The sequence below is a fragment of the Nuphar pumila genome, chromosome 7, assembly GCF_984573655.1.
Source record: "Nuphar pumila chromosome 7, dmNupPumi1.hap1.1, whole genome shotgun sequence".
Classification (NCBI taxonomy): Eukaryota; Viridiplantae; Streptophyta; class Magnoliopsida; order Nymphaeales; family Nymphaeaceae; genus Nuphar; species Nuphar pumila.
This window is the reverse complement of record NC_143255.1, coordinates 129849811-129971706: the sequence shown is the minus strand read 5'-3', so window position 1 is coordinate 129971706 and position 121896 is coordinate 129849811. Positions and strand designations below refer to the sequence as shown.

Sequence of the window (121896 nt, the reverse complement as noted above, 5' to 3'; positions counted from 1 at the left end):
TGCCTTAGATACCTAATCGCCTTCCATCAGGTCATGGGCCCCACACCTGACAGGCACTATCCCCAAAATGGAGGCTGACCAGGTGCCTAAGGCACAAAAAATTGTGCCATGTGATGGCACTTAATCCAAACTCGTATCGGACGGACTGGGTTCTAAGATCCGACCCATTTGCGTTCCTGTCCAGTGTTTACTGCGTAGCAACATCGAGAAGGGAATCCCAATTCCCCCACCTCACGTTTGGGTAGTGGAGTCACGACAATGAAGACAGGAGAAAGTAATGAAGAAAAAACATCTCTCTCTCTCTCTCTCTAGCGCAGGGAAAATGAACACCGCAGCTCGCGCTCGAGTCTGACGACCGTCGGAATGGGGTCGGGCGGGAACGGGCGGAGCCGGGCGAGGGGCCTCGTCCTGAAGGCGCTTGCCCTCCTCGGCGGCGCCTTCCTTCTCAGGAAGCTCACCAAGTCCGCCACCCGTTGGGACCACTCTCGCGTCGTCACTGGCGCCCTCTCCGGCGAGAAGGTTTCGTGCTTCCCATCCCTCTTCGTCCTTTTTCTTTTTTCGGGTATGGGTCGTTCTGATTTCGTCTCTTGGGTACAGTTTTCTCACGAGCAAGCCTGTAGAGATTCCGCGAATTACTTCAATCTGAGGTATCGTTCGTTTTAGTTTTTTTTTTTCGATGGATTTTGCTTCTTTTTGTTGAGAATAGTGGTGATTGCGGTGGTTTGTGTCTTGTTTTGAGAGTATTTGCTTGTGGCGTGTGCTTATTTTTGGGGTTCTGTCTGTAGGTGCACTGAAAATTTGAGTTTAGAGTCACAATTTGTTTTTTATGGTTGTGGGTTTTTGTGAACAAAGGTGATCTCAATGACTTGTAGTTTGGTTTGCCTCTTGTTTTGAGGGTGTTTTTTTTCGGTTTCTGTTTGTGGGTTTATCGAAGTTCCGAGTTTGGATTCAGAACTTCGCTTTTTCTAGTTGTGGGTGTCATGGACAAAGGTGATTGTCAGCATTCTTTGTCACTAGATCTTCAGAAGTGTAGCTTATCTAGTTTGTTGATCAAGTGGGATTAGGGGATTCTAGTTATCATTGGAAACGATGAGCTTAAGGAAGTCTTGCCCTTATTGTTGCCCCTCATTCCATGTTAGGATCCTACTATGGTCGGTGATGTAGACAATTGACTTCTGTGAGATTCTATCGAGTGGGAGAGAACACCGTAACTAACAGCAATTGATAAGGTAATCAATCGGATTATATTATCAAAGGAGGGATGTAAGGTACTATAGTAGGTTAGTATGTTTCAGTATGATGTTAGTGCTCAGCCCGTGCTATTAGGCGTGTACATAAAGTGCTCATTCCATAGTCAAGTTACTTATGCAGTCATGATACATAACTCTTCTTATAGTCTATCTTAGTGGTGCCGGAAGCACCATACTGGAGTTGGAAGGACACTTGCAAGGAAGCATACTTTAGAAGTGTAAAACTCCTTGCTTCTGAAGCATTGTTGAAAGCGATGGGCATTGCAATTACCAATTTGTGAATCTTACACATGAAAATCTCAATTCCCTGACAGAAATTTGGTGATTATGTTCTCCATTCTCTTTCTGCTTCTTGCTTCAATCTTCTCACTTTCTGCTTCTCATTTCTTGCAGAATCTAAAATGCCTTTATTTCTTGCTTTTGCTATTTGCATCACTTCCTCATTATGCTTCCTGGACTGGCAAATTTAGTATATCTCATACTCATCTTCTAGAAGACTTTATCATTCTTCCAAATTTTGTGGAGAACTACTAAGAGAGGGGTAGGCATTCCATGAGAGGCTGAAGGGACCACATTCTTCAGTATGATAGGCAAAACCCTGTCTCTTTTCCTCTAGTTTTACATTTTTTTTTTCAAACTCTCAGCTAAAACGTGATTTGGAATTTGTAAGGCCCTTACCACAAGATAAATATGCTAGAATGTAGAATCTTTGGAACCCATTCTCTTTAGCAAGGAGAACAAAAGGTGCATATTCCTACAAAAGCCTCAAGAGTCAATGGATTTGCTGACTGATTGAAAATGAAAATGGAGCCTGATAAGCTCACATAACAGCCCCACTAAGAAAAGTCGAGACTGAGAATGTGTGTGTGCACGCGCACGAGAGAGAGAGAGAGAGAGAGAGAGAGAGAGAGAGAGAGAGAGAGAGAGAGAGAGAGAGAGAGAGAGAGAGAGAGAGAGAGAGAGAGAGAGGTGTCTCTTACCCTGTAGGCTGCCCCCCTTTCAATGAATGAAAAAAAATCACGCTTATGCTTCTAGTGGAGTGCATTTTTTCTTTGTTCATTAGTAATGTCTCTTTTAATGGATCACAAATTCACAATACATTTGACAAAAGGCAAAAGCATCTCCACCTCTCCAAGAGTCTTGTTCATGGCCTCAAAGATTACCATTGGAGAGTAGCAATCCCTTGTTTAAAGTTTGAAGGGACTAGAACAATGGAGTTGTATTTGATAGTAGCGGTCACTGCTTGTTTGAGTTGACTTGCTTATCTTTCTTCACAGTCCTACAATCAAGAAAGGACAATAAGGGTTTTGCTTCGAGAATTAAGATACCTTATTCAACCTTTTATTTAATTCATTTTTTAGTCAGGCACAGATCGACAGAAAGGAAAAATCTCTTCAAGCAATCCTCGCCCCTCTTTATCGTTTATACAAAAAATGACAAAACAACGTAAGAGATCCTTGACTATTTACTTGCCTCTCTAGCTTAATCACCTTGTGTTTCCTTATTAATTTTTTTAGTATAGGTTTTTTCTTTTGACTTAGTAGGTTGGGAACATAGCAATAAAGATGTCTTACTCCTCTATTTGTGTTACTATATGGAAGGGGAGTCTACCCACCTTCATCTCCAGATGGGGGAGCGCCCCTTGACCCCCCCTACATATGGATCCCACATGTTGGACGTGCAAACATGCATGAAAGAAAGGGATGACTAGAGGATTCCTCTTGAAACAAGCACAAAGGACACCAGCTTACCAAGTAGTGAGTGGCGAAGCTTCCTTAGCCTATCCTAGGTAGTAGCTTTTCATTGATAACCAGACACTTTTTAGTAGGTCAGCATTGGGAGAGTGCCCTGGCAGCCAAGTAGGAAGAGCATCAATGAAATTGTACCTAAATTCTTCATTCTAATAAGGTCTTTTTAAGTTTAGGTATCTGATGAATGTATTTTTGCAATTTATTTCTCGCAGAATGCTGACATGCCCAGCAGCGGTGATGCTGGATGGATCGAAGGTTTTGTATTTTGAGCAGGTAAGGATGAAGAGAGATTTTAAGGAATAAACATTTACTTATTCTAAGTAATTGTTCAAGTTTTACTTTTTCCTTTTATTTTTTGGTGTGGCAGGCATTTTGGAGAACTCCTGAGAAGCCTTTTCGGCAGGCATGACAAACTTCTCTTCATTTTCAGTACTTATATTTTAGCACGTGACTGTTTGAGCTGTCATGTTTTGCTAGAGATTGTACACTTTCCTCAATGTTGTGAATGCTAGGGATTTTTGTTGTTTCATTTGGAATTTTGAATTTCACTCCAATTACTTTCAGAACTCATGTTGGAATTGATGGAATATTGGTAGGCGATGAAAGAGCGCTATACAATCGCATACTGTCCCAATTGTCTATTCTAGTGTATGCGGAGGTTTAAACATTTATTTTTCATTCCTAGTCTTTAGTTGATAACAAAAAAATTGTGGAAGCTTTTGTTCAAATCGGCTTTTATAATGTTAAGTAGACAAGGAATCTTCCATCTGTTTGAATCTTATGATGGACTTGTGTAGTCAAGCACTTATTTTGAAAATAGACTCCCAAAGGTTGATATCTATTCTATCATCAGAATGTAATCATTGTATTATTCTGGGGGACATTTACTGGATTTTGCTCAATTAATAAAGCAGATATATGGTTGGAAGCAGTTTACCAAAATTAATTCAACTGGATCCTCATGAGTCATGGGGTTGGCCTGTAAAGTCAACTCTGGCAAGATAGTAGAATTCGCAAAAATAAGAATGACTTGGCCCGAGTTTGGGTAGCATGCAGCACTTGAACATGGCTGATTGCCTGATTCTAAATGGCCATACAAGTTAGTGATGAATCAAGTGAGTCCCATGTCAAAACTGACTCCTGATTCATGGATTCATTTGGGTTGACTCAGTGGATGGTTAGTCTCTCTAAGTTGTGCTTCAATATGACATGGAAGTCTATATGTTATAATTTTAGTTCTTTTGCTCTTATTCCATAAATGCACAAATTATCAGGTTCTGATCAAAGCATGTTTATTTGCAATCCATCTGCTCCCTTTGTGATTTAACTAGGAAATGCACTTGCAAACATTTTGATCAGTAGATGTTACTGTTATGTTATAAAGTGATATCTAAATATGTGAGTGGCATTGACATGTAAGATATTCATGATATGCAGCAACTTGCATACATAAAACAAGATTACCTGTAAGAAAATATCACTATATACTGACAAAAACTTATGTGGGGATTATTTAGTTGGAATCTTTTTTTCTATATGTATTCTTTGTCCTGTCCATGACCAACATGACCCTGTACTGTAGTATTAGCTCACTGCATTTGTAACTTGGTTATTTTCAACTTGTAAGATTATGCTATTGTTTTTCTTGATGTTTTTTTGGTGCAAAAAAAAGTCTTAAAATGTTTCCTTTTCCAGAGGTTTAATATGGTGAAGCCTTGTTCGAAAGAGATGAAGTGTGATGTTGAGGTGAGCCGCACTGAGTTTTACATCTTCATAATTCAGAACCTTGAGATCACGTTGCTCTTGGTTTATATTATTTATTTGGTTTTATTTTGACTGGCATTTATCATGTGCTCATGCGCATAATCAACCTTTTTAACATTGAAATTCAATTTCAAATATCGCCCAGTTACAACTAATTTAGTATCCTACTCTGCATAGTAAATAAAATATATTTACATAAAATTGATTTGGAAGATGCATGGATGGTTCTGGTTCTTTCTGATACAAAGTGATGTTCTCAATACATCTTGTCTGAATGTTATCATCTTCACCTAGGTTATCAACTTCTAGATTTGTTTGGCATATTTGAAGGCTGTAACTTTACATGGACTTTTACCATGAATTGAACTTGTGATTTGCAACTTGCAAATGATGGAATTTATTTCATCTCTCTTCATCTGGAGCAATTTAGTTTGCAATCACCAATTTAATGTCTTATTCTTGTGTGCTGTGCATGTAAGAGTTTTATATGTGTGTTGCATTGCAATATGCTTGAATTTGAAATGGTAGAACAACAGAACCCACTAGGGAAGTTTTAAGTTTTTCAGGAACAGTCTAGATGGCCTATATGATAAGGAGTACGACTGGGAAACAAGCCGAGCAGATCGTGGTTCGGCTTGCCATGAACTCGTTCTTGTTCAGTTCATGCAGCTGGCGAGTTGAGCCACGAGCAGCTTGTTAATAAAGAACGAGTTGAGCATGAACAAAGGGTGCTTGGCTCGGTTGGGCTTGTGTAAGCTTGTACGAACATAAGATATATAATTTAAGTCAACATATGTCATTAAAATCATTTTTGTTCAGCTGGTTAGTTTATATGGCATTTGACAGAGAGGTTTCCGGTTCAAATCCCATCATTGTCAGCATTAACTTTATGTAAATTTTTTTGCACAATTCAGCTGACTCGAGAGCTGAGTTAAATGGTAAAAAAACGAGCTTGAACAAGGTGGGCTCAGCTCGTTTACCAGTTTTAATAGGGAGTATGAAAATGTTACTGCAACCTGATGCATTTATTGCATCCTACTCAGATATGAAGCAGATGACTGGGATGCTGGCCTCTTATGATTTCATTTCAGTAAAAAACCATATCTTCTAATCTGTTTTTTGGAAATCTTTTTTGTTTAGCAGTGGATAAATAAGTTCATACCAGGACCATTCTGGGCTGAATAGCCAGTAGTTTTCACAGTTTGGTAATAGTCAGTCACATGGACACGGCATGCAGGAAACGTGCAGCTTGGCGATAGTGGGATGGGGTGAAGTCACTTTTATGAAAAGTAGGATATTGTTAGAAAGTGACTTTGAATACTTGAGGTTCGATAATGAACCCATACACATGCACATTAAGTTTGAATATACCCACTCAAGGGGAACAACACAAGCACATCATGTGCTAATACATAAACCCATAAAAGGGGTAAATATGACATAAAGTCATAAGTTGAATATTATTGAAGAAAGAGGGTAAAAATCCTATACAATGGAGCATAAGCTCCTCCAAGGAGTAAGAAAATACAAGGGGGAGACCCCTATTTATAACACAAGAGAGGAGCCACAAAGGGGGCTCCCAAAGGAGTCGTTGGGAGCCCCCAACGGTCACATTTGTGACCGTTGGGGGCTCCCCAACGACTCTTTGGGGAGCTTCCCTAGGTGGCGCAAACCCAAAAAAGGAGAAAAATAAAAAAGAAAAAAATAAAATTAAATTACAAACATATTCCGAATGGAATATGCGTAAAACTGTGAAATGTCTAAACTACCCCTATGCCTATAAATAGCGAAATATATATTTTATATATATAATTAGGATAATACATATGCATATATACAATATATGAATATGTATTATCCTTTATATATATAAAATATATATAATATTACAAAGGTCGAATGATACATTTTAACACCCCCCTTCAAACTTTGCGTGGGGGAACGAAAAGATTGAAGAAAGCAAGAGGAAGAATCTCAAGGCTTCAAGAGCCTTCAATCCGAATGCCATTGAAAATGCAAATGTCTTCCTCCAACGTCTTTAACGATGAGCACCTTCCATGATCTATCCAAGGTACTTCCTTTTCCACTTATCTTCAAGATCCTGTGGAACAACAACAAAGAACAAGTAAAAAATATCTTTGCACTTTACTCAAATGGAACATTTCTAACAAGGTGCAAAATTATATTTATGCAAGATCACATGATAAAATAATTACTTTAGCACGAGGAAAATTTAGAAAAATCAAGATTTCAAAATCATATATCATGTTAAATGGTGAGCGGAAGCAAATTATGCGGAAATGAATTGCAAGAATGCATAATGCATTCATAAGGTCCAACATTGGACAAACATAACCCCATAATGGGGAATAACACAATGGTTCCCTAAGGGACACCACAGTAAGCCTACGAAGAGGCATAAGTTACATATGCTTTATTGAATGAGATCCTAAAAGGCCATAAAGAGCATATGCATATATTATCATGAAATGAATTAATACTTAAAGGAATCATTAATGAACATGATTCAAACCTGTAATGAAGTGCCAAACAAGAGAAACAAAGTCTTCAAACATACTTTAGACACAAGAGTTTACAAGGTTTTAAATCCATTTACGAGGCAAAACGAAGAGTGTTATTTGAGTAGAGAATCTTACCCATTTAGGAAAATCTCACTCAATTGACAAAAAACACATTTTGCATACAAAAGTGGCCAAAAAATCATAAGCACTTAATATATAGATTAAATGCCAAAAAATCAACTTGATTTTAAAATATGCATATCAAAAATATGATTCACTTGAATATCTTAAAACACAAGTCATGAATGAAATTTTGCAAATTTCAACAATAGTTCATCCATTATAAACAACTACCTTATTAGTCCTCCAAAACCCATAAATCAAGTGTATAAGCTACTAGATCAAGAATATAAATATAATGCCATTAAAGGCCAAAGACACACACAAAGGTGTGCAAAAGAATCTCTTGTCTACATATAATAATACTTGAAATGAGTGCATCTACGACAAGAACAAGAGAATACACGCCAACATGGACCAAAAGCATCTCTTGTCTACGTAAAAATACACTCAAAACCAAGTATGTTCAGCTACTAGAACAAGAGTAACAAGCCAACCATGGGCTAAAACACAATACATCTCTTGTCTACATAAGATGGCACTTGAAATGAGTGAAATAAGCCAACCATGGGCATACATCTCAGCGACAAGAACAATGACACAAACGCCAACATGGACTAAAATCACACACCATGGTGTGAATCAACGTGCCTTGTCTACATAAAATAACACTCAAGACAAGTGTGTTCAGCTACTAGACCAAGAGAGCAAAAGCCAACAAAGGGCTACCAACACACGAAGGTGTAATAAAATTCTTGTCTACATATGATGACACTTAGATAAGGGGCATAAAAGGAGAAGACTTTTGAGGCAATAAAACTTGTAATGACAAACATATAAATAAAGCCTTGAAACAATATTCTTCAAAAAAAGAATACCCATAACAATATCATTTTGAAATAAAATGTGTGAATATACCATGTGAAAGTATCTTCAACAAGATACTTTAGTCGATAGCGCAATAACCTTGAGAATAAATGTGTGAACATACACACCCAAGAACACTTGTGCACAACAAGCACAACACACAGAATCACAAATGTGCAAATGCACTCATAAGATTCATAAACAACTAAAAAGGTTGGGCTATAATCCCCAAAAAATTGATTTTAATATACCTTAAAACATTTAAGGTTTTAAACATCATATATCCATCACATTTATATATAAATAAGAACATCCATAAGATCAATGGCCAACATTAAACTAGTGACACACTCATATACCAAATCATTCTAGAGTCCCAAGGTGCCCATAACTCACCTCAATCACCATCTATAATGTGGTAAGTGGACAAACTAAAATGACATAACAATGAGTGACACACTCATAATTAGAGATAATATACCAAATCATTCTAGAGTCCCAAGGTGCCCATAACTCACCTCAATCATCATCTATAATATGGCAAGTGGACAATCTAGAATGATATAACACGAGGTGCCCATAACTCACCTCAACAAACATCTCTAATAAAACAATAATAAGGCCAAACAAATGATGCATTAAATAACATGTGATGGACAAATATAAATGCCACAAAAAGGCAATAAATACTTTAGGAATCATTTTTCAAAGAAAAGAGGACCGATTAAAAATTGAATCAAAGGTCCAATATAATCAATCACAATAATATGTTTTATAACAACAATTTTGCATAAATCCGAATCATGCTTAATCTTCAAAAGAAGTCATTTATACAAAAAAGACTTATTATGCAACTAACACAATTTATGAAATATTAAGCAACATCATGCGTAAAAACCGGTTTAGAATAATCAAAAAGTCAAAAACAAGCCTCAACTATGATAGATATAAAGTGCAATTAAATGCACACCAAATGATAATAGATACACTTTTATGTAATGCAAGATTTTTAAATGACAATAATCTTGAATGAGCAAATAACAAACTTAGGCCAATATAGGCATTCATAAAGATGGTGAAGTTTGAAAATCTTATGAAATCCACTAATGTAACTTAAAAAATGATGCTCACAACCAATCTTCTCACAACAACCATGAAATCTTCATAAAATAGTATATACTCACAAGAAGATTATAAGGACCGAAAGGCTCCTTAAAGAGAGCTCAAAACACACACAAAATTCCCAAAGAAGGGGGAAACTCCACTAAAGTGGGAGAAATCCCAACAAAGAACAATAATAGATTTATTAAAAAACCTTATGATAAAGTAAGATTGTACTATGGCATAAATCTATCAAATTAAACATTTATCGAGGAAAAATTCAAAACTCTTAAGTTTTATAAAAAAAAACATGACATAATAGATTATTACCAACTCCTAATGCAATAAGTACGCAACAAACATTAGTGAAGACCATAAATTTTATAATGAGACAAGCGCTTTAAATCAAATTGAAAACTCTTTTAAGCTATGTCACACGGACTCGGCTAAAGGGTTGCCGCACCCGCGTCGACACGCACGGACTCGGGTGCGGACTCGGGTGCGGCTTTGGACTCGGCCCGGACTCGGTCAACTCCGAGTCGGACTCGGTCAACGAGTCCGGGCCGAGTCCGACCACATTTTGGACTCGGTCAACTTTGACCAAGTCCAAAATTGTCCAATTCGAGTTTTAAATTTTGTTTTGGATCCGGGTCGGGTCGGGTCCAAACTCGACCCAGATCCAAATTTTTTTTGGCAGCCGAACCCTAAAAGGGGTTTATCGACAGGGAGAGGGGCTTACCCTCTCGATTTTGCCTCTCCCCCTCAGCCCCTGCAGCTTTCTCCTGCAACCACGCCGGCGATCCGAACTCCGGCGACAGGCAGCCACCGTCTCCCCCTCCGTCAGGTATGTCGACCCTGCTCGTAGCCTCCCTCCCTGCACCCTCTGCTCGCAGAGGAGGGGCTCGGCCCCCCTCCCTGCACCCTCTGCTCGCAGGGGAGGGGCTCGGCCCCTCCCTGCACCCTCTGCTCGCAGGGGAGGGGCTCGCCCCCCTCCCTGCACCCTCTGCTCGCAGGGGAGGGGCTCGTCCCCTCCCTGCACCCTCTGCTCGCAGGGGAGGGGCTTGGCCCCTCCCTGCACCCTCTGCTGGCAGAGGAGGGGCTCGGCCCCCCTCCCTGCACCCTTTGCACGCAGAAGAGGGGCTCGGCCCCCCTTCCTGCACCCTCTGCTCGCAGGGGAGGGGCTCGGCCCCTCCCTGCACCCTCTGCTGGCAGAGGAGGGGCTCGGCCCCTCTCCCTGCACCCTTTGCACGCAGAAGAAGGGCTCGGCCCCCCTCCCTGCACCCTTTGCACGCAGAAGAGGGGCTCGGCCCCCCTTCCTGCACCCTCTGCTCGCAGGGGAGGGGCTCGGCCCCTCCCTGCACCCTCTGCTCGCAGAGGAGGGGCTCGACCCCCCTCCCTGCACCCTCGGTTCGCAGGGGAGGGGCTCGGGCCCCCTCCCTGCACCCTCTGCTCGCAGAGGAGGGGCTTGGCCCCCCTCCCTGCACCCTCTGCTCGCAGGGGAGGGGCTCGGCCCCCCTCCCTGCACCCTCTGCTGGCAGAGGAGGGGCTCGGCCCCCCTCCCTGCACCCTCTGCTCGCAGGGGAGGGGCTCGGCCCCTCCCTGCACCCTCTGCTCGCAGGGGAGGGGCTCGGCCCCTCCCTGCACCCTCTGCTCGCAGAGGAGGGGCTCGGCCCCCCTCTTTGCACCCTCTGCTCGCAGGGGAGGGGCTCGGCCCCTCCCTGCACCCTCTGCTCACAGAGGAGGGGCTCGGCCCCCCTCCCTGCACCCTCTGCTCGCAGAAGAGGGGCTCGGCCCCTCCAATATTCCCTGTTTTATTAACTTTATTTTATTTACTTATTTAATTATTTTCTTTTCAGTTTTCACTTTTCAGATATAATGGCGAGTTCTAGCGGTAGTGTCAATACATTTGGTTCAAGTTCTAACCCTGAATTAGATGTTTCTCAACCACTTTGGAGGCTTGTGACAAAAGGGATAAAAGCTAGTAGTGGTGGTGGTGGGAATGTGCAGTTTCATTGTAATCTATGTAAGACTGTTTTCACAGGTTCTTATACGCGTGTGAAAGCACATCTTTTGCATATTCGTGGTCAAGGAATTAGGGCATGTTCTGGGGTTGACAAAGACATGTTAAAGCAATTAAAAAAAGAACAAGAGGAAGCTGAAAAGAAGAAAATTGCAGAGATGAAAAGCGATTCGATTAATTTGTCTTTTCCTACTGCTAGTGATAAACAAGAAGAGCTTTTAAAGAAAAGAAAGATGGAAAGCAATAAAACAATACAAGCGTCATTCAAAAACATGGCAAGAGCAGAAATTGATAAAAAGATTGGTCGATTCTTTTACTCAAGCTCAATGCCTTTTAATGTAGCTAGAAGTCCATACTGGAAAGATATGATTACATCTTTGGCTAATTGCAATTTGAGTGGTTATGTGCCTCCTAGTTCAGAAAAACTAAGAACAGTCATTCTTGAAGAGGAAAAAAATAGAATTGAAGACTTGCTAGAGACCCAAAAATTTGCATGGAAACGACATGGAGTGTCGATTGTTTCTGATGGGTGGACTGATATATAAAGGCGACCACTGATAAACTTCATTGCTTACTCACTAAATGGGCCAATCTTTTTGAAGATTGTTGATGCATCTGGAGAGTATAAAGATGCTGAATATTTAAAGAGATTATTTGTTGAAGTGATAAAAGAAGTGGGTGAAGAAAGTGTAGTGCAAATCATTACTGACAATGCTCCAGTTTGCAGTCGTGCAGGAATGAATTTGGCAAGTGAAGATACATATTCACATATTTTTTGGACTCCTTGTGCAGCACACAGTTTAAATTTGGCACTTAAGAGTATATGCAATCCATCAAAAGATGATGCACATGCACATGAAATGTGCTTATGGATTGAGGAAATAGAGCATGATGTTCGAAATATTAGAAATTTTGTTGTAAACCATCATCATGCCCTTTCTATATTTAATAGGCATTCTGATCTCAAGTTACTGAAAGTTGCTGAAACTCGTTTTGCTTCTCTAATTGTTATGATAAAAAGAATTAAGCAACTCAAGAATGCATTGATGATGATGGTGGCTGATCAAGATTGGGATTTTTATCGTACTGAAGATGATGTCAAGGCTCAAGCTATCAAAAATGCATTTGTGATGATTTTTGGTGGGATAAAATTACATATTTTGTTGAATTTACAGAGCCTATTTGGGAAATGCTGAGAGAAGTTGACAGAGATGTACCCATGCTTCATAGAATTTATGAAATATGGGACAATATGATTGAAAAAGTTCAAAGTATCATTTTTAAACATGAGAAGAACGATATTGCACTTGATGATTCAGAATTTTACAATCATGTACATTCAGTTTTAGTGAGAAGATGGGATAAAAGCAATACACCTTTGCATTGCATGGCACACTCTCTCAATCCAAAATACTATGCAAAAAAATGGTTGACAGCAGGTGTTGGTCGTGTTTCTCCAAATGAAGATCCTGAGATATCAAGAAATAGAATGATATATTTGGGAAGAGTTTTTAATGATCCTCACATGTTTAAGGTTGTAAATAGTGAGTTTGGCAAGTTTTCTACTGGAAGATTTGATTCTTTAGCAGCACTTGTGGCAATGGACGATGAAGATCCCCTTAATTGGTGGGCAACATATGGATCAGAGACACCAAATCTGCAACGTCTTGCAATGAAGTTGTTATCTCAACCTGCTACATCATCTTGTTGTGAAAGAAATTGGAGTACATATGCTCAAATTCACAACATTAAAAGAAACAAACTCACTAGTAAAAGAGCAGAGGATTTGGTATATGTTCACTCAAATCTACGATTAATTTCTCGCCGCACCAAAGAAGAGTATAGGTACTTTTTTTTCTTTGTATTCAAAGTTTGTATTTAAATATTTCATATTTGTATTCAAAGTTTTAAGTTAGATACTAATATAGTGATTTTTTGATGCAGTTGTGGACCATCCAAGAATTGGGATGTAAATCCAGAAGATTTTGACTTGGAGGGAGAACATAATTTACATACTCTCAACATGGACTACATCGATCATGTTCTTCCTTCTAATTCAGACGATGAGGCAGATTTATGATAAGTTTTGTTGTTTATCACACTCACAAGCTTCTTTATGTGTTATATTTTGGTAAGTTTGTGTTGTTAAGAATTGCTTTTTTTTGCTTTAAAAATTACAATCTTTATGTGTTAATTTATTGTTATATATATATAATTATAATATTTAAAATATATATATTTATAATATATATTTTTTAATATATATATATAGCCGAGTCCCCGTGTCCAAATTTTTTGGAATTGCACCGCACCCGTGTCGCACCCGCACCCATGTGACATAGCTTTTAAGAGTATAAAGATGCAAAGAAAATCACCATATTCCATAAGACCATTTTAAAACTTAATTCAACCGAAAAAAAAACTTTCTTAATTAAATGTTGCTCATATAAAAATGACACGTTAGGAAAGTGAATCAAAACTTATTAAGGAATTTTTCATATATGTCAAACATTTTTTCAAAAAAACTACACCTCACAAACATTTTAATCTTAACATACCTTTCTTTAAAGACTTAACATTCATATAAAAGGTATTCTTATAAACAAAGTTAGGTTTAAAATATAAATTCAAAGCTCCAATGGTCATAAATTTTACCGACTCATTAAAGCAAGTTTTGAGCAATCATATATCTACTTTTTCGCCAAACAAGTTATCATTTAAAAATTTTCAAAGAAAAACATACGAAAAAGTATGTATACGAAAAAGATTCAATAGAGTATCAAGTAACTCAAATTTTTATAAAAAGACATAATGACAAAGAGTACACATAAAAAAAGAACATATTAAATTCTTCATACAATACTTAAAGAAATAGAATGCATACCGAATAACTTTAAGAAAGAAAAGAGAGAGAAATGAATACTTCACCATTTTTCTTTAAAAATTTCTTGAATACCACGCTTCCCGATGCACCAAAGAGCAACTCGATCTCAACCGAGCTCTGATACCATGTTAGAAAGTGACTTTGAATACTTTAGGTTCGATAATGAACCCATACACATGCACATTAAGTGCGGATATACCCACTCAAGGGAACAACACAAGCACATCATGTGCTAATACATAAACCCATAAGAGGGGTAAATATGACATAAAGTCATAAGTTGAATATTATTGAAGAAAGAGGGTAAAAACCCTATACAATGGAGCATAAGCTCCTCCAAGGAGTAAGGAAATACAAGGGGGAGACCCCTATTTATAACACAAGAGAGGAGCCACAAAGGGGGCTCCCAAAGGAGTCGTTGGGAGCCCCCAACGGTCACATTTGTGACCGTTGGGGGCTCCCCAACGACTCTTTGGGGAGCCTCCCTAGGTGGCGCAAACCCAAAAAAGGAGAAAAATAAAAAATAAAAAAATAAAATTAAATTACAAACATATTTCGAATGGAATATGCGTAAAACTATGAAATGTCTAAACTACCCCTATGCCTATAAATAGAGAAATATATATTTTATATATATAATTAGGACAATACATATGCATATATACAATATATGAATATGTATTATCCTTTATATATATAAAATATATATAATATTACAAAGGTCGAATGATACATTTTAACAGATATATGGATGTATTATCTAATATATATTAAAATGAGCACAAATTCCTAAATAACAGATGTGTGTATTATGTGTATATATATACATAACTATATTTATTTATCATTTATTTTATATATATTTATATTTGTAAGAATGTAAGTATTCATGTATGTATAAAAGCTACCAAGTAAAGACTGAAGATCATGGGAGGGGTGTAGCCGTGGGGTGGGAGGGAAAAAGAAAGGATTAGCCATGAATATGGCATTTTATGAGCAATAGGATATATGTATATACACATATTCATAGCACATAATGTATCCTCTGTTGATTTTGATTTTATAGAAAAGACACACACACACACACACACACATATATATATATATAATTGAATCGGATCCCTTCACAATCTATGGTTTCATCACCTTCTTGCTCCTCGTCTACTATCTTTTGTCAATTTTAATTGACTGGTTCCTAATTTTTTATCCTTTGTATCAACTCTAACCATATTGAGTGGAAATTTCAAGTATCATACTTGATTTTCTTGTTGAATATATTTTTCCCCTCCTCCAAGGACAAATTGTTTGAAACAAGTTCTTGATCCCTCAGCTTCTTCTATGAGTTCACCAATTGATAATAATGAATTCGCAGTACCTATAGATGATGATTTTGCATCAAGGTGCAAGAGTATCAGATCAATATGAATATTAGCTACCTGATTGGTCCACTTTTATTTTATTGATATTAATTGTTACTATTGGAATGATGGATTTTACCTATGGTGATAGTTGTATGTCTCATGATTGAGAATGTTTGAGCTTATCTACTTATAGGAGTTTCTATACTTCTGGGCTTGGTTATAGTTGCTAGTTCCAGTTGATATAAGTCTGTTTTTTGTGGGGAAGTAGTATGAATGTGTTCCTATCTGTTATTAGGTGTTGGTTTTCTTGGGCCACTTGCAACAGATTTTTCTTAGAAGCATTTGTAAGACTAACCATGTGAGGGTGGTGCTAGATGAATCATCGTTGCATGCATGAAATGGTGTTTTTTTAAGATTAGATTTTGATGTTAATAGGCATTATGTGCATGATATGAAGGCCTTCATGTTGTCATAATCATGGTTGTACGTATCGTACGATACAATACGATACGATACACACCCGTATCATGTACAATACACTCATGTATCGTGTTGTATCGTACGATACAATACCGGCACACTTAAAAAAGACCGAAAGTTGTATTTTTTTCATTTTAGGTTTAAAAGGCCTCTTGAGGATCGAATTTTTCATATGTCTAGACTCTCTTAGAAGGGAACCCACGAACCCTACGTTCCATGAGATTGATTTGGGGACCGATTCGTGCACAAGGGAGAGAGATTTTGCAATTTTATCAAAAGTGCATTTCCACAATTTTTTCACTCAAAGAAGTAGGTCAAGGTACAAAATCCCTATTCTTTGCTTCTTATTGAATGTTTTTGGTAAAATGTGTGTTTGGTGCTTCTTATTCTTTGCTTCTTATTGAGTTTTTTGATTGGTTGTGTTTTATTTTAGATCCTTCGATGTCGTCTTCGTGTTCATGTCATATTAGAGATAATCCTGCATGGCAATACTGCATAAGCATTGATGATGTACCACAACTAGGGTTACCATTGAATTTGAGATGTCTGTTTTGTGATGCTATTATTATAGGTGGACTGCATAGATTTAAGTAACATATTGTAGGTTAAGATCAAAATGTACGTTCATGTGATTATCCATCTATTCCTTCAACTTTTCGTGCTAATATTATTACTGAAATAGAAAAAATTCAAAGATGAAGAATTTTGCAAAAATTCAAAGATGAAGGACTTCCAACCATTGTTCTAAATTCTGAAGAAGATGACCCACTTGCCAAAAAAATGGCCCAACATAAAGAGATCATCGAGCAGCAATTGGATGCAAAAATGAAAAAATATTATCCTGATGTTTAGCAAATAGGCTCTAGAAGATAGTTTAGTTTTAGGATCTTTATAGTTTAGAACTTTAGAGATGAAGATTGGCATGACGGTTAAATGTAATGTGTTTTTAGTTATCATAAACTCTTTGTAGTTTAGTTATGACTTATGACATTTTAGTTTGACTTGGATGTGAATTTAATATTGTTAGTTAGTTGGTTAAATGTAAGGCTCTAATTGTGTTTAAAATTTAAATTATATAGTTGTCTTTTATTTATATTGTCAGTTATCTGTTGCATTGTTTGTTATTAATTTAAATTATGTAGTTGCCTTCATATGTGATTTTATGGTTGTATTTTGTGCAATTCATCATTGTTTTATGTGATGATTTTTTTAGAATTTATGCTAATTTTTTTTTATTTTTCTAGATTTTTTTGGAATGTTTGGAATTTTTATTAAAAATTTACGAAACGGTGTTACTTTTGGCCCGACCGGGTATCAATACAATACTTACAACCTTGGTCATAATACAGGAACCAAATTTTTTCTTAGCAGTGGCTACAAGTACAACCTCCTTTTTTCTATCATTATGTTTGTAAAGGTCCTTTTCGAGATATTGCTTTCTGTTTCGTGACAAATTTAATTTCAGTAAAGAATCTTTTATTAGATGATTTTGGACAGATCTGCTGAAATATCAGCATGTCTGGGTTTGCATATGTTCATAGTAAATTCTAAAGTTGGATGATGTGATTGAATACCTTCCTTCATTGCTTATGGATACTGTAACTCCTTCAATTTACTGATATACAATTTAAATGGACAGCTGAGTTCCTATGCTATTAGGGATGTAGAGGAGTACAGAAATTTCTGTGATAGGCCAAAGAATCAGCGTCCTCAAGCTGAAGAAGTTATTGGGGTAAGCCTAGATGATGAGACGAATAATTTTGTGCTTTTCCCTTTTGATTGATGCAAATGTTGTGTTTTTTACCTCTCCTAATATGCTGTTGCAAAACGGAGTATACAATCATTTCAATATTGGTGCTCCATTTAAATGGATTAGTTTTTCTCTTCTATAGCCAAGCTGATAGCCCCCTGGTGAGGTTCGAATTCAGGACCCCTCAATTGTGATGGAGCAATTCCTACTGGTCCAGCCAGCTCACTAGAACCAGAGAGCAAATTTACTGCCAAGAATTGCATTCCAGAAATATAGAGATGGCACTGCCATGTTTAGTGCTGTTTTGCTTGGTCATGAATTAGTGTTAGGAGTCAGGTCAGTGCGTTATCTGGGTTGGTAGAAAGCAGTATATTACCTCGAACACAGATGCAAGCACGCACATGGACTAGTTAGGTTCATTAGCTGATTTATGTTTGTTCTGGTCAGTGCTAATGTTACAGTCAGGGTGTCTCTACCCAATGGATTTCACATGAATCATCAGTGTCATTGCTGTTTTACGATCTGATTGATTTTGGGCATGTTTGCAATGCCCTGTGATTGTAAATCACAATCACCAGACTTTCTCAAGGTTAGTGGAACATGAAAAAAAAAAACAGAAGTTGTGATTGTGATTGTCAGCTATGATTGTCTTTGCATCTTTTTACTTTGAAACTTGTGAAAATAGATAACAAGGTTGACCTTGTGATCCACTTTCTCACCTGTGACCAAAACAAATGTGCCCTAAATCTTTTATATGTAGGATATTGCAGAGCACTTGACAACTGTTTATCTTTCACGCTGTGAACGTGGGAAGCGCTGCTTATATAAAGGTTCTACTCCACCTGGTGGTTTTCCTAATTCATGGGTATATTTCCTATTGATCTCCTTGTATCGCTAAGCGTCTGTACTTTTTGGCCTTTTCTTCTATAAAAAATGAAAATCTAGTTCCGAAGTTTGGTGAGGAAACCAACTAACTCGGAGTTGGATTGCTTCTAATATGTTGGTCTGTTGGTACATGGTTTTGATGAACATTGATTACAGAATGGCGCTTCATACTGCACCTCGGAACTCTCTATCCTGAGAAATGGTGAAGTGCATACTTGGGACAGAGGATATGATGATGAAGGCACCCAGGTACTTCAACGCATTGAAATTTTTTGCCACTTTATGTAGCCTAAGATAACTGATGGTCTAACATGTCGAGAGTTTCATGGCTAACAGGTTTGGGGAGTAAAAGATGGTCCATATGAATTTAAACCAGCACCTCCTTCCAGTTTCAATGACATGTATTCTCCTTTAAATTTTGCCCCCATTATGTCCTTGGAAAATAAGATAGATGATTCGTTTGTTATGCAAGACTGATAAATGTTGTAATATTTGCCCTGTTAATGTAAATTTTAATATGTTTGGTCTCTCTCTCGCTAGCCAGTTTGTTGGTCTCTTTTTATATGTGATCGTGTACCCCAACATACCAGAACTCCAAACTGAAGGAACCTCAAGTATGGCCTAGACGATAATTGGTACGGCAATTGGAAACTCTGAACTCAGGCAACAGTAGAAATCCCAGCGTTAAAATCTTGGAATAATGCAGTGGCTCTGCCTGGCAACATTCTGAACCCTCAACTGCGTAACATTAGAACTAAACGTTGATTTTTTTCTTTTCCATCGGAAAAAAAACTAAATGTTCACTTGATTGTTTGATAGGCAAATACAATGACTGAACAGATTCAGTGATCGGGCCTGGGTACTTAATGAAGTACTTGGGCCACACAAAACACAAAAAATCACTACGCGTTTTACAATTTTCTGTCTTTTGTGTTTTACACACAAAATCGCTATGCGTCTAAACAATTCTGTGGTGTGTTTTACACAGAAAATCGCTAAGCAATTTCCTGTATTTGTATTCCTCATAGAAAATCGCTGCATGCATTAGCAATTTTCTGTGTTTTGTGTGGCCTGAGTACTTTATAAAGTGGTCAGCCTGATTACCTAACCACGCCTCATACAACGATCATGCTCAACATGATCATGCTAGACCACCAGGTTGAAGGTTGTCTTCAGAGTTCCAAAATTAGTCTTTGGATTTCCAAATCGCTTTGGATCCGCTTGAAGTTTCCAATAGGAATGTCTTTGGCGTTACAAATTGATGAAGACCAAATATTTTCTAGATCACCCGAAGATTGGATCCTCCAAGGACAAACAGCCTGTGTTGGTAACATTTTCTCACAAAGTTGCAGAAAATTATTATAAATTCTCAAATCTCGTCCAATATCTACTTCTGGTTTACACAGCCTGTGTTGGTAACTAGTCTTCATTCCCTTTAATCAACTGCTGTATGTATCATTTCACGGACAATCATTCTGTGAAGATTTTACATTCACTAATAAGGAATTCACAGAGATAAAAAGAATGTATTACAATTCCAACCAGTTACAGAAAACACAAAAATGGAACATATATAATGTTCCATTACTATCAGGAAAGAATCACTGAAAGGCATTGTTGAGATAAAAGTAGAGACCAGCAAGACCTGCAACTCCAACTACAATTGCAATAGGTAAGGCGTTCCTGCACAATATGAATAACAGCGTTAAAATCAGAAAATTTGAAGCAATGATTCAAGAAGATTCACCTAGTCCACTTGTGCGTAATTGAAGTCTAGAACAAGTAATATTTCCCCGGACTCACGTTGTGTTCAGAATTCAAGTAAAGGCCGAAAAAATGCATACCCAATTGCTTCATCTCTCTTCATCTGCTCTTTTCGAGCTTTACGAACATCCGTAGCATTGGCGTCCTTTGTTGCAGCCGGTTGGTAAGGCTTAAACCTCCTCTTTGGTGCACCACAAACTGAAGCAGCAATGTAATGAATCAGGATTTTGTTGATGGTAGTGCAGCTTGCCATGAAAAGAGGATGTGTGAATAAAGTCTGAACTAGCTTGTTTGGATAAGTGAATTCCACATTATCTAACTAATATTCAAATCTGAACTTTTTGGAGAGGAACTATAATGCCATTGAGAGTTTGTTTGGGTGCACCCACTTAGCCAGATAAACAGGATAAGATGGGATATTGCACTGTGGAGCATCACTCAAACTCAGCTTAACTCGTTCTTCCCTAGATACACATCCATACAGATCCTTAGGTTGCTAAATTATACATTTTTCTGCTACGTTATCTACCTAGAATTCAGATCTGAAATTTTTGAAAAGGAACTACTGTACCATTAATAATTTGTTTGGAATTTAGATGCACCCATTTACTCATAAATGGAATAAGCTGGGATATTACATTCTGGAACACAATGCCAACTCTCAGCTTATCTCATTTTTTTCTAGATAAAGAAGGTGCATCCACGTAGTCTTTTAAATTGCTAAGGCATACATAATTTTCTGCAACAACCAAAGTTCTGAAGGAAAGGGAAAATCTAGAGCCCCAAATTCCAATGTACTGGATGAGAAGAGAATATGCAGAATTACCTGGGCAGAAGAACTTGTCAGGAAGTTTCTCAAATGGGGTTCTCTCATTGTAAATGTACCTACAAGCAGAGGCCAAATGAGTTTGAATTCTCACAATGATGAAAAAGAGAGGGGTTTTCTTTATTTATGGAGAGGAGTGGGTGAGATGAGAATTATACCCACAATCTCTGCATATATATGCCTGTTTGGATGCAACCCTCATGGTGAATCTTGGTGGTGCGGATGCAAGCTGTGGGGAAGCAGCAGCAAAGAGTTGAAGCGATGTGGCTCCATTGAAAAAGGCAGACTTGAGAGCGAACCGGTCAGGGTGCAGCCTGAGGCCCGGCTGAGTGAGGCCGAATAGTCTAACAGGTGAGGAAGCCTGGCAGGGCCTCACTGTAGTCTGCGCGGCCATCTCTCTCTCTCTCTCTCTCTCTCTCTCTCTCTTGTGGCCAAATCCGTTGGCTTTTGAAGATAGGACGAGCAATATGATAAGTCAGGAAATGCTCAGCGTGGCAACCAAACGCCCCACACACGTCTTAAAACCCCCACCTGTTCTAAATCCTTATCCTCTCTCTCTCTCTCTCTAAAAAAAGGCACCCACCTCCATAGAATTTACTCTCTTGTCCACCTACTCTAGTAAATCTCTAATAAACCCCACATATCACAACCAATACCCATAATGGAATAGCTCTCTCTCTCTCTCTCTCTCTCTCTCTCTCTCTTCCATGGCTCTTCTTTCTTCCTCTACTCTTCTTCTTTCTTCACAATTTACCACAAGCAGCACGACAAGTACTGGTTTTTGCGCTCTTCCTCTCTTCTTCCACCGTCGGTTAAACGGTATCAGTGTCCCTTCGTCCACCACCAAATACAGAGGACTCTCTGTTCGTGTCTCTCTAGACCTTCCTTCCACATCTCTGTCTGCAATTCCCTGTTTCTCTCTAGCTGAAAATGCGGGGTACTCTTTGGCTAGCTACTACACCTCTTTAGGCCTTTTTGTTATCTCGGTTCCTGGTGTTTGGTCGCTCATCAAACGCTCTGTTAAATCCAAGGTTGGAATTTTCCTCTCTTTTTTTGGTTTCTCACTAGTTTTTCTTCAATTGGTGTTCCTTGGTTAATGATTTTTGGATGTGGGTTTTCACAGATTGTGCAGAAAACATTTGTGAGAGATGACGAAAAGATCAAGGCGCCGAGCCAGGTTGCAGGAGAGATACTCTCTTTCTTCACACGTAACAATTTCAGTGTTTCAGATAGAGGAGAGATAGTCACGTAATTCCCTTTCCCCTTTTCCTTTCTTGCATGTCTCTTTTCTTTCTTTTCTGTTGCTTTTCTTGAATCTTTTTTTTGCTTGAGTGGTGATCCTGTTTTTACTTCTGAATTCTGAATTTCTTACTAATACCATGCTCTCTCTCTCTCTCTCTCTGTGTGTGTAGGTTCGAAGGAACGATGGTTCCAAGCAGAGGGCAGGCAGCATTACTCACATTCTGTACATGCATAAGTTTCGCCAGCGTTGCTCTTGTGCTGACCATCACCGTCCCTGAAGTAGGAAATGGATGGTTCTGGCTAACAGCATTGAGCCCATTAGCGTAAGTCTGAAAAAAACTTTAGAAAAACCATTAGAATTTCTTCTGAGTTGCATTTATGATCGATTTCTGAAGTCAGATTCTTATCCACTATAGGCATGTGGAAACGGCACAATATGTTTTTAGTGATTTAAGTAAGAGCATCATTTGGAAACCAAAGATGACAACCTTTTTATTGTTGATGCAGAGGTGTGTACTATTGGACGCGAGCATCTCGAAAGGAGCAGATCAAGGTGAAGATGATAGTAGCAGATGATGGGAAGCTGTCAGAGGTAATAGTGCAAGGAGACGATGAACAGATTGAGAGGATGAGGAAGGAGATCAATTTGATGGAGAAAGGGATGGTGTAGGTAAAGGGCATCTTCGAACGATGAGGAATTATAGAGTTTTGTTCCTTATTGTTCTTTTTCTTTTTGGGGTCCCTTCCTTCGATATACATGGCACCACTAAGCCTTTTTTTTTCTGGTCAAATGCTTGATCCAAAAGGAATAAAAGATGCAATTTTATGACAGGATGATGATTTCATCTCTCTCTCTCTCTCTCTCACACACACACACACACACACACACACACTGGCTAAAATCTCAATCTTGCATCCATTCTGCTGGCAGTTGATAAAAAGCAGTTGGATAACTCGATTCCATTGAGAGCCATCTGAATGCACACACTTAATTCAAAAATGGGGTAATAAGAAACATAAACTTTCCATGATAATATACCCTTTGAAGAAAACATCAATACAAGCGAACGGAATGAATATACATCAACTTGAATAGGTTCTCCTTTTGTTGACAAATGTGGGACTAAGCCCTAGATCGCTTTACATCGAACACTAAGAATCTTGGTCAGCTTGGTATTATTTTGATAAGCTCTATGTCGAACAACGTCTTCTCAATAAGGCCTTGGTTCCTCGGCACAAAGTCCAGCGCTCATTGCCCCTGCAAACATAGAAGACAGAGTAGTTGCTTTGTGCACCATATTAAGGACTAATGGGACAATGGTTCACAAAAACAGATTCGACCAAGTATTAAAGCACCATCCACCTTTGACATGAGTATTGAGATATGTCACATGGATATTCCATTTTGACTACCGTTCTGTATGCCTTTATATACAAGTCATATTGGAAATTTCATAAAAATGGTCATATATCCGTAGCTGTATCCATGTGACATAGGTATTGAGCTGGGTGGCACAACAACCGAATACCCACATCCTCAAACGCATAGACGCACAGTCACAAATCCCATTCTTGGGATTTTCTCAGAGAAATAAAGAAAATATGAAACTATAACAATTGAAATAGCATTAAATCGCGTTGATAAACCATATTTTTCAAGATTTTACCAAGTTTTCAGACTGAAAAAGGGGAAATTTCAATATCTCGATGGTATTTGCGGGCATGCACAAAAGACCGTATTGCTTCTAAGACAGGGTGATAATCAACGTCTCCTAGCCACATCCAAATGCATTACAAAAACTGGACTCCTAAACTAATGCTACAAAGATCAGATAAAGCGCTAGTTCTTTTCCACTTACAGAGAAAGTAGGTCTTGGGGCTTTCTTGTTGTAGTCATTATCTGGATATCCCAGGTCCGGAGGGACTATGATCCTGTGACACCACAAGGAGCATGATCAGGTAACAAATTCCTTGCTGTTTTTGAGACTTTCCATATGACATCAAGGGCAGACCTACAATGCTAGAAACTATCCCATAAACATGTATAAGAAGTCTGCAGATAACAATGAACCCAATTTACTATACTGAATAGTCCATGAAGTACAAAGACATTTTTTAACAAACAAGCTTAATCCTATAATTTTATGTAATTAAAATAAAGCAAGTCACCTCCGTATGCCGCCCGGTGACATGCCTGCAATGGCCTCCTCAAAAGCTGGTATAACCTGAACTTCAAATCATGGTATCACTGTTTCTGATGTAAACCAATTTTTCAGCAAGTCGACATTTTTTCTTAATAACCAAGTTTGGAGATATCCTCTAGTGGAATTCAAACACAACACCCCATGGTCAAGATAGTACCAATCCATCCATTTTATTCAACACAACTTTATTTACAGAGTGATGCACCAAAAAGGACACCAAAATGAGCTTGGTGATAAAGGTTAACTTTACCACCTAAACTTAATTATCACATAACAATTGCCTGCAATAACTAATGAAAGGTTTAAAACATAAACAGGAATATCCATGCCTAGTCAATTTGATGGATGCACCTCTGTGTGTGTGTGTGAAAACTCAAAAGATCAAGAACAGATTATATGTTCACAAGGATTCACACCATTAGGTAGGAAGCAAGGGCAGGAATAAAAGTTTCCCCGGTGAAAAAGAATGCAGCTCTGGTTCCATGAAAATAGAAAACTCTTCTATTTCTTCAAGATTTAAATAAATATATCAGAGCTCCATCCACAAGCACAAAGTTTAGAGGTCAAACTAACCGAAATTCAAAGGATCTATAGTTTACAAACCTGCTGGTTTCCAACTACAAATTTGAAAAAATCTGTCATCACCCTGCAGAATCAAAGCGACTATCATAAATTTTTTAAAAGTGCCAAAATATAAATTTCTGATAAACAAGGCATTAACACAAACAAACACAAGTAAGAAATAAAAAACTGGTTCACCTTATTATTCAAATCAAACTGTTAACAGTTCATATTAGTGGCAAGCAAGTATGCTGTTTCATCAAGTTAAGGAGTCACTAGAATATGAGAATTGAAATATGCGAACCAAAAATATGGGCATTTCCAACACTTTTTTTGCAAATCAAACCATGTGGATGTGCTCGGCATGGTGAATTTGCTAGTAATCAACCATTGGATCATGTATTTTCGATGAAAAAAATGCAATGTTTGAATGCTTGAACATTTATAAAGATTATGAGCCATTGATTTTAAAGCCTTAAAAAATCCCATTTATGCATCAAAATCGGATGATTCAATAGTGGGTTCTTATAAAACCAAGCATGTAGATCACATCCGTACGGTTAGATTCAAGAGAAAAGAACAAATGATAATTGTCATTGCTTGGACTTATGCTTATGATGCACAGGAGACTTGGACATTATTCACACCATAAAATAGTCATTGCTTTATTCTTTTACTGCCTTCTATAGATAAATAAGTAGTGGAAGCTGGCATTACATAATGACAAGCTCAATAGAAGCCAAGGATAGCCCTAGCAAGAATGTCATGTTGACCCTTTTTTTTTCCTTTTCTGAAACGCAAAGAGAAGATAATTTTTGTTGACATTCAGAAAACAAATGATTATTGTCCATAGAAAGAAATGACCAACTAAAATGGGGTTAAAAAGCTAGCAGTCATCAATGAAAAAGGGGTATAGAACAAAAAAACAACAGCTTTTGATGACCGACAAATTATGTTTCCCTTTTGCTATCGAACTTTGGAAAATGAAATAGCATCTGCCTATGTCTTAGTCATCTGCCCATTAACATGAGACATCTAAAACGAGAAGGAAAAAGGATGCAACTCAGGGAAGAACATGAAAATTTTTCCCAATTTCAACAGCTGAAACAATGAGAAACTCACAGAACTGGAATTCATGGATGACCTTGCTCGTCTGAAGTAACCAATGATAAACAAATACTAGACACCAACAAATATAACAAGAAAAACAAAAGAAAAAACATTTTGAGCAATGGTATTGTTTTGCAGTACCTCAAAGGAACCACCCTTTGTCTTGTTACGAGATTAAAAAATGCAACCATAATAGCCTATGGTATAACCATCCCAGTCTACCTATAATAGTTTAAATCCATGAGCAATGCCAAAGTTGATGAGTGCAATACATAATCCAGGCAAACAGTTTGCCACAGTTCAAAGAATGCAAATTATACTAAAACCTCTGTTTAGATTAAAAACAAAACGGAAGATTTTGTCAGGGGTTTCCTAATATTTTCTCATTTTTTTCATGATACCTTCGAATTAACAAGTTTCAGAATATTTGGAGAATTTCATTTACTCATTATTTCACAAAAAATATCATGATATTTTCTCAATATTGACAATATGTATGAGTATATCTGTATATAAATCTAAGCATGTATATAAACCTAAGCATCCTTACCCCCGCGACCACCCTGCCCACCTCTGAAAGCTGCGGATACACCTGCGCGCCAGCGGGGTACCACTTGGATATCCCTTGGGTACTTGTTATATATTGTAATTTTCATTATCATAGGTTTAATTAGAACCATAAAATAAATTTTTTCTCTAAAATGCACACAGACTGCTGTTAGAAACTTAGAAATGGACATGTTCAACAAGCCACTGTTGAAGTTGATCTCTAATGGCATGTTTGATGCGCCGTTCCCAGCGGGATTAAGACGAAAATCCTGCTAGGAACAGCGTAACTGGACAAACGTTGGACGCGGCAGACGGCGTTCTCTGCGTCCCCCGCGTCCATAATTGTATGTAATTTTTGATCCACCTCCCCCCTGTTAAAAAAAAGAACAGGAACGGAGGGGACGAAAACGGAAAAAAAATGCATCGACGGGCGCGCCACGCCCGTCAATGCGTCTCTCTCTCTCTCTGTGTGTGTGTGTGTGCAAGGGCTCCGCCGGGTGGTGTCTCTATCCAGTGCAGCGATGGCCGACGGAGGGGGAAGCGAGGACGGCGAGATCTCGGCGGCTAGGAGAGAGGGGTGGTGGTGTCAGAGATGGGTTAGGAGAGGTGTCGGGAGGCCGTTGTCTGCTCTATCATCAGCAGATGGTCGGCACCGCTGCCCACCCTCAGTTCCACCACTGGCGAGTCCGTGAACCTCATCGTGCCGGAGACGAACACCGTTTAAGATTTGTTCAACGGAGATTTTCTTGGGTTTTCCTTATAAGAAAAGAGGTATATTCCTTCAGCTAGAAACCCCGGTTTTGAACTTCATTTGGGGAATCTTAACTTTTCCAAACAACCCATTTTTTCTGTGGGTTCTCCAGCACCGACAACTTGAAAATCCAATGTTTTCTTTGAAAACCCAATTCAAATGGGGTATTTGATTGTTTGTGGTGGCTGAAAAATCGTCCTCAAACCTACATGAATTTTTGCATTACTCGCTTGGAGAACCCAAATGATTTTCCTATATTAGTTGTCACACCACTGGTCTGAGTTTTCCAGCGCACCACAGATTTGCACGGGATGCCCGACTGGAGTGGATCGATTTTTCTCACCTTAGATCTCTCATTTTGAGAAATTCCTTGACCGATTTATTGAAGTTGTGTCTGCTATCTAAAAACTATTTATTTCTATCACACATCTTTCAGACATCATTTAAGCAGGAAAAAGAAAAGAAAAGATAATGGCGGGTTTGGGGGTGATTCGCATGGGTAGTCGATCGTTGGAGAGAGGTGGTGGCCATCATCATCAAACAACGGACACCTAGAACACATAATACTAGTACGGTTCAAACAAACGTTGGACTTAGAACAGTTGTTATAGAACGAACAGAACCAATGCTCTGTTCCATTCTTTTTGTTCATTTCGTCCAACCTTGGACAAACCATCAAACATGCCCTAAGGGTCACTAGAATGTGAGAATTAGAGTGTGAACCGAGATTTCCATGGTTTTTTTATATGTTTTTTTTTTCTTAAATCTGATCGTAAAGATGTGATCTACATGCTTGGTTTTAAAGAGACTGGCTCCTGAATCATCGATTGCGATGCATAAGTAAGATTCTTTAAGGATTGGAAATCGACAGCTCAGAATTTTCATAAATATTCAAGCATTCAAAAATCATGATCCAACAGTCTGATTCCTAGCAAATGAACCATGCTGAACACATCTGGACGGTCAAATGCGCAAAATAAACAAACAACAGAAATGCCTAGTTCACACTCTATTTCTCATATTTTAGTGGCCCTGTTCTCTCTTATTAATCTGAATCTACATGTGTTTAGTAGAGAAAGAGAGAGCATTCACCGTCTAGGCTGGACATCGCCAAGACTGGGCATCTTTCTGCTGTAGAGAGCAATCTTTTGACGTTCTTCTCTGCATTTCTCTGCAAAATCGATCAGAAAACAGAACCAAAACTGAAAAAACCCCGAGTCGAACGATTTCTGCGCGCATCTAATCTTCGATCAAGAACGATAGCAGAAACAGAAATCCCAGAGAGAAAATTCTAGCGCAGCCTCCTCTCCGTTTACCGACCGGAAAAAAACTAAAAACGAATGCATAACTAATCGGAAAACTCTGCAAGGCAAAGGGGGATTGAACGAACCTCAAAAGGAGGCCGCCGGACGGGGAAATTGAGGGACCGGTTGAGGAGGAATTGAACGCCGGAGGACAAGGACGCCATGGCCGCGCAGGGGGGCGAGCTTCCCGAGCAAGACGAAGAACGAGCGAAAGAAGGGTCTGATCGGTTGTCTTCCTGCCCGTTTTATAGTGGGGATGGGATGGGATGGGATGGGAGGGGAGGGAAGACTCTGGTGGATAACGGATTTTCGCGCGGGACACCCCTCGTGTGGTCGCACGTGCGATCGCCTGCTATCCACCGTTGGATTGGGATCTATGTCACAAAGATTCGTGGACACGAGGACGTGTGATACGGGTTGGTCTTGCAAGTTCAAATTTCTTCTCGGAAGATGGGATACAGGACAAGTCATTTTTTAAAATTTTAATTAATAAAAACTACTTTTTATATGTTAATATTAAAATAATAAAACATTAAATGATCAATGTCTATATCGTCGTGTCGGATCATGCCATGCACTACGTGTCCTTGTGACAGGTGAAGATGCCACCAATTCGCCAGTGGGCCATATTGACGCTTCAAGCTATCTTTTTATTTATTTATTTATAACTCGAAAAAAACGCACCCGACACGAAAAACGAAGACCAGACCAGCCTGCCATACCTACGGTGGTCGTGCCAGCAGCTCAATATCTATACAGAAAGTAGTGCTGAAGCTGATCCGGTTCAGTCAAACCTTCAAACCTTATATAGCACATTTTTTGCTGGATACAGACCTAAGAGGGGACCCATATCGGATCCTTCAATCCCACACCAGATACGAACCTCCCACTCTGGATCCAAAGATCATGAGATTAAGTGTAGACCCAAATCAATCACGATCCAACCCGATTCCCACCCCCTACAGGGCCCACAAGGGATGGTCTATGAACTTGGAAGGTGCTGCTGTATGGGTCCCACTTAAAAGGAACGTCTGCTTTTATCATATTTTGATAAATCGGTATTTTGTGGGGAGAAGTTTTCTTGAGTTTTTTTCTGTTTTTGAGTAAATTACAGAAAACCACCCAATTATCAGTTATTTATGAAAATCCTCAGTTTTCACAGTTGACTGCTTTTAGTTAACCACTGTTTAGTATAAAAAGAAAAAGCCTGTCATCTTTGTTGTTTTAAAATCACATGATATGATTTATTTTATCAACAACGTATAAAACGACATTTTTGTATTTTTCAGTAAACAACTCGTGTTCTTTTGTAGAGCAAAATTTTTAGTAATTTTGTTTATTTAAATAAAGTAAGTTGAATGATTTTTAGGACCAAGTGTATATTTGAGTAAGGCTGGAAAACGAGACGAGCAGCTCATCGTTCGGCTTGGCTCAAAAATTGAGCTCAATGAACCAATTCATTTAGGTAAACGAGCAGAGTACAAACATGGCGAGCATGCTCGGCTTGGCGTGTATAAGCTCATTTTACATATTATATATTTTATACATAAATTATATATAGTATATACATAATATGCATATTACATATATTTTATACATGTTTTATGTACATATTACATATACTATACTTATATTATGTACTTTTATATATTATCAAGTTTAAAAGACAATTTAAAATACAATTTGTTTAAAAAACAAAATAGCTTGTGATCAACTCAACTTGTAAAATACAAGCTCATGAGCCGAGCCCGAGCTGATGTACTAATGAGCCGAGCCCGAACAACCCAAGCTCTAGTTAGTTCGACTTGTTTACCAGCCTTATCTTTTAGAGAGAAACGAGAAAACAAATGGTAAAAGTTAGGCAGCTTAGCTGATAAGCTGTCATAAATGTTACTGTTTTTTTTTTTAAACATAAAACTCAGTGGCCGTTATTTTACTGAAAATAATGTGATATCTTAAACCACCAATTATATAAAAAATAACATGGTTTTAACATCACTTTAACCCAATAACAAACAGTTTTGTAATATTTTATAATAACTATATGTTTACCATATTCTTTGCATAGATTTTATATGTTGATATGGCGAGATTTCCTAAGAAAGCATGCACTTTTAAAAATGTTACGAGATTTTTCCAATAACAAGATATGTGGCTATGTTGACAAATGAGGCGACTGAATATGGAGTTATCCTTAATATTTTTTTTACTCTAAGAAACTGCTCCAGGTGCAGAGACCTAGTCGCACTGGTTCAGCTTGCCGCCGTTCATGAAGGCATAAAACTCCGAGACCGCCAAGCTTTGGCACGCAAGGGGGTGACACCCAATGGGATTTGAATTAGGCCCCCACCCCATCCCACTACCCCAAACCCCTTGGGTCTGGTAACCAAAAAGTTGAGCCGTTTTTTCTAAATAGTATTTAAGTGGGCGGGTGTTTATAATTTAATTTGTTGGGTTGTTTGTCGTTGGAGGTTGATTAACGATGGGAGATGACGACCGAGCAGCGCATCTTGAGATTGACCGCCCATCCAAACAGTGGCGATTTTACCTAAATGCCTAAGCAATATTGGTCAATGACACCATTGCTAGGGGTTGCCACTGGGTCAGGTACCTCGATGTGTTGACGCTAGTCGGGCTCCCACTGGGATCGCAGACTCGGCCTGATAGTACTTTGACGTAGCGTGGCCCAGCCCAACTACTAATCAAGAATTTCACCGGACCTGACCTAATTAAGTAGTGAAAGAGCACCAAGGGGGTTGAGCCTTGGCTATCAGCATGTGGTCAAGATTTGACTCTTGTGATTGTCACCTTCATATACGCAAGCAAGCCGATGCCTAACAAAGGCGAGGGGCTTAGCCTCGGAGTTTTATGCCTATGAGACGATGACTGTATGTATGGCAGGCTAAGCCAAAGCGACCAGATCTTTGATCTCAGATGCTAAGTCGCCAAAACTAGGTTTTGGTGCCTAAAAGCCACAACCGAGTTTTTGGCCTAAAACCACATTGTAAACCAGGTTTTGGGCATCATCCAAATGATACATTATCAGATTTAAGCCTTAAATGAGCACCACACTGATTTGGTCATACAAGTACTCAAACAACATCTTAGTTGTAGCCAGCTAGAATCTTGCTCTTAATTAGTATTGGTGCCATGCATGATCATAGCAATGCTTCGAGGCACTCAACGAGGGTTCAAAGTCCAGCATGTAACTAATACTTTTTTTGAAAGGCAAGCTAGGGTTAGGCAGACCCTGCCAGAAATTATTCAATGTACCACTGGGTTTTGAACCTGCAACGTCTCACCACAAGGAGAAGTGCACTGACAGCTCCTACCAACCACGCCCGTTGGTTGTATGTATGTAACAAATAGGGATGTATCATGACCTCATTAGTTGTAAATAAACACGATAGTGGTATTAAAAAATAAGAAACTACTATTGGTACTATGACCATAGCATCCCTTATACTAGCCATAATAACGAGGATGTTTTAAAAATATGATGATTTTATCACAATAATCTTAGGAGCTTGATGTTACACTAAAAAAATGTATCGTTCTCAAGTTGAAGACCCAAGATCGGATCATTGTCATCGTTGGGGTCCGGTATCAAGTTGAAGTCTAGGATCGAATCTGGATGGTGAATGGGGGGGGGGGTGTATTGTTGCTTTATCATGGTTGGGGCACACAAGGCTAGGTGGTTGTGTCTTCAATCCCGAGTTTTACCTTGCAAAGAGGTTGCACATTAGGCCATGCAATTATCGGTGAAGGTTTTACTTCTTTATCTTTTTATTTTAAAATATCAATTTTGTCATTGTATTTTTTATATATTTTCTAAAAAACTAGATTTTTTATAATATAGAACGATTTCTCTTTAAAAGAGATTTGTGACTATAACCACCAAGGCAATTCAATGAGGGACCTACTAAAGATAAGATTTTTTACTATAGCCACCATACCTAGATTAGGTCCAGTCTCATTATCATTGGTCAAGGGTAATAAGGTCATTTAAAATGTTATGGTTGTCATTGACCAATCATCGCGGCAAGCAAGATTCTCTCTCTCTCTCTCTCTCTCTCTCTCCTGACTCCTGATGTCTGAAAATCCCATTTCTTATTCACCCTGAAAAACCAAAACCTAAGTAAACTCCCCCAGCCTTCCAAGCTCCAACCACTACCTCTGCGACGTCCCAACGCACTCCCCTTTCCATTTTTATTTGTTAAATCTTGATACCCACCTCCCCATTTTCAGCCTTTCTCTTTTTCTCTCTCTTATTTCTGCTTCCCTCTCCCCGCAACTCAGGTGCTCAGGGCTTTCTGAGGAGGATGAAGGCCGAGTCTTTGTGCCTTTTGAGGCACACCCATCTTCATATAATAATCTTTCTGATGTTGGGTTTCTGCGTTTCTGCCCAGAAGCTTCACCACAGTCAGCAGCCGGAGCGCATCTCAGGTTCAATTCTTGAGTTTTTGTGGGGTTTCCTTTTTCCCATCTTTTTTGAAGGAACGTGATTTAGTCTATGGATCCTTTATTTTGAATGCCAATTATCTTAATAATGGTGTCGTGGTCGATTTCTGGTTCCATTTTTCTTCGCGAAAGCGTCCGATTTAGGCAGGATTTTGCCATTGGAATTGTGTTGTTATTGCTCTCTTTTTAGTCCGTTTGCATGTGAAGGAGACAGAGACCAATCAGGTTGTTATTTTTGTGATAATTGGTGTGTTATCCTAAGTTGGCGGTTGAAATTTTGGATTTGTCAGTGGATTCCGAATCGATCTGTTGTATTGGGTTGGAATAGAAATTTGGTTCAATCAAGAATCGTTTGGATGCAAGGAAGCACAGATAAGGGTGTGGGTTCCGAAAGTGACATGTCTAGGGATGGTTATGTGTCAGTCACAGTTTGATTTGATCTGGAAACATTTGTCCCTTATTTCTGGTCACCTGTTTTCTTTGCACATATGAGAGAAGGAAAAAAAAATATTATATGAAAATTCATTTTCTCTAATGCACTTCATAAGAACAAAATGGTATGAAAGCCCGGCCTTCATCAAGTTGGGAAACATGAATTTATTTCCTTAGTTTCAGCTTACCGGTCGTGGTTCTCACAATTAGGAAATGTTTCCTTCATTGAAGTTTTTTTTTTTCAGCATTCTCAATGTTGGCCTTAAGGCTTTGGTTTTCCATCATGCATATCCGGAACCTTTTATAGGCAAAAGTTTGTCTCGCTGTATGTGTTTCAGATAAATGTTGGTGGTGTAAAGTCATTTTGCCTAAAGGTTTATGAAGTCTGCGTTTCTACATGTAATATATGAAATGCGGTTCTACCCTTAGGATATGTTTACATTTTGAATCATAATAGCCTGATCCTTCAGTTGATGTGTCGTCCTCTTCCCTATGCAATATTATCAATGTTGATGCGTCTGATGCTCCCATCAATGACAACTCTGCTACAGCAAACTTGAATTTAGATTTTGCGTGCATCGACAAGCAATGATTTTTCTCTCCTGATGTGAATAGAATAGAAGCAAAACCTATTATTGGTGCTTTCTTTTTGGGGTCAATTTTTGTTGGCTATGATGATCAGGGCATGAAATGCTATGTTGCAAAATTTGTTGACATCTTACTGATTACCGCTGTATGACTATCACATTAGGGATTTCAGATTATTTATCTGCTATGCTGTAGCTGTGCAGTGATTGATCCTTAAATTGGAATATGATACAGGACTGTTATTTCCTCTGTCTTCTTTTATTTTTTGGGTTGTATGTTGCAATATGGTTCAAACTTTGTTTGAGATCAAGTTGACTATAAAATTAATATTTACCACTCTGAGCGTCTCTTGATTTTGGGATTTGATTGCAAATAGGGAGTGCTGGTGATGTGTTGGAGGATGATCCATTTGGAAGGCTGAAAGTTTTTGTTTATGAGCTGCCCAGCAAATATAACCGGAAGATCCTGCAGAAAGACCCTAGGTGTTTGACGCATATGTTTGCTGCGGAGATATTTATGCATAGGTTCCTATTGTCAAGTCCAGTTCGCACTCTCAACCCAGAGGAAGCTGACTGGTTTTACACGCCTGTATACACCACCTGTGATCTAACTCCTAATGGGCTTCCCCTGCCTTTCAAATCACCACGGATGATGAGGAGTGCAATTCAGCTTATTTCTACTAATTGGCCATTTTGGAACCGCACCGAAGGGGCAGACCATTTCTTTATTGCTCCACATGACTTTGGGGCTTGTTTTCACTACCAGGTGAAAACTGCCTAGTCAATTTTCTGTTTTCGCTCTTGTAATTTCTGCCTTATTTCGGAGGTTACAGTTTTCCATTAGGTATTATTACTGAAATGGCTCTATAAATCCATGAGTAGTTGGTGCTTTTATTATTTCCAAAGATTATGTATCATTTAATAGTAATCATACAAGATGCATGTCAAACAACACAGGTTGATTTAAAGTCTATGAATAGTTCGTGCTTTTATTGTTGCCAAAGATTATTCAGCATCTACTAGTAATCATTCAAGATGCATGTCAAACAATACCGAGGTTGATCTAAAGTGAAGAAAAGCTCTAGTACCTTGCAAGTTAGGGGGCTTTATCTGGCTCATGGGAATACAAGTATATCAGAATCTAATGTCGCATTATTTAGCATTTGTTGTGGTGAGAAATGGTGCTTATATGTTTTAAATTTGCTTAATGGGCTTTTGCTGTATTTCAGGAAGAGAAAGCTATTGAACGAGGAATTCTTCCATTGCTCCAGCGAGCTACTTTGGTTCAGACATTTGGTCAGCGGAATCACGTATGCTTAAATGAGGCTACTTCTATTGTCGTTCCTCCATATGCTCCTCCACAGAAAATGCAAGCTCACTTGATTCCACCAGACACCCCTCGATCTATATTTGTCTACTTTCGAGGGTTGTTTTATGATGTGGGTAATGACCCAGAAGGTGGCTATTATGCAAGGTAACAACATAATAGAATACAACCATCTACAATTATTTTGATATGCTTGTGCTCATATCTTTGCAGAATAATGGAACCATTAAGATGTTATCGATATCAGTTTGATTTATTATTTTTCTTTAATTGTGCAGAGGAGCACGTGCATCAGTGTGGGAGAACTTCAAGGATAACCCACTCTTTGACATCTCCACAGAGCATCCTGCAACTTACTATGAAGACATGCAGAGAGCTATTTTCTGCTTGTGTCCTTTGGGATGGGCTCCATGGAGTCCCAGATTAGTCGAGGGAGTGATATTTGGATGCATACCTGTGATTATAGCCGACGATATTGTACTGCCTTTTGGAGATGCTATTCCATGGGAAGAAATTGGTGTTTTTGTGAACGAGGAGGATGTCCCCAGGCTAGATACCATCCTCACTAACATGCCGGTAGAGGTTATATTGAGAAAACAGAGGTTGCTTGCAAATCCTGCAATGAAGCAGGCTATGCTTTTCCCACAGCCAGCTCAACCAGGTGATGCTTTTCATCAGATATTAAATGGCCTTGCCCGTAAGCTCCCACATGATAAGAGCATCTACTTGAAGCCCGGGCAGAAGATCTTGAACTGGACTGCTGGACCGGTTGGCGATTTGAAACCGTGGTAACAATGAGTGCCAAAGCTCATTTTTGCAGAACAAGCTTGGATGGCTTTGGTAAAACTTTCCAAAGGAAACTTGGACAGCATCATTAAGCTTCCAATGAGATGCATTGTTGTAATGAAGTCCCTGGCTACTGTTCTGAGTGTAAAGTTTCGTCACTTTGATCACACTGAAGAAATGTTTATCGTCTCTGATATATTTCATGATGTGCAACTCAGGTCTTTGTACCAAAGCATAAATCCTGTATTCTTGTCACTGGTCACCAATTGGCATCCTTATGCATATATTAGGTGTTTTGTGGTTGTTTTCTTCTTTTCCAGATCTGGGTGCGTTAAATAATGTTCTGAATTCTAGCTTGAACTTCTGAAAAACATTTAGAAGAACCACTAGAACTTTGCAACATTACTTTGGAGTCTGCTTCTAAAGCCTATGAGAATCAACGCAAACAACGCGTGAATATGTACATGATGATGACAAATCGCTACACAACCACTGGAATGTTCTAAGTGAAACTCGTTGATTCTTGGAAAATATGATGGCAATGCTTGTTATCATTGATTATGGGCTTAAGGTTTACGGGTTGGGCCAAAGATACATGGACCTATAATCATCGGATTTTGCAGATGGGAGTGGAGATGGCCTCCCATCTTGGATGTTTTACCCGCAGTAAAAAAGAGAGAAAGGTATGCCAGCTCAACAATTTCTCATGAAAGCTCCATCTTTGTTCTTGGCAGAAACCAATCGACACCGTACTCAAGGCAAGCACGGTAAGTAGATGCGGTTGAGAAAGTTCCATCTTTGTTGATTGTCCAGATGACACTCCAGTCCAGTCCCATACGTGGTTTCCGATTGCCCTAAAGGTAGGAGTGTCAACGGGTCGGGTTTAGTTCAGACCCAAGTGGAACCAGACCTGGCCCCAGTTTTTGGGTATGGTATCGGGTCCGGACCCAGGTCTGATTGGATCCACCATAAGAGAAATCATACCCGCACCTGATAAGAACTACATGAACAAGATCCGAGCCATACTCGGTAAAACCATATTTTTTTTTATCATTTTTACATTGAAAAATTGCGGGTCCAGACTGGGGTTTTCTTATTTATCACCATACCCGGACCCTATAGGGTTTGGTTCGGATCAGGTCTGGGTAAAGCCGGACTGTTGACACCTCTACCTAAAGGTGGTCTTCCTTCTCCCTGTGTATGCATACTCAAAAACGTGTTTGGCTTGAGGAATGGAGATCAGGAAAAAGCGTGTACATCTTCAGGAAGACCATTGACTACCGACCACTGTCGGTAATGGGACAGCCCAAATAGAACCATTTGACTAGGAATGATCTTCTCCCTGCTCATTTATAACGGCTGCAAAGTATTTGTTCGGATCTATGTAACAAATATGGGCGATGTACTGAACATATCGTGATTTTATCATGATATTTTTCCATATAATCCTGAAAATATTTGCGACGGTTTGCGTTAAGACTTTTTACACTTGAAGTGATAGAGCATAGATCGTGTCTAACCCAGTCAACTCACAATGCTGTCCATTGTGAATCTTTGGAGTTGATTTGGTGCAGACTTGGTCAATCGCGCCAAGTCTACTGAATAGTGAGCTTAGCCGATGGGGTCTCTGACCACTTGGTTGGACCCTATGCCCAAATCCTTCATCATTCTTGAGCCAGCCGTGATCTTAGGCTCGAACTTGACCACATTAGGTGGCTTGTGGACAGTGCCTTGTGTTAGGTGGATTTATGGAAGTTAGATACCTCTATACCTCACGTTTGGCAGGGTCCAGGAAATGGGCTATTCAAGGTTGGTGAAATTAGCATAGACACCAATGGGGCTCCGGGTGATTGGTAGGAGCTGTCAGTCAGTACACGTCTCTTTGTGATGGGACCTTGCAGGTTCAAAACCCAATGGTACGTTGAATAACTAATGGGGTCTGCCTAACCTCAGCTGGAATTTCAAAAAAGAAAAAGAAAAAGAAATTGGACTAGGCCTTGGGTAGGTAGTGTGCCCTATGAGAAGGGCTGGTAGATATTGCTTTCATGTTTGGTGGGTAGGGCTATGAGCTTACTCCAATCATGTGCATTGCCAATGATTGCGAGTCCTTTAAGGCTCTCACGTAAAAAAAAAGCAAACCAAATTTGTTTTAGTTCTTGGAGTCAAGGAATTCATATTAATAAACATAGTGGGGAATAGGTGCCTACCAAAGTTAGGAGCTTACCGTGGGTGAACAGGGGTTTTTCAGGGTGTTTTTTCGCAAATCTTACTCACATATACATTCGGTGTGGTTGTTTTGACAGAGAACGACATTTAGATTGTGTTTTCTCAATGAAAAAACATGATTTTTTCAACTCTAATATTTATGAAAACTGTACACCATTGATTTTTCCAACCTTTTAAAAATCTACCCACGTTTCAGAATTGGACAATTTAAGAGTTCATTCATATAAAATCAAGCATGTAGAACATATTTGTGCGATCAGATTTGAGAAAAACATGAAAAAAAAAACTCTTCAAAAGCAGCCTGGCCCCCACTCGGAGGCATTCAAGTAAACCGGACAGGGCCAGTTACCCGAAAGTCCGTCAAGACGAGAACCCGGATGTCCACCCCAAATATTAGGCTGCAATGTTCTATGTCGAAAAGAAATATTAGGCTGAGGTGTTATGTTTTCAATTGTCAAAAACAGGGAATTTGAGGAAGAAGCAAGGGATAGTGCACTATCTTGGAAAGAAATTGTTGTTGAGAGTTGACATTATTGACGATGATGCTTCCCTTAACTGCATTTTCAAGTCAAGTCTTGCCTTTCAAATTATTGAATTGATGATTCAAGCAAACTTTTTTTTTAATAATTAAGACTTGAAATGAAAAAAAATAACACTATATGTCAACTCTCAACAACAATTTCTCCTTCTTCCTTCTTGGAGATTTTGTGTTTGCTTGTCAGGGAAGAGGGCACCTTCCGCAAAAAAATGAATCGGACCACCCTCCACGGGAAATGAATCCGTGGAAAGGAAGGTTCAGCGTGTAAAATGAGGGGCAGCTTTCTGCGAGAAAATCAGCTCTCACGTTTGTGTTGCATTGTGGGGCTCGCAGAAAGGGCACCGGTGGCTATGCATTTTCACAGAAAACTCCCATTTTCCGTGGCATACAAACGAGTCCCAAAAAAAACTTTTGATGAATCGGGTTCATCAGGTGACAATGTGCCGCTGCAGCTGCCTTTATTTTTGAGTCTACCCTTATCTCACCAAACACATCTGTAAAAATGCAAACTTCCAGGGTTCTAAGGACACGTTTGTTGGATCACATGAGAATAACACTTTCATCCTCATGATTCTCACAAGGCCCCGAATCTTGGATGACGTGAGAAACTGAATCAAATATGATTAGTCTTTTTTTCAACTTTTAGATTTGAAATCTTACATTTATATTAAATATGTGATTTCAAATCAAATCACACCATCACAGTAAAAATGTGAACCTTGAGGTTAAAATGTGTACCCAACATCTCTTTATGTTTTTTTGAGATTTAATTTCTTGAGTTAAGCAAACAATTCTAAATCACATGATTTTGAATTCCATGAGTGATTTATTTTCACTTTTGAAAACGCAGTCCAACTTACCCTAGTCAACTTTAATCCCCAGCCCTGTTTACAACTTCGTGGGTGTCTCTGTATGGAAAGCAACACCCAGGAGGAGAAAAAATCTATAAATCAAGGCAGTATCACCACATAACCACACGTATAAAGTCAAGGAATGTCATGACAGTAAAAGAAAGAAGAAGAAAAAACAGAAAAAAGGAAAGAAAAAAACTCTCACACCACTTCAAAAAATATAAAAAAATATATATATATATATATATATATATATATAGGCTTAGGCCGTCGATGATTTATTGAAATAGTGTCACTGCATCGTCTTCATGCTTAGATTTTTTGATGAATATCAGAACCTTAGAAAGAATTTGAGAAACTTAGCTAAGTTACAAAAAAATTAATAAACTCGAGGTAGTTTATGTGGAAAAACAATGAGTTGCTAAATACATCATAGGAACTATGTTTCACACAACAATTTAGACTCTACGCAGACTAGGATATAGCATGAACCACGAACCTTGAGAAGTAGATATGACTCTCTAGTCTGACTCTCCGGCTTGATACCAGTGTGTGCTCTTTCACTACAATGCCTTGTGACTCTCATGAGATCACAAAAAGTGATTCATAGTTTGGCCAACACTGTAGAATTGAAGTATTTTACACGGGTTGCTATGCCTAAAGTATGTTATTACCGGTATAGTTAATCTAGTACAACAGTTAACATCGAGTGGGTACTAGTTTATGAGTTTTAAAAGGATTAATGAAGAAATTTAAAAGAAACAAACATATGTGTTATGTGGTGTAAAATTAAATTAAGACTAGGAGTTTAGAACCCGTTACATTTGTAAGTTTAAGTCTTCAGTTATTTATAAATATTTTTTACTGAGTTATAGACTCACCTTTCTTTTTATAATTACAACTGTAGGTTTTAGGTAATTGATCAGAGACTGAACAAAGTCGCCACATGTACCAATACGTTAGGCGGCTAGATGAAGATAAGACTTTATTTATGTTTTTATTTTATTGAACTTATGATAAGGATTGATGATGCAGCATGTGAGGGCTTTAGTTTATGAAACTATAATGTCAGTTTAGAAGAAAAAAAAATACCATGATTTTATTATGCTCACTTTGTACTTGTCTATTTGAGAATTAATACCCCAGATGAGGGTGTTACAAAAAGATACTTGTTTTTTTAAACCTTTTTAATCAAATGTATCATGACTTTCTTCTGCAATTTTTTAATTTTATCTTTGTGATGAATTTTTTTTCTTCTATAAGTTATTTTTTTATCATTACCTTTTAATTGACAGAATTAAAGGATTTATGCTTTTCAAAATCAGGTCCCCTTTGCTGATGTGGTAAGGGTGATTAGTGAATGCCACCAAGTTAACAGGACGTCATGAGTTCTACCGCTATGGGTGCACATCCTTTATTGTGAGTTTGAAACTGGGTGTAATCCCTCACGGGTAAGGGAAAGTTTCTACGCCAATGAACTGATGGAATTTCTTTGATTATCTGAAGAACAAAAAAAGGAGGGTCTTTGCACGTAAGAAAAAAAATAGCCATTTTCATGACAACGTGTTATTTTGTAATACTACAAAAGCAATGTTTTTCGTACCAGGATCGGTGCCGAATCCGCCTGATACGTATCGTATCATGAGAAAATTGATACGATTCACCCTTGAATTGGCTATTTTTAATATATATATATATAATACTTAAAGTTAATTTATTAATATTATTTTAATGGCTTTATAGAGTGTCACATTCTGATTGACACATAATATTTTTTAATTATTTTTTGACCGATTCAAAATGATCACTTGAGTATCCGTATCGGCCAATTCACCCGAATCATCGGCCAAACGATACAGGGCCACCAATACTGATATTGGCAACATTCTACAAAAGGCACGATTGTTTGATGGGAAAGGCTCACCCAATGAATAAGTATTGGTGCAAAATAAGATTCATGTTTTCCTATAAAAAAATAATGGTTTTTAGGAAAGGTTTTTGACTCGGGTGTCAACGAACCGACTCGAACCAGACCCTATATGGTCCGGGTATCGTGATATATAATAAGACCCGATTAAGAGCTGGGTCTGGATCAAAAGGTCAGATTAACCCAGATATAGTTTGTGAAATTTTATACCATACTCTGACCCTACCCGAGTTTTGATTAAGACCTGCAATTTTTTAACGTAAAAATGATAAAAAAAAAATATGGTTTACCTGGTTCATGTAGTTTTCATCGGGTTCTGGTATGATTTTTCTTATAGTGGACCTGATTATACCATACCCGAAAACTGAGTCCAAGTCTGGTACCACCTGAGTTGGAACCAAACCCGACCCGTTGACACCCCTAGTTTTGACACGAAAAGCCCACGTCTCACAGGAAAACGTTGGTCCCACATGAGTTCCATTGCAGGTCTCGCTTCATGTCCTGCAAGAAAACAAACAATTTTCATACAATAATGGACGTAATTCTCATGAAACAAACAGACACTAAGTTGACACTTGCTATTGCTTAAAAACAACACTCCATTTTTTTTTAGTGTGCATTTTGTTTGGTCTCTCCCTGACAAGTAAGGATTTAAACTAGTCAAACTAGGCTTAATCAGGTTCGACATAATCTGATTGATTCACATGAAAAAACAAACCTGGATCCGACTAGCTTAAAACTCTATATTTTACATTTAATCGGGTCGGGTTTCTAGCCTTATTCAGGTTCCGGTATGAATGCAAAGCTTAATACCAAACTCAGAATCGATTATTTATCAAATCCAGATTTGGCTACCAAACCACGCTAATGGACTCGGATTCGGGTCAGGTGTCGGGTTGCACTGACATCCTTAGGCTGACAAGCTCCTATTTTGAGTTATTTAGAAAATACAGGTAGTTAAAACGTAAAAGCGCCAGAACTTCAGCAACGACAGTGAACTTTCTCCCCAAAAAAGTCCATAACTGAAAATGGTGGGGACAGTTACGTAAATTCACGCATGTAAGAACTCCGATCCCGCGTCCGTGTGTTAGGTAGATGAGTCGTCCCACTTCGCGTATAAATTCTCCTCAGCAGTCCGTCCTCCTCCTCCTCTCTCTCAGATGGCGTCCATCTCCCACCCCGCTTCCTCTTCCTACCCTCTAGGGTTTCGATCTTCTGAATCAAAGGCCCCGACCTCTCTCCATCCCTCTCTCCATTTACAGAGATCACGTTCTTCGGTGAGACTCCTTTCTCTTCACAGAATCGGCGGGGGAAGAGCTCGCTTCAGGTAGTGGTTTTTCTTCAACTTTTCATTTCTTGTTCTTATTCTTTTTTTCTAGAGAATTATTTTGAACCTCATCGCTTTGCGGAGATTAGTTCGTGGTTGCATTTGTTCTGGATTTCGGTCTGTGGTTTTTGACGGCTAGATCTCTTTTGGTGAGGATTTTGATTGGCGTTTTTTTGTTTTCGTTTCTTGTTTTGTCTGGATTATGGATGTCCTATTTCCCTATGTTTCTGTAGATTTTAGGATCGGGGTGTACGCGGAAGATTTGAGGAGAAGGAGGGTTGAGGGTTGATTAACGGCTTGCACGAGGGGAGTCCTTGATTCTCTTGGGATAATCATGCAGATGCAGGGGGCTGGAGAATTTAACCTCCCCTAATAACCGTTATCAGCCTAACTGTCCCATTGGATTATTTTCAAACATGCTGGGAATCCAATGTAGAGTGGCCCCACCATGATCCTTGTGGTGTATATCTCAATGGCACACTAAGTGGGTCATTGGATCCCATGTGAGACCCATATGGTCACACTGGATCCATACCAAGATTCAACATCTCCCACTTGATCATATGGGAAGAACACCCATATTTTATCATAACCAGTGCATTGTGCATTATGTATGCACTCATGACATTATGAGGTTTACATATGCTAGTTGGAGTTTTCTTTTATGATATATCCCTATTATGAGGTTATTCACACACTAGATTGTTTTTCCATCATGTCATAATTTTCAAGTATTCACCATTCACTGCATATTAAGTCATGCAGTCCACAAATACATCATAATGTGGGTCTCATATAGTCATGGGGTTCTTTTGCTCTTTCATGACCTTACCATAGGCTTGCATTCTAGTAGAGTACTATGAAAATTCATAAATTCATGATTTGCCAAACATAGCAAATACTCTCACTTTCCATGTGCATTAACACATATGTTGATCACAACCTGATCATTTCAGATCAGTGTATCCGGATCCAAATAGATCAACATCATTTAATATTTCATGCAAAACTTTAAAACATAAAAGATATCCTTTCATGTATTCATATCAGCATTCTATAGGGAATATTATTATCATTATTACAGATAAATATCCTCACATGCATGTGCACAAATTATAATTCCGCTCTCACTTTTCCAATGCATTGCATTTAAGCAATATTTGCATTAAGCCATGACATCATGTGGTTTTACATACACTAGTTGGATTTTTCCTTCATGATATATCCATATCATAAGGTTATTCGCAAACTAGGTTGTTTTTCATCATGAATCTATATCCAAATTCAATTTGGATATGCATCATATTCATATCCAATGAGAGTTATCTCATTATCATTTGGATATGCTAAAATATGATAAAGCCAATTACCAGGCTTTAATCAAACTACTAGTTTGAACATTTAAGTTCAAAATCATTACCGGATCTACATATATATTCGATTTTATTAGATTTGCAGGATTCCATATCCAAATCTGACTTGAGATGTTATCTATCAAGTCCAACACGATCCATATTAAAATGGATCTCCATATAAGTTTAAATAAAATCATGGATCTTATAGGATTTGACTATAATCTAAATCCATATTCAAAATCATATATTTCAAATGTCAATGGATCCATATTACACATACAATATTCCACTTATCTGGATCTAACCGTGTAAATCTCGGATACATATAAATATATATCATTATTAGATCCAAATCTCTGGCCTGATACTATCCAGATTCAACATGGATCAAATCTAGATCCATACAAAAATATATATAGATTTGTCTATAGATCAATTATGGATCCACATACCATATCAAACACAACACTTATCCGGATCAATCACAATCTTGGATCAAATCTAGATCCATATCCTCTACCCGAGCGTGTCACTAACCTGGATTCAATTTAGATCAAACTAGATCCATATAACATATCCATACATAACACTCATTTGGATCCAATCACAAAATTGGATCTATATCCCATATCCGAGTATGACACTCATTCGGATCCAATCACAAAATTGAATCAAACTGGATCTATATCCCATATCCAAACATAATACTAAGCATAAGAACAATGCAATAACTCAAAAAACTTTCAGATCCAAAAATTTTTACCGGATCCAACCAGGTCTTTTACAAAATTACCTGTAACAACTGGATCCAAACCTGTCAGGTATTCCGCTAAATTGAAGCACTTTTCTGCAAAATCAGAAAAAAATCAAAACAATTCTAAGTAAAATCAATCCAGAACACCAAGACATAATTTTCTGAGTTAAACAGAAAATTGTAGGTACTTTTCTATAATTTTAGACACATAATTCTGTTTCGGATAATATCCAAGGAACAAGCCTCTTTCTGAAATTACCTAGAAAACAATGCTCTTGATTTGAAAATCAGAAGGACACATGCGTAATAAGCAAGAAAGAGCATGAACGATATTGTAAATATCTTTTTTTTCTTCACTCTTTTAGTAAAAGGAAAACTCTTAGGGTTTCCTTCTTAAAAAAAATAGAGAACAGGGGAGGCAACTGAGCCCCCTTTTCAAAAACCCTTTTTTTTTAAGTCACCTTTTCTTAAAAGTGGGACTTACGGTTTCCCTCTTGAAAAATGCGGCAGCAGAGCCACTTTTCAAAACCTTTTTTTGTTGAAGGGAAAAACTTAGGGTTTTGCCCTTTTAACAAAAGGGAAAAACATAGTGAGAAGAGGGACGGGGGTGACAGTTGTCGCTGCCTCTGCCTCCTTCTCCTGAAGATCCTGCAACCGTCGACGTGATCTCTATCCATTGCCCTGACTGGATCACTCAGTCGGTCGGCCGACAAAGTTTCTGACGAGCAGGTGGCGGTATAGGAGTACCCATCGACAGAGCCTTGGATCGTGCTTGAGCATGTCAACAGAATCTTCATCGACTCGTCGTTGTCGTCTCTCTATCGCATCCCTCCTGGCCATCATCGACGATTCGCAGCCTCTCCAGGGACCCAAGGACGGGCTTGAGTGCGCCGTCTGCCTGAACTGGTTCGATTCGGCAGAGATCCTCCACCTCCATTGCAAAGAACTGAACAAACAAAGGATTTGTACTGGCCGTGACATCGAAGTAATTAGCGATCCTGGCATCGGGAGCTCCCGACTTGTTCTTGAAAGCCTGCTCCAAGTAGGCCAGAGCTTTGCTGGAGATAGGGTTTCACCCCCTTTTTTTTCAAGAAGGGGAAACGGAAAAATGGGGGCGATGGCCGTAGCCATCGCTGCTGCTAGGGTTTGTAAGGATCGCCGCTAGGGGTGGCAAAACCTGACACGACCCACCAACCCGCCTCTTAGGCGGGTTCGGGTTTGGAAAAAACAAACCCGTTTAATAAACGGGTCGACCCGCCTAACCCGTTTATTAAACGGGTCGGGTTCGTGTTAGGGGTATGCCAACCCGCCAACCCGTCTGCCGACCCGTCAACCCGACCCGCGAACATGAGAACCCGTTTACCCGACCCAACCCATTTATTAAATGGGTTGGCGGGTCGTGTCAGGTTACCCGTTTATTAAACGAGTCGGGTTCGTGTTTGCCACAGCCGACCCGTTTAATAAGCGGGTCGGGTTCGGGTTGAGGTATGCTGACCCGCCAACCCGACACGATTGCCACCCCTAATCGGCGCCTTGCGATGATGAAGCAGTCCCGTCGGGTGGTCACCCGGTTTTGGCCTTGAACAAGGGGCTCCGACCATAGGACCCATCCGGCCGTTGCGGAGGAGGTTGTTGAGTGCGTTGATGCTGAAATTCCTCCGCCTTATCGGAAAGGGTGACAGTTCTGCTGGGGTGCGAGGCTTGCACCACCGTCTCTTCGCCATCTGTGCCACCAATGAGCTGCAGCGTCACTGCTCCGACTCGAGATTCAGGGCAGAGTTGCAGTCTCTCCTCAACGGCATCGCCGAGAGAGGATCCGAAATAACATGAGAAATTAGGGTTTTCGTGGTTGAGGTCGCCTTTTGCTTTCCACTTCGCCAACTCGCCGATCTCGATGCAACATTTGTCGATGAGCAAGTCGACGGATGGAAAGGGAACCAATGCCGGCCACAACGCATCCAGCTCACCCAGTGATCCCAGGATGAGCTTGCCGGGCTCCTCTGCATCGAGTCCACCGAAGAAGAGTTCGGACTCACCCCTCTTTAGAAGTCGAGGAATCCACCAGAAGAGGATGGCACATCGAGCGGGAAGGAATAGCAGGGCTTCCTCGAGGCTCCCAACTCAGAGAACAAGCGACGGAGCTCCGCTCAGTTGTAGGCATCCGGAACGCCAGAGGCGGCAGAGTCCGAAAGCACGTCGAGGCCCATAGGTCGCACGATGACGCTTGGCAATCACCGTTGCCGCTTGCTTTCTTCATACCCATTGCCGAAGCACTTCGGCTGGATGATGCTGGTGCGCATCTTCTAGGAAAAGATGTTGCTAGAGGGCCTCAAGGCCATCGCCGACTGTCAAGCGACAACCAGGGGCCTCACGGATGTGAACCCGTCCTTGATGTCCAGGAGCTTTGGGTTCTCTGGCGACGTCTCAGCCGCAGTCGGCTTCTCTGGCAACGTGGTGAGGATGTCGTGGCAGATTCGTTGGTTTGATCGACTCCGATGTCGAGGGCCCGGGTGCCCCGAACGAGTTGGCAGTAGAAAGAGCAGGACTGAAATTGGGCGAAGGGTCGGGAGACTTATCAGATCCCGATCTTGTTGGTGGCGGAGTCGTGGGTGCCCGACCACACAATGTCCTTGGTTCCTGCCTTTGCAAGCCGAGCGACAACATCCAGGTCTTGCAGTCAGCCAGTGTTGTGAAAAGCGTTGAGGCATAGTGAGGCGCTCCACCAAAATCTGAGGCGAGGCGTAAACCTCGAGGCGCAAAGCGTAAGCCTCAAAAAAAAATTTAACTTAAAAAAAACTATAAAAATTATCTAAAATTATACATAAATACGAAATGTTTTATTGATGAAGCGCCAACCAACACGAAATAAAAAATCTCAAATAAATACGAAAAAAATATGAGATTAACATGTAAAAGTAACATTAATGCAACAACTTGATCTATATAAGTATCTAATTGCATAAATATGAACATTCATTCAATAAAAAACTAACATTAACAACAAAATGCATATTAGCACTAACAACATCATGTCATAATTAAAAAATGCATGTTAACATTAACAACCAAATGTTAATGTATTTGTCCAGAATTCTTCAAAATGAGAGTGTTAACATTCACAATTACAACTGAAAGACTAAAAAAAACATATAAATGACCAATAGCTCTATGATATGAATTAGGGCCTAGGCTCTTGTCGTGTCTCGTCATCATCAATATTTAAGTCTTCAATATCATCATCTGAATAATCCATATAAATAGGTTCTTCTTCATCTTCATTCTCTGACTCTTCATCATCTACACTTTCTTCATCCACGTCCTCAATTACTTTTTTTGCTTTTCTTTTTTCTTCAATAAAAAATCATGTATTAAATATTTATGTTATGTAATTGAAAAAATACATTTATATTCATAGCTAGGTAAAAGGAATATAACTTTACCTCGATCTCTTGAAAACATGTCTTACCTAGAACCACTTTGTGAAACATGAGGTGAAGTGATTTTTTCAATAGGCACATGCTCAATGACATTTATGTCGAAGTTCGGATCCAACGATGAATCCTTCAACCAATTGGGATCACTTGGCAACACTGGATCTTCCTTCTCCACAATCCACTCATCGTCTGAGTCTATATGATCTAGACATATAGGGTCTTTGGTAGCCCTCCTCTTCATATTTCTCTCTCTTAATTTCATATTGTACATTACAAAAACCAATGCATTTATCTTCTTTTGTTCAAGTCTATTCCTTCATTTTGTATGCACCTATAATTTTAAATCATTGATAATCAAATATAAGATAATTAAACTTATAAAAATGTATTTCAAAAATAAAATACAAAGTCACAAACCAATGATAAAGTACTCAAATTCCTCTCACAGCCCGATGCACTGCATGTCAAACTTAAAATTTGAATTGCAAAATTCATCAACTCAGGATTTTCGTGCCCAAATGAACTCCACCAATCAGCTGCATTCAAATAAATAATAAAAAAATGATAAAAACATTAAGAATGTCATAATTAATAAAAACATAAAAAAATATTGACAAATAACAACATAATTGCAAACTTATCAGGACTTTTTAATTTTCTTGTTGTAACAACTGCCTCTCTGCCAACAAGTCCTTTGCCTTTTTAAATGCATCGATTTGTGTTGTAATTTTCAACCGAATATTTGCATCAGAAACTAATTTTTCAACACAATCATAAAAGCCGCTCATAATTTCTCCATCAGGGTTGAAGTTGTCAGCATAATGATGTAAAATTGTCTACGAAGAGACAATACACATGCAAGCACAAATACTTTATAAAAGAAGTGCACGAAAGCACTCTCACAACACTTGAACAAAATACGCAAAAAGCGTATAAATAATAAACATGCAATAATGCATGTATTTCATAAATAAAAGCAAATGCTTGAGACTCTCAAGCTTATTTTACAACAAGGGGGAACACCCCTATTTATACAAGAAAGGAGAGGTGCAAGGGGGCTCCCCAAAAGGAGTCGTTGGGGAGCTCCCAACGGTCACAATTGTGACCGTTGGGGGCTCCCCAACGACTCTATTGGGGAGACCCCCAATGCACCTTTTTGAAAAATACAAAAAGGAAAAATAAAAAATAAAAGAAATTTAAAAATAAAGGAAAAATTATAGCATATTCCAAATGGAATATGCGCAAAATGTAAAAGGACTAAAATACCCTTTTCGGGTAAAAAGAGAAAAATGTATAAATATATATACTTATATATAAAGATACGTATACATATAACATATGTACACGTATCTCTATGTATATAAGTATATATATTTATACTTACAATAATGTTCTTGAGTATACATTTTAACACCCCCCCTCAAACTTACGGTGTGATAACCGCAAGTTTGTCAAGAAGGAAATGAAATCTAGGCGAACAAAGAGCTTTTGTGAAGAAATCCGCAAGTTGATACTCAGACGTCACGTATGGTAGATCAATGACCTTCTTCAAGTATTCTTCTCTGACATAATGGCAGTCCATCTCTATATGCTTTGTTCGCTCGTGAAATGTGTGGTTCTTGGCAATGTAGATTGCACTTTTATTGTCACAGTAAAGCTTTGTTGGTTCTTTGACAACTACTCCCATATCTTCCAAAAGACGTCGAATCCATACTATTTCCATGGTGGTAGATGCCATGGCTCTGTATTCGGCTTCAGTGGGTGATAAGGAGACCTTTTGTTGCTTTTTACATCGCCATGAGATCAAAGATTCTCCTAAGAAAATACAAAAACCAGTGGTGGAGTGGTGGTTACTAGGGTCACCTCCCCAATCTGAGTCAGTATAAGCAAGCAATTTTAATTCAGAAGAAGAGGATAGGAATACTCCCTTATTCACCGTTCCCTTCAAATATCTGATGATGCGAAGCACAACACTCATATGAACGGTTGTAGGAGCATGCTGAAACTGGCTGGCGATGTGTATAGCATGTGACAAATCAGGTCGAGTAATGCTGAGATACATTAAAGAACCTACCAACTGTCTGTAAGGAGTAGGATCGATTAGAGGAACACCGTCGTCAATCTTCATTTTTGCTCCCACAACTTCAGGGGTTTCACATACTTTGTCATCAGAAATTCCTGATCTGTCAATAATCTCACAAGCAAGCTTAGACTGAGATAAAAAATAACCACGTTGTGAATAGGCAACCTCAATTCCAAGAAAATATGTCAGAAAACCCAAGTCTGACATCTCAAATTTTGAAGTCAAGACGGACTTAATACCCTTGACTCCTTGAACATCATCACCTGCAATTAACATGTCATCAACATATAGTAATAATATTACAATCCCTGCCTTAGATTTTCTAGTAAATAGAGCAGTGTCAGTATAACAGGAGGAGAAACCATTTTCCAGCATTACACTGGTAAATCTGTCATACCAGGCTTTGGGGGCCTGTTTCAAACCATAAAGGGTCTTTCGAAGACGAAGGACTTTATCTTTAGGGATCTCCATGCCTGGTGGAGCATCCATATACACTTCTTCATTAAGATCACTATTTAAAAAAGCATTTTTCACATCCATTTGAAAGATATTCCAATTTTTAATAGATGCAATAGTGATAAGACATCTAACTGTAACCATTCGGGCTACAGGAGCAAAAGTTTCTTCATAATCAATTTCATACTCTTGCTCATACCCTTTTGCAACTAAGCGAGCCTTATACCTTTCAAGGGATCCGTCACTCTTAGTTTTAACCTTAAAAACCCATCGACAGCCTATAGTTTTCTTTTTATGGGTAGAGTTTGAAAATCCCAAGTTTCAGCCCTTTTAAGAGCATTAAGTTCATTTTGCATAGCTTCTTGCCATTCTATACATTTTTTTGCTTCTTCAAAATTTCTTGGTTCAAAATAAGAGTGAATGGCACTAAGACAAGCCCTATATCGGGGTGAGAAGGAATCAAAGGAGACAAAACGAGTGGGAGGTCTCCTATTCCTCTCCGATCTTCGGTGATCGAGAACAGGAACAAGTTCACTATATTGATCAATAGCACTTCTAAAGGTGTCTTGGTTTCTACGAGAGTATGTTATAGGATCACTTGAAATCCTGCCTTCTTGTTGGTTATGCTCTTCGATATTACTCTCAATGTTCTCATCATGGTTTGATGATACATCATCATCACTAGATGTATCATCATTACTAGACAATAAGTCAAAAAGGAAGGAATAATCAAAATTTTCTTGTTGAGAAACATTTTTTTCAAATCCACTTTCATTTTCCAAAAAAGTTACATTTCTAGAGACATATAACTTATCTTCTCGAAGATCATAGCATCGAAATCCCTTTTGAGTTTCAGAATATCCAAGAAAAGCGCAGGGAATAGCCTTGGGAGAGAGTTTGTCATTCTTATCCGTAAGTATGAAACACTTACACCCGAAGACTCGTAACTTATTATAATCCGGTTCAAGTTTATATAAAATCTCAAAAGGGGATATTTTTCCTAATATTCTAGAAGGCAAGCGATTTCTCAGATAAACAGAAGCAAGAGCTGCTTCAGCCCAAAAATTTTTAGGGATGTTTTGGGAAATAAGAAGTGTTCTAGTGGTCTCAATGATATGCCTATGTTTTCTTTCGGCCAACCCATTCTGTTGAGGGGTTTTAGGACAAGATCTTTGGTGAATGATTCCTTGATCTTCAAGATATATTTTAAATTGGTTGGAGGGATATTCTCCTCCAGAATCACTTCTAAAAATCTTTATGTTACTATTAAATTGATTCTTGATCATTGAATGGAAGGTTCTAAAGCACGAAAAGACTTCATGTTTGAATTTAAGAAAAAAGATCCATGAATATCTAGAGAAATCATCCACAAAAATAACATAATAAGAAAAGCCTCCTTTTGAGACTACAGGTGCGGGTCCCCAAACATCGGAATGAACAATTTCAAAGGGTTTAGATGAGAACATAGTTCTTTGCTCAAAAGGTAAACTTTGCATTTTTTCGAGAATACAGTCATTACAAGAAAAAGAACTTTTACATAGGTCTTTTGCAAAATGTAAATAAGATAACTTGGTGATATTAGGATGACCAAGTCTTTTGTGCCACACATTTATATCTTTGTTTCGGGCAACATTACAAAAAGATTTTGGAACTTGAAGAGATTCCATATAGTATAAATCGCCTTTTCTAAAGCCTTCCCCAATCAATTTCCCGGACAGGCGATCCTGTATTAAACATTTATCACATGAAAATTTAATATCACAACCATGGTCCGAGAGTTGAGAAACAGAGAGAAGATTTAAGTTAAGTTTAGGTATAAATCTAATTTTAGGAATAAAAAAATCTTGAGTTTCAAAATTACCTATTCCTTTAATTTCAAGAGAGGTTCCATCCGCAGTGGAAACAAAGGATGGAGAAACATTTTTTGAATAATCGGAAAGTGAAAACATGTTTGGGGACATATGAAAAGATGCACCTGAGTCCAAAAGCCAAGAGACTTTACCTGGAATGGAAGAAGTAGACACGGCGGCACCGGATGTAGCTCCTTTGAGAAGAGGTTGAAGGGCTTCCATTATTTGGTTCAACGAGAGTGACCCACTTGATGATGCATCTTTCTTTTGTGGTGCACCGGTGGTGGCCATAGCGAGAAACTTCTTCCATTTGGGACATACGGGCTTGATATGCCCTGGTTCTTTACAAAAATGACATAGTCTTGCTATAGTCCCTCTTTCCTCTTTGTCCACCATCTCCTCCTTGATTTTGGAATTTAAAATAAGGAGGACGATAGGTCTTTACATTATTTCTGGGTCTTGATACGACATTAACCTCATTGTTTTCTTCATGATTACAAGGAACCATAAGAACACTTGATCCTTGTTTACATAAACTCATACGAGTCTCCTCACCACTTAATTTGGTGAGAACATCTTCAAGAGAGGGAGGAGTAAATGAGGATAGAAGTGATGACCTTATTTGCTCAAATTTCGGTCTCAACCCATTCAAAAAATTGAAGAAACGATCTTCTTCAAGTTGCTTGTGGCGAAGTTCAATTGCCTCTCCACTCCATTTTGGTTTGAGCATAGAGAGCTCATCCCAAATAGAGGAAAGATCGGCAAAATATTCCCTAATAGACATTTCACCTTGAGTAAGGGAGAGGGCCTTCTTTTGAAGGTAATATTTATGGGATAGATCTCTTGATGTATACATTTTCTCGAGATAATGCCAAGCTTCCGATGCTCTTTTGAATTTGATAATGTTGGCATTAATCTTTGTTTCGACGGATGCGAAGAACCAAGAAAGAATCTTGAAGTTCTTCATTTCCCATTCGTCGTGTTTCTTGGAGTATTCCTCAAGAGCTTTGATCCTTTCCTCTCCCTCAAGAATCTTGATTTCACTTCCGTCCATTACGGTTATCTTGGGTTCCGGTTTCGGAATCGTTCCTTGCACATAACCCCACAATCATTTTCCTTTTATGTGGGCCTCCATATTCCCGGCCCAAATATGATAGTTGGACCCATTCAACTTGAAGCCAAGGGCAAAGTGAGACTTTTTCTCACCCATTAAAGCGTAAAGAGAAGGAGAAAAAAGACGTACCAATACAATGTTTCAACTTCTACTTTGCACAAGATCCTTCTAAAATATTTGCGAAGCAAGATCCACCACTTCAATCTCTAAAGATCTGAAGGCACGGTTTTCGAGGCACTCGAACAAAAGAGGATCCCACGATCTTCAATCACCAACCAAGCTCTGATACCATGTAAAATTGTCTACGAAGAGACAATACACATGCAAGCACAAATACTTTATAAAAGAAGTGCATGAAAGCACTCTCACAACACTTGAACAAAATACGCAAAAAGCGTATAAATAATAAACATGCAATAATGCATGTATTTCATAAATAAAAGCAAATGCTTGAGACTCTCAAGCTTATTTTACAACAAGGGGGAACACCCCTATTTATACAAGAAAGGAGAGGTGCAAGGGGGCTCCCCAAAAGGAGTCGTTGGGGAGCTCCCAACGGTCACAATTGTGACCGTTGGGGGCTCCCCAACGACTCTATTGGGGAGACCCCCAATGCACCTTTTTGAAAAATACAAAAAGGAAAAATAAAAAATAAAAGAAATTTAAAAATAAAGGAAAAATTACAGCATATTCCAAATGGAATATGCGCAAAATGTAAAAGGACTAAAATACCCTTTTCGGGTAAAAAGAGAAAAAATGTATAAATATATATACTTATATATAGAGATACGTATACATATAACATATGTACACGTATCTCTATGTATATAAGTATATATATTTATACTTACAATAATGTTCTTGAGTATACATTTTAACAAATGAAAACGTGGATTTAAATAATAGGCAGTTGCATGCAAAGGCTTATGAAGTTGCAAGTCCCATCGTCTATCAATGATATCCCAAATAGATTTATATTTTCTTTCGACATTGTCAAGGTTTGAAGCAATTTCCTCCTTCGCTCTATCCATTGCCTTACAAAAATCCCATAGCAGGTTCGTCTGCATCAACAAGTCGCAACACTTTCACGAGAGGTAGTGTAGCTTTAATTGCATATGATATGGCAGTCCAAAACTTATGATCATTAAGAACAATATAAGAAATGTTCTTAGCATCAGATTTCTTATAGTAATTAGATGATCTAAAATTTGAAGATAAGAATATCGACTTTAACTCTTTCTTATAACATCCAATACTATGAAGTGTAAGATATGTTGTGGCAAAACGAGTGACGGCTAGACGCAGAAGTTCTTTCTTCTTTGTGAATTTTCTCATTAAATTTAATACCCATGCATGACTATAAATGTATCTTGTATTTTTTTTTGCCTTTTTCACTGTATCTTTAAAAATTGATATTTTTCCAATATCCTCTAACATAAGATCCAAGCAGTGCACTGCACATGATGTCCAAAAACATGTCTTTCCTGCTGTTAACATATTTTCAACTGCCACATAATTTGGTGCATTATCTGTAATGAATTGCACTACATTACTTTCACCAACTTCTTTAACAACTTCTTCAAACAACTTACACAAATTTGCACCAGTTTTTTCCATGTCGTTGATGTCAACGGACTTCAAAAATACTGTCCCAGATGAGTTGTTCACAAGAAAATTAATTAAGTTTCTTCTTTTTCCATCTGTCCAACCATCTGCCATAATGCTGCAACCAACCTTTGGCCATTCTTTTTTGAACTCTTTCAAAATTTCATGAATACAATCTACCTCGTCCTTCAAAATCTACGTTCTGATCTCGCGATAAGAAGGCGGTTTGAACCCTCGCCCATAATTTGCAATAGCTTCTACCATTGTACCAAAATATGGATTGTTGCAAAGATTAAATGATAAGGCATTTGCATAAAAAAATCTATCAATGGCACGATATACATTTTTTCTTTCATCCCTTTTGAAAGCAGTGTTTATTGTGGTTTGTCGTGCTTCTTTGTTCATAAAAAGGTCCATAGGACCACCTGTACTTGTTTTTGCATCACTACATGATCTACTAGTTTCTTTATTCATATTATCGCCTGTTGATGATCCAAAATAAACACTTCTCCCGATCTCCAACTTGTTTTGTTCTAACTCTTCTTTCTTTTGCTTCTGATCCTTTAGTGATTCTAAAAAAATCTTTTCACGTCAGGTGGAACCGCTTCACACATGCTTACACCATGTTTTGTGCCAGCTAAGTGATGTTTTAGCCTATAGATGCCTCATGTACTCTCTTTATGACAGTAATTGCAAATTACATGTCCTACGAGTTTGAGATCTTTAGTGGGATTTAGAACTTTAACTCCATGATCCCATTCCACATATTTTCCCATTGTTCAACTGCAAAAATACATATAACAAAATATATATTAACATCATGCATTCTGCTGACATTACATGAAAACAAATGCGAAAAATGTAAACTACAATAAAAACTTGTCATGTTTAGTCAGATTTTTAAAGAAATCTAAAAATCAGCATATTGTATTACACTAAAATTTCAACATAAGTATTAATGTAGTGCAGTTTTTTTTAACTAGTCTCATAAGTATTAATGTATCTAAAAACGATAATTAATAAATTAACAATTAAATTCTAATTTAAATGCATGAAATAAAATTTCTGAGATTGAAAATTAACTTAACAAGAAAATGATGGCAAATGCAAGCAAAACAACAAGACACCTGATGCAGAGAACTATTAGTAGTGATGCAAACACATATTAGCAACTAAAAGTAAATATACAAGTAGTTAACTAATCCAAGAGGAACAATGCCAACATTTATGCAGATTTGATATGTGAATCAACGATAAATTACTAACAATGCATATAAAAGTATATTGTACAACCCAACATCCAGTGGCATGACACCTATACCAGCCTAAGCTAATCAAAAGCAGGTTTATGTTCATGGGTAGAATCTAAAAAGACAGTAACAGAGAGAGAGAGAGATATATAAGAGAGCAAACCCTGCAAACAGTCGCAATTATCAGCTTCCTTCCTCACTACTTGTCGACAAGGCAAATGGCAGGGAGGGGGTGGAGCCCCCTGCCGGCAAAGCAAGAAGGACAGGGGGGAGCAGAGCCCCCCTATCGACAAGGCAAATGGCAGGGGGGGTTGGAGCCCCCTGCCGGCAAAGCAAGGAGGACAGGGGGAGCAGAGCCCCCCTGTCGACAAGGCAAATGGCAGGGGGGTTGGATCCCCCTGCCGGCAAAGCAAGAAGGACAGGAGGTGCAGAGCCCCCTACCGAAAAAGAAAAAGACAGTGGGCTTCGCCCCCCTGTCGGCCAAGAGAGAAAAGCAGAGGGGGGGGGGGGGGGGGCTGCCCACGAGAAGCGACGACAGGGGGGCACCGCCCCCCTGTCGGTCGACCCCAAAAGAAAGGCAGGGGGTAAGCCCCTACTGATGAGAGGCGACGACAGGGGGCTCTGCCCCCCTGTCGATCGACCAAGAGAGAAAAGCAGAGGGGGGGGGGACCCCCTGCCCACGAGAAGCGATGACATGGGGGCACACCCCCCCCCTGTCGGTCGACCCCAATAGAAAGGCAGGGGATAGCCCCCTGGCGACGACAGGGGGGCTCCGCCCCCCTGTCGGTCGACCAAGAGAGAAAAGCAGAGGGGGGATCCCCCTGCCCACGAGAGGCGACGACAGGGGGCTCCGCCCCCCTGTCGGTCGACAAAGAGAGAAAAGCAGAGGTGGGAACCCCCTACCCACGAGAGGCGACGACAGGGGGCTCTGCCTCCCTGTCGGTCGACCCCAATAGAAAGGCAGGGGCCCTGCCGACGAGAGGCTACGACAGGGGGCTTCGCCCCCCTGTCGGTCAACTAAGAGAGAAAAGCAGAGGGGGGAACCCTCTGCCCATGAGAGGCGACGACAGGGGGCACCGCCCCCTGTCGGTCGATCCCAAAAGAAAGGTAGGGGCCCTGCCGACGAGAGGCGACGACAGGGGGCTTCGCCCTCCTGTCGGTCGACCAAGAGAGAAAAGCAGAGGAGGGGGTAACCCCCTGCCGACGAGAGGCGACGACAGGGGGCTTTGCCCCCCTGTTGGTCGACCCCTCACTGAGAAGAAGAAGTAAAGAAGAGGGTTTACCTGGCGGTGGAGACTTCGACGTCACCGAAAAACGCAAAGAAAAGGCGACGTCGGGGATGTCGGTCGAGGTCGTCGGAACGGACGGTGGTGACGGTGAGTCTCTGGCACCCTCGCAACAGAGAAAAGAAGACGGTGGTGGTCGGCGGGTCGCCGACGCCTTCTCAGCAGAGGAAAGAAGAAGGTGGAAGAGGCGATGACCGACGGCGGGTGGTGGTCGGCGGGTCGTCGACGCCTTCTCAGCAAAGGAAAGAAGAAGGTGGAAGAGGCGATGACCGGCGACAGCGGTGGCGGGGGACGAGAGGGGACAGAGTGGAGAGAGAAGGTTCGAGAGAGGGGACGGAGTGGAGAGAGAAGGTTCGAGAGAGGCGCTTGTGTCTTTTTTAAAGACACAAGTTCTCTCGAACCTTCGAGCATACGGGTCCGGGTCGGACTTGGGTCCAGCCCCATCCGATTTTGTAATGCGCGCCTTACGGTGAGGCGCGCCTCGCCTCAAGGCGTACACCTCAAGGCGCATGAGGCGTACGCCTTGAGGGTTTTACGCTTTTTAAGTGCGCCTCAAGGCGAAAAGGCCCTCGCCTCAAGGCGAGGCACACTTTTTTGCGCCTTGAGGTGCGTTTTTAATAACACTGCAGTCAACGGATGTATGTACGGAGTTGGGGAAGGAGATGCCCCTCTGCTCTTGGAGTTGCCAAGCTCTGATATCACTGTAGATTTTAGGATCGGGGTGTGCATGGAAGATTTGAGGAGGGTTGAGAGTTGATTAACGGCCTGCATCAGGGGGGATCCTTGATCCTCTTGGGATAATCATGCAGAGGCAAGGTGGTGGAGAATTTAACTTCTCCTGGGTAGCTGTTATCCAACCTAACTGTCCCATTGGATTCCCAAACATGCTGGGAATTCAATGTAGACTGGGCCCCACCATGATCCTGGTGGTGTATATCTCAATGGCCCACTAAGTGGGTCATTGGATTCCATGTGAGATCCATTTGGTCACACTGGATCCATACCAGGATCCAACAGTTTCTTGGATTATTTGGAATTTGTCCCCTCTTTTCTTGGTTGTTGAGGCCGTTGAAGAAGTTTTGGGATATGGAAGTGCGGATCGCTTTGTCGGCTTAAGGCTCTGTTTGTATGCACAAACTTATCCTGGAAATTAGGATAATCTGGTCGTATCTGAGCTTATCCTGTTTATTTGGACCAATTAGTCCATGAAAAAACCCCGTCAAAATTTGCTTTGAGTGGCAAGTGCTCCGTGATTTAGATCCACTCGCTCGGCTTAGTTGGAATCCGCGTCTGGATCTTTAAGCTGTTGGTGGAGTTCAGGCAAATCGATATTTTCCGAAGTATCTCCCTTTAGACTATATGTACAGTGCATAGACTGATCTATTTGTTCTGGTGACGGCTCGTGCATGCTGCAAATTTCTGCCGAGCGAGATCGGTTGAATTGCTTTTATGATAGAAATGGCTTATCCGGTTGCATGGTGCTGTAAATTAAGAAGAATGTCCTCCGATAAGATGAACAGAAGATTTTATTGTACATGTCAATAGTTTCTTGTTTGATCTGTGAATTTAATGTGTCTCCATTTACAGTAAACAGTAGAAATGTGTCCTTGTAGTTTGCTCAAAATGATGTTTTTTGGGTTCTTTGATCGGAAGTAAAGTTTCTTATGCATTCTAGTTACCTGTGTGTTTTTTTGGTTTTTTGTTGTATATAGCATTAGATGCTCCCAATTGGATAGAAATGGTGCTCAAGTAAAGAAGACAGTTCTTCATGATCTCTATGAACAACAAGGACAAAGTCCATGGTATGATAACCTGTGCCGTCCTGTCACAGACTTGAAGCCGTTGATTGCAAATGGTGTCAGAGGTGTCACTAGCAACCCAGCGGTACAGTACAAAATCAACCCCTATGTGTTCTATAAGGCCTTGATTGTCAATGATTGAAAAAGAAAAGAAAGAAAATTCTAATAAGCAAAATGAAGTTGTTTTTCTTCATAGATTTTGCTCCATCGATATTGGTTTTATGACCTTATCCCTTCGTTAGCTAATGTGCGGGTTTCCTTTGAATTGAGCTTATTGCTGCATGCATGTATGTGGTAATGCAAAGTCAGCACTTTATTCGGTGTTATTGGTTGCTCAATATCAATAGGTTGATTGTTTCATTCCTGTATCTTCCAAAAGCGAAAAAGATCTATGAAAGTTGTTTCATGGATCCGAAAGAGAGTATTTGGGCCCTTCTTTGTTTTGTGGATGTGGAAGCAACATCTATGACCTAGTTTAATGGTGGCATGATGGATCGGAATATAGTTTGAGTTATCTTTTTAGTGCACACAAAGGAGGTACTGAAAATATGTAGATCCAGTTAGTTGGGATTTGAACACATTTTTCTGATACAGTTCATACACGTTAGACGTGGATAGGTTCAGATCTGACCCTTTTGCAGTTTTAACCCGTGAAAATTTTATTAGTATCTTTTTATTTTATGACAATAATAATCTGGGAAAATGACGTCATTGTATAATACTGTGGTGTGAAGTTATTTTGTCGCATAGTTGCTAGAAATGTTGGTTGTAGGTTGCTTAAACTGAAAAGAACTAAAGAATTGTTGAACTTCTGGTCCTTGGTTACAGATTGCAGCCAAAGTCAACAACCACGTGTTACTATGTTTTATCTTAAATGAAAGGTCTTGGCTTCGAACCTCATGTAACAACTTGACTTAAAAACCAATAAATAAATGACTGCAAGAAAAAAACAGGTTTTCCAGTTGAATAATTTGAGCTTTCAAAATGAACAATTTGTATGAAGTTCTAGGAAATGTTATGTAGCATTACATGGCATATGCGCAGGTAATACTTGTTCATTAACTATTCATTCATCTCTTCTCTAAAATATAGTGGCACACATGACCTGTTATGGTGTGTTTGCATATCCTTTCTTTGTCAATAGACTAACAAGGACAGGGTCTCAGAAGCTTGGAACATTGTTCCAGTTCTGTTGTTTTTAACAAATGTAGTGGCACACTCTTTATTTGAGAGAAACTATTATGATGCACCACAAAATACTAAAATTTGTCTTAGTTGCATTTATTTCTGTGAAATTTCACTTTGGTTATTTCATCAATCAGTTAATATCTCTTGTGCTCTTATATGCAGATTTTCCAGAAGGCCATCTCCTCTTCAAGTGCCTATAATGAGCAGTTCAGGTAAAATTTTCCTTCTTATATTGAATTGAAAGCTGGAACTGGAATCATGTTGCTTTAGGTTCTGAACAGATCTAGACTTGATGGATCAAAGGCCACTTTTACTTTGTTGACTTGAGAATGAATTAATGGAAATTGTAATTACTTGTGAAACACGAATCACTTGTGGTTACTTTAAATCTGCACCATCCCTCATATGAAATATACTACTTTAGGTGCAGTTTCTGTTTGAGCTCCTTTCTGCACCCTTGTGCCAACTTCAAACTAGCACCTTATGTAGGCAAAACTCAAAAGCGCTGGCTGCTGCCCAAGTATTGGGCCTCTCGCTTGCCTAATCATGCCTAAATGTTGCCTGGAACCATAAGATAGAGAAAATAAAAAAAGTTAAAAAAATATGCAGGTTGTCTATGTTGACTTAACTCATCTGGTGTCTGACTAGGTTTGGTCACCAGCCAGTCCCTATGTTATCTAGGTTGGCTAGGCAATGCATAATTTCACTTTCTGCATGGCTAAAACTTCGTAGTGGATTGCTAACTGTATTTGGATCTTTACAAAGTCTCCTGATGGCTGAATAAACATTATTTCAATGATGGTGGAAAGAATGGCATTGAATTGATCATACACAAATCTAGAAATATGCTGATGTTAATAAACTTAGTGATTGCACCATGAACCAGGGAGCTTGTGGAAGCAGGAAAAGATATAGAAAGTGCATACTGGGAACTTGTGATAAAGGATATCCAGGATGCATGCAGGCTCTTTGAGCCAATTTATGACGAAACAGATGCTGGTGATGGTTATGTTTCTGTGGAGGTCTCTCCTAAACTTGCCAATGACACAGATGGTACTGTAGAAGCTGCCAAGTGGCTCCACAAACTAGTTGATCGGCGCAATGTCTACATAAAGATACCAGCAACAGTAGAATGTGTCCCTTCGATTAAGGAAGTTATCTCTCTGGGGATCAGTGTCAATGTGACTGTAAGTAATCTGCTGCACATGTTTTCTGCTCAAGCTGCATAATGTACTTATTGAAATTGCTCCATTTTGAATTAGCTAAAAAATCTTCTTTGAACTTGGTGGTTGCCATCTTTTTATTATCCACGTGGCTTAGTGATTTTTTAGGATTTACAGGACTTTTCTCTCCAGGAATTAGTGTCAATGTGACTGTAAGCAAACTACGTGTATATCCTTATATGCTCAAGCACAAATTTTACTTTTAGAAATTGTTCGATTTTGAAAAATCTTCTTTGATTTTTTGGATAGCCATCTTTTTTATCATTCAAATAGCTTGATGATTTTTTAGGATTTACAGGACTTTCCTTATGGGTATTTTTGCCGATTTCTCAATCAATTTTGGAAAATATTCCAATTTGTTGGAATTCCAGGTTGGACATGTAAACATCCTCTCCAAGGGAATAAATTAACTACCCTTATTCTTTCTGGTATAATGCCTTCCTAAGGTTGGGTGCAAACAGATAGATATGGGCTGGATCCTGCCTGTCCTATATCTGAATCTGAGTCCAAATCCCAAAAGGATCCAGTGATCTAAGATTGAGTCCAGATCCAAACTGTGTGTGGTATTAATGGAATCGGTAAAAACATATATAAGAAATGTTCTTTAGTCCTTGTAGGAAATGCAATTGGATCATATTTTCATCTGAATCCGTATTAGATCTGACCTATAATACTGATCTAAATCTGAAAATGATCTGATTAAGCGAATTCGAGCCTGATCTGAATGCACATTCAGATCTTATTATTAGGACTCTAAATCTGGAAATAATATGTTGGATTTGGATTGGATATCTGGCCATATCCAGTCTATTTGCACCTACTCTAAGGTGATTCAGAGTTTGAGATTATTAGACTAGAAGGCAAAGCCACTCATCTTGCTTCTTGTCATGATACACTTTGCTTCACTTCACATCATGATTCATAATTCTTCACGGCATTGTTTGATGTTTCTGCTTTATATATTATCTCCACCGATGATGTTAACCATATCTTAATTGGTGCAGCTCATTTTCTCCATTCCAAGATATGAGGCGGTAATTGATGCTTACTTGGATGGCCTGGAAGCATCTGGTCTAAGCGATCTATCTAAGGTTACTAGTGTTGCTTCCTTCTTTGTTAGCCGAGTTGACTCGATCATTGACAAAATGCTTGAAAAGATTGGCACTCCTGAAGCACTTGCTCTCCGTGGGAAGGTAATTTTAAATAATTGGTGTCACACACAAAAAAGAAGGAAAAAGGAAAATCTTTTTATTTGCTCATTTGTGATGCTGTAGGCGGCTGTGGCTCAAGCAGCTCTGGCATACCAGTTGTATCAGAAGAAATTTTCAGGCCCACGATGGGAGGCTTTGGTAAAGAAAGGAGCAAAGAAGCAGAGGTTGCTCTGGGCCTCTACCAGTGTCAAGAATCCTTCGTACCCTGATACCTTGTATGTTGCTCCACTCATTGGGCCAGATACGGTGAGTGCAACTGCACAACTTTTTGGCTTCCTTCTCTTTATGCATTGCTCAGTCATACTTGATGAGTATTACAAGAAGGTGAAGCTGATGAGAGATTCTCTAATGTTTGCTTCAATTAATATGGGATTGGTTTTCTTGAGCAAAAATCATGGTCTCGACTTTGACATGGATAGGACTTTCTGCTGGGTTGCATCCCACCTAGCAGTGTGTTTATAGGCAGCAACTAGGCAAAGGGCAACTAAGAAGTTAATGTTAGGCTGTCACTTCATGCAACTCTATAGTCTCGATTAAACTAGGATTGATACTGCTAGACTACTTGATCAGATTGTCTGGTCTTTGTTCATCATCCTGGAAGTACTTCTAGCTGCGGAAAAGTAAAACTTTCTAGTCTTAGGTCGGTGTGGCATAAAGAGTTACACAAAGGTTCTTGAATTTTCATGCGGGCTTGTGCTATTTTCCTTGATAAACAAGGGTGCGTTGAACACTAGTAACTAGAGATCATATATGGTAGAGGAATTCATGATTTTGTGATGGGATTCCTTTACTTCAAACTATGAAGCGAAATCTGTAAACCAATAAGTCCCGCAAATTATTTGATTTCCTTGTTTGTTAAAGTTTGGTTTGCTTTTGTTTGATTTCAGGTATCAACCATGCCTGACCAAGCTATTCAAGCATTCCTGGACCATGGAGTAGTATCCAGAACAATTGACTCAAATGTGGCAGAGGCTGAATCTATTTACACTAATCTAGAGAAGTTGGGGATTGATTGGAATGAAGTTGGATCAAAACTGGAAGTGGAGGGAGTGGACTCCTTCAAGAAGAGCTTTGATAGCCTGCTTGGTACCCTGCAGGATAAGGCAAATTCCCTCAAGTTGGTTAGCTTGTAGGTTAGTTAATTGTGCAACTTTGCGGGACTTATTTGGTTGATAGTCTGGTGTCAATAACATTATGTCTGTCTTCCATCTGTTTGTGCCAGTCTGGTTTTTAGTTCTGTTAGCTGTTTGTGTGATGTGGTCCATGTACCTTTTCGGAGAAGAAGACCCGTGACTCTCTCTCTCTCTCCAATATTTGACTTGGTGTTAGGGTTTTTGTTTCAGTATAAATACTTGATTAATGGGTTTTGTAATTGGAATTAGAAAATTGATTATTCTTACCCCCTGTTTGGATCACTTCATACTTTTCTTTTCGATGACAAGCTTGGGTGGTTTGGCGGACACCTACCAGTTTATTAATGAAATAGTAAAACTGGTTACAAAAAGAATCAAATCCCTCTTTCTTGGCCACAATGGCCATAACGAATGCTCGTTCAGAGCATTAAACAAAAAAGGAATACTCCATTCTTGCCTCCGATAAACCTGCCGAGAATTGGGCCAGTAGTGTTCACTGCATTGGCTGAATAAGCTCCTTGTATCGTTGCTTTGGTATGATCACCCTAGGGCGCTCCTGATTTTGGATAATCCTCTGCACTTTCATTGATCCTTCCCCTTGTTTGGTCTCCCCCCCCCCCCCCCCCCCAACAATGTCTGCCCACTAACGGCTTGATTGCCTCTGCTGCTCTGCTCCTTCACCACTTACCATCATCCCTGGACTGTGGCCAGCGTCTTGCTTTAGGTCTCCACTAGGAGGTGGTCTCCCATGGAAGCTATCAGAGGCAACGCTTTCCATCTCTTACTCCGGATCACTTCATAAATTGGTTCTTGCCATTTATACCTATTTTAACTAGCAAGTTTGGTATTTGAATCTTTTACCTTTATTTATTTAATGACATTTATAAATCTCACTTTTTTTTCAATGAGGAACCTATTTTTTTTTACAACTACTTTTCTTCAATTTCATTTCCATCACCACCACTTCTCCATCATCACTACTGTCACCATCATCACTACCACCACTTCTCCACCATTACTGTCACTCTCACCACCACCACCACCTCCACCATCATCATTACCACCACCACTATTTCTACCACAACCATTGCCACCTGCACCACCATGTTATCACCTCCATCTACCATCACCAGTACCACCATCACCATATGCTGTCACCATCATCACTACTGTTCAGTAGTCTTTTTCTTCTTCATTATAATTTAAACAGTTGGTGATCCAAACATTAACTTAATTAAAAGTAAATGTAAGATTATTCTTTATAAATTGTGTTTAAATTTATATATAAACAATAAATAATAATATATTCAAACAGGGTTTTAAATTTTATTGAAGTTTTTTCTTATTTTTCATTAATTTCCGAGTTTCTTTTAGTTGGTTAGCATAGGGGTAGGCGTAAGTAACGTAGTTTATTTTGTGATCTCGATCAAGGTTGCATCATGTGTCCATATGACACACAGGGCACAATGTACAAAAACTATAAATTACCAATGGCCAATCAATAGTTTGGATCTGGATTGGTTCCAGGTATATCTAGACCCTTGAACTGACTATTTGTGAAACAACCAAATGAGCGTATGGATCGGGTAGGTTTATCCAGGTTCAGTGATGATGACAGAGGTTAGGTTGGGTTAGATCGGACAGAGACCTGACTGAGATATGCCTAACATTTTTTTTCCACGGAGAAAGCTGGGGTTAGGCAGACCCCTACAAGTTATACTACAATCATACCAATGGGATTCAAACTTGCAACGTCCCAACACAAGGTGACAACGTGTACTACTTTCTCCTGCCAGACATGCGGAGTCCCCGTTGGTGACATTCCTAACATTTTAATAAAACGGACAGGGCTAATCTGTACTTAAAAACTAACAAAAGAGAGAGTCCGGATCCTGTGCAATATGATTGCACAAAATTTTGTGCATTGAGCACTTCATTGCCTTCCATCAAGTCTTGGGTCCCACACCTGACCTGACAGGCATGTCCCCCAAGATGGAGGGTGATCAAGTGTTTAATGCACAAATATTTGTGCAATCATATTGCATTGCACCTGATCTTTTCACACAAAAAGAACGGTGTTGACTAATCCAATTCAACAACCCTTTTCTCACAAGTAGGGCGGTCAATGGCCTAAGATTCAGAAGAATGTCGCATTAACTATGTGCGAGGCTGCGAGTTATGCAGCACCTGCATAGTTTGTCAAATAAAGCTTAGATTAGATCTTACATTGGCAGTTCCCACACGACCACTGGAGCCCACGTGGCTTCCTCCTTTTTGGATAACCTATTTATCCAAACACCTTTTCCTCTCTCTCTCTTCAAATACAAGCTGGGGTTAGTCCGACCCCTACCAGTAATTATACAAATATACCATTGGGTTTTGAACCTGCAGCGTCCCAATGTAAAGTGACGTGCATTAGCTGCTCCTACCAGACAAGCCGTGCCCCAGTTGGTTGGTTCTCTCTCTCTCTTTTGCTTGGTATTGGTAAGAAAATAGGTTTAGAACAGGTTGGGTCAAGTTTAGGGGTGCCAATGGATTCAGTTTGACCCACACCCAACGGGTACCAAACCTTATAGTGTTAGGGGTTGGTGAATGGCGATAAAGAAGGAGGTCCAATTAGAAAGTGGGTAGGACCCAATGGGGTCCGATTAGTATATAGAGTAGGATATGGTTTATAAAAAAAATCATACCAGACCCATGTCTGACCCGAGTACCAATTAAAACCCATGATTTTTCAATATAAAAAAAAAATAGAAAAACCTCAAAGACAGATCTGGATACCCAGGTCTGGTTCATGTAATCCTTATAGAACCCGGGTATGGTTTTTCTTATAGCGGACCAGATCGGACTTGATACTAGCACCTCAAAGTCAAATATGGATTCGGACTCACCTGGGTCCATACCGTATATACTTTTTCCCAATCTGATATGGATTTGGATATACAATATGGATCATATTTGGTTCAACTTACAGGAAATTTGACTCATTTAGCATTTCTAATACTCAATCCCTAAACTTGATTTATATCAGCTCAGGTTTGTTTAGATCTAATTCTAAATGTGATGTGAAAATGGTTTTAATTAAAACTTGAACCATTAAATAGTTATGAATCAAAAGACGAGCCCAAACCCAATTCGCATTGGGTAAGTTTTTGTGCATTTTTTAAACCAGGTTTAGGTATGGGTCTGATGAGACCTACCTGACCCAACCTAGTTACACCCCTCACAAATAATAAAGTTGAAAATATAATGAATATGGTTCAGGTCAGGATAGATCCAATACTGGTTCAAACTTTTCATATCTGAGTCCAACTTGAATCGTACAATAAAGCTTTGGATCCGGTCCAAAAAAGTGACCATATATTATTACTTGATCTAAGAAAATGTATAAAACAAACTGATTTGGAAGCGAAAAGATAAACGACTCAAGTTTGACTCCATCATGACCCAGAACCATCCAGGTATGCAGTGTATGCTTATTTGATTTCAACCTTTGATCTGGATATACCTTAACTTTATATATTCCAGTTCTTAACAAGATTCAGACATACACTATCGGTATCTGAATCAGATAATCTGAATTGAATCTCCCACCCATTTTCATCCCTAATAAATAAGGCAACAAAGGTGATTGTGATTAGGGGTGTCAACCAGTCGGGTTTGGTTCGGACCCATGTGGTACCAGACTTGGACCCAGTTTTTGGGTATGATATCAGGTCTAGACCCGAGTTTAATGGGGTCAACTATAAAAAAATCATACCCGGACTGATAAGGACTACATGAACAAGACCCGGACTATACCCAGTAAAACCATTTTTTTTTATCATTTTTACATTAAAAATTTGCAGGTCTTAATCGGAAATCGTGTCGGATCTGGGTCTGGGATAAAATTTCACAAACTATACCCGGGTCCATGTATTAATCCGACCTTTGGGTCCGGACTCGGGTCTTATTATTTATCACCATACCCGGACCCTATATGGTTTGGTTTGGGTCGGATCCAAGTAAACCATGCCCGTTGACACTGATGCATCAAAGAAAGAAAGAATTTTGGGCTTAAGGAAAAAAAGGTATTTTAATTGAAACTTTTTTTAACGGTATAAATGAGAATCTCAAACCATGAGCCCCTCCTCGCCCCCCTCTGAATCCTTCATTGGCCTAATCCGACCTTGCCTACAAAAAAAAACAACTACGCTGTCAACAATAAATATTTGTACCATTTTCTCCTTCCGAGCCAACTTGAAAATGAACCTACATGTTCGTGGGGCATCATCAAGAAATGAGCCTACCATAAAGTTTTTATTTTAATGAGCCCCACCACAAAATTGCATGCATTACCTAACATTATGTGGTGTTGAGCAAGCAAGCAAGTGGCTTTTTTTTATATATGTTTACATGAAGAAACCGCCCCCAAGATCAAAGACCTCTGGCGGCCGTATTTACGATCACTGTCCTGATAGCATAAAACTTTGTGGGCTTACCTCTCCCTCTCAGGGAGTTGCTGCTCAAGTACTTGACTTTGTGAAACCCAGCCAATGCATGGACACAGTGTTTTGATTGTGATAACTACAACAGTAGCACCGAATAGACGGCTTGATATGATCACTGCCCTAGGAATAATCAGTCGCACCAACTTCAGTACTTCACCACTCTTATCCAAAACATTTAAAGCTTCTAATAAATCAAGTTGGATTATCTAACCAATGAATTCCATGCCCTTGTGATGAAAGCACGATATTTTTGGAAATGGTGAAATTATTGTAGAAAAAAATAAATGTATGGTGATATATTAATTCTTTCTTATCAGTAAACCTCGAGAAAATTCCCTTTTTTCTGTACCTTTGGGTATGCTTTCAAGTAATTTGAGATTTTTTTTGCCAGGAATTTACTGATAAAAAGCTCCGAAAAAAAAGAAGAAAGAAATTGAGAGACAAATTAAGTTGATCAAGTTTAAAGTCAACCATGTAAATAGTCTAACTCAGACCCTCCTTTTTTTAGCTCATTCTAAGCCAAGTCTTGGTCATTACTGGCAGCTATTATCAGCTATGAGAAAAATAAAAATAAAAATATTAGTGTTTGTTCAACCTGAGAGAAAAGCTAAGTTGATCAAAGCTTAAGTCAAGCATGTAAAAGGCCCCAAAGGGTTTTGGCGTAGTGGGGCCTAGGCGACTAGGCAGGCGGTCTAGGTTCAAATCCCATGGGCATCACCCCTTACACAAGCCGAAGCATCTGGGGTAAGCCCACGGAGTTTTACGCTCCCAGGACAGTTATCGTAATTACGGCAGGCAGAGCTAGCACTGCTCAGTCTCTGATCCTGGGTGCAGTTTCTTTGTGTAAATATCAAAAAAAAAAGTCAAGCATGTAAAAGTCAAACTAAATCCATGGTCAAACTCAGACCCTCCCTTTCATCTCATACTAACCCAAGTCTTGGTTACTCTTGGCAGCTATTATCAACTCTGAGAAAATAAAAGTGGCAATGAGGTTTAATGAATCCCCATCTCCCTTCCCTTCTTTGGTTCCCAAACAGAGCCTAAAGGAATATGGTGTTGTTTGTCCTTAAATAGATAATAATAGTCAGACCGACGCATTGTATTAGCAACCACTGAGTTCCCAGAAAGGCCTCAGTTTTAGCTTAATAACAAATCAAAGTGGCAATGAGGTTTGGTAGCCCTTGGGTTGCCTAAACCAATGTTGTCGGTATCAGTATCAGTATCGACCAAACGATTCAGGTGAATCCACTGATACCGATTCTCAAGTGAATCGTTCTGAATCTGCTAAAAATTATTTAATGTGACGCTTGTTAAAACAGTTACAATAATATTGAAAATTTAATTTTAAGTATTTTTTATATTTATTAAAAAATAACCAATTCAGGTTAGTATCATATCGATTTTCTGGGCCGATACGCAACATTGGCCCAAACTATGCCCATATCCAAAGGCCTTCAAGAAGGGTAGGGGAGCTGTGGAAACAATGATGCCTTATAGTAATTTCCTTTCTTTTCCTTTTAAGGGGTCCTTTACAGGAAAAGAGTTTTGATAAGGGGGTACCAATAAAGCTATAAAATTAAAGTGACATTTGATACATCTGGTGTGAAAGCTCCTTGTTCTCCCTTCTTCTCAGTTAGATAGGCACCAGCATTGTGTTAACGACGGCTTACTTCAATAAATAAAGTTGATCTATGTGGACCTGCTTTTGCAGATTATATTAAGAAAAATAGCAATATTTTTGTTTTTTGACAGAGAAAGCTGGGGTTAGGCAGACCTCTACCAGTTATACAACTATACCATTGGAATTCGACCTTGCAACGTCCCAACACAAGGCGACGTGTACTAACTGCTCGGGGCAGACAAGCGGAGCCCCCCGTCGGTAAAAAGAAAAAGAAGCAATAAACAGTACATCATCAAGGGGTGTAAATGTCGTCAATTCATGGGCCATTTCTATGAGAAGGCTTTTATTGGCAAAGGACCTAATTCAATATCATCACATTATCATGCCTTTTGTCATCCACATGGTGTCAGCTGGACCAGTCTTGTTACCCCATCACCATTAATAGAAGCATCTTGGTCAAGGTTATAGGTCATGTTTCACCATCCCATTAATAAAAATTGTATCTTTCTAATATTTTTAGATAAGAATTATAACAGAAGACATAGCACTAGCATGGACCACACTAGTGGCCATGGGAGCCAGGGAATAGTCATTTTCATACTTGGAGTAATAGTCTTCTTCTTTTAAGACCATGAAAGCAAAACCCCAATAGCATCATTAGCCTTATCAGGTGTTTGAAAATACATAAAATTGCCTGTATTTGAAGAAAATAATTCATTTTTTAGTGCATTCTCACAATTAATTTGAATATACTTTTTTTTAGTTATATAGAGAAACCGCCCTCAGGATCATAGACCTAGCTGCGTTGGCTCTGCTACTTGCATTCTCAACAAGACAACCTAAAAAATTAGCAAAATCTTTAGTTCCATTGATGTAAAAGTGCCGCCCCTTGATTTAAAGTCCCCACTGAACTTTCTATGCTTCACGTTTACTTTGCCTAAAATGAGAATCCTTCTCTCACAGCTGTGAGAAAATGATTCTCATTTTGCCCCTTTTCTCACGTGCAAGTAAACATGAGAAAATGGGGCAGCTAGATTCGAGATCATATTGCACCTTGTTCATTCATTTCCCATGCGATACCAAATCACATTGTCCACCTAGTGATTTGAAATCACATGAGATGCAAGCCAACGTGCACTGAACGATGGGACAGTGTTACTCCATCAAATGAGATCACAAATACCGGAGATAATGTTGAAAATAGCATGATTTATCATGACATTCTATATAATCTCAAAAACAAAAAAAAGGCTATGTTATCTTCAAGACATTGACTTTTTTAAAAAATATCAAGATTTTATCGTGATATTAACACTTTTAAATATTTTACTTTTTTATTTTTTTTTTCAAGTTTATGTATTTTTCGATACCTTTAAATTTTATATATGGGGATGGATTTTAAAATTTTCTAAAAATATGTATTTTTTTAATTTATCATGATATTTACCTTGCCAAGAAAACCCCAAAACTGACACTTGTTGCTAGGTGTGGGCATCGGGCTGGCCCGGCTCAACTCAAGCCCATTTAGAGCTTGGCTCATCGGGTTTTAAGTGCTAACCGGCCCGGAGATGGCAGACCCATTTGTTAATGGGCCAAGTTTTGGCTTGCTTCTTAATGGGCTCAGGTTTGAAGAGCAGCCCATGACCTTGGCTAGGGGGTCAATGGGACGGGTTTGACCCGGATCTCACTCGTACCAAACCCTATAGGGTCAGGTTTTGGTGATAAATAAGAAGGTCAGATTAGAATCTAGGTTGGACCGAAGGGTCCGATTAATATATAGAGCTGGGTATGGTTTGTGAAATTTCATCAGACCCAGGCTTGGCTAGAGTTTTGAGAAAGATCTGCAATTTTTTCAATGTAAAAATAAAAAAAAAATATTATTTTACCGGTATGGTCTAGGTCTGGTTCATGTAATTCTTATAAGATCCGAGTATGGTTTATCTTACTGTGGGTCCAATTTCATACCAGACCCGGTACCATAATCTCAAATCAGGTTTGAGACTGGTTTCACCTGAGTCCAAACCAAACCCGACCGATTGACACCCCTAACCTTGGTACATTGGCCCAATGGACCAACGTTCAGTAGGTCGGTCTAGCCCGGCCCAAACCCATTAATTTGTAGGTTATTTTCAAATGAAGTTGATAAATTAATTCTTATAATGACATAAAAATGAATTAAATGAAAGATTAATGCACCTAGCTAAGTATCTTTCTATTTTTCATATAATCAATGAAACTAATTAGATTAATAGCAATAGTTACTATGCAACCAACTACTAAAAAACTAGTTAGGCAACTTAGGCCCATCGGGTCAGCCTGGTAGTCTGTGGGCAAATGTGTGTGCAACCCATGTATATAACGGGCTGAATGAAACCCGGCCCGATAGCTAACAGGTCAGGACCTAAAACTTTGACCCAAACCCAACCCAACCCAACCCATAATGGCCGGGTTGGCTTGGCCCGGGCCATTGCCCATCCCTACTTGTGGCATTGGCTGAACCAATTTGGTTCCAAGCCTTGTTCCACCGAAAGTGCATGCACTAGCTCATACACAATCTCCACAAAAATAAAGGAAGTGTGAACTTTCTAATATAAGACTTACAAAAAAAAAAAAGTGAAAAGATAACACTTGCCATCCACCCTCTCCTTTTTGCAGTTCCAAAAAACTTGTACATTTCTGCACACTTTTTTGAGATAGTCAATTCACCCCCAACAAACCAAAACCCAACTTTAGTTCATCCCTAGGTGTTTACCAGGATTGATCAATTGGGAACTTTTCAAGATTTGGCTAAGCAATGGATCCTTTGTAAGTTTTGGGTCAACTACTTTAGAATTATGGCATGTAGTGACAGTAGAGTATGCATTAAAGTGAACAGAGGTCCCATCATTTATTTTACCTTCCAAAATCAAACCCATATGACAAGGACATGAACTACAATTCAAAAAAGAATCAAAGGCATTTTTTTTTAAAGGCAAGCTGGGGTTAGTCGTTATTCAACTGTCAATGGCATTTACTGCCCTTACTGTGCCACTAAGATGATACTACTCATACTACATATCTTGGTGTTGTTGCCCGGTTGTTATATGCAGCGATGTGTAACCAACCTTCATGTTTTAGAGACGTATATCTTAAAGGATGGACGGACCTAGTGGCGACATAAACCACTAATCAAAAAGTAGGGTGCTATGCAGAGATGAAGCGGCTCATGTTGTTTCATTCTTATTTATATATAGTTGTACATGCATGTTGGATGAACATAGCATAGGGATCTAGCCCTATCATAGAGAGAGAGAGAGAGAGAGAGAGAGAGAGAGAGAGAGAGAGAGAGAGAGAGAGAGAGAGAGAGAGAGAGAGAGAACCCAACCTCCATGTAAACTCGCATATAGGGGTCTGGTTGGTAAAACCCTTGAGGTCCACCGGAAAGTACACCCAGCTTTGACCTTTTGGCAAGAGACGCCACCCATGGGTTTCGAACTTATGACGTCAAGTCCCCAATACCAGATGAGGGAAGCCTTTGTGGGCAACTGATTGTACTTTTAGCAAATAGAAAATCGATAGTTTTTCCTTTGCCATTTGAAGAAGAAAATCTTCTTAACTGATAGGAATGCTTGCAACCGCTCCTTGCTTCTAGTAAACCTAATCTATCCCTTACACTTTCTATGCCCACCCATTCAAATCAAATTCTTGTTTGCCCTTAATTTCAAAAATTAGCTTCATGTTTTTAAATTTACTGATATGGACATCTGTTTTCTTGAAAACAGTCAAGCAAGGGCCCACCTTTAATTATAACCCCAGCTTGACTATAAGAAAAAAAAAGGACATACCTTTATGAATTTGGGTTAAATCACAAGTCAAACTATCACAAGTCAAACTATAATAGTGACGTTCGTAATCAAAAGCTCAAAACACTTTCTTTCTTATGAGTATGATTGAATATTTTTCAATAAAGGATAATACAAGAAACTAAAGAGGAATAAAGTTTTATTCTTTTTTTTTTTTCTAAAAGGGAAGCTGGGATTGAGTGGCTGACCCATCCCAAAAATCACGTTTAGATGGATGTTGACCTGAGTTTCTTATTTGACAGTTTCCACCCAAACCATGGCCCATATCAACAATTTTAGAAAAGTGAAGCTAATTTTTTGAAATTAGAGACAAAAGGTTGGCTCTTAAATGAAATTTTCCTTAAAACTTGCTTAGAGGCCCATCACTATATGCATAGCACCTTGAACAGCCCAACAAGCCTCAGCCCTGAGAAATCAAATTGTTAGTATGGTGGAGACATATTTCAACCCTAACTTTTTTTTTTTAATATCTACATTGAGAAACCGCCTCAGGGATCAGAGACCAAGCCACGCTGGCTTTTACTGCCATCCTCACCCATTCAAAGCAAATATTTCCTTACTTGACCATTCTAATTAATAAAATTTCTAAGAAGCCTCTCATTGTATGTATGACACCTTGGATAGCTTATCATGCCTGACCCCTGAGCCCCAAAGGGGGTTAGCTTAGTGGGCTGGGTCCTTGAGACGGGCAGTCAAGATTTTATTCTCATGGGTGTCACCCCTCTGCACAAGCCTACACATAGCATAGGCTTTGGGGGCAGAGGTCCTAGTCTAGGAGTTTTTCGCTGCTAGCTAGCACGATGATGATAGGTATGCAAGGCTAAGCCAGTGCGACCAGGTCTTCGTGCCGGGGGTGGTTTCTTCGAGTTATAAATTAAAAAAAAAAAAAAGCCTGACCCCTGAGAATCCAAATTTTTAATATGGTTTAACCAAATTTCATCCCCTACAAAACCATCACAAATTAAGACAACAATCAGATTTTTTTTTAACTCAGCGGCTCCATTTGCTGGATCAACTCTTCTGCTAATAGGGCATGCTCCACAATCCCCACCTTGAAAATAAGGGCTAGTGTGCCTTTAGGTTATCTTCCTATAATTGTATAGCTGTTTTTTTTTTTTTTGCCAAAATGGTTAGGGCCACTTTTCTTGCATGCTTTGGTTTTATAAACATCAATTCATATTGTGGGTTTCTTTCTCCATGTTGATGGCGTGTGTGGCTTCTTGCATTAAATGAGTGAAGCTGAACACACACTTGGGCAGGTATGGAGTTTTATGGCCACAAAACCTGTCCACTTAGTAAAAAAGGAAGAATGGGTGATTAGATATTTTATGAGCTTTTAAATAGCCCCTTCTTTCATTCTAGTGTGTAAGAGTTTTTGTAGTGTTTTGTTTAGCATGGATGGTGCAGTAGAAAACTCATGCAAAAATGATGGTGCTGTAGAAAATAACTGCATGAAAGAGAACATGGAGGAGGAGAAGAAATTGGGGTTGCTCAGGGCGATGATCAATAAGGAAGATCTAGACGCTAAGGTATCTTCTTCTTCTTCTTGATCTTCTTGTTTTTTTTTGTTTTAGTAGATTTTCTTGTTATTGTTGGCATCAATAAACCTGAGTCTCATAGCCCACAGCAGCTCCGCTCATCTGGTAGGGGCGACTTGTGAATGTCACCAAATTGGCGGAACGTCACAAGTTTGAAACTTATGGGTGGCCTCCTGCAAGGTCTAAGCTGGGTGTACTCCCAGGTGGGCAGGGGGATCTCAAGGGTTTTATCAACCGTAGGCCATCTAATGTAAAAAGAAAAAATATGAATCTCATCAGTCATCTTTCTATGGAATGGTTTTCCAGTAAAACATCGTTGGTTTTGAATGATATTGCCGATAGTGGGAGTCTCCAAAAGATGGGGTTTTGTGGCAACGAAGAATTCATGATTTTTTGAGCATTTCTTTATGGTCTTCCCTTGTGACTTTACGGGTTGTTTTTTCATATTTTTGTACGAGAGATATCTCTAGAATATGGCTTTTCACGGTAAAGAGTTCGAGGGACTTTCCTCTCTGAACTTATGTCCCAATTATTGTGGAGCTCTATCTTGGAGGAGTTAATTTATTAGATCATTCTTTGTTTTAGGGATTCAAAAACATAATGCTACAAAACAATAGAAGGAAAAGCCTTTCATCAACAGAAAAAAACACTCTCAAATATAAGCAGCAAAAACTTATTTTGGCATCCAGAATAGATTTAACTCCCCGGCCTTTTTATATAAGATTTGATAACAATTGTTAGAAAACCATGAATTTCTTGATGATTGATAGCAATGTATCTCCACTAATCGAATAAAATGAAATCCTTGAAATCAGAAAACTGTTTGGAGGCATAGAAGTATATGGTTACTTCTGTAGACATAGACATGTCTTTGATTTGTACTCCATGAAACCTCACTTTCTTTTTTTAGGCGTAGGTTTTCTTTTCGTTTATAACACATGGAGAACCACATCCGGGATTGGAAACCTGGTCGCTATGGTCTTTGTCTACTGTGCCTAAGGTCACTGTCCCAATAGCGTAAAACTCCTTGACTGCTCCCTTGAAACCTCAAGGAACTGTAGCGCAGAGGTTTTAAAGTTGGGCCGTTTATCAAGAAAATGCAGGGAGTTTTACCTCGCAGGGAGACAGGCTCATTTAAGGACACCGGTTCTCACCAAGGGGTTTCCTTCATCAAAAATGAGAAATTTAAGATTCATTGTCATGTTATCACTTCAACTATTAAAGTCCACCAACGTTGACACGTTTTCTTACGTTCTTGATGCATCTCCCCTTCCCAGTCACCTTCCTAGATACCAAAGAAAGGAACATCTCTCTCTCTCTCTCTCTCTCTCTCTCTCTCTCTCTCTCTCTCTCTCTCTCTCTCTCTTCCCCGTTTTCCCTTCCCTTAACACTGAAGCCTGGGTAGAATTGGAGTTATATGATAATGTTTGATATTGGATTCTATCTGGAGGCCTTATCCTTCCATTAGGATCTTAGCTTACTAAGATCTGTTGTTTAGAACTTTCAAATCAACCATTCTTACCATGGGAAATGTACCTAATAGATGGCCAGATGGCATGAACATTCGGCTTCAAAAAAACCACAATCCAACTACAACCCAAGAGTAGGAGACAGCCGCTTACTCTAATCTGTGCTTACTGTCAGAATATCAGGCTTCTGAAAGGTTGTTTTCATATTTTTTTTCAAATCTGATTGTACAGATGTGTTCTACATTCTTGATTTTATAGGAATGGAATATTGGATCGTCCAATTCCAATACATGGGTAAGTTTTTATAAGGTTTGAAAATTGATGGTCTAAAATTTTCATAAATATTCAAGCTTACAATTTTACATTTTTCATCAGAAAAACAAGATCTAAGTATCATTTTCTTGCAAATAGTCTATGCTGAACATATCTGCAAGGTAGGATTTGCCAAAAGCACCCCAAAAACACTCATTGGCTCGTGGTAAATACCTACTCCCCAATATATATAGAGTAATGAGTAGGTGCGAAATTGATATGCTTAATGGTTTTTCTGCCCTTTCGATATTTTTTTCCCAGTTCTGACCCCATAAATGTGTTGGGCATGGTCAATTTATGAGGAATTTGCACCTGGATCATGTGTTTTCGATGAAAAAAAATGATATTTGGAGCCCTGAAATTTTACAAAGATTTTGGACCGTTGATTTTTTGAACCTTATAAAAACCCTTCCATGTGTCGGAATCGAACACTTCAAGAGCTGGTTCCTATAAAATCAAGAACATAGATCACATCTGTACGATCAGAATTTTAAAATAAAATTAAAAAAATCCTGAAAAAACTCATTTAACACATATCATTTAGAACCTATCATTTAGCACCTACCCATTACTATATATGTATATATAGGAAAACGAGAATACGTAAACCAGCAAAATATTTAAATTAGTATGAATCAAGATTTTCATAGGGTTTTTTGCAAATCTAACCTTGGAGATGCATTCGGCGTGGTCCATTTGCTTGAAATCGACTATTGGATCATCATAAATATGATTTTGTATGCTTAAATATTTACTAAAATTCTGAGCCATTGATTTTCAAGCCTTAAAAGATCCTTTTTATACATCATAATCGGATTATCTAAGAGTATTATATATATATTTGTTGGGTTTGACAACAACTCTCTATCTGCTTGTCTTGAGATTTAGGTCATGTTTGCTTGCATCTCATGTGTAAATATATGTTTGTTGGGCTTGACAACAACTCTCAATCTGCTTGTCTTGAGATTTAGGTCATGTTTGCTTGCATCTCATGTGTAAATATATGTTTGTTGGGTTTGACAACTCTCTACCTGCTTGTCTTGAGATTTAGGGCATGTTTGCCTGCATCTCATGTGATTTCAAGTCACATGATTCTAAAATCTAATCACAGGGCCGACAATGTGATTTGGAATCACGAGTGGATAAAAAGAATTCCATATGTGATTTTGAATCTCTACACCTCATTTTCTCAGGTTTGCTTGCACAGGAGGAATGGGGCAAATGAAACTTGGTCTCTCACAATTGCTAGAGAACGATTCTCATTTAGGGCTAAGCAGATGTACCCTTAAGACTCTAGTTTGAAGTTGTAGCTCTTTATTGTTTTATTTATGGGTGCAACCTCTCTCAGTAGGTTTCCATGTCAGAACTTCCCATGTTCTGGTTTTCTGGTCACTCTGGAAGGTTCATTACTCTTATTAGCATGCGTGTCCGGATCAAGTCCTGTCTTTGTTGGCTCCCTGCGTAGAAAAAATTACCGTTCATTTTGTAGGTTTAGAAGTGTGATAATCTCCATCGTCCGTGGTCTTGATCATCACCACTCATTGTGCGAACAGTGACGCCCACTAAAAAGCACTGATGTCATTGTTCTAAAGAGAAAGGTGATGAATTGAAGGCCACGAACTGTGGTGATTTCAATAAGGAAAAAATTTTGTGTTTTGATATATATATATATATATATATATATATATATATATATATATCATTTGATCCGACCTCAAGATGAACTCCATGTTGCATCTCTTTGGTGGGACCCACAGAAACACCTTCTTTTCTATGTGTTTTAATGAAAACCACAAATTTGTGTGAGGCAAACACGACACAAATGCCTTTTGGTAAGTGGCACTTCTGCAGATGACACATGAATTTTATGTCATTCATCTTAGATATCAGTACATTACAACTGTAAGAAAGGGGTAATGTTTGCTACCCTTGTGGGTAAGGAACCCCTTAAAAAGTGCAATATTTTTATTTTTTCCAGTTTTTTAGACATCTGATCTACATATTAAGTTTAATAGAAACTGACCTTTGGATCATGTTTTTCTGATGTACATATTATATTTTTTACAAGGGTTGAAAAATCAATGGCCTACAATGTAACAGATTTTCAAACATCAAAAAAACATATTGTTACTTTGAAAAACTATTATCTAAGGGTTGATTCTTAGTATTTTGACTATGATGAACACTTCCATGTGGTAAAAAACAACCTCCCCTAAGAGTTTCAACTAAGGGATCCTTTAAGCACGAGAGTAGCAAATGCTATCCCTGTCAGAAAAGTTGTTTCAGTAGATGTGACAACTACTAACAGAAAATGACTCTAGGAAATTTCATTTCCCATCAAGCATTTCCTAGCTATTCATTTACAAGGATGGCCATAATGTACTGAATTGACAAAGGGGCGTTTGGCAGGAACAAGATGATTTAATGCTGAGAAGATTTCTGCGTGCACGAGATCTGAACGTGGAAAAAGCTGCTTCATTGTTCCTAAGATACCTAAAATGGCGTCGGACTTTCATTCCTACGGGCTTCATAACTGACTCTGAGATACCAAATGAGATTGCAAAGGAGAAGATGTTCGTGCAAGGGCTTGACAAGAAGGGGAGACCCATTTCAGTGGTTCTAGGAGCTAGGCATACTTACTTTGACAGGGATCTCAATGAATTCAAACGCATGTGCCTTTATATCTTTGTTTGTTTTTTTAATAATAGAGGAAAACCACCTTACTTACCCTTGAGCTTATTGGTATAAAAGCCTCAAGTCTCCCTTGCCTACCAGAGAGTAGGGGTGTCAATGGGTCTGATTGCCTGGACCAACCTAAAGGTCTGATTAATACATGGGCCCAGGTATAGTTTGTGAAATTTTATAGTAAACCCGGGCCCAACCTGAGTTCCGATTAAGACCTGCAATTTTTCAATGTAAAAATGATAAAAAAAATATTGTTTTACAGGGTCTGGTTCATGTAGTTCTTATCAGGCCCGGGTATGGTTCCTCTTATGATGGGTCCGATTAAACTCAAGTCGGAACCCGATTTCATACCCGAAAATAAAAGCTAGATCTGGTTTCACCTGGGTCCGAACCAAACCTGACCCATTGACACCCCTACCAGAGTTTACACTCAGCTTTGACCTCAAGGCATGAAACTTGCATCTATACCAACTTTATGACATTCATGAGTTGCCCCTACCAAACGAGCATAACTCTACGGATCAGATCATATTGTATATAAACGATCAACGGTTATCGTCATTCTCCACTGACACATCTCACCTGGGAACTGTGCCTCTTACTTGGGAATTGTGAGAGTGGGGCCTACACCTCCAGCAACTGAATATAACCAAAGAATTTGTTTTATACAATATGATCCGATTTGTTCCCCAATGAAATCAGCTCCCATATTAGATTGCGGATCTGCAAAAAATTATCCATAGGGAGTCATGCCTGATAAGTACAGATGAAACTTGCTAGTTTTACTTTTCACTTTCATGAAAAATTGTGTTTTCTTTTTTTTATGGTTGCAGGATTTTTGGTCTATAGCATTGACAAGATATGTGCTAGGTGAGACACTGTGCTTAAGACACAAATTTATAGTTTAGAGATTCTAGTACATGTTTTCTATTTTTGCTTGGCTAAGCTGAAAACCCTATAATGAACCCCTGTGGAAACACCTGTAAAACCCTCGAGGTTTTTCCTGACCTCAGGAGGTACACCCAGTTTTGACTTGTGCACAAGCATCCGTGTTGTGGTTCGAACTTTAGAACATGGTGTATCCATCGCCATTCACCCTTGTTCTACTACCACATGAGAAGACTCCGCGGGTCATATAGGTCATGGTGAAACTGCAAAACTTCTTAAAGAATGAATACATGATTGAAAAGGTTTTACAATAAAAGAGACATGAAAAAGCGGCTTAGAATAATTAATGGACACACACACACACACACACACACACACACATATATATATATATATATATAGAGAGAGAGAGAGAGAGAGAGAGAGAGTTACAATTTTTCATGTTCGAAACAAGGCTTTTTCTTGAAGATTTTGATGGAGTTTTAAATATATATATATATATATATATATATATATAGAGAGAGAGAGAGAGAGAGAGTTACAATTTTTCATGTTCGAAACAAGGCTTTTTCTTGAAGATTTTGATGGAGTTTTAATTTTTTAATTTAAAAGTTATTATTAAAAATATGTGATTAAAATGGAATTTTGCTGACTATGTCAGATGTGGGGATTCAATGAGTGCTTAGAGATCGGTGCATTGATAAAATGCAATCATCTATCTGAACGGATTGGCATAGTAATTTTTGTACAGTATGACAGCCTTGGATGCAAACCCATTATATATGCTGCATTCCCGTATGCATTAAAAGCCTATAAATGGTGCATTTTTTCACGTCACATTATATGCAGCATCGCTGCATGGTGGGCATGCAGCAAGCTGCTTGACAGCCACCCATCTTGGCATTCCTCAATATGGGGATGGTGCCCATCTCTAGAAATGTTGAAATGGATGGCCATCAACAGCTGAGCTGCATGCTAAGCGCGGCTGCATGAAAACTGACAATTTTTTCTGATATTCTTGGCGGTTTGTTTTCTTTATTCCTTGCAGTATGAAAGGAGGACAAGAAAAATTCGTGGTTATTGGAGATTTGGAAGGCTGGGGTTATTCAAATTGTGACATCCGGGGCTTCTTTGCATCTATAGAGATGATGCAGGTCTCTCTCTCTCTCTCTCTCTCTCTCTCTCTCTCTCTCTCTCTCTCTCTCTCTCTGTTTGTTGAAGTGAAAATTGCAGGATTACTACCCAGAAAGGCTTGGGAAAGTGTACCTGATTCATGCCCCTTACATCTTTTGGACTGCGTGGAAGATTGTTTACCCTTTCATTGACAATAACACCAAGAGGAAGGTGACTCCTACTCCTAAGTCCTAAGTAATTTCACTTTAGAGAGAGAGAGAGAGAGAGAGAGTAGCTAATATGAGTGGCTCTGACCTGACTACTATAAGTGAGATAGCAGATGTGGGGTATAGCAATTATTTCTAGAACTTGAAAACAGACGTAGCATGACCTTTATCTTACTTGCATTTTTGTCTGCTGTAAATTTTTTATGACAAGGAACCCTTGCTGAGAATCGGGTCACTTAATGGGCCCATTTCTCCGTGAAGTAAACCCCGTGTGGGATCACCGACACTCAAAAGACACGGATCTCTGGCCTGATGGGGGGAAAGGCTAAAACTCGAGATTAAGCTCTTTGGCATATATTTCATGGATCCGCTTAGCGGTTTGGAATGACTTCTAGTTTTAAGTAGAAGTGCATAGCCTTGCTATTTTGCCCATCTTAAATTCTTAGAACAGATCCTTCAGAAATTTCTCAATCTTAGAGCTTGCATTTAACAATGTTTTTTCAATATAATTGGTGCTCTAGTAGTATGGTGAAAGCCACAGCGCGCACCAACCTTTAAAGTGATGTTTCACCCATGCATGCCTAAATTTTAATAAAGAAAACTTTACTCTATGGGGTCTAATGCCACATCTTATTTGCAGATTGTTTTTGTGGAAAATAAACGCTTGAAAGAGACCCTATTGGAAGACATCGACGATGACCAACTCCCTGAAAGATATGGAGGCAAACTGCCCCTTGTTCCCATCCATCAGTTTTAATTACTCTCTCTCTCTCTCTCTCTCTCTCTCTCTCTTGCTTATTATTATATTTGGAGCAATGTAATGGATGACCAACAATTTAAGTCTCTAAATAATTTTATAAGTTGGACAGCTTGCTTTCGTCTGTTATGCATTTATTTTATTTAAGCTGGAGATTCATTTTCAGTACAGATACTTTCAGTCACTATCCTGGCAGCATAAAACTCCATGGGCTTAACCCCCCAGGAAGTTGTCACGCTTTGGCTTGCGCAAGGGGTGACACACATGAGATCTAAACCTCGACTGCGCCTGCCTAACGACCTAGACCCATCCAACTACACCAAACCCCTTTGGGGTACATAATTGTACACTTAATTGCATTAATTCTACGGTTCTGGTTAGCCTCTTTCAATGCGAGGGGCCCATCGTACCGAATCAAAGCCTACTTGTTCCTCCCAATAAACTCATCAGGTTGAGCCAGTTAGAGACTAAATTCAAATTAAACTCTTGTCTGGTTTGTTTTTATCTACCGGGACAGGGTCCAAAGATATCGAGGATCACTGTTTGGATCTGAATTTGACTGCATGAATTCGTAGGGCCAGTTTGTTTCACAGGAAAATGGGAAAAAGTAAGCTATTTCCCATGGTGAGTGAAACAAAAAAACTCTTTAGCAAGGCCCATGTTTTTCTAGGAAATAGTATGTTTCCTATGAAACTCCGATCGCACCTTCCATCTCTTGGGGAAGTGTTTCCTGCTGGAATCTCCCATGATGACGAGCGTTTCTTGATGGCTGAGCCCTTTTATACAAAATAATATTTCCCATGTAACAAACAGTGACTTACGGTGCATTTGATTAGTAGTGGTGTAAATGGATCAGACAGGAGCTGCATCATGGTTGATCCAATCCAAACCCAAATCTAAAACTTAATCATCAAGGCAATTGATATATAGATGGCATTCTTTCGCCTGGTTTTACTTGGTAAAATCAATAGGGATGCCCGAAGGTATGGGTTTGGATCCAACACTTAACTGACCATAACATGTTTAGTTGGATTAATTTGGTAAAAAGATTGAATCCAATGTCTAATCCAATCAGATTCAGATTCTGATTGGGGTTGCTAAGGAAATCTAATAGGGTTCTTGTTAACCTTCAAAAGGTAATGCACTGTGAGACATGAGGCCGGCATGTTATCTTTCAACCAACTAAAATAACCATTCACCCACTTGAAAGTTTGTGATGCATGCACACAAAATTATTTTTGACAAACACAAGAAACAAGCCCCAAGGGGTTTGGCTCAAGTGGAAGGGGCTTTGGCCACTGTAGGGATGGGTGGTTAGGGTTTTCATTCCCATGAGCACCAACTCCTTGCATTAATGAGGGCAATGGATGTTTGCACTGGCCCAACTAGGTCGCTGATCCCGAGAGTGGTGTCCCTTTCCTTAGTAGGAAAAAAGTCAAACACTACTGAACGACGTCTTTAAGCCGATCTTGATTTGAATTCAGTTATTATTTAAAGAGTTGAACTGGGATTCCCTTTATATATTAGTGTCCCACGCCAATTAGTACACGTCCCTTTAGTGAGATTTGACAATACCAACACCCCCAACCGAATCTACCAAAGGGGCTCCGCTTGGTTGGCAGGAGAGCTGTCAGTGCAGTCTCCTTGTGGTGGAACGTTGTGAAAAAACATCTACATTTTCTAAACATCAACGGCTGTTTCCAAAATCACTTTTTAATAAAGTGATTTGACAATATGCACAAAGACCATTAAGTCAGTGAAGATGTTAAATCATCTCCTTAAAGTGATTTGACAGATTACCTGATTTGCTCTCCTCTCACCTACCCTAATTCATGATTTCCCAATGAGCCTTGTTGTAGGAGGTTTAAGGTTCAAAACCCAGTGGTACTTTGAATAATAACTGATGGTGGTCCGACTAACCTCAGCTTGACTTTCAAAAAAAAAACATCTACAGCTGTTTCCCAAATCAGTTTTACTAAAGTGATTTGACAATATGCAAAAAGACCATGAGGTTCTTGTGAATCAATGGACGATGATCCTTCATGGTTCCTCCCCCCCCCCCCCCCCCCCCCCGGGTGAAGAAGAGGAATGAGCTACAAGTTCTCCACAAGCAAATGTCAAGCGCTGCATATTATCATCTGCTGCAAAATCCAACCTCAGTTCATCAAGTACAATGCAGAATGTTAATAAATCCACTGGAAAAGTCTTTGACGAACTTTCTCCAATATTGGCATGTGCCGAATTTTCTGGTGATATGTTAATAAGCACTTTGAGCAAAATCGGCCGGTTACCCTCAACCAATTCATGCTTCTTATTAATGGCATGGACTGAACCTTCTGAGAACATGTGGTGCACTTCATTTTCCAAATTCCACCCTAAAACCACTATTTTGTATGAATCTATATAGGCAGTAAAAGGTAGAAATCAATTTATGCAGGGCAAAGACAACCAAGCCAAGTATGAAGACAATTCCTTTCAACAAGGCAGGGATAAATGCAAAAACAAGCAGGAAGCATGTAATCCAAACATCTGATGACTCTGAATTAACACGAGAAGAAACAGTTGATCTATGGCGGGCTACACGTCTTGCAAGTGCGACAGCTTCTGGAGGCAACTCATTTCCCATTTCAGATAGATGCATCCTTCCACAAATGTTTGATGTGATTAGAAAATTTGGTATCCTTGGATAATCTCAATCTAGTTGTAGAGAAAAGATCTGGATCAGGATATCTTATTTGCCGAAGCAATGATTCATAAACTTGTACATACCAGTGCCATAGTATGACTAAATTGACTAATCTGCGAAGTGGAAGTAGATTACACATCTGGTGTGCAGCCCTCTTCCACAACACCTTACCACTTCTCGCAGCTTTAACATCTTCAGATTGTGATAGACTCCTGATTGAAAAAATACAGCTGGCATGGTGACGTTGGTCTCTTGCTTTCAACTTAACATACAAATCTTTGAAATTGAAAACCAAATGGGTCACATCTCTACCCATGATAAGCAACTCAACAATACTCTTAAGCAGTTTGCAGTACCCACTAAGCTGACCCTTTACACTGAATTCGCTAATGTCCATAATTGATGGGAATCTGTATCTGGAAAACTATATCACTAATGCCCACTTGGCAATGACCAAGAATTACGTTAAGGAATGACCTCGTTCATACCTGTGTACAGGTGCATGACCTCGTTCACCTCCGGACCTTGCAGAACTCTATTGAGACACCCTGTATCATCCAAGGCAATGTTGTCAGTATCTGTGCCTACCAGCCTGTATCTGCAGAAAATCCATACTACACTGACCTGAAACGGTTATTTTTTAATAAATGTAAAAAATATTTAAAAGTAAATTTTATATTATTTTAATATTTTAACACTTGTCATGCTCACAAAATATTTCTTTATTATTTTTTAGCTGATTCAGAACAGTTCACGTGAGAATCGGTAGCGGCCGCATCCACATGAATCGTTGGCCAAACGATTCAGGGCCGATACCGATACTGACAGCATTGATCCAAGGTGATTTCAATGCTGTGAGAACGGACCTTGGTAAAATAGGGCAGGTGCCGAACAGATCATCTTGCGAAGTCTTAAATGAATTTATAGATGGAGCAAGGTCAATCGAAGTGGCAGATAGCTCCATCGGATTCACATGGTGCAACAACAAGAAAGGCTTGGATAAGATTCTGTGTAAACTTGATTGGAGCTTCATCAATGAAGCCTGGCTGCATCAGTAGTATGCTGCGTGTATTGGTTACAACAACCTCAGATCATAACCCTATTCCTTGAGAACTAGGATTCATTTCCCTCCGGGCTGAAATTATTCAGGTTTTACAAAATGTGGACAGAGGCTCCGCCTGTCTGGCAGGAGCAATTAGTGCGCGTCACGTGTTGGGATGTTGCAAGTTCGAATCCCAATGGTATAGTTTTATAACTGGTAGAGGTCTGCTTAACCACAGCTTTCTCTGTCAACAAAAAAAAATGTGGGCGACCAGAGAGGAGTGTATATCCATAATTGCTCGAAGTTGGAACAAACGGAGAGGCAGCTGTCCCATGCTACGAGAGATGGCGAAATTGCAGGAGGAGACTTATAATCTCGGTGCTTGGAGCAGCAAAGAATTCAGGGATGTGGAGAATAGAGCCAGCATGATAAAAGAGGAAATTGGTAGGTTACAAGAGGCAATCCTAAGAGGCCTACCACAGTGAGTTGCAGCTTAGGGAAGAATACCAACAAGCCCTCCCAGATGAAGAACAGTATTGAAAACAGAAATCTCAAATCCAATGGCTCAATGAGGGGGATAGGAACGCCCCGTTTTACCATGCTTGAGTTAAGGCTAGGAGGTGCTGTAATACGATCCATCGATCAGAACAAGGGGGTCATGAGATTCAAGGTTTCAAGGAAATCCAAGAAGCGTGCTTGCAAGTTGCAACACTTGAGCCAACTCCTGTCCAAAAACAATACTGATGGCACGCTCCATCAAGAGCTAGCCGATGGGCCTAAGGCGACTGCAGAAGGGAATGCTATGTTAATGCCACCAGATATGGATAAGGAGGTTAGGGATGTGTTCTTTCCTCTCAAATGGTGACAATGTCAGCAGGGCAATTAAGGGCTTCTTCCACAAGAGGAAAATTGTGCGTTAAGTTGAATGCCATCACATATAGTACTTATACCCGAAACGGAGGGTGCTAATGAGTTATCGATATTCAGACCAATCGCTCTTTGCAATTTTCTCTACAAAATCATATCAAAAATCATGGTGCAACAGATAAGAAGAATCCTTTTCAGGATCATTTAAAAAAATCAAGAGGTCTTTCTTCAAGATAGTATACCATTGGCTCACGAGGTGGTTGATACAACTCCACAGCAGTTTGCATGAAGATCGATCTTACGAAGGCCTACGACCATGTAGATTGGAGCTACCTCAAGAATACCATGTTATGGTTGGCGTTCCAGTTCGAATGGGTCCAACATGTCATGTTAGAGGCCTCTACAGTATCACATATTCAGTTGTGGTTAATGGATCACGGGAGATTTTTTTTATAACTCAAGGGGCCTATGGCAATATCTATTCCTTATGGTTATGGAAAGTGTTACGAGATGACCAGGAAGAGCGGTGCAAAACAGATAAATCCATCTTAATTCATCATTCCTGCAGTACCGGCCTCCACCCCCACTTTTATTGCTTGCAGATGATGCCCTACTAATCTGTAAAGCTAATAACAAGTCAGTAGAGAATATAAAGGGAATCTTGAATGACTTTGAGCAACATTATGGGTTACATGTGAATCCGGCAAAATCGGTTATGATTCCCTTTACTACATCTTATTGGCTAGCTAACAGATTGAAGAGCATAAAGTGATGGGAGTTGGGAAAATTGCCTTTTTTTTTTCTTTTTTTCGACAGAGAGCTGGGGTTAGGCAGACCCCTACAAGTTATACAACTATACCATTTGGGATTCTAACTTGCAACTTCCCAACACAAGGTGACGTGCACGAACTGCTCCTGCCAGACAAGCAGAGCCCCCGTTGGTTGGGGAAATTGCCTTTAAAATACCTAGGTCATCCATCATTCGATGGGCAAATGAAGCGTGATCATTGGGAAGGTTTACTTGCAAAAAATGATCAAATATGTGTCCACATCAGTATAGCATCGTATTGGCTCCTCTCATTCTGATTGCCCAAGCAATGCATTGAGCAAATAGAACGCATCCCCTATAACTTTCTTTGGAATGGGGTGAATCCCACTAACCGTTTGCACCCACTGAAGTGGTCTGATCTGTGCAGACCGGTTTTAGGAAGAGTGGGGATAAAGAATTTGACGGAGTTAAACCGAGTTTACATATCCTTAAATACTCGGCAAATGCTTCTGCAGCAAACAGGATGGTATGTACAAGAAACATGTTGCCACCAGAAGCCTCTGGAATATTTCACAGCCCACAGGGGGGGGGGGGGGGGATGGCTTGCAAAGGACAACTTTGGGGATGGTGCAGTGGAACATCGGGGATGGAAAATTGGCTAGGTTCAGGACATAGCCATGGGGACAGAGATTGCTAATTGAGGACGTCCCTGGTGAGTTGTATGGTGAAGTGCAGAAACGTGTAGGTCTCACGGTTAGCCAATGCCCAGCTAAGTAGAGTTCTCCCAGGTTTAGCAAGTATTAGCATTCCCACCCTTGATAATCAGGAGGACAAGCTACTGTGGAAAGATGATCTGGTTAGCCTCAGTAGACACATTATATGGGAAGAGATCAGAGTTGAGAAGCAAGTGGAAGGTTGGCGACAACACATATGGGCTAGAAAGATTCTTCTGAGGGCTTCATGGACCGTGCATCTGGGGTGTCGAAACAGGCTCCTTACTCGATACAGATTGCAACGATATGAGATTCCGCTACCCAACCGCTGCTACCTATGCAAGTGTTGGGAGGAAATTGTTCAACAGCTGAAAGTGGTGCTTTTTTGAGATCGGGTGTCTCCCAGTTGAAATCAGATGCCCTGTGTCCAGAAAATGAGATCATTGATTGTGTTAGGGACATTCTCCAAAATGATCATCCCACAGTCTCAATCTCCGCATCAAACAAGAGTTGGATTGTGTGGATGCAAGCACTTAAGGATAGCAGAAGGAGCTCGGCTTCCATGGCTCACTGGATGCCCAACTTACCACAGAGATCAATTATGTCAAAGTCTAACCCCTGTACGCCAACCTGTCAATATCGTTTCAGCCTATACAGGATGGGGAGTCTGTCACTTGGAAGGACAAAGCACCAGATAGTCATATAGACTAATTTTGTCCCTCAGGAGTGTATATTTTTGCAATTACAGGTTTTGGCAATAAAAAGGCCCCCTGCTGATTCTACAACAACAACAACAACTACGCCTTCATCCCAAAACAATTGGGGTCAGCGATATGAACCAAAAAAGAAATTCATTTTGGGTCTTCCACATGAATCCTTTTCCTCCAATCATTTCTATCCAACGCCATGTCCTCGGTGAGGTTCAAAGCATTCATATCCTTTCCTATCATCTCCATCCAAGTCTTCCTAGGCCTACCCCGACCTCTTTTAACTAATATATTTTCCCATTTCTCCAACCTTCTAACTGGAGCATCATTAGGCCTTCGCCGAATATGTCCAAACCACCGTAAACGATTCTCTCGCATCTTATTTTCAATGGGTGCAACACCTACCTTCTTACGTATCTCTTCGTTCCGAATCTTATCTTTTATTGTATTTCCACACATCCATCTAAGCATCCGCATCTCAGCTACACTCATTTTTTGAATATGATGTCTCTTGGCAGCCCAACATTCCGTACCATATAGTAAAGCGGGTCTAATAGTCGTCCTATAAAACTTTCCCTTCAACCGCAATGGCATTCTACGATCGCACAGCACTCCAGTAGCACTTTTCCATTTCATCCACCCAACCTTTATCCTATGATTTACATCTCCATCAATTTCTCCATACTTTTGAATGATGGATCCCAAATATTTGAAATAATCATTCACCGGTATATCTTGCTCACCAAGCTTCACTACACTCCCATCACTACTTCGTTGCTTACTAAACCGACATTCCATATATTCAGTCTTACTCTTACTCAACTTAAAACCTCTAGCTTCCAATGTCTGTCTCCATAATTCTAACTTAGCATTAACCCCAGCTCTAGACTCATCAATCAAAACAATATCATCAGCAAACAACATACACCACGGTACATTTTCTTGAATTGATCTCGTAAGCTCATCCATCACTATCGCAAATAGGAAAGGGCTTAAAGCAGATCCTTGATGTAACCCAACCGTTATCGGGAAATTGGTTGTCACCCCTCCACAAGTGCGGACATTGGTTACTACTCCTTCATACATATCTTTAATTATACTAATGTACTTGAGAGAAACACCTTTCTTCATCATTGTCCACCAGAGAACGTCCCTAGGTACTCTATCGTATGCCTTCTCTAAATCAATAAAAACCATATGCAAATCTTTGTTCCTCTCTCTATATCTTTCAATAAGTTGTCTAAGAAGATGTATAGCTTCCATAGTTGATCTTCCAGGCATAAAACCAAATTGATTCTCCGATATCATGACAACCTTCCTCAACCTAGAATCAATCACCCTCTCCCAAAGTTTCATAGTATGACTCATGAGTTTTATACCACGATAGTTTGTGCAATCTTGTATATCACCCTTATTCTTATATAAAGGCACCAAAGTACTCTTCCTCCACTCATTAGGCATCTTATTTGTTCGCCAAATCAAGTTAAAAAGATTTGTCAACCATTCTAAACCTTTCTCTCCCAAGCATTTCCAAGCCTCGATAGGTATACCATCTGGGCCAACTGCCCTTCTTGATTTCATTTTCTTCAAAGCCTCTGCAATTTCTTTCTTTTGAATCTTGCGCATGAAGTCACGATTTATCTCATGAAAAGGAATGGAGAAGTCTCCAAGATCTTGAGCATGACTATCATTAAATAGCTTATCAAAATAATCTTTCCATCTCTCCTTAATCTCCTCATCTTTGACTAAAACCCTTTGCGTTTCATCTTTGATACATCTAACCATACCCAAATCCTTCGATTTCCTATCTCTCATCTTTGCAAGCCTATAAATATCCTTCTCGCCTTCTTTGGTATCCAACTTGTCATAAACCTCCTTATATACCTTAGCCCTCACGTTTCGAACAACTTTTTTAGCTTCCTTCTTTGCTATCATATACTTCTCCAAATTCTCATTATCACGACTCTTACTTAGATTTCTATAACACTCTCTTTTAACCTTAATAGCTAATTTGACATCCTCGTTCCACCATGATGTATCCTTACCTAGTGGTGCACCGCCTTTAGACTCACCCAATACCTCCTTAGCTACTTTTCTCATACCACCCGCTATCTTATTCCACATTGATTCTGAATCCTCCTCGAGACACCAATCAACTTCCTTAACTACCTGCTCTACAAACATTCCTTGTTTAGCTCCTTTCAGTGCCCACCACTTAATTCTAGGATCTATCCTATGTCTATCCCTTTTGCGGCATTGTCTAATTCTAAGATCTAAAATTAAGACTCTATGTTGTGTAGCTACACTTTCTCCTGGTATAACCTTACAATCGATGCAACAACCCCTATCTCTCTTTCTAAGTAGGAAAAAATCTATCTGACTCGTATTAACCCCACTTTTAAATGTTACTAGGTGAGACTCCCTCTTCCTAAACCAAGTGTTTGCTAAGATCATATCATAGGACAAACAAAAATCTAAAATCCTTTCTCCACTTTCATTTCTTTCTCCTATACCATAGCCTCCATGGATATTCTCAAATCCATCCCTACTAATGCCTACATGTCCATTAAGGTCACCGCCGATGAAAAGCTTTTCTCCATAAGATGTCTCTTGTACTACTCCATCTAAATCTTCCCAAAATTGATGCTTAATGGAATCATCTAAACCTACTTGAGGTGCATAAACACTAATAATATTAATAATATCCGTACCTAATACTAATTTAATAAGTAAAATTCTATCACCCTTCCTACGGACCTCAACTACATTATCTATAAACTGACGACTCATAACAATCCCTACTCCATTCCTATTCCTATTTATTCCTGTATACCAAATCTTATATCCCCAAGGTTCTATCACTTTAGCTTTCTCACCTACCCATTTGGTCTCTTGAAGACATAAAATATCAATCTTTCTCCTACACATAACATCTACTAACTCTACCAACTTACCAGTTAAAGACCCTATGTTCCAAGTGGCTAACCTAATTTTATGGTCTTGGACTAACTTCTTTACCCCCACCCGTCCAACAAAGTGAGGGAACCCTTGCCTATTTGACACCACACCCGGGCGCCGGTGTGACGCGTCGCTTCTGGGCGACGACCTAGCAACCCTTGCACATTTATCACTGCCTCCGGGCCTAGAGAGTACAGCGCGTCGCTCAGTAGGGAACGCCCCAACGAAATTCTCATATTGGTTCATTTTCATAGGATATGACAAAGTTTTTATGCTGGCTGTCACAGGCCTACCGCAACCCTCCTCCTTTATCCGGGCTTGGGACCGGCAGTGTATAACTACACAGGCGGAGTTGCCCCCTGCTGATTCTCATTCGAAAAAAAAATCAAAGCCTTACCTCACCAAATAGTTGCATGAGTATCGATTGTACTGAACACCTTCAAAGTTCAAAGTCTAATCATTCACCCAATAACCATGTCAATCACATGCTGCTACAAAATAAAATGAGCCACCTTCACAACTCAGTCTACAAAATGTGCCTATCAATGAATATGATCATACTTCAGCTTTAGCCAAAGGGCAGACAAGAGCTAGCCTTTTATAGCACATTTTCATTTGTTAATGACATAATTACAATATATATATATATAAACATAGAGTTGAAGAAGATATAACCTACTGAGTCAGTAATAGAATACAAGGCTACCAATAATCTTTTATAAGAACAAAGGCCACCTCGGGCCAGGTTTTTTGCTTGGATGTTACTTGCAGGCCATATCAACACCCTTGACCGGTTGCAGAAGATGGAAGTGTGCTTAGCAAATTAATGCTGCTTATGCGAAAGGGAATCCGAATCAGCTGCCCACCTCTTGTGGTACTGTTCTTTCTTTCAAAATTTATTTCAAATGGCATGGAATGAGCTTAAATTAGAGGTGAATCCAAGTTCCTGCTTTATACAACTCGTTATTGGACCTCCATTCACAAAATTCTCGAAAAAATGGAGGAAAATATGGAATTGATGGCTGCTGTCTGCCTGGTGGCGGGTTTGGAAGGAAAGAAACAACTGAATATTTAGGGAAAGGCTATGTGCGTTCAGGTGGTGCATCATATTATCCAAACCGATATTTTCCTTTCGGCTACTTTAGAGTGGCCGGACTAAGACCTGTCATGGATCGGATCATGTAGGCTGGGCTCTTACTGTTCCAAGTCCTCGGTTTGATGTTCTTCTGATTTTATGTATGATTTCTGTTATCAGGATGAAACCTCTTCATCCTGATAACTCTTTACTATTTTCCAATAAAATTTACTCTTTCTCTAAAAAGAAGTTTGGTCCTCATTTCTTTGGCATCCTCTCTATGAAATATTACGGATATAAATGCATGATGACTGAATGGTTACGGGAGTCGTGCTAACAAAGACATCCAAAGAGGAGAGAGAGAGTGTGAGTTTAGAGTTGGATAAAATTCATTACCACAAAAAAGTACAACATGAAAAATGTATGTGTATATATACATGTAAAGGAGTTGTGAAAAAAATGGAGGAGACTTTACCTATTACCAGAAACTGTTTGTGATGGCTATAAAGTTAATGGAAGTGCCCAGAAATTCTCTTTCTTTCAAGAAGGTGTGCTTAAGCAGGGGCTGGGGGAAGCACATAGGCAGTGAATGCGAGGTTTCTTCTTAGACAGCAACCGTGACAGCCAAAAACAGTTGATTTATGTCTTCCATCTGCAGAATTGTTGGTTATTTAGTATGCTACGCATATTAAATGGAATAAATTTTAGCAAATGATATTATAATTAGATGCAAAAAGAACACTATTCTTACCAAAAAATGAATTTGAGTTTTCCATGTGAGTTGGGCAAGAACGTATGGTGTTACGATAGAGCTTCATATTTGTCTCCTATGTCACATGGGTGCGGGTGTGGGTTGTTAGAATACAGATCGGATATGGATCCAGTAGGATCCATATAGTCCACGTGAATGTTATATTGTAATGTAATATACATTACTAACATAGGGTAGTTTTGTCATTGTAAAAGATTTGTAAAACCTACTTAAACTTAATGATGTTTAGTGCAGCCTGTGTAAGCATACAGGAAGGCTGCCGATTCCAACAAGAAGAACGTGCTCTCTCTCTCTCTCTCTCTCTCTCTCTCTCTCTCTCTCTCTCTTCGTTCCTTCTCGTTTTCCAAGGCAAATACTGCAATCCAAAGGCAGTTTTATCATAGTATCAAAGCGGTACAGGTCCTGGGCGTGAAGAATATCCGTCAAGCCCGTGCTCCATCAACGTGAAAAGTCGGCAGGTCACGTGATCTTAACCCATCCTTTCTTTCTGTTATTTATATTCCGTTAAGTGACAATTTGTGGTAGATCTGAAAGTTTTCCAGATCTACTATTCTATTCTCGCAGATCTACAATCTCGCAGATCTGAAATCACCTTTCTTCTATTCTCTCGCAGATCTGAAATCCCTTCAGATCTGCTGTTCTATTTCTGTTGTCACAGATCTGACATACTTTCAAATTTGTTATCGTCTCTCTGTCGCAGCCTTTAGTTATTTTGTCTGTCGCAAATCTGAAATCTTTTCAGATCTGCTATCAGTCCTTTCTTCTATTCCCTCGCAGATCTGAAATCCCTTCAGATTTGCTATTCTATCTTTGTCGCAGATCTGAAATACTTTCAGATCTGCTATCGTCTCGCTGTCGCAGCTTTTAGTGATTATTTTGTCTGTCGCAGATCTGAAACCTTTTCAGATCTGCTATCAGCCCTTTCAGTCCCATAAAGCCAAGTTTAAAAACTGCTGTCAGTATGAAATTTGTCTGCCACGCCTACTTATTCACATTTATCTTAATTCTCGGTCAGTCTTTTATTTCTGTCTCAGCCACACTTGTTTTATTCCATTTCATTTTCAGCCACCAGTTTCTTTCGACTGTCAAATAGTCTATCAATGGATTCTTCAGGTAATTCGGGTCTTTCTTCCAATTTCCTGGGACAGCTTGTCGCAGAAAAGCTAACTACCAACAATTATCTGACTTGGAAACGACAAATTGCTCCTTTTATTCGAAGTCAAGACCTTTCAGGTCACTTGGATGGTTCCACTCCAATGCCTCCAGAATTTATCACCACCGAAGCCAAGGAGGATATTCGCAATCCTGCATTTGTAACTTAGATGAAGCGCGATCAGGCCCTCGTCGCGTACATTACTTTCACATTGTCGCAAGAAGTATTGATTTTCATTTTTGATGATTGCACATCTAAAGTTTTGTGGGAGAACTTAGCTCAGACCTACTCTCAGATATCAGAGGCTAAAGTGTTGTTTCTTAAACGCGAATTTCAGATGTTAAGAAAGGGGGCAATGAGCATTATTGAATTCTTAAATCAAGTCAAAAGCATCCCAGATCAATTAGCCATGGTTGGATATTCAGTGTCAGATAAAGAAAAGGTGCATAAAACATTGAATGCCTTGGGATCAGAGTATCATGTTCTTGTGACGTCTTTATTATGCCTGCCTACGTTACTTAGCTTTGAGGAATTACGTGCTAAACTTTTTCAGTACAAGATGACACTGAAAAGCATGACTGATACTTCAGCAGGACAATCATCTTCACAGGAGGTTCTTGCCACAGGAATGATGGTTGATCGTGCACGCGGAGGACGTGGCAGAGGAACTCCCATCCAAGGTGGACGTGGGTTACTACCTACACCAAATTCTACGGTCAGTTTTTCAAAGAATATTCCCACATGCTATCAGTGTAATAAATGAGATCACATCAAAGCCAACTGTTGGTTCAACCCACAAAACCGGAATAGAGCTCAAAACAATAGAAATGTTGCTACATCAGGAACTGCATGTACATTTCGAGTTAGTGATGATGCTAAGGATCTTCTCTTATCTGCAATGACAAACTTGAATCTGAAACAAAATGATGATGAAATATGGTATGTTGACTCCGGGGCAGCAACTCATGTCACTGGCAATGCAGGTAAGTTCTCTACTTTGGTTCCTTATTCTGGTAAATCTAATATTGTAACTGGAGATGAGACTCACCACCCTATTTCAAACATAGGCAACGTTCTCATTCCTTTGTTCGAGTCATCTATTTCTTTATCTGATGTTATCCATGCACCAAATATAAAAAAAAATATTGTCTATGTTTCTAAACTTGTTGACTCTACCAATTCATCTGTGAAATTTACTCTTACTTCTGTCTTTTTCAAGGATCTTCAAACGAAAGAGATGTTCGCTAAAGGAGAGCGACGTGGGAACATGTATGTCTTCAATGAAGATCCAACCTCCAGTCCCTTGAAGCCCAAGTCTGATTATGTCTCCAAAAACGTCCTAAGTATGTCCAAATGTAATAAGTCAGATCTCTGACATTCTCGTCTTGGTCATTGTAGTTAAGTCTTTATTGAAAAGTTAGTGTCCAATGGTTTTCTTTCAGAGTCTGTTTCACTTTCATTGAAGGATAAAATGTGTCACAATTGTCAAGTTTGCAAGAGTCATGTACTTCCTTTTCATCAAGTAAATAAAAGAGCCTCTAAGCCTTTTGAGATAATACGTTCTAATGTTTGGGGTCCAGCTCCCAATCCTTCATCTTCTGGAAGTAAATATTATGTAGCGTTTATTGACAGTTTCTCTCGTTTTACTTGGATATTCTTTATGAAACACAAATCAGAGGTCCTTCGTATCTTCCGTCACTTTCATGCCCATGTTAAAAATCAATTCTCCCAAAGTATCCAAATTCTCCAATATGATGGAGGTGGTGAGTATTCCTCCAAAGAATTTTTAGATTTTCTCCAAGATAATGGGATACAACGTAGAGTTTCTTGCCCGTACACTCCACAACAAAATGGAATTGTTGAACGTAAACACAGACATATTGTGAAAAGTGCAATGAGTATGATGCATGGTAGTAACTTGCCCATCAGTCTTTGGACAAAAGCCTTTCACACTGCCACTCATGTGATAAATCGTCTTCCTATGTCTATCCTTGAAAATCAATCTCCCTATTATGTTCTCTTTGGTGTGCACCCTGATTATGATGAGTTACGAGTTTTTGGAAGCACATGTCATGTACATATTGACAAATCCATGAGAACTAAATTTCAGGACAAAGCCTTTATATGCCAATTTGTAGGTTATGCAGATGAACACAAGGGGTATAGGTGCTATGACCCTGTCAATAAGAAGGTCAGAATTTCCAGAAATGTTATTTTTGATGAAAATAGCTTTCTGGAGAATAAAGCCAACCATAGTCATGAACATGGTGAGACAACAGATAGTTGGTATGATCCATGGCTCAATGCTGAACTTATTTCACATGCTGCTGAACATACCACTTTAGACCCTGCAAGCATACATGATGAGACGACTTCAGATAAGGTATCAGAAACACAATGATTGAGATACAAAGGAAATGTCTACACCAGAAGACCCAGAGAGCAAACAGATGCACCTGTTGGAAAACATATGGCATTATCCAGTAACAGAGAGGCGCCAAGAAGATCAAGCAGGATAAGGCATCCTATTGAAAAATGGGTGAGTTATGATAACTTCTCTATGGATTTTCAGATCTTTCTATCCAAGATTGAAAAACATGAGGAACCACTTGGGTTTTGTCAAGCTGTCCAATCTAACAAATGGATTGAAGCGATGAATGAGAAGATAGAGGCACTTCATGAGTGTCGAACATGGGAGATATTTGGTCGTCCCCCAGATAAAAATGTAATTGGCTCGAAATGGGTGTATAAGATTAAGTATAAACCGGATGGTAGTATTGAACGATACAAGGCACGTCTCGTTGCCAAAGGTTTCACCGAAGAATACGATCAAGATTATGATGAGACCTTCAGCCCAGTGGTGAAAATGGGAACCATTCGTATTATCCTTGGCCTGGCTATTGAACATGGGTGGAATCTTAGTCAACTTGATGTCAAAAATGCATTTCTTCATGGGGATTTGAAGGAAGAGGTCTACATAGAGCAACCTCAAGGTTATGCAGAAGGAGACCCAAAAGAATATGTCTGTAAATTAACCAGAGCATTATATGGTTTAAAGCAAGCCTCCAGGTCCTGGTTTGAAAGCTTTTCCTTAGAAATTCAGAACCACGGTTTCATTCGTTCCCAACTAGATCATTCTTTATTCATATACAGGGGTGGAACCAGTGTGGTTTTCTTACTTATATATGTCGATGATATAGTGATCACTGGTAATGCTCCAGACCATATTCAACAAATTAAAGTTTTACTAAGTATGCAATTCAAGATGAAGACCTTGGAGAACTAAGATATTTCCTTGGTATAGAGGTGGACAGGCAAGATGAAAAAATGTCATTAACTCAACACAAATACACTCTTGATCTTCTGACCAAAGCAGAAATGACAGATTGCAAACATGTGCCTACACCCAGTGTTGTCAATCAAAAACTCAGCATTTGTGATGGTAAGTTGTATCCTGATGCAAGCAAGTATCGGAGTTTAGTGGGCATGTTACAGTATCTTACCTTTACTAGACCAGACATTGTATATTTTGTAAATCAAGTATCTCAGTTCATGCATGAACCAAAGACTGGTCACATGGATGTCGTCAAACGTATTCTTCGCTATCTAAAAGGCACGGTAGGTGATGGACTCATTTATGCTCAATCTTCATGGGGAACACCGAAACATGACATATTGGCCTATATAGATGCGGACCGGGCAGGGGATCCAGATGAAAGGAGGTTTGTTTCAGGATACTGTGTTTTCATTGGAAACAATCTTATCTCATGGAGTAGCAGAAAACAAAAAGTTGTGGAAAGATCTAGCACAGAGGCAGAATATAGATCTATGACAGCTACCACAGCAGAAGTAACCTGGATTAGGCATCTACTTACAGAGATGGGAGAGACTATCACAAGTTCAACCATCATGTGCGATAATAGAAGTGCTATACAAATTGCGTTCAATCATGTTCATCACGGTCGGACCAAACATATTGAGATTGACCAACATTTCATCAGACAAAGAGATTGAACCGGTTTATGTGTCTTCAAAAGACCAAGTTGCTAACATGTTCACAAAGGATCTCACAACTAACCGGTTTTGGTATCTAAAGAACAAGTTGCACATGTTTCAATCCCATGCACAACTTGAGGGAGGGTGTTAGAATACATATCAGATATGGATCCAGTAGGATCCATATAGTCCATGTGAATGTTATATTGTAATGTAATATACATTACTAACATAGGGTAGTTTTGTCATTATAAAAGATTTGTAAAACCTACTTAAACTTAATGATGTTTAGTGCAGCCTATGTAAGCATACAGGAAGGCTGCCGATTCCAACAAGAAGAACGTGATCTCTCTCTCTCTCCCTTTTCATTCCTTCTCGTTTTCCAAGGCAAATACGGCAATCCAAAGGCAGTTTTATCACGGGTGCGGGTGCAACACAGGTGCGGTGCAATTTAAAAAAATTTGGAAACGGGGACTCGGCTATATATATATATATATGTATATATATTTTTAAAAAAAGTGCACACAGCCTGTGACTGTGCACATATATATATATACAAAATTTTAGATGATAGTCCTATTAAGCTGAAGTATTTCTAAATAATTGGACATCATGTATCTTTTTCTGGTCTCATCTATTTCCATTTGCTAAGCCAGCCTTCCTCCAATAGATTCCATAATTTCCATTTGTTATATTACGCAATAATATGCTTTAGTGGACTCAATTTTTTTCTGATTGAGGACTGATGCTTTCATATTTGGACATACACCTGAATTCCATGCTACTTCTGATAAAAAGTGTTGAAGAACAACTCTGTTGGGTTTTTTTTTTGTTCCTTTTTCTCTTCAATTCTTAGGAGATTTAGAATATAACAATACCTCTTCCAATAGATTCCATTTGTTACTCTCAAGTAATAATATGCTTTAGTAGACCTTTTTTTATTGGCTATTGATGTTTTCTTTTACAGCTCAGTTCTATGATACTTCTGTTAGGAACTGGTGAAGAAAACTCTACATGTGCTTTCTGTGCCTTTTTCTCTTCAATTGTTGGAGATTTAAAATATGCCCATGCCTTAAGGCCAATTTCTCAAACCCTTCTGATTATATGGCATATCAAATACCCTTCTGGTTTTGACTCTTTCTAACTATCCAAGAAGTGTACCTTTCACCAAAAGGCATGTATGGAAAAGTAAATGGGCCAGACTCGGTCTGGAACTAAGCATTACTAAATCAGACCTAAACTGGACCTAACCTAACTAGATAATAGGATCCTCCTTCACGGCATTGCATGTGTTCAGCATGGTTTGTTTACTAAGGATTGGACCTTGGATCATGTCTTTTCGATGTAAAAATGTTATTTTTTTAGTTGTAAAATTTTGGTACATTGTAGACTGTTGATTTTTTAAGCCCTTGAAAAACTTGTTTGCATATCATAATCACATGATTCAAAACCCATTTCCTACTAAACAAACGTTGTAGATTGCATCCACAAGGTCTGATCTACAAAAAAAAATAGGTTGAAAATAAAGGTGATTTCTAATCAATAGCTCTGTACCTTCATTAGTACCCAATATTTCTCTTTAAGAACAGCAAGAAAACTAAGAGCTCACATTGTAATTAAAAAAATCCGCTATTACAGGCAGATAAAAGAACTATTCAATTACTAAAAAGAATTATGCAGCCACAAACCTGTATATCTGCAAGAAGCTACTTTGAACACCACCGCCTGCATAGTATCCTAATCTTGAAAATTGAGCCAGTTGATGGAGAACATAAAGAGATGGAAGTGAATGGTATATGCAAAGGAGGATCACAGGAAAAACATGGTGGAATCATGACGTTGGGAAAGCGATGCTGCAGGGGAACAGGACAAGCCTCAAGAGGCTTCCGGCAGCAGCAACTCGTGTCAGTTGACCTGAGTCCACATGAACACTAATGAAGGAATCCAAGAAAAGATTGGATTCAATCAACGATACCAAGATTTTGAGACAACCAACTCCTCACCCAGTAACCCTCCAAAGAGGTAAGTAAGATCAACCATGAAGAAGAGTTTGGAACTTGACCCTCCTCTTAACACTCCCCCTCCTATCATACCCAATTCCAATCTTGCTGTGCAACAGTTTGACAGCCAGCTCTGCATTCCCTGCTTTCCTCAATGCATTAAGCAACACAGTCCTCACCCTCCCTGGTATCTCCCTCCCTCTATCCACAATCCCATCTGCTAAGCTACAAGCCTGATCCACTCTCCCCACCCTACATAACACATTGATCATGTCCACATAAGCACCATCAGGCAGAACCCCCATTGGTGCAAGGTCATCCAATATCTTGCATGCCCTTGACACCTTCCCTGCCATACAAAGCCCAAGGGACAACGCCCTAAAGCAAGCTGCATTGGGGGCGATACCTCTATCAATCATCTTCCCCCATACCTTCAAAGCTTCCTCATTTCTGTGCTTCCTAAACAACCCATCAATCACAATGGTGAAACTGTAAACAGTCTGCTCACACCCCTCATTCTCCATCTCCTTGAACAGAGCAAGGGCCCTCTCAACCTCGCCAGCCTTCAATAATCCGTCCATCATCGCATTGTAACAATATGAATCTTTTGCACAGCCTACTTTTCTCATCTCTCCAAACACCCTCTCAGCTTCGCTGATCCGTCCTGCCTTCCCCAATCCATCGATTAGCGAAGTGAAGAACACGCAGTTGATCGTGATGCCTGAATTCTTGCAATTTTCGTACCACTCCAAAGCTTCCTCCACCTTCCCAACCTTGCACAACAAATTCACCACCACACTGTACGCCACCTCGTCCGGCTCTAATCCCTCGGACTTCATCCTATGGAAGAACCCCATGGCCTTCGATTCATCCCCAATTTTAGCAAACCCATCAATCAGCGCAGTGTACACAGCCACATTAGCAGCACAATTCCTCGAAGCCATGGAGTCTAAAACCCGAAGAGCTTCATGTGGTTTGCCATTCTTGCAGAGGCTGGTGATCACCAAAGTGTAGGCGTGAGGTGGAATCTCTATGCCCTTCTCCAGCATCTCGTGGTAGAACCCTAAGCACGAATCGAAGTCACCTTCCGAATAGAAGGACTGGATCAAAGTGAGGTACGTGATCTTATCGGGGTGGAGCCCCCTCTCTCTCATCTCCCTGAGTTTAGCTATGGCCTCCCGATTCTTCCCCCACTTGCAGAAACCCTTGATGATGATATTGTAGCCGACGACGTCCGGCGAGACCCTCCGGCCACCGATAACGGCATCGAAAACCCTCGTGGCAGATTCATAGAACCCGGCATTCACCAATCCGCCCATCAAGCAGTTGTAGCTCACCAGATCGATCTCGATCCCGCCTTCCTTCATCTTTCGCCACAACCAGAGCAATTCCTCCACCAATCCAGCCGCGGCGAAGCTCTTCAGCAGGGAATTCGCATGAATTGGGCCTATCGTCGAAACCGTAGCCCTAATTTCGTCCGCTAGGGCACGGACCCGATCGGCATCGCCGGATCGCGAGAGGGAATCGATGATGGAGATGAAGGAATCGAGGTCGGGGGAGAATTTCCGCTGCTTGCGAGCCCAATCGAAGAACCGGAGGGCGATCGCCGGAGAATTCTGGACCATAGGATTTCGGAGCACGTGGGAGACGAACACAGGGGAGAGGCGGATGAGGAAGCTCCGGCAGAATCCGTCCAGGTGGCGCTCCATCTCGGGCGAACCGTCGAGGAGGGCGGCGATCCGGCCGAGCCACGGCGAGGGCGCGAGGTTCCTGGGGTCCCTCTCGACGACGTCCGACAGGTCGGCGTACGGCTCCACGGTCTCCCTCGGGGGGAGGGGCGCCGGGAGACCGTCCGGTCGCCGGAAAACTCCATCGGCGGTGGGGAAGACGGAGGAGAGGCGGCGGTGGCGGAGGGAGTGGGTCCCGACGAGCCGGCGAAGGGAGGGTTTTAGGGTATGCATCGCGCGATTTTGGGGCTTTTTCCTTGCCGTTTAGGGTCTCCTTTTCGAAATTTTGTTATCCACTGTCGGGCTGCTGTGACTATTGATCGAACTTAAAAATCAAGCCTGCAATGTGAGAAAGGCCCATTTAAAATTCTTACAAAAGAAGGAATAAATATATAATGTTGGTAAATAAAGGGTAAATATTTGATATCGAGTCAAAAACTGTAGGTGCAAATTGTATCGACTCAATCCATCTGCAAATTGTATCGACTCAATCCATTGTTAATTTGTTAAGTGTGGGTGTTGGATTGCGTTCTTTTGATGTAAGCTTTTCTTTTTGAGTCATGAAATTTAGATAAACTGTAGGTTGTTGATTTTTAAGTATTTGGAGAATCTACTTACATGATATAAATACATAGTCCAAAACTTGTGTTTTTTTACTAAACAAACCATAGTTAATGAAAGTTTCTTGTTATATGGGAAAAACTCGTTTCCTTGAAGCTAGCTTTGAAAGTAAGAAACTTTTAGCTTCCCCAAATGGAAGAGAAGTTTTGGAAAAGATCCCTTCTAAAAATATGAGAAACTTTATTCCCCTTAGTAGAAAGCACACTTCAATTTGTTTGTTTTTTATTAGAAAAATGTTCTCTCTAGCTTGTTATAAAATATTTTTTTTATTTTATAATATGAAAAACATAAGTGAGAGAAAAAACTTAAAAAAGCGAAATAGAATCGATTTGAGGGAAGAATTTCGTGGCTAGAGGACTCACGGAGTTGAGTTTAGTGCAGGGGGATCTGGTTTGGAAAGATAAACCTTCCTATTGATTTCTCAACACATGACATGGAATGAGTTTTTTTTTTAATGTAACCAGTAGGGAGAGGGGGTCTGTCGATGCCTCAATTTTGGATAAGTCATTTTATACAACGAAAGTCTTATGTTTAGGAAATAGTAACTTCAATATAATTTTTGGCAATCAAAACAACCTTTTAAAGGTTTTTGTCTAAAAAATGAATCAAAATAAAAGATTTCAAATTTCAAATTTTAAACTTCAAACAAGTTGAAATATAGAGTTATGGTCAAAACAAGTTTGCAACTCTTAACAACACATAGAGTATCATTAGCATATAATCATAAATTGTTGTTAAATATGTAGGAATCATGAAAGAATCCGCAAAAAAATCTATAAATATTGATTCTGGTTGCACATTTGAACATCTAACATCTGAGATCTATAAACCCACTTATCCGAAATAAATTCATACTCATATAGGCATAGCAGCCTAACATAGCATAGCCCAGCCTATGACCCAAACAACAACAACAACTACGCCTTCATCCCAAAACCATTGGGGTCAGCGATATGAACCAAAAAAGAAATTCATTTGGGGTCTTCCACATGAATCCTTTTCCTCCAATCATTTCTATCCAATGCCATGTCCTCGGTGAGGTTCAAAGCATTCATATCTTTTCCTATCATCTCCATCCAAGTCTTCCTAGGCCTACCCCGACCTCTTTTAACTAATATATTTTCCCATTTCTCCAACCTTCTAACTGGAGCATCATTAGGCCTTCGCCGAATATGTCCAAACCACCGTAAACGATTCTCTCGCATCTTATTTTCAATGGGTGCAACACCTACCTTCTTACGTATATCCTCGTTCCGAATCTTATCTTTTATTGTATTTCCACACATCCATCTAAGCATCCGCATCTCAGCTACACTCATTTTTTGAATATGATGTCTCTTGGCAGCCCAACATTCCGAACCATATAGTAAAGCGGGTCTAATAGTCGTCCTATAAAACTTTCCCTTCAACCGCAATGGCATTCTACGATCGCACAGCACTCCAGTTGCACTTTTCCATTTCATCCACCCAACATTTATCCTATGATTTACATCCCCATCAATTTCTCCATACTTTTGAATGATGGATCCCAAATATTTGAAATAATCATTCACCGGTATTTCTTGCTCACCGAGCTTCACTACACTCCCATCACTACTTCGTTGCTTACTAAACCGACATTCCATATATTCCGTCTTACTCTTACTCAACTTAAAACCTCTAGCTTCCAATGTCTGTCTCCATAATTCTAACTTAGCATTAACCCCAGCTCTAGACTCATCAATCAAAACAATATCATCAACAAACAACATACACCACGGTACATTTTCTTGAATTGATCTTGTAAGCTCATCCATCACTATCGCAAATAGGAAAGGGCTTAAAGCAGATCCTTGATGTAACCCAACCGTTATCGGAAAATTGGTTGTCACCCCTCCACAAGTGCGGACAATGGTTACTACTCCTTCATACATATCTTTAATTATACTAATGTACTTGAGAGAAACACCTTTCTTCATCATTGTCCACCAAAGAACGTCCCTAGGTACTCTATCGTATGCCTTTTCTAAATCAATAAAAACCATATGCAAATCTTTGTTCCTCTCTCTATATCTTTCAATAAGTTGTCTAAGAAGATGTATAGCTTCCATAGTTGATCTTCCAGGCATAAAACCAAACTGATTCTCCGATATCATGACAACCTTCCTCAACCTAGACTCAATCACCCTCTCCCAAAGTTTCATAGTATGACTCATGAGTTTTATACCACGATAGTTTGTGCAATCTTGTATATCACCCTTATTCTTATATAAAGGCACCAAAGTACTCTTCCTCCACTCATTAGGCATCTTATTTGTTCGCCAAATCAAGTTAAAAAGATTTGTCAACCATTCTAAACCTTTCTCTCCCAAGCATTTCCAAGCCTCGATAGGTATACCATCTGGGCCAACTGCCCTTCTTGATTTCATTTTCTTCAAAGCCTCTGCAATTTCTTTCTTTTGAATCTTGCGCATGAAGTCACGATTTATCTCATGAAAAGGAATGGAGATGTCTCCAAGATCTTGAGCATGACTATCATTAAATAGCTTATCAAAATAATCTTTCCATCTCTCCTTAATCTCCTCATCTTTGACTAAAACCCTTTGCGTTTCATCTTTGATACATCTAACCATACCCAAATCCTTCGATTTCCTATCTCTCATCTTTGCAAGCCTATAAATATCCTTCTCGCCTTCTTTGGTATCCAACTTGTCATAAACCTCCTTATATACCTTAGCCCTCGCGTTTCGAACAACTTTTTTAGCTTCCTTCTTTGCTATCATATACTTCTCCAAATTTTCATTATCACGACTCTTACTTAGATTTCTATAACACTCTCTTTTAACCTTAATAGCTACTTTGACATCCTCGTTCCACCATGATGTATCCTTACCTAGTGGTGCACCGCCTTTAGACTCACCCAATACCTCCTTAGCCACTTTTCTCATGCCACCCGCTATCTTATTCCACATTGATTCTGAATCCTCCTCGAGACACCAATCAACTTTCTTAACTACCTGTTCTACAAACATTCCTTGTTTAGCTCCTTTCAGTGCCCACCACTTAATTCTAGGATCTATCTTATGTCTATCCCTTTTGAGGCATTGTCTAATTCTAAGATATAAAATTAAGACTCTATGTTGTGTAGCTAAACTTTCTCCCGGTATAACCTTACAATCGATGCAACAACCCCTATCTCTCTTTCTAAGTAGGAAAAAATCTATCAGACTCGTATTAACCCCACTTTTAAATGTTACTAGGTGAGACTCCCTCTTCCTAAACCAAGTGTTTGCTAAAATCATATCATAGGACAAACAAAAATCTAAAATCCTTTCTCCACTTTCATTTTTCTCCTATGCCATAGCCTCCATGTATACTCTCAAATCCATCCCTACTAATGCCTACATGTCCATTAAGGTCACCGCCGATGAAAAGCTTTTCTCCATAAGATATCCCTTGTACTACTCCATCTAAATCTTCCCAAAATTGATGCTTAATGGAATCATCTAAACCTACTTGAGGTGCATAAACACTAATAATATTAATAATATCCGTACCTAATACTAATTTAATAAGTAAAATTCTATCACCCTTCCTACGAACCTCAACTACATTATCTATAAACTGACGACTCATAACAATCCCTACTCCATTCCTATTCCTATTTATTCCTGTATACCAAATCTTATATCCCCAAGGTTCTATCACTTTAGCTTTCTCACCTACCCATTTGGTCTCTTGAAGACATAAAATATTAATCTTTCTCCTACACATAACATCTACTAACTCTACCAACTTACCAGTTAAAGACCCTATGTTCCAAGTGGCTAACCTAATTTTATGGTCTTGGACTAACTTCTTTACCCCCACCCGTCCAACAAAGTGAGGGAACCCTTGCCTATTTGACACCACACCCGGGCGCCGGTATGACGCGTCGCTTCTGGGCGACGACCTAGCAACCCTTGCCCATTTATCACTGCCTCCGGGCCTAGAGAGTACAGCGCGTCGCTCAGTAGGGAACGCCCCAACGAAATTCTCATATTGGTTCATTTTCATAGGATATGACAAAGTTTTTATGCTGGCTGTCACAGGCCTACCGCAACCCTCCTCCTTTATCCGGGCTTGGAACCGGTAGTGTATAACTAAACAGTTATACACAGGCGGAGTTAGCCCAGCCTATGACCCAAATATCTTATTTCACCCACTTTCTATAACCTACACCTAGCCGGACGGCTGCTTAAGTTATGTTACGCTCACCAATGTCATAGGAAATAGTTACCTAAGCACAAGGTGATTTGACTCTTTTTTGTATTTATTTCATTCATTTATAAGTGTGGATTTCTCTAACTTTCATATATGGTTTGTCTTTGGTGCTTTTTTCAAGCTTTTATATGTAGCTCATACCATCAAACTCACTTTTCTTTATAAAACCTGCATACCATTACTCACAAGTTAAAGTTCATATTGAATATTTTAAGCTCTTGATATGGTTAATCTCAAATCAACGGGAAAATAAAAGAATACAACTTGAAGAGAGAACCCCACATATTTTTCTCTAGTCTCAAATTCGAATATGATTTTCTATCTAAAACCTTTTTTTTCAAATAAACTCTCTTTTTGGTTTGCAAAATTTGGAGATCCACCATGTCTGATTAACCCTAGTTTGTCAATTAAAAAAAGTTGGCTTGCTAATTATACAAACCAATCCTAACCAATGATGAGTTAGACCAGCCAAGTCACCAACCGCTTGGTAGTGAAGCCTTTCAATTTAAAGTAAATTATATAAAAGGCAATGCTTGCCAGTGGCCACTATTTTAGGAAAAATTGTAATTAGAGATACCATTTGTCCTTATTAAAAAAAAAGTCTCATGTTTTTCTAAATTTGCGACATAGCTAGGGTTGTTAAGTGAGTTGTTCATGCTTAGTACGTTAAGGATACGACCCTGTGACTACAGCACTGGCGGAGCCAGGGTTGGGCATGGGTGGGCGGTCCAGAATTAGAAACCGAAAAAAAAAATTCTTATGATGATGTTAAAGAAAGAATATGCGTCCATGTGTGTTTTCTTTCGACGATGGTAGTGCTAATATTTTTCCTTAATTTTTTAACCTTATTGAATTGTGTAAAACCGCAGAAGAGACGAGTTATTAGTTCGTGGGAGTTGGAGTTCTCTCTTGTGAATATTCAAGTAACCTACGTTTATGGAGAACCCGACTCCACTCATCCCTATATCATCCTCTGTGGTCATAACTCCCTCTGGGATCTCATTGGTAGGGTGTAGCTAGGATTCATGGGAGGGGGGGGGGGGGCAAATAGGAGTGTAGAAAAAAATTTGTGTGATAGTCGGGGGTTTGGGGGCAGCGCCCCCCAAAAAAAAAATTGAGATAAAATAAAAAATGGCTACAATTATTAATAAAAATCTATTTCATATGGACAAATCAAACTATTTTCTGCAGTCAGTGTGGCGCCCCAAACTCCGACCTTTGAAAAACTTGGGATTTCTATGGAAAATTTTTTTTTGAAAGGTTTAAGTAGGAAACTAGCGGAAGCAAACGTGGGAAAACAACAAGCCGCAAGTCTGGGCGGCCGCCACAAAAGTGTAACTATGAAGTAAAAAGGGGAAACACCCCAACAGTTTTAAAGAGTTTACAACTTATAAGTACAAAAGGCACAAAATAGGGAATACATCCCAACAACAACCAAAAACCCCAAAACCACCAGGTACAAGATCTGCAGGTCAAGTGTGTGGGTCCTCAGAGCCTCCATCGTGTAGCATTGCATCCGCACTAAGCCTGTTCGTCACCTACATCCCCATAAAACGGGGTCAATCATTTTTCAAGGTGGTGAAGAAACAACCACAAGCAATGTGTATATATATATCAAGTACACATGAAAGCAGGAAACAAGCTGACAAGTGTAAGTGCCTGTGTCTGGTAAGTGTGAAGTGACAAGTACCAGTCAACAGGAAAACAAATAGCTGAAGCAACGAACTGAAGTATAAGCGAACTGAGCAGCAAGTAACTAAGGTAACAAACTGAAATGACTGTAACAACTAAAGTAAGTCTACAACACAAGTAAAGCAACAACTACTTTAAGTCAGTTGTTTGGTTAGTTCTTAAGTTCTTCTGATTACTCCTTCGGGTACGCGAAGGAACCTCATATTCTGTGAGACTTGCACCCGGCGTCTGTTATTTAAATTCTAGTGTGGTAACCGGGGAAGCTACAGACCGAGTCGACCTTATGCGAGCAGCACACAGCTAGGAGAAAACATTCGCATAGGCAAGGATTGCAATCCATACTACTGCAGTAGTGAGGTCCTAAAAAGGCAACCTCGACCTCCCTGACTCTGAGTGACTGGAGGCCAAAGGACGCTACAGCTCTTGTCAAACATGTGTCGTAGTACCGACAAGTCACTCAGGGTTGTACCATCCACCCTCTCCCGAGGTGAACCATTTTGTGAATGGGGCGAAGCAGGTTTATCTTCCTTAAGGCTCATGTTCAACACACCTCTCATGAGAAATTTGCCTCGTGGTCCCCGCAGGGTACGCAAAACGAGGATTGGCCTGCCCATTCACGTGCTCAGCCTCACGCGGCTAACAGAGCACACTACTCGTGAAAGCAGTCAAAACACCTTATTGATTTATTTTTGTTTAGGGTATATCACACAAGAGTCCATCTCTTTAAGCAAGGGTCATTGCCCAAGGACTCCAACTGAGCCCATAATAAGTCATTTCATTATTCATACCCTATCTTTATTCTTTTCTTTCTTGTAGTAAGTGCACGTGGTGCACTTACTAATGCCTCAAGCAATGTACTTTTTCAAGGTACGCACTACTCAGTAACAGTGTCAGGATGTGCCAAGTGCGAAGTGTATGTTTCTATCTTTTGCACAAGCATAAACAACAGAGGCAGTTGCATAATATGAAATGATTAACTTGCATACTTCAGTGTGAATATTGCATTCAACTATGCTTTCATACGTGGTTGACACACTTACATGTTTATGGTGAAATCTGGGATATACCCGACTTATGGAAACAACATTAGCCATTCCCACGGTATGGGGTGCCGCACCTGCGGACCCGAAACAAAGACAATGAAATAATGCTTGTGATTCAACGTAGTTTCCAAGTATGCGGGTTTGCAATAGTGTTCGTCTGTATACTTAACTAAGTAGTTGCACATAAATCAAGGTATAAAGATTTTTCTTACGCAGTACGACACACTTACATGTCGAAGATGATTTCTGAACTTAACCCATCTAATGGGAATAACATTGGCATTACCACGGTTCGGGGTGCCGCGCCCGCGGACCCTAAACAAACCGTTTGTCCAAAACGAACGTAGGACAATGCTATGGAATTCATACTGAGCTCGGAGTATGGAATCATCTGAGAAAATGCTTGAACGGGACACGAGAGTCATAAGTTTTAATACCCTTACATATATTCATGTGTACATATATATATCAACCCTTTCAAACATACTCGGCGAGGCACATACCTATATGTATACTTATATACATATATATATATACAATCCCATTTACATATATATATATATATATGAAAAGCTTACTCGAACCCGGTGCATCCCAAGGCATGCACTCATGCCGAACCTAACCGAAGTGCGAGGAGGGTGCAGGGCAATACAAAGGCTGGTTTGAACCTAATCGGGTTCGACTCGAAGTAGGTGCGAGCTAGTGTTGATAGGGTAACCTGCTATCAGCCATAAATGATGGTGTAGCGGGGCCGCGAGTGTGGCGAAACGAAAGTCCACCCGCACTCGTGCCAACAAGCTCTAGCTAAGGGTGGTCTGGTCCTACGGACCAGATTGTCGGACCTACCATCGAGGTCTGGACCGACTCAGGAACCGGACCCTACCTGTCAAGGGTTTTGGTTGGCCTGTTACCAGCCCCGGCAAAGACAACCGTGGCTAAGCCTGTGGGTTGAGCCAAAAAAAAACTGGGCCCAGTCGGTCTGGTCTATGAGACCAGGCTGGGGTTGGCCAGCAGTGGGTCTGAACCCTGCTCTCTCTGGTTCTGACCCGGACCCGAAGGGGATCAGCTCGAGGGACCCGGGTGCCCAGCACCATGTGGCTGGCACTCGACCTGTCCTAAAATAGAACCATGGCTGGCACCCGGTGCCGGCCTGGTTCCCCATACATGCACAGGTCTGAACCATTCGGTTCGGACCTACATGCATCCCAGAATGGCCGACTGAAAAGGGCCTGGGTGCTCAGCACCACTAGACTCCATCCGGCTCCCACGAAAGGGGTTGGACGGCTGGCACCTTGTGCCATGCCCAGGCTGACAATCCATCAGGTCTAAACCTTGGTTCAGACTTGCGCTCAACCGAAACAAGACGGACTGTAGTGCTGGTCTAAACCCATGGTTCAGACTGGCAACGGTCCAAGACAAAAAGGAAGAAAAAGAACATGATACTACCACACTTACCTCCAACATAAAAAAAAGAAGATAACTCATCGAGGCTTATACTGGGCGCGCGGACTACCCGCATGACGTCCAACTCCGGTTAGGGCGAAAACTGGATGGTCAAGAGGTCTGGTCCACTGGACCAAGTCGGATGCTCTTCCCAGCAGCATGAGTAAGAGCTAAAAAGGGGTGGTCGAGCAGCCAACATGTCGAAAATAAGAAAAAAGAATAATAAAACCAAGCAAACATTACCTTGCTGCTAAAAGAAAGATCCAGGGTTCCACGCTCAAACAGGGCTGGTCTTGTTGTGACCCAAGCCCAGATCACTGCTACAATACTAGTCCCAACACATGGAGACTGGATTGAGCCCAAACACCACTGAAAGAAACATCCAAAAGAGAATAAAAGAATGTTGGTGGCCGAAATGCACCAACCTGCGTTCCAGCATTCCGAGATCACGTCAACCGGAATGGGGGTGGGCTGGACAAGCCCAGCTCGGTCCCGCACAACCGAAGATAATGCTATAGCTGTGAACCCAGCGAGAAGGAAAACAAAAAAACTTAACAACCTCTTTTCTTTTCTTTTGAGAAGGAAGACCACAACATGCATAGAGGGTGATAAAACTGAAATGAAATCAAAAGGAAGAGCAAAACAAAGTCTGTAAATGCATGCTACAAAATGATAATGTAAATCCATGGTGAATCAAGATAGCAACTACAAATCTTGGAGCTAATCCACCGTATGGACTTGCATTCAACGATGCAAAGCCCCACCGGCTTCCTTTTCATACGAATCGTAAACAAGAAGGGTGATTCTTCACCTTAGCTAGTGAGGAAGGTGCTGCAACTCTTCACGCCAAGAGGAAGCACACGGTTGGAGTGAGGAAGCTTGAGAGGAGAGAGAGAGAGAGAAAAAGGAAAATCGCCCCAAAATAAGAGGGACCCGTTTTTTTTGTAAAGGTTTTATAGAGGTAGGCTTAGAGGTGAACGGCTGGGATTAAATCCCTCCAAGATGGAGGGTTGGGGAGCTCCACGCCCCCCAACAACCAATGCATGTCAAGCCTTCCAAAAGGCTTTGCAAAAATCTCGAAAATGCCATCATTAAATGCCCTTAAAAGTTTGAAATTTTATAAAAGGGCGCCCCTGGCTGCCACCCATCGTGCCCAATGGATTGAAAGGATTCAAATGTCTTTGAAAATAGTCACGAATTTGCCATGAGGCGCCACCCCATGGCTCTCTTTTGAAAATGGCGCTCCTCATGATGGAGCCTAGGCTTCATCATGAGGGTGTTGGAAAGACACATGGCCAATGAAGGCCTATTCTTTAAAGCCATGCAAGATTATTTCAAAAATACCATCCAGCTGGTCAGCCCTTGACCAGCTGGTCAACCAAGGACATGGACGTCCACTGTAGGGTCGTCCCAGGGTTTTGGATCTCCTAGTAGCCCCGGATCCAAATCCAAAATCGCACATAGTGTACTTCTTTAAAGAATGCTTATTCAACACATTAAAATGCTAATTTAATTCTAACAACTCATTTTGTTCTCTCCATAACCGTAATTAACGTAGAATGGTCAATGCCCCCCAAGGAAATCACCTCTTGTTTGCTAAAATTGAGTATTCTAAGTTTTGGGTCTAAAATTAGGTCAAGACTCGTGATTCGCATGCACTGACGAGGTTTTTTCGTCACTCGGGTCTCATTTTTGGGGTGTATCACCACAACCCTATTCCAAACTCACCCTAAAAGTTTCGGAGGTAGATTCATTCTAGATTCCCCGAAATCGCTCTTTGTAATAAAATTACGCGACTTACCCGATTCTCAACTAAGCAAATCATTAGAAAATTGTCAAAACATAAAAATTCATCGATTCCATATAATTACACAATATACATCAAAATTAGAATCGTAGATCTTACAGTCAGGGCTGGGCTAAAAAATGGATAAAAATCTATTTCATATGGAATCAGGGTTGGGCTAGGACTGGGCTTTTAAAAAAAAAAAAATTAACTGTTTCGGGAGGTAGGACTGGGATACAGCCCAATCCTGCCCCCCCTAGTTACGCCTTTGGGTACTAAGTTGTTTTGATCAATCCGGCCCTATCGATGGGTTCAGCATGGTTGATTTAATAGAAATCAATCTTTTGATAGTGTTCTTTAACAAAAAAAAACATGAATTTCAATTTATTTTGAGTGTTCTTTAACAAAAAAACCATGTTTTTATTAATGGTTATTGATTTTTTAATCAGCAAAAAGTCCTCCACATAAGTCGGATTTTGTCTATTCAAACGCCGATCTTCACTAAATGGATGATGTAGATCACATACACAGGGTCCAATTTGATGAAAACAACTTGCATCGGTGAGGTCCTAATGACAAGAATGGTGATATGGATGACTGGAACCTAAATGTGGTTATGGGTGCCATGCAAAACACTATGTTTGCTTCACTAAATGGAGGAAAAGAGTGATTGAAAGTATGTTGTTATAGCCTGGCAGGCCGATGCCATGAAGGCCCTCAGAATGATGAAACCAGATGGTACCATCAACTTGATGGCCATCGCCTTCTTCGATCAGGGAGGCCGCTTCTAGAAGAGCATGTCAGATCTACCATGCACAACCAAAATTTCTTCTGACGATGGGTGGGCGAAAAAATTCTGGCTCCGCCACTGGTCTGAATAAATGGATCGTCCTTCAAGACCATAGCATTGTCTCCGAGACCCGAAGTCTGCCTACCCAACAAAAAAACTTCTGACTCCGCCACTGGACTAGAGGTATCAATGGGTCGGGTTTGGTATGAACCCACATAAAACCAGGCTTGGACTAGATTTTCGGGTATGGTATTGGGTTTGAACTCGGGTTTATTCGAGTCTACTATGGGAGAAACCATACTTGGACCTGATAAAAACTACATGAACCAGACCTAATAAATTAATTTTTTATCATTTTTATATTGAAAAATTGCAGGTGTTTAAATCTAGGGTGGCCCAAGTTTGGTATAAAATTTCATAAACTATACCTGAGTATATGTATTAATCAAACCTTAGGGTCCCAACCCAAGTCTTCTTAACCTAAACTCTATAGGGTCTGGTCGGGGCCCGGTTTGGGTAAAACGAACCTGTTTACACCCTTACCCTTTAACTCATTTCGTTCTAGGGGTGTCCATTGGGTCGGGTCGACGGGTTGGTGGGTCGAGTTAACGGGTTGGTGGGTCAGAATACCTTAACACGAATACGACCCGTTTATTAAATGGGTTGGATGTGGCAAACACGAACACAACCCATTTATTAAACAGGTAACCCGACAGGACACGGTTAACCCGTTTAATAAACGGGTCAGGTTGACATGACACGAAACAGATAAGAAAACAAGAATAAGTACCTATTACTTATTCCAACCCCTTCTTCAAGATAAAAAAATGAGGTGTCTTCAACGGAAGAGACAAAACGTTGGGCTTGCTTTGCTTGGATGCCAAACCAAGAAGAGGAACAAGAGGGAGGAGAGAAGAGGGTGGTGGCGTGCGCTTGTGCAGTGATGACAACGAGGTCTTGGGCTCTCGGTTGTAGTTGGGTAAGAAAGAGTTAGGTGAGTGACTAAAGTGTAAAGTTAGGAGTTACAGTTATATATATATATATATATATATATATATATATATATATATATATATATATATATATATATATATATATATATATACGGGTTCGTGTAAACAGGTTGACTCGCCCGCCTAACCCGTTTATTAAACGGGTCAAACGGGTTGGCATACCCCTAACACGAACATGACCCGTTTAATAAACGGGTTAGGCGGGTCAACTCGTTTATAACACGAATCCGTTTAAGCCAAACCTTAACGGATTGGTGGGTCGGGTCAAATTTCGCCACCCCTGTTTCGATCAAGAGAAGCCGGTCACGAGACTTAATTTATTTAAAAAATTATTTTAAAGTACTTTTAACCTTAAAATATATAAAATATAAGTATATAATAAATAAAAAAAACCTGTACGAGCCGAGCTTGTCATAAAAAAGCAAAAAAAAACAGAATAAAAAAAAATACTTTTCCAAAGGTAAAGCTATAAAGTAAATATTGATTACTTGATGATAGTTTCTTCACTGTTCTCATGATTCAATCGTACCTCAAGTTTTAAAATTTTACTAAAATGCCATCGTGTGGAGATATTGTTTATAAATTTTGTGGCTTGGATATATTATGTATATATTAATTTATTTTAAAGAATATGTATAGAGTAATAGGTAGGTGCCAAATGATATATCGTAAATGAGTTTCTCAGGGCTTTTTTGTTTTATTTTAAATTCTGGCTGTACAGGTGAACTATGTACTTGATTTTATAGGGATAAGCTTTTGAAGCATTCTATTGGTTATATAAGGTCCGGGTAAACCAAGCCCATTGACAAATACAAATACGTGAAGCGCCAAAATTACCAACCCATGTGTGGCCGAGGCAGTTTGTGCACGTTACTTTGTGTTGAGATGTTGCCATTTTATATTAAATATGGACTTGTTTATTTTTCATGTATTTTCTTTGTTCTATCAATTATTTTCCAAGATTTTCTTGAAATAAATAGTTTTTTCATGATTTTTGCAAAAAAAAAAATTCTTTTCATATATCTTTCCAAGAACGAGACTTTTGACATTGCTTTCAAGTGTGTATTTTGGTGGCGCGGTTTAGTTTGATGAACATGATAACTTGTTTTAGGCAATGCTGTCAGAATCGGTATTGAATCTTTCGGCCACCGATTAAGCTCTAACGTTTTGTATCGATCCAAAATAATAAAAAATTATTACGTGTTAATCATAATGTGACATTTGTTAAGACCATTTAAATTTTTTTAAAATAATATAAAAATATTTTTTTGGTATTTTTATATTTATTAAAAATAGCTAATTCAGGCACGTAGCGTATCAAAATTCTTAGGATACCATGCGGTTCATCCACTCCGATGCAGATAACATTTTAGGTTTGTAAAGTAGGCTAGGTTAGCCAATATACAATCAGCTCATTTCACTTGCACACTAGTGAAGGGCACGTGAACACCAGGTGGGAATCGAATATGGGATGAAAGGGTCAGCACCATCACGTCAAGCCCGCTACCACAATCAAAACCTATTAGACCAGACCCAGATCGAACCTCATCTGAACTACTAGAAAATTTCGTGGGGCTGGACTCGATACGATTTATATGTCTCACACACTCACGTCACAACTCAACCAACCCACAAAGTCAATGGTCAAAACCCTGGCTCCTGCCCACTCACCATCTAGGCCACCCCAGCCTTAGGTCCTCGATCAAATCCGAAGACCAGAATGGGATGAGGAGATGCAGCCAAGTCGGAGCCGGGTTAACCAAGAAGGGACACCAAGGGTCCAATGCTGCTGATCTAGGGATACAAAGGGCATAAACGACCTTTCACATTTCCTTGTGCTTGTCGCTGGCGGGAAATTCAAAAAATATCGAAAGAATCCTGAAATCGAAGCAAGAGAGAGACCTTCTCTCTCTCTCTCTATATATATATATTTATATATATATCTCGAGTCTCTGCCTGATCCAATCGCCTCCGAGGTTTCCGCTCTCTCAAACCTTAATCTTCTCTCTCTTCTATCCCCACCAAGTTTTCCTGCAAGTTCTGTCTTCTTTCCCCACCAAGCTTTCCTGCAACAGAGAGAGAGAGATGGGTGGTGGGCAGGACCTGCCTTGCGACAGCGAGGGTGCGTGCATGGCGACGCCCGGAGAGGCGGAGACCCTCTTCTGCGCAATCTGCCCCACCCCTTGGCACGCCCCCTGCCTCGCCTCCCCACCCCCTGACCTCTCCTCCCCACCCCCTTACCTCTCCTCCACCCTCAATTGAGAGTGCCCCGACTTCCTTCCTCCTCCCGCCGATGGTGGTCAAGCCGCCGCGCCGCCGCCTCTGCCCCCCACAGTCGCCGGGAACGGGGGCGTCCGGCGACCTCCTGACCGCTATCTGGGCCATCCAGGCCGACTAGTCGCTCTCCGAAGAAGAAGCAGGAGCTCATGACGGGAAACGCGGTGGCGGACGGCCTCGTCGGTGAGAATAAGAAGGATCGGAACGAAGATGGGGGAGAGGAGGGTATCGAGGAAGGGACCAACTGTGCCTTCTGTCTGCAATTGCCGGAACGCCCCGTCACCGTAAGTTCACCACCACCGTCGTCGTCTTCATCGCGGAGTACGTCGTTGTCGTCGTCGTGGTGCTCCACGACGATGACGGCGACAACGTTCACCACCACCATCATCTTTGGTGTTGGTTTTAACCCGTTTGGGTGGTTTACATTGACACCGGTATAGCCGCCATTGGGCTTCTGGCGTTGTTATGACCATTGGTGTTCTCTGTTTGTGTTTTATACTCCCGCCATGGTCACCATTAACACCACAACCGCCTCCATTAATGTTATCATTATGTCTGTTAATGCTTCTTTTTTAGGTAACTTATGGACTGAACCCCTTCACTGTCAGTCTACCACCATAGTCATCTTCAGTTTCATCTCTGCATTTTGGTGGTTTCACATTTTAGGTATCTGACATCACACTATCATAGTTGCCATTATTTGATCATTACCATCTGGGGTTTCCGTTTGCATCATCATCATCATCACAAACATGTCCATGAAAGTTTCCATTTGGGTAACTTGGTTGCTTACCATCTTCAGCACTATTAATCCATCATGCCCACCATCGCCTGACAAGTTTTTATCTGTATTTTCACCTTTTATGTCTTACATCACAATAATCAATGACATGACCATGATTGTCTTCCTTTCTCTGAATCACCATCATCGCCATGACTTCTACCTCTATGGTTTTTGTCATCTCCATTAACACTTGCATCTTGGGTCAATTCACAGACACCATGCGGGCACAATTTCTGCTTGAGGTGCTTCCAGAAATGGGTAGGGCAGGGTAAGATGACGTGCGCGAAATGCCGGGCTTCTATTCCTACAAGGCTGGTGGAACAACCAAGGATCAATGCTGCATTAGTGGCGACAATCAGGTTGTGAAAGATGTCGAAATCGGCATCAGCTTCTGGTACTTCCAAGGCCTATAACTATTCAATACACACCAAGGATAGACCGGATAAGGCATTAACGACGGAGAGGGCAAAGAAGGCAGGGAAGACCAATGCATGCAGTGGAAAGATCTTTGTGACTGTGCTGCCTGATCACTTTGGTCCTATTCCTGCAGAGAATGATCCAGAGAGGAATCAGGGGGTTCTTGTTGGTGAATGCTGGGAGGACCGGATGGAGTGCAGGCAATGGGGAATTCACCAACCCCATGTTGCTGGAATTGCAGGACAGTCAGATTATGGTGCCCAGTCGGTCCCCTGTCTGGCAGATATGAGGATGACGAGGATCATGGAGAGTGGTTCCTCTATACAGGAAGGTTAGAGCTAGGCTTTCTGATTCAAAGCGCCATTGCCTTTCTTTCTAACTCCTGATATATGATTATGGTGGTTATTTTCTCATGCTTTTGTTGTTGATCCCTCTAACTTGAAACCTTCTCTTGTCTTCTTTGTGTTGGTTTCTGTTAGCGAGGGAGAGATTTGAGTGGGAACAAGAGGACAAACAAGGAGAAGTTGGTTGATCAGAAATTTGAAAAAAATGAACGAGGCACTACGTGTTAGTTGCAAGGAGGGCTACCCTGTTCGTGTAGTGAGGTGAGGCTTTGTCTCTTTTGTCTTTTCTAGCTATTGTTGCTTCCTAATTGCCTATTTAGTTTGTTATATGTTGGCCAACATAATATCTTTTAGAGTTTTTTTAACTTAATCCTTTGTATTAATTGATTAATTAAATTAAATCCTTTGTATTAATTGATTAATTAAATTAAATCCTTTGTATTAATTGATTTATTAAATTAGTTGTATAGCAATGTGGTTGACATAAGACTGCTAGTCATTAGTGATGATTGTTGTTCTTATCTTAATTATTCCATGATTAATACTTGGATAGGTTGAACTCTACTTATGAGATGAACAGGATTGATTTACTGGAGATACCGCTGATTGGAACCTTGGTTTGGATAAACTAATACCTTTGTTTCCTTTTTGTTTTCTCAAAGTTTCTGAATCTGTGAGCTGGATTCAAACCTGAGACCCCTTGGTTAGGTTACTGCAGCTCTAATTGGCCCAGCTATCTTATTTGACCAATTTATTTATTTTAATTCT

The 121896-nt window shown here is 39.8% G+C and overlaps 7 protein-coding genes, 1 long non-coding RNA gene and 1 pseudogene across 8 annotated transcripts; 6 read left to right on the top strand and 3 right to left on the bottom strand.

Moving 5' to 3' along the window:
* Positions 1-257: 257 nt before the first annotated feature.
* LOC149833523 (chromophore lyase CRL, chloroplastic-like) lies at positions 258-19287 on the top strand. Its single transcript, XM_090015179.1, has 9 exons — positions 258-519; positions 598-647; positions 3214-3274; positions 3369-3404; positions 4697-4747; positions 17760-17852; positions 18631-18735; positions 18912-19004; positions 19092-19287. The coding sequence occupies exons 1-9, from the start codon at positions 364-366 to the stop codon at positions 19230-19232; spliced, it is 786 nt and encodes a 261-aa protein (XP_089871305.1). The 5' UTR covers positions 258-363; the 3' UTR covers positions 19233-19287.
* Positions 19288-20087: 800 nt separating this feature from the next.
* LOC149833522 (uncharacterized) lies at positions 20088-21838 on the bottom strand. Its single transcript, XM_090015178.1, has 4 exons — positions 21504-21838; positions 21346-21404; positions 20600-20717; positions 20088-20438 (listed from the first exon to the last, which is right to left on the bottom strand). The coding sequence occupies exons 1-4, from the start codon at positions 21737-21739 to the stop codon at positions 20357-20359; spliced, it is 495 nt and encodes a 164-aa protein (XP_089871304.1). The 5' UTR covers positions 21740-21838; the 3' UTR covers positions 20088-20356.
* Positions 21839-22008: 170 nt separating this feature from the next.
* On the top strand, positions 22009-23417 carry LOC149833521 (protein COFACTOR ASSEMBLY OF COMPLEX C SUBUNIT B CCB1, chloroplastic-like). Its single transcript, XM_090012872.1, has 4 exons — positions 22009-22376; positions 22469-22593; positions 22758-22910; positions 23095-23417. The coding sequence occupies exons 1-4, from the start codon at positions 22053-22055 to the stop codon at positions 23255-23257; spliced, it is 765 nt and encodes a 254-aa protein (XP_089868998.1). The 5' UTR covers positions 22009-22052; the 3' UTR covers positions 23258-23417.
* Positions 23418-23464: 47 nt separating this feature from the next.
* Positions 23465-25429, bottom strand: LOC149833520 (uncharacterized). The gene is made up of 4 exons (XR_016433176.1): positions 25395-25429; positions 24757-24812; positions 24447-24519; positions 23465-23845 (listed from the first exon to the last, which is right to left on the bottom strand). It is a non-coding gene; the product is annotated as an uncharacterized LOC149833520 (long non-coding RNA).
* Positions 25430-33112: 7683 nt separating this feature from the next.
* On the top strand, positions 33113-36943 carry LOC149833519 (putative beta-1,4-xylosyltransferase IRX10L). Its single transcript, XM_090012871.1, has 4 exons — positions 33113-33512; positions 34924-35312; positions 35776-36020; positions 36152-36943. The coding sequence occupies exons 1-4, from the start codon at positions 33389-33391 to the stop codon at positions 36663-36665; spliced, it is 1272 nt and encodes a 423-aa protein (XP_089868997.1). The 5' UTR covers positions 33113-33388; the 3' UTR covers positions 36666-36943.
* A 6404-nt stretch (positions 36944-43347) lies between these two features.
* On the top strand, positions 43348-65551 carry LOC149833518 (uncharacterized). Its single transcript, XM_090015177.1, has 7 exons — positions 43348-43528; positions 60428-60599; positions 61865-61914; positions 62589-62889; positions 63930-64118; positions 64200-64382; positions 65024-65551. The coding sequence occupies exons 1-7, from the start codon at positions 43362-43364 to the stop codon at positions 65267-65269; spliced, it is 1308 nt and encodes a 435-aa protein (XP_089871303.1). The 5' UTR covers positions 43348-43361; the 3' UTR covers positions 65270-65551.
* Positions 65552-76630: 11079 nt separating this feature from the next.
* LOC149833517 (uncharacterized) lies at positions 76631-84378 on the top strand. The gene is made up of 6 exons (XM_090012870.1): positions 76631-76751; positions 80951-81209; positions 82060-82096; positions 83163-83268; positions 83348-83458; positions 84095-84378. Exons 1-6 carry the CDS (start codon positions 76674-76676, stop codon positions 84209-84211), a joined length of 708 nt encoding a protein of 235 aa, XP_089868996.1. The 5' UTR covers positions 76631-76673; the 3' UTR covers positions 84212-84378.
* Positions 84379-95399: 11021 nt separating this feature from the next.
* On the bottom strand, positions 95400-104910 carry LOC149833516 (Pentatricopeptide repeat (PPR-like) superfamily protein). Its single transcript, XM_090011813.1, has 2 exons — positions 102638-104910; positions 95400-95680 (listed from the first exon to the last, which is right to left on the bottom strand). Exon 1 carries the CDS (start codon positions 104908-104910, stop codon positions 102982-102984), a length of 1929 nt encoding a protein of 642 aa, XP_089867939.1. The 3' UTR covers positions 95400-95680; positions 102638-102981.
* Positions 104911-119436: 14526 nt separating this feature from the next.
* The window catches only part of LOC149833515 (E3 ubiquitin-protein ligase ORTHRUS 2-like), a 5130-nt pseudogene continuing 2670 nt past the window's right edge, over positions 119437-121896 (top strand).

What these genes read in the sequence shown, in the direction of transcription:
- LOC149833523 (XM_090015179.1), top strand. Translation starts at nt 364, where the DNA reads ATGGGGTCGGGCGGGAACGGGCGGAGCCGGGCGAGGGGCCTCGTCCTG. An exon ending in AGATGAAGTGTGATGTTGAG is followed by an intron (nt 4,748 to 17,759) that starts GTGAGCCGCACT and finishes TTAAATGGACAG; the next exon opens with CTGAGTTCCTATGCTATTAG. An exon ending in ATGATGATGAAGGCACCCAG is followed by an intron (nt 19,005 to 19,091) that starts GTACTTCAACGC and finishes CATGGCTAACAG; the next exon opens with GTTTGGGGAGTAAAAGATGG.
- LOC149833522 (XM_090015178.1), bottom strand. Translation starts at nt 21,739, where the DNA reads ATGGCCGCGCAGACTACAGTGAGGCCCTGCCAGGCTTCCTCACCTGTT. An exon ending in TGACAAGTTCTTCTGCCCAG is followed by an intron (nt 20,718 to 21,345) that starts GTAATTCTGCAT and finishes TTGCTGCTTCAG; the next exon opens with TTTGTGGTGCACCAAAGAGG. An exon ending in AAGAGAGATGAAGCAATTGG is followed by an intron (nt 20,439 to 20,599) that starts GTATGCATTTTT and finishes CATATTGTGCAG; the next exon opens with GAACGCCTTACCTATTGCAA.
- LOC149833521 (XM_090012872.1), top strand. Translation starts at nt 22,053, where the DNA reads ATGGCTCTTCTTTCTTCCTCTACTCTTCTTCTTTCTTCACAATTTACC. An exon ending in AACGCTCTGTTAAATCCAAG is followed by an intron (nt 22,377 to 22,468) that starts GTTGGAATTTTC and finishes GGGTTTTCACAG; the next exon opens with ATTGTGCAGAAAACATTTGT. An exon ending in ACAGCATTGAGCCCATTAGC is followed by an intron (nt 22,911 to 23,094) that starts GTAAGTCTGAAA and finishes TTGTTGATGCAG; the next exon opens with AGGTGTGTACTATTGGACGC.
- LOC149833519 (XM_090012871.1), top strand. Translation starts at nt 33,389, where the DNA reads ATGAAGGCCGAGTCTTTGTGCCTTTTGAGGCACACCCATCTTCATATA. An exon ending in GCAGCCGGAGCGCATCTCAG is followed by an intron (nt 33,513 to 34,923) that starts GTTCAATTCTTG and finishes GATTGCAAATAG; the next exon opens with GGAGTGCTGGTGATGTGTTG. An exon ending in GGGCTTGTTTTCACTACCAG is followed by an intron (nt 35,313 to 35,775) that starts GTGAAAACTGCC and finishes GCTGTATTTCAG; the next exon opens with GAAGAGAAAGCTATTGAACG.
- LOC149833518 (XM_090015177.1), top strand. Translation starts at nt 43,362, where the DNA reads ATGGCGTCCATCTCCCACCCCGCTTCCTCTTCCTACCCTCTAGGGTTT. An exon ending in GCCTATAATGAGCAGTTCAG is followed by an intron (nt 61,915 to 62,588) that starts GTAAAATTTTCC and finishes ACCATGAACCAG; the next exon opens with GGAGCTTGTGGAAGCAGGAA. An exon ending in CACTTGCTCTCCGTGGGAAG is followed by an intron (nt 64,119 to 64,199) that starts GTAATTTTAAAT and finishes GTGATGCTGTAG; the next exon opens with GCGGCTGTGGCTCAAGCAGC.
- LOC149833517 (XM_090012870.1), top strand. Translation starts at nt 76,674, where the DNA reads ATGAAAGAGAACATGGAGGAGGAGAAGAAATTGGGGTTGCTCAGGGCG. An exon ending in ATTGACAAGATATGTGCTAG is followed by an intron (nt 82,097 to 83,162) that starts GTGAGACACTGT and finishes TATTCCTTGCAG; the next exon opens with TATGAAAGGAGGACAAGAAA. An exon ending in CATCTATAGAGATGATGCAG is followed by an intron (nt 83,269 to 83,347) that starts GTCTCTCTCTCT and finishes TGAAAATTGCAG; the next exon opens with GATTACTACCCAGAAAGGCT.
- LOC149833516 (XM_090011813.1), bottom strand. Translation starts at nt 104,910, where the DNA reads ATGCATACCCTAAAACCCTCCCTTCGCCGGCTCGTCGGGACCCACTCC.